We start from the raw sequence: 144179 nt of genomic DNA on the forward strand, positions 1-144179 counted from the left end.
GACTGTCTACTGGCAGACACTTTTTTTTTTTCCGTCCTAAGGGAAAATACGAACAATTAAAGAATATAGTCACTAATAAAACAGTGAGCCTTACTCAATGTTCTTTCTTAAGCAAAACTCTGATGTGGTTCAGCCAAAACGTAACCGGAGTTCAGTGGGAGTTTTGCTTGAGTGAATAGTGAATACGTGGTGATTACGACCTCATATTAACACAAGTGGTGAGGGGGTGTGTACCTGAATCATAATTTCTGACATAAATCTTAATAATAATCAGAAGTTGTTATAAAGAGTAAAATGACGTCCCGGTTAAACTATTTTTTTTTCAAGCACCGGATTAAAAAAAATTATCACTCTCCCAAACACTAGTTTTGTGCCATTTAAGGCAAAATATATTATTGTTCACTTTCTTTTAAACCCTTTCGTAAGAATACATTCCATATAAAGGCTGCTATTTTACTGAAACAAAGGAAAAATATTTAAAATATGTCAAAAACTGGTTGGCTAAATATCCCATTGTGGATTCGAGTTACAGTTTATTATCCCTCAAACATGTTTGCGAAAGCAATCTTAAAATCGTAATTGGAGGTTTCTTGATGAGCAGATTTCTTCTCCTACGAGCTCTGCGAGCAAAGTTAATCACCTCAAACATCAACTAGGAAAATAACAATAGCTCTTTAATTCCATAAAGACCACCCGTCCCCCACAAACAGTTTAAATTAGGAAATGCTAAAGAAACGACGCTAAACCACCGCAACATTCTATAAACGTGCGTACTAAAAAAAAAAAAAAAAAAAATCCTAAAAGCTTAGCTTGAGGATCTGACATATAAACCGCCATAGAAACAAGTATCAGATAACAGAATTATTGCCTGTTTTAAAAATATATAATAATAAATAAATTTAAAAAAAAAAAAAAACAACAAAAACAAAACAAACACAAAAACCCAAACCAAAACCAACCAGACCTACCACCTCACATGCAGTACCGAACGAGCCTATGCAAAGAGTAGCCTAAAAGACATCCTCAGCGAACAAAAGGGTTTCTCTGGCTGGGGAGCAGGCAAAGGTAAAGGCATATTTGGGGCCTTGGCAGTCCTGCCACAATCCGTGACAACTTTAGCATTATTTTTTTTTTTTCCCCTTTACAAAGATAGTCTCATTGCTGGTAATACGTGTATGGAAACGTGAATAAATCATCAGCTCAACAACCACCCCTTCCCCCAGTGCAAGAGAAAGAGAGAAAAGTCTGTGGCACCTGAACTGCTCAGGCAGCACTTTGCTATGCTGAACCTAAAGGAGAGCACTGAGAGCGGGTGCTTGCTTAAACGGAGCCTAGAGAGACATACATCAGGGCTACCCTTTTCAGGAATTATTATGCATCACGCTTATCTAATTAATGCTTATTAGCCAACCCCAAACTCTGACATAGCGAGATTGTGCTTTCCTCCAACCTGTCTTGTCTTCTTCCTCCTCCTAGTACACTGTCGGCGGATTTTTTTACATTGCGAACTAAATAATACTTTAAGTATGTGCTATTGGATTTCCTACAGTATACAACCAATTGCAAGTGGTAAATAATAAATCATGTCCTTTGTCAGCGGCAGCAGATGCCATTCTTTTAACTTGCTTAGGCACAAGTATACAGAACGGGGTCTCGAGGCTTCAAGAGTTTAAATCACACCTATTTCATTTTATTATTTCCGATAGGTTTGTTGCAAAGGAGGTTTGTTTTTTAGTTTTTTGCGATCACTTCTTCTAATGACAATAGAGCGAAGAATATGGGGGAGGGTAGGCGCTTCCAAGTGGTGGTATCATCTCTTCACCCCCAAACAAAGCAACCTTTTTCTCATAGTGATGATTAATTTTGAATTGCAGAAGTGAGAGTGAAAGCCAAGAATATCAGAGATTTCTCTCCTTCTCCCCCACATAGTGCAGAGCTGGGTGTCCCATCTCTCATCCGTAACCTTTCACTCCTCTCCCTTTCCTGCAGATCTGCTTGCATCTGTTTATTTATTGCTTATTTTCGGAAGATTTCCCCTCCCTTCCCTTATTCTTTCAGCATGACAAATATTCTGTTTGGAAGAATTCGTATTTGCTATTGCTTCTTTATTCACCCCCCGGCATTTTTTTTTCTTTTTCTACTTTTTCCCCCCCCCCCCTTTTCTTCCTCTTTTCTGTCTTTCTAGGATCAGCTCTTTAAAGTGTTTGCGATAACATCTCCGAGCCGGAGATTATTTTTCATTGGGCCTATTGTGAGCAGCCGCCGGCTTATTGCACCGCTGCAGAGCCCAGTTTAGACTACACAAACGTAACAAATGAACAACTTGTCCTCTGCGGACTCACCGCGGGATCCAATTAGTTCCTAAACCTTTTTGCACAAGTTTTCTAATTATTTGCAAGAGTTGCGGCTTTTAGAGGCTTCCCTAAACTCCTCAAGAAACCAATTTTTTTTTTTCTTTTTTTTTTCCTAGGATTAAACGCTTCTTAAAATTAGTCCTAGCGTTGCCCCCTTAAAACTAATGGATTGATTCTGTGGGCAAGGGAGCACACTTAGGGGCGCTCGCGTGGGTCAGTGGGCTTCAGCAAGCCTTGCCATCGGCAGACAGACAGCGAAAAAGCAGCCCGTTTCAAAGCTTTAAAAATAAAGGCGTCCACACAGGTTTACTTTTTCTCTATGGTTTTGTTTTTGGGTTTTTTTTTTGTTTTTGGTTTTGTTTTTGTTTTGTTTTGTTTTTTCCTAAAACGTTTAAACATCGGTATGCAAGCCAGGGTGTCACGTGACCTCTCCAGCCCTCTGCCTCACTGCAGCGCGCTGCAACTTCATCTCACCCCTGCTCGGCTCCTTCCCCCGTCCGGAGGGGCAGGGGAGGCGGGGGGTGGGGGGGGAAACACACAGAAGAGAGAGGTTCTAACTGAAAAACTACCGCTACTTTTACAATATTTAAAGCCAAAGCGTTTGCAGCATTAAAAGTATACAAATACATGCAGCATAGATACTTCCGGAACAGAGTTCCTCTCAAACAAGGATTGCATTTGGTACACGCACGTATCATAGCTTGCTAAATTTGATCAAATGGTTCTGTGAAAGCTAATAATATGTATAGGTATATACACACACATAGACATCCATAGTTAATAGGTCTCCAGTTATCATAGTGTCGAAATTAATTTCTTTCAGAAGAATAATTCTTCGAATGCATTTCGGAGATTGCAAGAAAAACACGTACCTATGCAATAGATTTAAAAAACCTGTTTTGTTTTTTTTTTTCAATGTGTGCATATATACTTAAATTTATATGTGTGTGTACATATATGTATATATATGTACGCAATTTTAAGCTTTTTCAACGTAAGGCAGAGTTTTTAAGTAAGACACCCTACCTCATACGAACAATTTTTTAAGCAGACTTGATAAGAGTTCTGCCCCAAAACGGACATCACAATAGTAGCCGTTGTGTTTAATTAAATACCCCGATCCTTTACATTTGAAAATACTGTTAAAGACAATATTATCGGAGGGGGGAGCGGGGGGGGGGGGTGCGGGGGGGGGGAGGAGAAAGGAGCATGTGAAAAATGGTGGACTGCTGTTATAAGCAGCGCTCAGATCTCCCTGCAACTTTAAAGCCTCCGGAATATTAATTTTAGTTAATAAAAGAGACAAAAAAACTATCAAGTATATATGAATTTAGCCTATTTTTTTATTTCTGTGTGTTCATAGTAAACATTTTTGTAAGTGACAAACACGGGCATATGACCACAGTATCACAATCAAGAAATTTTAAGACGACATTAACAATCACTCAAATTTATGCGGCATTTGCGCAACACAGGTTACATATTTGCAAGGTTTACCTATAAGTACAATAGGTATTAACATTTCACTACATTTAGAAAAAAAATAAAGGTGACCTGTTAGTGACCACATACATCAAAATATACACAACACAAACTGAAGGCAATCATTAATTTTGTCCCCTTCTGATTCATTTGAACGGGCAGTGCTGCAAACTGAAATAACGTTGCTGTTTTTTTAAATTACTCCGTACACTGAGTGCATTTTCTAAAACCCAATCTTTGGTCTAAAAGTAAACAAACAAACAAACAAACAAAAAAAAAGGAACCCCAAAAAAAAAGCAGTTCAGTAAAGAAAAGGATAAAATAATAAATGGCCGAAACGTATCTTGGGCATCTTTCGGTATTAATTCTGCTTAAATGCAAATTACGTTTTAAGTTTTTTTTATAGTTTTCATAAATTTAGTGGGTTTTTTTTTTCCTTTCAAGTTCTGCACCCACCGACATATCCATGATAACTTATAATACTGCAAACATGGAGAATCTGACGGCTTTTAGTGATAGATTTATCGTATTTGAATAAAAAATTGCAAAAGCAGTCACTATTTAGATACACATTCTACTATAATTTTGTCTTCCAAACTTCATAGTCTACATTGTAATCTCCCCACATTGCACCTTGCTGACACTCCTCACCTTGGTGGAAGAATAAACAACCCTAAAGACTGAACAAACGTACAGAAAATGGGGGACTTAATAAAAAATACCTGGACTTTTTTGTTTTGCTTTTTTTTTTCTTTTAATTATCATTTACAATGCAAATGTGTGTAAAATGTTCACTTACAGTCTGATCCCATGGATGTTAATGTATTAAAGGGTTTGAAGAAGACCCCTGATTTTGATGTGTGAAATAATCAGAAAGTCCTCCGGAAAGTCCCGTTGTAAAACTTGGCAAAGAAGGTCTTAAGGACTCACAGGGGAGAGTGGAGGGCGCCTGTGGCGACGTGGAGGAGGAGGCTGCCCTGGCCGTCATTGAAGTGCTGCTTTGAGAAGTCATTGAAGGGTGAGGAACATGGGGGAAAAAGTAACTCGTCTGTCCTGCTAGGAGGTTTACAGAGCAGGGGTTTAGGGAATAGGTGCCGGAGCAGGGGACTGACAAGCCACACGGCACTGAGGCGGCCAGAGCTGCTGCTGTGAGGTGATGAGTGGCATAAGGTATCTCTCCATTGACTAGTCTATCAACACTTAACCCATTAGACGTGGAAAAGGAGTGGTTGTTTCCCAAGGAGTTTTGAGTCAACACTGAGCTGTAGGGCATGGGGTGGCTGGGGTAGGCGGACGTGGTCCCATTGTAACTCAAAGTGCTGCTGGCCCGGGGGTGGTGCAGGGAGAGGAAGGGGGACATAGGCCAGTACAAGGATCCTGCCCTATCCATGAATGTCAGTCCGGTGGAGGTGAGCCGGGCGCCCCGTTTGAAGGCCAGCTTGGCCCGCGAGGTGGTGGAGCGCCGGCGGAGCTTGCCGGTGGTGCCCCCGATGAAGACGTCGTCGCTGGAGGGGTCCAGCATCCAGTAGTTCCCTTTGCCCGGGTCGTCGTAGTGGCGGGGCACCTTGACGAAGCACTTATTGAGGGAGAGGTTGTGGCGGATGGAGTTCTGCCAGCCCTGCTTGTTCTCCCGGTAGTAGGGGAAGTTCTTCATGATGAACTCGTAGATGCCGTTGAGCGTGAGGCGCTTCTCGGGGCTCTGCCGGATGGCCATCATGATGAGCGCGTTGTAGCTGAACGGCGGCTTCTCGTACTTGCCGTTCTTCTTCTCCCCCTCCTTCCCGCTCTCCCCGTCCTTGGCCCCCTCCGCCGCCCCCTTCTTCTCCTCCGCCGCCTTCTCCTTCTCCTCCAGCTCCGCCGCCGCCGCCGCCGCCGCGCCCGCCTCGCCTTTGCCCGCCAGCATGTCCGCCTTGGCCACCTCCAGGGCGCCGGAGGCGGCGGCGGCGGGGGGCGGCAGGAGGAGCTGGCCTTTCTCCTCGTCCTCCTCCTCGGCCGCGGCGGCTCGCTGGGGCTGCTGCGGCGGCGGGTGGTGGTGATGGTGGTGGTGGTGGTGATGGTGGTGGGGGTGGTGGCTGTTGTGGTGGCTGTGGCTGCTGTGGTTGTTGTCGCTCTGGACGGCTTCGGGCACCAGGCTGTTTATGCTAAAGGAGGATTTCGGCAGCATTTTCACTTCCTTCCTATCTCCCATGTCCAACATCACACACTAGTCTGAGGGGGAAAGTTGCAGCGGCCGAGGGAGCAGCGCACGGGGCGGCGGAGGCGGCGGCGGCGGCGGTGGCCGAGGCAGCGGCGGCGGCGGCAGCGGCAGCGGCGGCGGCACCACCGGCAGCGGCGGCGGCGGCAGCGCAGTTGGACCGCAGTCTCAAGCGCTGGCAAGTCATGTAGCAAGGACAGGAACCGCCGGGGAGGGAAAAAAATAATAGTAATAATAATCACCAATCAGATAAAATCAAACCGAGTCAGAGCGGAGGAAAAAAAAAAAAAAAAAAAGAGAGAAAAAAAGGGGGAAAAAAAACCCTCTGAAAACCCAACAACAACAACAGGGAAAAAAAAAAAAACAACACACAAACACACACAAAAAAAAAAAAAAAAGCTACTTCATGGTGCCCGGTTCCCCCGGCAAAGGCAGAGCAGGGGGGAGGACGGAGCAGCCGCAGCGGCGGGTCGGCGAGGAGCGAGCGGAGACGGGCTATACAGACCGCCCTGGCCGCAATTAATTTCAGAGCTGCAGACACGCACCGGGGCTGTAAAAAATTTTTTGGTTTAACCTTTCCCACCGGCCGCCCAATCAGGGCCGGCGGCGTGCCGGCGCGTCTGCCCGCCCGCCGGCCAATGGCGCCGCGCCGCCCCGCCCCTCGCCGCGCCCGCCCGCCCCCCGCCGCCGCCGCGGCTCCCGCGGCGCAGGGATACCGGCGCAGGGGCGCATCACCGCGGCGGTTTGCGCGCCCCCACAACCCCCCCCCCCCCCACACACACACCCCCACCCCTCCTTCCCCGACCGTCGCTCCGAGCACAAATCCCCTCACGCCGAACAAACGGCGCCCGTCCCACGGCGGCGGGGCTCGGCCGGTTGTCCGACTCTGTAGTTTCTCCGGAGGACCTAAAAAGTTGCCCCGTCCCTCTTTGCCCCCCTCCTCTGGCAGCGAAGGAGGCGGGGTGGGAGGCCGGGTGGGTGAGGAGGCCGCGGCGCGGCGGCGGAGGTACTACTTTGCGGATCCCGCCGAAGTCAGTCGGCGAGTTTATTTTTTCTAGGCCCCGGTGTCGGTTATTTCTATTTATTATTTTACCGAGAGAGAGAGAAAAAAAAAACCAAACCAGCTGGAGGGGACGCGGACGGCGGGGCGGGCCTCTGGCCTCCACGGGCCAGGGTGGGCCGGAGGCCGCGGCCTGCCGGGGAAGACGGTCTCCTCCGGCCCGCTCGGTCCCTGTCCGCCACGCTCCGGAACGTGAGTCGGGGAGGCACGGAAACGAGCAAACCCTTCTCCTTTCTCTCCCTCTCCGCTCTCTCTCTCTCTCTCCGTGTCTCCGGCGGCCGGGCGCGGCGCCAGGGCGGCGGCGGAGCCGGGCTTCGCGCTCTCCTGCCCGCCGCGCCCTCCCCGGGGCCGCCGGAGCAGCGCGGGGGGCGGCCGGGGTCCTTTCTCTGTCCTCCTTAGCGCTGCCGGGTGGTTTCAGCCAGAAAAGCGCAGGCCGCGTGTCAGGTGTAAAAAAACCCAATAATAAATAACAATGTTAATGACCCGTGAAATACATATTGCAATTTCCTGACGGCCCCCGGCACGGCCCGCGGTGTCTGGCCACCGGGGCTTCGGTTCCGCGGGGTTTAGTCTTGCTGGGGGAGGGGAGAGGGCTGGTGGGGAGCGGGTCGGCGGGCGCCGGGGCAGAGGGAGCGCTCCGGTACCGGCGCCGCCTGCCCGGCGTCCCTTCCGTACGGGCGATGGTGGAGACTCGGGCTTACGGCTACCGTTTCCCGGGACCGAGGAATCGGATGTTAATCGTCCACATCACCTCCTTTCTTACTGTCAGCATGGGGAAAAAAAAACCCAAACAAACAAACAAAAGAATCAACCCTGAAACAAAGCGAAATAAATCGCGCAGCTTCTCTTCCTCGGGAGGTAGAAGGGGAAAGGTAGTGGATGGAGAGCGCGCTGATCACAGTCAAACCGAAGCTGTAGGCAAAGGCAACGTATAGCGCCGCGTTAAGCTGCCTAAAGTTTACGTTTGTGCTGTAGGAAAAAACCTGTTCCGTAGAAATAATACGTGGAGCTCAACCCCACCTAAAACAATTTATCCCGGGGAAATTCCGGTTAGAGCTCAGTGCAGCAAACGTGGTTGCGTGTAGATGTGCGTTTTATATATGTGTCTGTCTGTGTGTGTGAGGGAGGGAGAGCGAGTGTGAGAAAGAGAGAGTAAATAACGAGAACAATTACAACGGACCGGTAATAAACAATTGCAATTGGGAATGGCATGAACTCTGTGCATTGGATTAACCTCGAATGACCTTACCACAATTGTATTTATTTATCCAATTTCATAACAGGTTGCTACTGACAAAAAAAGAGATAAAAGTCAATGATCAACCACACTTATTTTTTTACTTTTTTTTTTTTAGAAATGCGGTTTTAAAAAAAAATGATGTAAATTTGTAATTATTTCATTGCTCAACACTGAAGTCAATGTATGGGAATTCTCGAGGAAGAGTGCGATGTGGAGGATATGACTCGACTCTACCATAGCTAGGGGTAAGAAGAAAGGTAAGATTCCTGCATATTATTATGATTATGATCATCATTAACTAATATGTGTCATTATGGTGCACTAGGATCCCATTAGGGTGGCTGGGCCCAGTGCGTTTTCCTACTCGGTCTAGCATGTAATGATTCGGTGTAACCGGATTCTTGAGAAAGGACAGGTTACGTAAACATTTACTGATGTGGAGTAACTATACTATTTGTACTCTGATATGCAGGAAGGAAAGTGTTGATTAACACAGAAGAAAAAAAAAGCGAAATTAGCTGATTGCATGCTCATAAGTGCAAGCTGTCATTGAACTGCTTTTAAAATAGACACAGCTGGGTGTTTGTGTTGAAAAATTTCTTGTGTTTTTGCTAATACTGAAATAAGCATGATTTTGTATACCAAACATTTTCAGATCATTAAAATTTGTAATCTGTGCTGGTTTTAAACACAAAGAAAAGAAACAGATTCATTTCGCTGTAAAATTTGCTGATATTATATTAACTCAATCAGGTCTGTACAAATGGTGTATTGTGCCTTATCAAATCTCTTTGATCCATTTAATACACAAAGTGCCAAACGTGTGTATTGTTTGTTAACATTGAACGTTTTATTCAAATCCCAGCTCTGCAGCGAACTGGAGGAGTTCTCGTTTAATGTAACACTGACATTGCCTGTTGAAATTTTAATGCGTTGTGGTGTTTCTTAGGTCAGAGCTGAGTTTACTTTGCGCTGTGATCAGGGATGAAAATGTAGCAGGGAAGAAAATAAACGTTTTATTATTTTGCATTTCTGAGCAAAGGGCAAACACCGAAAGGAGCACACTTTTAAAATGTTTGGTGATCTGGATTTAACATTCAGTCATTTGTCATGTCAGCAGAATAAAGCTCTGTGCACAAATTTAGGATTTATATTATATTTTTTTAATGCCGTGGATGTACAGTTCTACCAAAAAAGAAAATGTTGCGTCCAATATGTAGTACATATCTTTCTAAGCCCATGAAGATTAATTCACTGTTTACAGGACAGGAAGGGATATGTAAGAGAAGCCACGTCAATTATTATTTCTGCTGGACTTTAACTTTCAAGTCCCTCTGGTTGGTTTTTGAGTTTTTTTTTTGTTTTGGTTTGGTTTTTTTTTCCTCTGCAGAAAATTCTGCGTTTATACAACTGGAGATATTTACTTTGGAAATGGGGGAGTCTTGCTCTAACACCAATTCTGCCCTGAGCTCTGCCCTGGCCATGGCTCCCGTTCACTTCAGCGGTAGCTTTGCGCGGCCACAGCACTGCGTGAGCGGCTGCTTTGGCCCCTCAGCTCTGGCTAAACTCGGATTCTTGTGAGAAGGTCCCTCACGGCAGCGTTTTCTAACAGGGAAGTTTTTGTGGGGTGTCTGGAGAAGAAGTTTGTGCCATGGAAGGGAAGTGCACGGCCCCAACCCTGTGAAATGCGGGTGGGTGTGGAGAGGGGATCCAGCGCTCTGCGGAGCGTGGATGCTCCCTCACCTGCGCGCTCGCCTGCGGTGCGGGGCTGCCGCGCTGAGCGGCGGGGATGGGCTGACAGGGTCCAGCTCCGGGGTCAGGATGGGGCTGAATAGCTGAGCTGGAATGTCCTGGCTGAAGTGCCGTTCAACAGCGATCTCCGTGCAGTTCCTGGGTATAACTCGCAGGGACAGTGTTTCAACTGCACACTTTTCTCCCTCGAATTTTATTGTATTTATTATTTATTTATTTAAATTAAAGGCCAAAGGAAAAACAGACCCTCTCCACTGTAAGCTCTATGGATATAGCGAACCCCCCGCCACCCCCCAGCCTTCAATCCCCCTTCACGCGGGTATAGCGGCTCTGTACTCTCAGGCTCTTTCAAGGGGTTAAGCTGCTAAAATGTACTGACAGCTTAAGAAATGAATGAGGGTTTTTTCAGCCATGAAGAAAGGGTATTTAATAACCACGCTTCGATGGCATCATGCTTCCATGAAACGAGTCGGGACACTTCGTTTTAACAATCAGTAATATCACATTCGGTACAGTAAACGCCTGGATGTACGCATATATAATTCTATTCCCCCTTGACTCTAAGCTTGCCTTATTTATTCCAGGTTACCTGGGCAATTAAGGTAAGGGCTGCTCAGCAGACACTGATACCCTGCTGCTAAGGCATGGCGAATGGGGACGGAGCTGTGAGCTAACAAAGAGAAAGAGGTAGTCAAACATTTTGAAGAGGGGTGAATGGGACTGGAGGTGGATGGATGAAAGGAGGCAAAGAGGGCGAGGAAGAAGTATTCAGCGGCCCACCCTTCTATCCGGATTTGCAGATTTAACTTTAGGTGTCCGTCTCTAGCCAACTTCCAGTTAATCCTCAACAGCTGGTAGTGGTGCTAACGTTTAGTGATTAGAAGTTAGTTTATTTAGCATGCTTTATCCTTCTTCCATGGGTTCTGGTTACAGGTTATACGATTAGGATTGCGAGAACAGTAGTGAACTAAACTTCCCAGTAAGAGGTCTTCACACCAGGGAAGTGTTACTTTGCTGCAGCAGCCCTGCCTCGTCAGTCATTAGGAAGCTGCAGGTTGTCAGAGGCTTCTCTTGCGCGCACACACGCGCAGACACACACACGCACACACACACAAAACCACAGCACTAAAACTAAATTAAGAAGCCGATGATTAAGACAAGCGTCTACGAGGCCTGTCATTTCAGCATTCTTCCATCATAACATTGTGGCACCGGGAAATTTGCTTGAAAACCCTGGAAAAAATGTCTATGGGAGAGCCTCGTGTTTGAGATAGCATAAATGTTAACATCAAATATAGACTGGGAACTGCCTCGGATGCAAGATAGTATTCCGCAGAGGAAAGGAGCACTGCAGGGACCTTTGGGCTCTCCGCGCACTCACGAAACTCTGGTAAGTATCTCTCCCTTCTATTGCAGCAGGGACGCAGGCACTGTGTGACTGGAACTGGACCGGGTTTGAAATCCGCAGCTATGTTCCCTTTGGAGACTTCGGGGAACTCCCCCTAAAGATAGATCTGTAATGAAAAGTCCCTACTGGATGACTAATGGTTATTGGCACTCAGTGCCCCTTTAAGGAGAGCAGCACATATTGTGCCGAAGACCTTGCAAGCACCCTTTAAATACAAACATTTTAAGTCCCCCTCCCATGCTTCCCCACCCCTGTTGTTTTCGGGCTAGTTGTGTTGTATCTCCTCTCCCCCCCCCCCCCCCTCCTTGGGCTCTCTAGTCTTCCCTCCCCCCACCCCCATTCAGAACTAATTGCTCAGTTGCTTAAATGTTTCAAGAAGAGCTAGATTTCTCCATCCGATGATCTTTTGAGAAGCTGCACTGTACCAGAAAGAACAGCCAGCGGGGTACTGTATACCTTTGAGAAGCCTGAGCAGCTAGGGGAGAGGTAGCGTTAAAACAATGACATTAATCGCCTAGGTGCAAAGAGTTCCGCTCCTCTTGAACTTAGGAAGTTCCTGGACGGGCAGAGGTTGGACGGAGAACGTGGAAATGGGAAACAATGGCTGTGGGGGGCAGAAAGCTTTGCTGGTGTCGTAAGCGTAAGACAAGATAGAATAGTGACAGAAAGAGATCCGAGTAAACATTGGAGTATACATTTCCCACGGCGGCCGCGCTGGGTAGAGAGGTCTGAATTAAATCGCCTTAATTAAAAGCTGAAGATTTTATTTATTTATTCCTGTAGCTGTAGAATACCATCCACGGAAAGCCTATCTAGAGAGTGTAGAGCATCCACTAGATTTGGTGTGTTCAGCTGCCACTGCCAGGATTCTTCAGAACAGAATATTTTTACACTCGCTGCCAACTTTAACGTTAGGACGTGCGGTTTTTTAGATCCTAAATGTCGCTATTAGTTTATACGCCAGCGTGCATAAGACAGCCGTCACACCTGCCTAGGTGATACGTGTCCCTGTGTAACAAAAGCTCTCCCTAATTCAGGAATCAAACCGAAAATTAAAATATTCCTTAAGAATTATCCACAGAGTTATGCAGACGACGATAATAAAATTCAGGGGGGAAAATGGACAAGTTAAAAACCTTGTACTGTTCTCGAGGTTTAAATACATCATTTTATTTTCTTCTGTGTTTACTGTTAAAACGTTCTTGGCCAACACAGTGCCTTTACCGGAGTTACCAGATTGAATTAAACAATCGGGAAATAAAATACAGGGAAAGAGAAAGACATGGAGAAAAAAACCAAACCCAACAAATAATGCTTGAAGAGATTTCTAGCTGCTCTTTGACTCCTAAGAAGCTGTTGCTGGAATATTTTCATGGTGGTGTTCTAAAGCTCTTTAGCCTCTTATAAACATAATCTTTGGCAAATGGCACATGTATCTGGTTTTGCAGTTTTTCGGTAACTCGAGAGAAAAGACGCCCCCCCCCCCCCCCCCCCCGGCCTTCTCCCCCTCCCCCAGCGCAGGGACAGATCCAGTCTCTCTCCCAGCGCTGTTCCACCCCAGCGCTCCGCAGAAGGCGGCCGGGCGCGGGGGGTGCGCGTCCGTCCGTCGGTCCATCCTACCTGACCGTGCCGCGCCTCGCTCGCCGCTGCCCGCTCGGCGCGACTCCGCCCCGCCCCGCACCTCCACCGCACCGCACCTCCACCGCACCCCTCGGCTTGGCGGAATCTCGGTCTCGGAGAGATCAGCCGCGGATCCAATTTTTAGGGCCTACAAAAGCGCAACATCCTCCCCTATCCGCGCCCCCCCACCCCCCCACCCCTTCCCGCCCCGGGGCCCCCTTGTAACCATAGCAAAATGCTCGGGGTAGCACAAAAGCCATAAACAGCTATACACCCCTCTAGGAGAAGGCGTTTGGCGAGCCTCGGAGCAAAGCCGATTTTAGCTTCCTCCGTGCCTGGGGCTCAGGCGGGAGGAGGAGGTACCGGAGCGAGGTGCCGGTGCCCGTTGCGGCCGCCGCACGGTAGCGGTGGGACCCGCACTTGGCGGGTGTCGGGATGGCGGGGCTTGCTCTAGCTCCAGGGAGGCTGCCCGGGAAGCAGACCTTGCTCGCTCCTTGGTCTCCTCGCACGAGTAGGGCTGGCAGGAGTTGGCTCTTTATGTAGGTTGTTCTGAACACTTTTTATATCGGGCAGGGTGGTCTCCATGTTTTCTTTCTTTCTTTCTTTCTCTAGCGGAGGGAGGGGGGAGTGATGGTAAGGGGCTCGTTGGATGATTATAACCGCTACCACTTATAAATAAGTTTCTTGGGGAAGGGCTGATATCGTACCCTTGATATCAGTGGGTGTGTTCATGTATTATTTTAATATGATATGTCTTTTATACAGAGCTTGTTTTCCTCCTCCCTCCCTTCCCAGTCCCCCCCCTCCCCGCCACCCCCCACCCTCCCCCCCCCCCCCCCGCTTTGTTTCTGGAATTTGTTTCGCTTTTAAAGCACCAGCACAAACAAACAAACACACAAAAACGACTGGCAACAAGTTAAATCCCATTTGTGTCCCTCCCACCGAGCACGGACGGTGCCTCGCTAAAGCCTGGGGTTTGTAGTTTTGCCTCGACAATAATTTGACCAAGAAAGAGAAGTGGCTGCAGACAGACTTTCCGTGCAGTGACAATGCGGAGGGGAAAAACGTTGAAAAAAACAGTTCTCCCGGGATGCATCTCCTTTGTGTGTTTTCTCCTCTCCATCTTTTGGATGGGGCGCTCGCATAGGCTTGCACACACACACGCACACAGACACACACATACATACAGAGGTTATGTTTCCTAGGGAGTTTTCAGAAAACAATGTTTATTATAATCGAGCCATAAACTCCACCTAAATAATGAAATCATGCCGTAGCTCTGGAAGCTCCAACAAATAAATACTTTCCATTTGCCTACTAGCAGAATACTAACAGAGGATGGCATTACACTTTATTTTCACGCTCACTTCAAAACATCAATAAAAGAGAGTAAAGAAAAAGCTCACAAATCCTCGTACACGTTGGGATTAATAAAACGATATCCGTTTAGGAGTAGATAACTTTTTTTTTTTTCCCTTCCAAGGCGACTACAAGCTAATTTCTCTGTTTATATTAAATAGTGAATCCTTAAAAGCAAGAAGCGTGTTCTCACTGAGGGTCGGGATCATGTCCCGCTAAGGCTTTACTGAAGGACTCTTACAGTGAGCCACCCGGATTCCCGTGCCTTCCCTTGGCTTTTATCTTACAGTACAAAGAATCCTGGAAAAAAACATTCGTGTTTGCCTGTGCTAACTGTACCTAAGAGATACCTTTTCACGCAATCGCACGGTTTGCAAATGATAGTTTAACTTTATCTGTTGTGGTGGGCACGTGTTTTGTCATATGAAATTAACTTGTGAAAGCCTTTGTATCATTTTTTGATTTGTGTTTGGCGACAACGCGGATCATATCTCATCGCGTTGATGGTTGATACAATTGCTAAATTAAAGGCATGTTTTCGGCTTTGAAAAACAACAACAAAAAAACAACCCTCGGAGAGCTCATCCTCAGCAAAACAACCCGAGGAGCAGTATAATAAGGCAGCGCAATATTTTCCATGCGTGTGCGATATCTGCATACACTTCTGTATCGTTCTACGCCTCTATTGTCCCTGCCTACAGAGAGCCAAGTCACTCTTGGGCTTCTTACCTATAATCGCCACCTAAAAGAACAAACGGACAGTATACAGATAATGGCTCTAATTGCTTGGAAGAATGTAATTGGCGCTGTATTTTTTTCCGTGCCTTTACCTATTCTCCCGGGGTAAATATTAGCAACCGAACTGCTTCTCTTGACGTGTTTCTGTGTTTGAGCCCCAAAAAGCGCACCAAATCATCGCAATAAAGTGATCGAACCTTCCCATGCACGGCGCCGTTTTGTTTTCTCTGCTCATATTCATCTCATCCCAGAGGAGGACATCGCGCTGAGCCAAGTGTTTTCCTGGTTTAGGCGCTCCTCCGGACTTTCGGATTTTAAGTCTAAAGCTTTCAGTATGCTGGAGCTGAAATTATGATTTTCCACATTTCAAAAGGGACGAGGCTCTATTTATAAATGTTACAGAAGGCTTCGTTACTTCAGGAGCAACAAAACAGGAATAGAGCTGCAATTTTCAAGAAAATAGGATTTCAAAATATAGAAATAAAAAAAAAGTAGCGGAGATGATGTATAATTCAATCAAATTACAGAAAATTGCTTTAAAATTCAGAACAGTAGCGATCCATTATGTCTCTGTTTTATTAGTGACAAGTACAATTACTCTAAAATAAAGAACACTGGTGAATATATAATTGGCTGTAATCATGTTAGTGTTTGAATAAAAATGACGGGGACATTTAACACTTTGACAACAAAATGTTCAGAAACAACTTATTTATTCAAACAGTTTTTATTTGCATCCACGTGAAGGAGAAACACACTTTTGCTTACGATAAATCAAGATTTTTTTTTCGCTTTCAATGGATATATAACTAAAAAATATTATTAATTATTTTATTATCCAAGCCTTAATAAAGTCTCCTGAGTACGACTGTATTATTATTGATTACTCAGTACCCAAAGGACGCCATCTACAGGAAAAGGTCTTTAGGCTTAACACAGATCTAATCACTGTTGATTTAAAAAAAAAATCAGAGTTAATATTCCTCTATAAACCCGGCTCCGATTTTACCCACAACACCGATCACAATATTTGCTTTGTAATTGCTTCTTGCGATTCAGTTTGTTATAATTTGACACGATCTAGGAATCTGTTATAAGAGGCCTTTTCTCTGAGATACGGCGTTTAAAAAAATAAATTGAACTCCACGAAGAAACACTTTCTCTCCTTCTAAAGCGACTCTTTTCTCTCAGGATTGACTTGATCGTCCCTGAAAATGCAGAACAGCCCATGAGATCTCTCCCTTCAAACCAAGCGTGTGGAAGATGCTTGCAAAAGAGCCCTGAAAACAAAACAACTTGATTGAAGGCAGTTTGTGCAACAATTGTGTCATGGAATAACTAAGGTTTTTTTGTCTTAAACTTATTTCCTTTTGGAGTTGTCAATAAATACCAGCTATGCCAAGCATATTCTCATCTCTTCTTACACTACATCCTTTGCCCCGCAGCTTGATACTTAAAGGTGCCATTTAGCCGTGTTGCTCCTCTCTGAGCCCTTGCTGGGAAACCCATCGGAGAAAGAGTGCCCCTTAATATTTTGATCATACAAATACAGACCCGCGGAGATGGCATATGTCCTCCGTGATGCGACTCCAACACCCCAGTTCAAACTACAGAAAATACGAGGAGAGCTAAAGGAAACTTCCAGGGCTCCTCTTTCTGAGTGTTTTGTTTTCTTTCTTTCTTTTTTCTTTTTTTCTCCCCCCCCCCCCCCGGTTTTAATCTCGAACGAGTTTTGCTTTTTCTAATTTTGTTTTCTTATTTCTCTTCCCCTCTCGACAGCTCTCCAAATTTCTGCCCCTGATGTATGTGTCTGTGTGTCTGTGTGTGCTCATAAGAGGATGGACGCTACACGGACCCGTGCGGGGAAAGTGCAGCGCAGCCCGACTCCCAAAGTTCTCCCCTGCCCCGGCGGGTTTCGCCAGCCCTTGCGGCTCTTTACAAATAAAGTAGCTCTGGCTTCTTTCTCACTCAGGCTAGAGATCTGGATGGGCATGGAAAAATTCAGGGGTGGATTGAACTATGCATTGAGGAGTCAAAAGCAGAGGTGCGTTGACACAAAAGCTGAGAAAAATGACCCACTGTGCACCCTCGATTTTATGTGTTATTTTGAAAACCGGTGATAAAAGCCTGGAAACTATTATTATTTGTTCTCCTACTGGAATCAGGCTTAAAGTTTATACCGAAGGTCTCCCTCTGTCTTCTCACTTCTGGGCATTGACGGTGAATGTCCGAAATTGAAAGACGGTGTCGTACCCCGGCTTTTAAACCCCAGGAAACCTCAGGAGAGGAGGTTTCCTTCCCGCAGCCGCAGCCGCACCCCTCCGAACCAGGAGGTCTGTCATTCCTCGGGTGCCTCGTACCAAACCGCAGATGTCAGCCTTTTCCTACGTGTTCGGGCTGCTAATGCGGGCACTTCACACAACAGAAATGCTCATCTCTGGAGCCTTTCCCAGGGCCAGCCGCCGATTTCGTGCGTCGCCTCTGTCGCAGGCTGCCCTGGGGTCCCTGGCGGGGCACCCCGGGGTGCCCAGCAGCAGCCTCTGCCGATGGGACCCTGATCCCCTCGGAGCCGAGCACCCCGCAGCGCCCCGGGATCCCTTTGCCCCCTGCAAGCGGTCCGAAGCACAAACTCCGCACATCCCCGCCGGGACACGCTACCGAGGTTCCCAGCTCGACGCCTCCTGTGTGTCTTCGGCAGAGACCTTTTTTTCTGTGTCATTCACACCAAAAAGTCCCTCACCTAGCAGCCCCCCGCCCCGCCCCGGTGTCGCCAACCGAGAGAGCCCCCTCAGCGGCCGCAGAAATCCGTGCCGCCCCGGGGACCCCCGAGGCTCCCCCCCCGGGACCCCCCTCCCGCGGTGCCCAGCGGAGGGGCGAGGGGCCTCGGCGGCCCGGCTCGGGCAGGGTCGAGCCGAGCGGTCCCCGGCGGCCGTCCCGGGGCCGGGCGCGGAAGGGAGCGGCGGCGGCGGCGGCGGCGGCTTCCCGCGGGGAGGGAGCCCGATGCGAACGGCGCCGGCGACATCTAGCGGCAGAGGGGCGGCAGCGTCGGCCGCGCCGCTACCCCGCCGTGCGGCGGGAGGCAGCCAGACCGGCAAGGGAGAGGGTCTGCCCGGTCTGCCCGGGAGCGGGGGGAGCACATCTCACACATCTCACATCTCCCGCCCCTCGGCACGCGTTTTCCCGTTGATTTCCTAAGGACCGGGCACCGTTGTATTCCTCCCCCCCGCCCCCAAACGCCCCGAAGTTTTCGGTGCGGTGTTGTTATCAGTACAAAACGTGTGCTCCCTCTTCTTGGTGTCTTTTTTTTCGTGTTTACGCACACGGGGCACTGAGAGAGAAAAACAAACCTAAACGCTTTTGCCTCTCCTCCCCGCCCTTAAAAAAAAAAAAAAAAAAAAAAGAAAAGATCTCCATGAAAACAAAGCAGAACGGCAGGAGCGGCGGTCCCTTCCATCTCCCCCCTCCGAGGTGTCCCCGTGGGCCGGCACTCTCCCTGCGCGCACTGCCCGAGCCCAGCGTGGGCACTTCCCCGAGCTGTGAAGAAGAAGGAAAAAAAAAAAAAAGAAAGAAAAAAGCAATATTGTCGAGACACCGCTGGCGAAACGAGCCCTTACTATTTAAATGTTAGTGTCAGCTCTCATTAACAGCTCAAGTCATCTTTTCCCCCGGGCAGACCTTGTCTGGTCTATCGACTTAATGGAAAACAAAACACATGTTTGTATTCTATTATTACAATCTCGTTCCTTGCCTTGCGGAGACCAGGGACAGACGTCCCTTGCATCGTGAGGGGCTTCCCGAAGAGCAACGCTTTCCCTTCGTTCCTCCCTCCTGCCCTGCCAGGAAAAGTTAAGGATTCCGACGTCCGTCTCCTGCCCTTCCTCATGAATAGGGGCTGCAATGGCAGCCGCAAGAAAAGGCTTTCACTGAAGCCGCGGAGGGCTAAAAAGAGCCCAAGAAAAATAGTTACTGGCGTGTTCAGTCAAACTTAGCAAAGCACAATAGTCTCTGCGGGAAACTTTGGGGGTTATTTGTGCATCAGGTGAAGTGCTCAGCGGCTGGGATCCAGCTGCCAAGGACCGCAGCATCGCCCAGGGAAGTCGGCCGTGAGGAGACGAGCACGCTAGGCAATAACAAGCGACAGACTGAGAGTTTCGAGCCAACCCAAAACAAACAAACAAGCTCCCCCGACTCTCCCACCGGGAAGGTGGCTTTGATAAGAAAGCAGGGAAAGTTTGGAAGAGCTGCAGAAGGTTTTGCAAATGTATTTTAACTCGTCCCCTTTTTTTTTTCTTTTTATTTTAATTGTTTTTCCCTTGACACAATGGAGGGGGGAGGGTGAGAGTAAGAGCTTGATAAAAGGAAGGAATACATTTCTCACCCAGCGAAAGCAGGAGAGGTCCGTAGGAGTGGCGACCTGACCTGAATAAGGGAGAGGATTCTGGTGCACGAAAAAGAAATGGTTTTCACCCCCAACCCCCAGCGCCTTCGCTGGGGTGCGGGTCTGTGCGCAGTTCCAAGCCCAGGACACTTGAACCTGTCAAGAGTAACCGATCGAAACGAGCGGTCTTAGCGTTCACCTCTTTGCTTTACCAACTAAGACCTTTGTAACCCCAGATGACCACCCCCCCCCCTTGCTTCGGGACGCGCAGATCTCAACAGGGAAGGTGCGAATTGCCCAGAGGCAGCGGCCGCGGCGGGGGCGCTCCCTGCGCGGCTGCGGAGTCCGGCGCTTCGTCCCGGCGGAGGAAGCAGGGCCCCAGTCCCGGGTGTCCCCTGTCCCGCCGGGGGACCCTCTCCCACCGCTGGGGGACAACCCTGGCGCCTGGAGCATAAAGAGTAGGGCCCACAACTTGCCCGCTTTTGAAGCGGCGTTTGCTCTCAAGTGCTTGGCTGTAAATAAAGGCTATGGCAGTGACAACACAGCGTCCTGCAGTCAGAGCGGAGGCTGCCTCTGCACCTTTCCTCTGCAACACACGCCGCCAGCGTTTTAATTCCAGCTCCAAAGGGAACCTGCAATTATGAGCCCCCCTCGTCCCCTCCCGCTCACATTCTCTCGTTTGAAATATTCGCTGAGGAAGGTTATTTGGATTGCGAGTAAAATCAAACAGGGAGGGGAGGAATAAAAAAAAAAAAAAAAAAAAAAAAAGCCCACAAACCCAACAACCCAGCAAACCCTTCCATTTGCTATTTACAAAACTCATTGTCATGCTTCACTCAGGCTGTCTGCCTAGCTTGGGGAAATAAATGTGACTGAACCAGAGACAAAGCCGATGCAGCTGTATTTGAATTTCTCAAACACTGTCAAACGTGCTCTTGTCTCACAATTCTCGGGGTCGTTGTTATTATTATGATCATCATACCTAATATGAAAGAGAGGTGCTTGACGGCGTAGAGACCTCGTTGCAGTCGGGAATGCACAGAGATTCCTTTAGCAAAAAGCCAAAGGCTCCTTTTCCCTCCTGCTTGGAAGCCTTGGCAGATAAACTAAAGAAAACTTGAGACCTGTAATTTCCCTGTTTTTTTTTTTTTTCCTTCTTTTTTTTTTGTTGTTGTTGGTTTTTTTGGACGTTCCTTGTGTTTCCCCGATTCCCGTAGAAGTGGGTAGTTTTCACTGCCTCATTCCCCAGGTGATAACCCGCTTCGGTAACCTCGCGCTGCAGCCGCCGAGGGGAGGAAAACGAGACTAGTGGCCTCTTGCAAGGGGAAGGTGCCCGCTGGATGTCACATCCCAGCCGTCACGTCACCTTCCCTCTCTGGAGGATTATTAGGAACCTGCTCGTATGTCTGATTTTACCAGGGCTGTTAGGAAGCAGATCCTTGCCCTCGACTCCTTTGCGGAGGAGGCGGCTAAAACACCACCGGGGCCGCCGCAAGAGGTGTCCCTACGGGAATACCTTGGCGCATTCCCATATATCTCGCCTCAGCCGCCCGGCTTCTGGCGAGGACGGGCGAGCCCCGCCGGCCCCCTCCCCAGGCCCTGGCAGGCCGGGCCGTGCCGGGGGGAGCCGCGGAGCCGCCGGGGCATCCCGCCTGCCCCGGCGGCGGCCCGGTGGCGTCGGCGAGCCGCCTCCGCCTGCGCCGGGCCCCGCCGCCACCGCGGGGAGCGCCCTCCACGTGGTCGGGAGCGGTGGGCGCGGGCCGGGCCAGGCCCGGAGGGAAACCCCGGGGCTTGGGCGGCTGCCCCGGCTCAGCCCTCGGGTGCCCTCCTCCTCCCGCGCCCCTTGGCACCTCCTCCAAGACCCACCGCCTCCCCGTGCGCCGCCGCCTTGCCAAATGGCGCCTGGACCAAGGGTCTTTCGGGAAAAAACGGGGTCCTCAAGGCCGGGGCGACAGCACCCCGCGCCTCCAGGCGTAAGCTCAAACCTGGCCATCGGCCTGGGGAGCATCTCCCCGGCCCCCCGTGTTTCCTAACCGGCTGCTTCGTTGGCGCGCTTCTCAGAGAGCCCTCCCGCGCTCTGCTGCGGGGAAGGGGTCTCGCATCGCCTCTCTCCGGCAGGACCACCGCCTCGGGGCCGGCCGGCCCCGCTCCGACCCGCGCCGCCTTGCTTCAACGCTCCCGGCGGGTTTCGTTGCACGGTGTCCTTCAGTAAGTGGAAGCAGGGGAATGAAAAGTAATGTGATCAATTATTATTTTTATACCCTATTTATGGACGGGTAGAAGTAATAACAGTTATTTGCTTTGTCGAAGCGTTTATTTCACACTTGGTACATTTCCTTACAATCGGAGAACCGACGTGGGAAAAATAAGCACAAATAAATTAAAGTAACGAAAATACGTTTTTAGCAAAAGGCGATCCTTCTCCTGTCTAATTTTCCCGGGTGCGTTTCTTCCTTCTGACATTAACTCAAACCAACGAAAGGGCTAAATAGATTAGTCTCTAGCCCTCAAATCAAGCAAAAGCAAAATAATCATTTACTTGTCTGCCCCCTTCATAAAAAAAAAAATATTTTTTTTTGTTCTCTTCAAATCAGGGCTAAAGAACAACCAAAAAGCAAAGTAGCCAGGAGGGCAGGAACCCGGGGGGGTTCTCCTGCTCTCCCCCTGGTCCTGCGGGCTCCCCTTTCCTCCCTCCCCACCCGAGTCGCTGGGTATCGCCTCCTCTCCTCGGCGCAGGGCTGCGGGCTGCTTTTAACCCTTCCTGCCCTGCCTTTGTCCCTTTTGAGGCTTGCTAGCTTCTCCAATTTGTTAGCAGCACTTCGGCTGCCTCCCCGCTAGCTCTCAGTGCAAGGGGTGGCGGGGGGGGTGGGGTGGGGAATGATGCCAGGGAAACACATGCCGCTCTGGGATTTCACCGTCTTGGTAATAGCGCTTTCACGCGCACCTATCGTATACGCCGCATACCTCAGTGTCACCTCAGCGAGGGGGACAGGGAAGGACTGGGGAAAGGAGAATCAAAAAAAAGATACAGTTTTTCCGTGTGTGTCAAGGATTTCAAATAGAATAGTGCTTGATACCAAGGTAACACTTCCTTATTGCCCGCTCTTGGTCTTCTCCGAATTGCTTCATTTCGCATATTCCAGATATTTATTTTATGGCCAGCAACTGTGTGCAACAGTGCCACAGGTTGGGTGACCCGTGCTAGCAACGGGCAAGAAAATCAATGACTCCTGGCACGGCCAAGGTCACCGGCAAACCCTCTGCAGCGAGTTGCGCGGTGGCTCAGTTTGTCCCGCTCTGGCGGAACAGCCGGTGCTTCCCCGCCGCGCCGGGGCCGGGGCCGGGGCTCTGCTCCGGGCTGAGAGCGGGGCTGGGAACCCCCCGACCGGCAGCCCGCCCCTCTGCAACCATCCCTTTCGTCACTCGCTCCCATCCCCTCTAGCTGCTCCGCAGGTAAAGCTGACACTTCTCGTGGACAAGGCACCTCGCTGTTGGATCTGCAAGGCAAGTGTGAAAGAATCCCGGAGAGGACAGGGCACCTCACCAATCCCTACAGCTGTTATTTTTGGAAATGCGGTTTTTGTATCAGCCTATAAACCCTCTGCGTTCTCCAGTCTGTTTTCTCTTTTGGGGATAGCAATGTGCTGCCCTTTCCCGTAGCTACCTAGTCTTTGTTCAGTGCCCACGAACAATAAATCAGACAGTGTTAGCTGGATTCAGAGCCTTCAACGCCTTCCTCCCTGTTCTGTGGTCAGAGCTGCCCCTCAGACAAGGTCCCCTGCCAGCACCAAGAGGTATCAGCTGTCAGTGTGCTTCAGGGCCCTAGCCTTGTGCCCTGGCCCTGAAGGACAGGGAAAAGGACCAAAGATGAAACTCAGCACTCAACTGGGTCACCATCCCAGCCCTGCAGATCCCTCCATGCAGCACAGCCCTCCCTTTTGCAGCACAGTCTGCTCAGGACTTGAGGATTAGGCACCCCGCAGAGAACCTACAGGGCTGATGTTGCACAGGCTGCTCGGTTTCTGGCTCTGCCCTTCAGTCCACCTTACTTTCCAAGGCCCAGCAGAGCCCCCTGGGCTGGCTGGAGGGGTCCTCTGTTCTCTCAGGGAAGACAGGCCATAAGAGAAACATCGTAGCTGGAGGGATCTTTATGTCTACAGTCTCGAAAGAAGGGACTTGTTCTTGAGGAGATACTTGTTCTTGAGACCCACAGTTCTGGGGCTACTTTGGCGCAGGGTTAGTGCTAGAGCAGCTCTACCTCTGACATAGTATACTTGGCACTTAGATAAAGTGCTTCCAATTTGTGAGCCAGTTAATTCTCCTGGTAGCTGTCTGAGATTATAGCCCTATCTTTCAGATAAGGCAGACAAGTTAAACCTCTGTAAAGTTTATAACCACAAATTACTTCATTTTTTTTTCCTCAAGTGAACTATTTTAGTTGGGTTAGGCAGATTACTTTGTATAATAATAAACCATCTGAAAGCTACCGGGAAGTTTCCAACATATAAAAAAATGGCAATCTTATTTAAACTCTGTGAAAGATAATTGTTTGCCCTTGCTGTATGTTTTGCATTCTTCAAGTATATCTTTTAAGGCATAATATACATTTTGAAATCCCATATATGCATCTTTACGGTAGTAATGGCTTTCCACAAACTCTGTGGGAGGTGACATTTCAGCAAGATACTTCCCCTTGACTTTGTTTATTCCAGCAGTTTAAATTCTACCTCTGGTGATAGCTGTTAACTTGGCAATGTGAAAAGTGCTACATGATGTGTACTGTGCTCAGTCAGCTCATCAGAAGCTTACCAATTACGACTGTGGAGCCCATTCTTTCTGCCGCAGCATGCCACCCACCATGCATGCCCGGGACAGCTGATCTTCACATGTGCATAAAATCTGAAAGTATGCACACATTTATGCAGAGCCTGTACAAAGCAGGCACAATAAGTCTGGTGCTCCTTAGAAGCCTTTTTGTTTCCTGCAGTAGCTCATACACAGGCAGTTGTAGATAATTTCCTGCTCCCTATCTGCCTTGGAAATGTCAAAAAGGGGAGCTTTCAAACCCCACTCTGCAAGGCGATGAGCTTTGTACCTGTCAGGCAATCAGGATGCCTGTGTTTTGGGCAGAGGACCAAATTGTAAGGATGGCTGTGAAATAGGAGGTTGCAGCTATCAGGGTTACCCGTCTCACCTGCGGCTCGGTCTCCATCCACATCTTTGAGGTGCTTGGGAAAGGAAGTAGCTGGAAGGAGATTGGGGACTCAGTCAAATAACTGATATATGCTGGAATGGCCCATGAGTTGGGCACCTCTGCATTGTGTAATAAAGAACTTTGTTAACAAAAGCCTTTGTAAGCCTGTTTCCCCAGGATGAAATCTGATATCTGTTTAAGGTCTCCTAATGACATCAGCGAGGCAAGATTTAATTCTAGACAGATGCTATTTGTCAAGCATGTAGGGAGTGTTCGAGCTTCAAAAATAATGCTACCTTTGAGCATTCATTTTTGTTTGGAATATCACACTGAACATGCAAAATCCAGACTGGACTTTTTGTTAAACCATGATTTGTACTTATCCAAAGATATTATTTTTCTTACTTTGAAGATACTATTTACAAAGCGACTTAACGCCAAACTCTGTCACCTTTGACTGTAGTCTCTTTTGCATCAGCTAAAATAGAAGTAACTCTGTTCAAGTAAGCAGAGTAACACTAGTGAAAACCCAGAATAAATAATCAGAGAATCAAGGCCTTTGAATAGCAAATGACTCCATAAATAGTCCCATTGATTTCAGTGGTATTTCATGGCATAAGTAGATACATTAATGGAAACAGCATACAAGACCCCTAGTGCTTGGCCAGAGAAAAAATAAAACCAACAACCTAAGAACTTATAATTATTTAAAAAAAATAAAAATGATTCCACGGTGCATTAGTCCGCTGACATGTTACTAGCTTTTTTGTAGGACTTACCAAAGACAGAATCAAGCGAGTTGATGACAAGGATGACTCCTTTGTTAGCTGCTGTGACAATTCAACACACCTGTGACACGAAAGCTGTGTCCCTTACTTAAAAAAACAGAAAGCAGATAAAGTCACGGCAGTGAAATGCTTTCTGTTACCTTTAAACAAATGCTTCTTTAAGCAAGAAAGGGCTAAATTTTAGTGAATGGAGTTGCCCCTTCTTGTGAGGTTTATGGGCGGTATCAAAATATGAGAATGTCATAACATGGTCTCCCCTGGCCCTACTGCTCTGGGTGACTTGGAAAAACTCTTTTACTTGCTTTGCCTTGAAATCTAGTAAAGAACTAAATTAAGTCCAAACATGCTTTCTTAATTATGTTTCTTTGGCTAAACACATTTTAAAAAAATCAAGAACTGTTCTCTGGAAATGTTTTGTGGCATCTTTAAGCCTGACTACGAGAACTGGGTCCAGATCCAGGGAGGGGTAAAACACCTACCCAGCTTTAAGTTTTCTGGAGCCAAGAAAACTGTTGCTGGGATCTAATTGCTTTGCTGTGGACCCATTTCTGAAAGTGACTTTGGGCGGTTTGACTCCACTTAGGGAGTTGGAACACGACGCTCAAGAGCAGGGGAAAGAACTGTGATGATCGAGGAGCATCACAGCCTGACTAGCAATGGCGTCAGGTCCCCACACCTTCCTGCCAGCGCTGAATTTGCTGTCACGTTCTCAGGGGTGCAGGTGATATATTTCAAGTATTCAATAAAGAACTGTGCACCCACGTACACTGTACTGCTGAAAACTTTTGTAATTACAGTAATTCTGATGAAACCCCATCAGCCCTGTCCTTGCCTTCCTCTCATTGCTTTTCTTTGTATTCTCTTCTTGTCATATCACATAGTAACTGTACAAAATGCTTTGTCCAAAACACAAACTCCCTGTTCCAAATGCCGCTCTGCTATCAGCAGGAACAGTATTTCAAATAAGCTGCTGGGCATTTGCCTCTATGAATAGCTGCTTCTTTGCTCATGCTAGACTGTAAAAAGCTCATATGTATCTTTCGAGTGCACATTTTTCATTAAGAACCTCCGGAGCACAAAAGGAAGGGGTCAGGAAAAGCGAAAAAAAAAGAGATCTTTTGCTTTATCGCAAACAGTTCTCTGCTGCGTCTCCTCAGTTATGACCAAGCTGTAGCTATTTTCTATTGAGTGTGGGACATTCTAATTCCTGGGAAATTTTTAAGGGAAGTGCTTTGAATAAGGTTGTACAGTGCTGATTTTTCAACGCTGTCTGAAACCAGTCTACCATTTCTTCTCTTTCCGTATAACGGTGAAGTGACACAAAATGGACAAAATGTCTCCACTCTATCGGGTAAGGAGAAGGCTGTGTACCAGCCCGTACCGATGCTGCACATGCTGTTATCCCATGGCTGAAGGGGAGGAGGGACTGCCTAGACCCCTCCGTTTTGGGGAAAAGGCACTGGTTAGTGCTCACGGTGTACATTGCAACAGTGGTTGGAGGAGGTTAGTGGGAGGCTGGTCCCCTACAGTTGACTTTGATAACCTCTTGGGTTGGAAATAATGTCTTGCTGGTATAGGCTCCTACTGAATTATTGATATCCTCGAAACAGAGAGGACAAAGGGAAGCTAATGAGATATTTGTGAACCAATACAACAGTGAAAGATTCCCAAGAATGGATTTCTCACAACCTCACCACAAGTCTGGGAGATACTTGGTGGTGCAGCTGCAATTCTGGTCCCTAGTCTCATAAAGAGCAGCTCCCTATTCTTCACAAAGAGAGACTCTAATGTTAAAAAATAAGGAAGTTTATGTTTTACTAGTAAAAAGGTTTCCCAGGCTCCCAGAAAGCATAAATGAAGACTCAAATTATGCTGTTTTCTGAAAATCACTTGTTTCTAAGCAATCTCATGACATTTGGGGGGGAGGGGGATGATGCTTGTTTTATCATTTTTTGGTGTTTTGATAACTTTTCCCATACTTATCCAAATTAAAAAAAAAAGTTTTGAAAAGGATTTCTCAAAATATTTTCTTGACTGAGTGATTGTATTATGTCTTACTATATTAAAAGAAGCCAACAATGTGTAGTATGAACTCCTGGGGGGTTTTAAGGGGTCTTATTTCTAAAGGTTTTAAGTTTTCCTTTTTTATTTTCTGGACTGAAGCCAACTTTTCTCCCTCTCCCTTTCCCTTATTTCCCCCACTTTTTTCCCTTTTTCTCTTATTTTAACTTTTCCTTTTTCCTTTTACTTTTTCTTTTTTCCTTTTCCTTTTTCTTTTTTTTTTTTTTTCCAAACCAGCCAACCAAGCAACTAGCCAAATCTTTTTTTTAAGTTTTGCTCTGAGATAAATTTCCTGCCCAAGATAGTACCAGTCAGGAGCCCAGCGGTCCAATGTTCTCTAATTACTCCCCAACCTACCTCTGCAATATCAGTGCAACTTGATCTCACTGCATCAGTAACATAGCATCCGGTTTTACAAGCTTGACAGTGGTGGCATGAGAAGGAGTGAAAATTGACAGCAAGTTGACAGAATACTACTGGGACTACTCTGGGGTCCATCACGCAGTCATCTTATCCCTATGCCACTAAAAAACTATGCCACTATTTGTCACCAGAATAGCTGTTACAGGGAACCGTCTTAACAGTAGTGGGGTTTTTTAGGTGTTTGCTGTGAATGAGGTTTTCCTCTTCAGCCCCTGGAATTATCCTTGCGTATAGGTGGAGGAGACATAAAAGAAGATGGGTGAAAACAAAATCAAAGGGAAGTGGAAAATATTTCTTTTCTCCATGTGCATGCACTGTGCTGAGTGCAGCAGGGTGCTGAGATGGACTCCTCAGATGCTATCACACTAACTGCAATATCAGGTAGCTGTGTGTCTCCTTCAAGCTCCTCTGCAAAATTCTATAGTGTGATCACTTAGCTGGCTGTGTTCAATCTATACAATCTAAAAAGAGAATGCATTTTCTTGTAGATACTGAGCTAATATTCTGTTCCTGTTGGTGTTCAAAATTCATTGTAGCGAGGAGTCGTTTTATTGTCATGGTTCCTTGTTTTGGTTTCTGTTGTCTTAACAGAAAGAATAAAACAAATTGTTCTGAGAACACCAGAGCTAATGAAATGATCTTTTGAGGATTTGTGTTTGATATTCTTACCTCCATCCCTTTACCCCACTGCAGCAGCTTTGTCCGTTTGTGCTGAGCTTTATGCCCAGCTCCATTAGACTTCCCTTTCCAGTCCCCTCAGCTGTCTTTCATGTCTGCAGATCTCAGCTGTGCAGAAGACATTACACACTCTCAGTAGTTCAGAGCTACTTTTGCACTGACATGCTGGCAGAATACCTGCTGACTGGATAGCAAGAGGTCAATCAAAAAGGTAACTGCTGAGCTGTGACTGATGCTTTATTCCTAATGAGACATCAGTCTGGCTCTGTGTCCTCTCTCCAGCCACCAAATTCAATGAAACCTGTGAGATTTCTCTCTAAGGCTTTGACCTCATTCTTATCTTTGGCTGAAATCGGCCAACAGTTTTGGAAGTTATGAGGAGTGGGGGGACTGACAGACAACGAATCAGACGGATCAATAATGCAATACGTATAACGACTAATAAAAAAAAAAAGTAAATATCCAAAACAAATTGTCTATCAGAAACAAAATACCTTTTAATGGAAAATTAATGGAACTTGTATTCCTAATTCATACAAGTACTTTGAAAATTCCACTAAGAAAGATTTTTGATAGAGTCGGAGTGAGAGAAAAACATGTCTTTTAAAGGCATGGTTACAAAATATGCTAGTTATGAGTCCGTCTTGGCTGAGAAAAGAACATTTGAATCATGGCACTGACACTGAAATGCTTTCTTTATTTTAAATTTGCGTCTGGCTCAGAACCTTGCACGCTTGCTGCGTGATTTTGACTATCTGTTAGCGCATTCAAGATGTATCATAAATAGCAGTATTGAAAACATATGCCACAGGGGAAAGAAATCTGTAATAATACCAGCTGCCATTATATGATAATGAATTTCACTCACTACTAACCTGCATAAGTGTTTTTCAGAGGGAAACAAGTGGCAAATTTACCAAAGAAAAATGCATGCAAAACTTTCAAGTTTTTAAGCCAGCTCTAGAAGAGATAATCCACTGTGATCAACGGGAAAAATCACCTGGGACTAATTTTGAAGCCGATTCTATCCAGTTTGATTAAACAGCTACATGGTAACAGCTTTCATATATGTAGAAGGGAAATTCTTTTAAGTCAGCAGTTTTAGGGTACATATTCATAAAAAAGAAGAAATAAATTACATGAAAATTTAAACTGTGTGTTTAAAACCCTTCTAAAGGCTAGAAATTACTAGACAGCAAAGCTACTTGAAAAAACATCAGTAAAGGGTTTATTAGCTGGGAAATATGAAAAAGTTTGTCTGCATTACCAAAGTTATGTATTGAGAAGTAACCTAGCTGTGGAGCGAGAGATCTTAGATGGTCTCGTTATTCATTCACAGTTTTAATTTCTATGGTCCTGTAACTGAATCTCATGATGAGGTCGCTTTCCTCTGCTGAAGCTAGCTAGCCGATAAAATAACTACGTATATTATGGCAAATAGGAAGTCAGGTTAGCGTTTGCATTTCATGGTCACGGAGTATTTTGTTATTAGGACAAAAGTCTGTATATTTCTTTCAAAATCTTTATTTAAAGTAGGTTGTATTCCAGCTGGTGGCTATTATGTCCTGAAGTGGTGTGATTATCTCCAAGGGAAATCTGCAAGAACGCAGCTACTTCAGGAATCTTTTGTCAAGGACAATGCCCATACACACCCACCCACTCAACTTGTATACGTATAGTTATCTTCTTTAATGTAGAATTATAATTATAGATCATATTTTAGTATAACTGAAAGTAAATAATTTCTCTTTGGAATGATATAGGGTCTGTTGCAGGATGTAGGAACAAACGCAGCAAAAATAAAGCTGCGGGATTCTAAACATGCGCTATATTAAATAAATCCACATGACTAAACTCGCTTGATTCAGAGGTGTTTTCAAGATACATGAAGTGAAGCAGAGTGTCAGTTCGTAACAGGAAGAACAAGACTTTTGAATCAGATGTAGTTTAACTCAGTAAGAGTGAGTGAGTAAGCTTGTAAAGCCTTACTGAGCTTTTCAAGGCAAAAATAATGCATTTGCACTGTCAGAGATTTCATGGGAAGATAGGCTCACGTAAACAGGTAGGATGCAAATGTAACTTTCATCTGGGATTACAACCTGTAGGTTGCTCGGCATAGTGTCACGGAACTACAGAAAAGCTACTGGCTTCATTGATATCATTTGGATTTTTGTCACTGTCTTAGAGGGGACAGAGTCTCGTGGGTGGCTTTTAGAAATTTTCTGAAATCCACAGACAAGATTTTTGTCGTTGTGCTTTGGCTTCTGTTATTTAAGGCAATAAAAGAGAGCTGGTAGGCTTGCTCAAGCACAGACCTCCTTCTGTGTTGCACAGGTGACCCTAACAGGCCAGCACAGGATTAAAAACTTCCTCAAACAGGGCCTCTTGGTCCTGAACGACCCAGCTGAGCTGCTATACAGGGACAGTAAAATCTTCTCCTTTCAGGTGCACTAGGAGGCTGCATTAAGAGCTTTGGGAGGTAGAGGCACATCCAGGGCTTCCTGCATAGTGCCTAGTCCAAGTGGAAAGACCTTTTCCTGAGACAAAGCTCAAGCTGTTCTCTGGCAGACCCATGCCAATCAGTCATAGCACAGATCTCATGCTGTTAGTATAAATAGTGCACAACAACTCTCAGCTAACGTATAGTTCTTTCAGAAATGTATTTACTTGGCATCATTTACAGCAGCCCCGAGGTACCATTAACCTCTGCTGAAATACAGGATTGTATAGATCGGTTCTGCCAAACTGATCTATGTCAAAATAGAGATTCCCAGGCCTCTGTATGCAATTCAGAGAGCTGTTTCTTATTGAATGGTTTGTTTTTCCTGCACAAATAAGGGTCAATCAACATTTTGAAATAACACACAAATGTACCAGTTTTATTAGAATTTGTCTCTCTAACATTTTTACAATGGCCCATGAAAATCAACCCAAGATAATAGCAGGAATAATTGACCAAAGAATAGCAGTTTCTTTAATCAAGGGAACATGATGATTAAATCAAAAGCTTTAGATCTGTGGATATCATCAATGGTCTTTTGTCTATTAATAACAATATGTCATCAGTGAATTTTAAAACCGCAGTTGCTAGAGGGTGAAATGTCTACATCTAGATGGAGAAAGGTCAGAACAGTATTATTTGTAATTCAATCCATTAACTGTACTGTGGACAGTTTTTCAAGTGATTTAGATTAAAATATATTTCTGAAGTACAGCAATACTTACAAAGAACGATGCTCAAATCCTACAATTTCTTAACATTCAAGTATTCTTTCCTTGGACTCTTTGTTGTTCTGAATAGGATTCAAGCTGTAATATTTTAATTAAAAAAAAAAAGAAAGAATAAAAGAAACCAGAACAACAAAATGTTGCTAATGAAAGGCTTGGTTTTGCTTTAGAAAGATTGTCAGAAATATCCCACTGCACTGAAGCTTCAGAGACACCATCGCTTCCTCTTCCTGTGCTGTAGCCACCGGGACAGTGAGCATTCTTCTACACCTTTTATGCATAAGAAGACACAAGAAGACATGCTTTATGCACAAGAAGACATGCAAGCTTGTAGGGAACTAACTAGCCCAGGAAAGGCAGCCAGCATATGAAAGCAAGAGCAAGCGTACGCTGAGTGTCAGCAGGGTCTGTTACAGAGCAGAGCTGCCGGAACCCAAGGTATATCTTTGCACCAAACACCATTGCACAGCGCAGATATACTTTGTACATATTAGTGCATGAAAAGGTGTAGTAATAGCCTATCTGTACGTACAAGGGACATGAGAAGGTATGATTTTTCTGTTTCCTGAGCCTGGAGGAAAGGCAGATTATAATTTTCTATGGCAATATTTAGTGTCCTTAGCTCATAGATCCTCCCTTTTCTTTCCACTCTTCCTTCAGTCACTGAGCTACAGTTTCCAAGGAGAAGACTTTTATAGACAATGATGTCTTACTGGTTTATCTGTCCTGTGTATTGGCCAGCCAAGAATCCTATGAAAAACAGATGTGTTTTTCTAATTAATGGTAGTATCAAAACTTAGCCACAAGGACACCTAATGAAAGTTGCATAAGCATCTCAGTTCTTACACTTTGTTACTATTGAATGAAACCACTGATTTTGTGTTCCCGTGATCGTCTCATTAAAATAGATACTTTGTATTGATTGATTACTCAGAATGCGTTTAACAAGAACTCTGTAGAAAACTGGGCATAAGGCTGTTTAACAGCCAAAATTTGGGTTTGGTAGACAGTACACATTCATCAGCTGGAAAAGTGGCATCAGAGACACTTTTACTGTCTGCCTTGGGAAAGTCCGTAGGGACAGTATGAGCATCTGAACAATGGTCTTCCACATTAGCTGTGTGACCACTGAGACCGGAATACAAAGATGGTCCGGCTACCATGGCTGGAACTTGGTCACTGTCTTGGACAGAAATAGTGTGGCTACCCATGTAGACCATATACAGTGAGACAGAACATGAGAGATGGAAGGAAGCATGGCTGCTTGCACAAGTGTCCTGGAAGTATGTTAAACTGAGTATAATCTATCATACAGTGCTTTTGATCCCTTAGCCACAAATAGACAGGGATGAGCAAATTTATGCTGTAAATAAAACACAAATAAACATACAAATAAAGTATTTATAAAATATTTTAAAGCATCTGTTGAATTAATTGGTTATAAGTGTGAAATCTTTGCACTTACATCGTTTATTACAAATCCTTTAAACTCAGTAGTAGGGTTTTTTTTAAAATTTTTTTAGCCCTCAATTATTTTAGCCCTTTCGTACTAGAATCTGTCATTTTCATTTTGTAAGTGCTCATATACTATCAAACTTTTTTCCTGTCCTGAACACTTTTGGCGTATCTATTTCTCTACCTTTTATAGAACCATTTCCTTTAATATCAACAGCTTTTCTATACTTCTTTCTGACTGCAGCTCATTTGTTGAAATTTCCAGTGTATCTTCTAGAATATACTGATAATTTTAACTTTTTTTTTTTTTTTAATGTGAAGGGATCCTAGCTTATCACAAATTGCTGTAAATTCAAAAGTACAATGTGCTGTAGGCAAGTCGAAAGTATCCAATATGTACTCTTCTTTCATTTTTCCGATCATCTCTATTTAGTTCTGTTAGCACTTTCTCAGAACAGAAAGTAGTCCGTTTAGAAATGATTGGATCATCTGTTTTACCCTCAACCGAGTGACATTCATTCACCCATTAATAGTCCTTTTTTTTCCCATCCAGATGTCACCAAGAAATAATTTTTTTCTACTTAAAACATCAAAAAACACAGGATAATGGGAAATCAACAATTAATTGATTATTTCATAATGTAAAATGTTCCGAATTTTTAATAACATCAGAACTTTAAAAAAAGGGAGTGAAGGAAGAACACTGAAAAAATTGGCAGGTAAGTAAATGACTACAGTCATTTCCTTGGGGAAAACGTGCTTTCTTAGGTTATAGCTCTACATCAGAGAGTCTAATTTAGACCGATAATTTCTACATAGTTACAATTGCAATCAGTCTTCTATTTTGAGGCATCTTTTTACTCCATTCATTTAAGAGATTTGAGTTTTATTTTTTTTCAGAACAGTAAAGTTAGCCCTTCAGACAAAGTAGAGCCGCTCCATCCGAGCATTTTGGGAGGAAATGGAATAAATCTTTTTTTTTCATTTGAAAAAAAATTAAAAGCAACTTTTCTAAAAATGTGAAGGGGGTAGTGTGTCTTGGTGCTCTTTAAGTGAAAGAAGTGCTACAGTTGAAGTTTGCTGAAATGTGGTTTGGATAGGGATAATTTTCCCTTCAGTTCTCACTGATGCTTCTCTGAGAGGAAACCTACTCCCTGTCCAATGCTGCTTTTCCTGTTCTGTCCCAGGTTCAGGTGATGTTTTTCATAGTATTGTTAATGGTAACATAATTATTTTTTTTAACATATCAAAATGACATAGTTAATTTGTTATTAAACCATGCTGAGCTTTGTAACACCAATTCTTACTACAACCAGGGCCATTGGCTTTGGGCCTTAGGCTTGTTTTCAGAATAGAAGGGGTAGTACAGTCTAGTGTGAATAGTCTTGCCTTGTCCTTTCTCCAAGGGAAAATATTGTGCGCTTGGCAATGTTTGTGGTGTTTTTTTTTCTTTTCTTTTTTTTTTTTTTTACAGATCATATACATACATGTAAGATCACTGTTCATTTATGCTGGGGAATGAACTAAACTGAGAGAAGATGGATGCTGTAATTGGATCTGAAGGTGGTGAACATGGGATCATTCCTGCGAATCATAGTCATTGTCTTGAGGTGGGTGTTGAAAAAGCTCCATCACCTGCATGCGGGATGATAAAAAATAATAATCAATAAATAATCATGGTGCCAAACAGCAAGATTTTGCCAGAATGATTCAGTTATCTTTTAGGCACACTGATCAGGTCAAGTACCTTGAAGACATGAAATCTACCACAGGAAGTAGGCTTCAGTTTGTTAAGCATGAGGACATCTATGTTTGACCAGCTTGACTTTTTATAAAAGGAATGGGAAGCAAGAGTTAGGCATCTCAGAAGAGAATACCACAATTCATAAAACACAAACCCATTTAAGACCATGAACTCTCCTATGCAGAACTGTATACAGAATATCGAAAAGTCAGAGCAGTCACTGTTGTGAATGTACCCTGATGTTCATATGGACTCTGAGGACAAAGCAGTCTATGCTTGTAGGGGTAAGTCAGATGGCATGTGTACAATGGATCCAACACATCCACTTACAGATCCATTGAACATGAAGCTCTATCATCCAGAAAAGTGTCCAGATACCTGTAAAAAATGAAAATAAAAAGCCATGTAATCCCCTGTATCATGAGCACCTCCACAAGGAGGAAAAGATGGGTTACAGTTGTAGGCAACTCCCTTCTGAGGGGAACAGAAGGTCCTTTACACTGTCCAGACCCTCCTTTTAGGGAAGTCTGATGCCTCCCTGGGGCCTGGGTTAAGGACACCACTTGGAAATTCCCTAGCCTGGTATGGTCCTCAAACTATTACCCATTGCTGCTCTTCCTTGTGGGTGGTGATGAAGTTGTAACACATCCCCCCGAGGGGGATCAAAAGAGTCTTCAGTGCTTTGGGATAGTTGGTAAGGCAATCTGAAGCACAGGTTATTTTTTCCGCTCTCCTCCCAGTTGCGGGCAGCAACACTAGAAGAAACAGGTGAGCCCAGTCTATGAATACATGGCTCCATGGCTGGTGTTACCACCACAATTTTGTGTTTTTCAGTAATGGGGTGGCCTACACGGCACCAGGCTTGCTGGTGTCAGATGTGGTTCACTTTTCTGAGAGGGGCAAGAGGGTCTTTGCTCACAAGCTAGCAGTGCTCATTGACAGAGCTTTAAACTAGGCTTGATGGTGGAGGGGAGCAATATCAGGCTTCCCCGTGGCAAGCTGTGGGATGACAGGCAACAGTTAGAGGGACGGAGTGCAAGTGAGAGCCTGCAGCCTGTTGCTCAGAGATGTGCTAGCCACAGTGCAGCATACTTGAAGCCTTAGGGAGACGAGACAGTGACTCCTGAGGTAACAGGAGCCAAGAGAGGCACACCAGTGAAATACCTCAAAGGAATTAAGGGATGTTCCTCTAAGAAGGTGGCACGGCAGACAGCCCAGATAAAGTGCCTCTACACCAATGCATGCAGCATGGGCAACAAACAGGACTTGGAAGCCACTGTGCTGCTAGAAAGCTACAGCCTAGTGGCCATTACTGAAACACATGACGAATCCCATGACTGAACTGAGGCTATTACTGGACCTGGTGGTCACAAACGTAAGTGAGCTAATTGGTGACCTCAAGATTGGAGGCAGCCCGGGTTTCAGTGATCACGCACCGGTGGAGTTCACAGTCCTGAGGGATATGGGTCAGGGGAAGAGTAAAGTCGGGACCTTGAATTTTAGGAAAGCAAACTTTCTAGGAGTTAGTCAATAGGACCCACTGGGAAACTGCCCTCGGGGACAAGGGAGCAGAACAGAGCTGGCAAATCTTTAAGGACGCTTTCCTTAGAGCACAAGAGCTCTTGGTTCCCAGGAAAGGAAGGCAAGAGATCAGCATGTCTGAGTCAAGACCTGCAGGTCAAACTAAAGGGCAAGAAAGGGATGCACAGGCAGTGAAAGCAGGGACAGGTATCCTAGGAAGAGTATAGGGACACTACCCAGTTATGTAGGGATGGGGTTAGGGAGGCCAAGGTGCTGCTGGAGCTGAACTTGGCAAGGGATGCAAAGAATAATAAGAAGGGCTTTTACAGGTACGTCAGCCAAAAAAAGGAAGGTCAGAGAAAGCACACCCCCCACTAAGCAAGACTAGCAAATTGGTAACAACTGATGAGGAAAAGGTTGAAGTACTCAGCAACTTTTTTTGCCTCAGTCTTCCCTGGCAACATCTGTTCCCACACCTCTGGAGTGGATGTACCACAAGGCAGGGACTAGGGGAGACAAGTCTCTCCCACTGTAAGAGAAGGTCAGCTTCATGATCACCTGAAGAACCTGAACATACACAAATCTATGGGACCTGATGATATGCATCCTAGAGTCCTGAGGGAATTGGCTGATGTAGTTGCCAAGCCACTCTCCATGATATTTAAAAAGTCATGGCAGTCAGGTGAAGTCCCTGGTGACTGGAAAAAGGGAAACATGACAACCATTTTTAAAAAGGGTAGAAAGGAGGACCCTGGGAAGTACCAACCTGTGAACCTCACTTCTGTGCCTGGGAAGATTATGGAATGGATCCTCCTAGAAGCTATGCCAAAGGCCTGTTGCGATAAGACAAGGGGTAGTGGCTTTAAACTAAAAGAGGGAAGATTTAGTCTAGATATAAGGAAGGCATTTTTTACAATAAGGGTAGTGAAACACTGGGACAGGTTGCCTGGAGAGGTGGTAGATGTTCCATCCATGGAAACATTTAAGGTCAGGTTGGACGGGGCTCTGAGCAACCTGACCTAGTTGAAAAAGTGCCTGCTTATGGCAGGGGACGTTGGACTATATGACCTTTAAAGGTGCCTCCCAACCCAAACTATTCTGTTTCTGTGTTCCACATGCTTTTAACAAGAGATAAAGGAGCTGAACATGGGAAAACCCCTGCTATGCAGGATGTTGAGCAACTCTAGTGCTGGCTGATAGACTCTTGGAGTCCAGAGATTGGGCTGTTGTCTGTGGATGGTATTTTTCCAAATTATTTAACACAACTTTTCATAAGGCTTTCTGATGAAAGTGATTGTGTTCTCCTATAGAATATATATATATTCATAAATAGATTAGAAAGGAAACCTTTATCCTGTTAAACACTTCTAAGCTATTACCAGTGACTTTTATTTTTGCTAAACAAGGGTTTATTTTTTTACAGAGGCAGATAGGAACAATTTACATTCTTACGATTTACTGAAGACAGTATATTTGACATGGGAAACAACAATTGTGCTATTAGCATGTAATATAACACGAGGGAAAAAAAATCCTGGAGAAATAATAGAGCAGTAGCAAAGATGGCAGCTAGAACCTGAAGGCATGAGGTAACTGGAAGAGAAGATCTAATTCCATGTCGTATGGTTTCAATGTTTGGAACTTTCTACAGAGAATGTAGAAGAACCAATGAACAGCATACATTGTGGTATCTAGGTTTAACTGTTTTAAAATTTCTGTCAATAAGCAAAATTTGTTTTTGAAGTAGCTAGTATAATATAGAAAGTCAAAACAATATTCTGAGTACGGTATTCAATAGCTTCACAAGGAGCCATAAAATTGTTGAGAGCTCATTACTGTTCCTTCCCCGTTTCTCTTTTCTGTCCTGGACTTGGACTTTTCATCATTATTCTGACCCTATTCATGGCTTAATTTGATTTTATAATTTTGGAAATACGAAATACAAGTGATACTCATGCTATACCTATTTATACATATACATTTTCCTGAAGGCAAGAATGGACATTTTCTTCATTTTGGACTTTTGTAGTAGTGTTTGTGTATAAGACAAGTAGACTAAGATGTAAAGAAGATATCTTGTTGACTTTAAAATACCAGTGTCAACTCATCTTTTCCAAAATTACGGATCACAGTACATAGTTATAATTTCTTATAATTTCTTAAAATAATGAAGTAAAACTATATATACATAACTATCTAGATAAATAAAATACTTGGATTTACTATTTATTATTACTTTTCTTTTTTCTACTTATATCTCATAGGATATACTTTTAAAATATTTTAAGACTTTTTTTTTTTCGTCAGATGAAGTTTGCAAACTGTTTTTTCCAAAGAAAAATTCAAATGAAAAAGATATCTCACATAATCTGAGGACCCTAGGAACAATGGGATTTAAGAATGATGCCATATTCTGTGAGACAGAAAAATAGGACATAGGAATGTAATTTAGATTCCTATTTCCCGTTTTCCATATTTTAAGCCCCAAAGAATTTCTTGCCCGAGGCTTTTCACATAGCCATTCTTATTTTTTTTTTTTTTGCAGCCTGGAACTAGCTTCACATTTTTGCCTTAGCCATATTACCTGTTTAAATCTACATTTCTATCGGTATATTCCCTTGAAATGCTTTTCTACTTCTGTGGTACTGCAGCGGAAAATATGCCAAGATTCCATTAGTTAATATGTTTTAGTCTTCAGCACTTTGCTTCTAGTTTTCTGTTCCAGGGTTTGCAGACCTTAACTGTAGTTACAGGTAGTTTCCTCACAGTTTGGCTTCCATTGGTTTGTGAGATAATTCTGCTCACCCTGCGGAGTATCTTACACAGCACGTAAGTTCTCTAATACTGGGGACCGAAAATATTTCTCAAAACAAGGGCTAAAGTGAGTCTACATAAATGTATCCAGTTAAACATTGGTAATAATAAGACAGCTGTGTAATGATTATACTTACTGATTTTAATCTGAAACTGTATTAATTCCCCGGATCTATAATAAAACTACTTAGTGCCTTAGTTGTTTTTTTGTTGTTTTTGTTTTCTTGTTTTTCAATCCTACCAGAAGGTTGCCTTCCTTGCTAAACTGGTGACGTTCCCAGTAGCTGCCTGCCTCATCTGGGCATCTTGCTACAAGAGGGAAACAGGTGACGTCTTACCTCAAAGTCTCTTTAGCTGAGGCAGGACGAAGGGGCATGGTGGTGACTACCTCACCCCACAGCAAGCCTAGACGGTAATATTCTGGTGGTATTTTTTCCAGCTTAACCTAAGTCAGTCATGCATAGGAATCAGCCTCATACACATGACCCCCCCCCAAACTGGGAAGCGTAAAATACTCAGAGGCGGCTTAAACTTTGTATTTTACATAAACATTAATCTGGCTGTGACCTTAGAGTGCACTGGTTACAGTTTGGCTGGGTGACAGGATCTGTATCCAAGTGAAACAGAGTAATTCTGCGGAGGAATTGGAAATAGTTTTGAAAGTCTTGTTCACTGTAGATGAGATTGTTAAATTCGTTATACAGGAATGAGTAATTTTTAGATAAGTGTTTTAGGTCTCCCAAGTGATTTGCATGTATAATCAAATGAAAAGACCTCTGAAATATTGAAACTGCAGATGAGAAAAGTGAAATTCTATTAAGAAAGAAAGAACCTCCACATTTATAGCGCATTCAGAGAACATATCAGAGTATAAATTTAATGCAATGCAGCAATGCTCATCTTACTTTAAAGGTAATTATATAGAAAAAGGGGCATTTAAAATGTATAAGTAGAGGCTTTTTTTGCACTCATACAGCATATAATTAACAAAGTTCTTTAAACCTATTCATAAAAGAAAGTAATAAACCACTTGTAAATAATGGCAGTCTCGTATTCTTTACAGTTAAATGTCAATAATCTGAATGTCTTTTTTATACTCAGTTATAAAACTACATTTTTGACATATTAAGTAGAAGCAGGTATTACTGGTGTGGCATTTCAATTTTCTAGAGATTTAGACATATTCATATAAAAAGGATGCAAAATGACGAACTGTAGCTATAGAAAACTGGAATGCTTGTAAATTAAATCAATACTCTACCTGCAAAACACAAAGTGATAACAGAAAAGTGAAGTTGCAGAACATTTCATTGCAAAATTAAAAAGTGTAGGTGTTAAGACCTTAAAATACTAAACTGTAGGTGCAGAACAAGAGAACAAGAGAACTACAAAGAAGAGTACCAAAGCTTGTAGTATTGTACAGATCAATTAATAATGATTTGTTTTGCAGCAATTACTGAATCCTCACAAGATTCATTTGAAAAACAAATCCAGCTTTCTTCAGTGCTCATTCTTTTAGGAGTGAACACTTCTCAGAAATAAGGGGGTAGGGGGAAACAGGGAGAGATTAAAGAAAATACAAAATAATGAAGGAAAAAAGTATAGATCATAAGTAATTTTGGACTTCTTTGGTTTGATTTGGTGATTTTTTTCTTCCTCACCTCATTCTTTGAGAGCCTGTATTGCACAGCAGACCCCTGTTCTGGCATATGCCATCTTGAACAGCCAAAGTGTGTCCAATATATTCTTCTGTTTGACCTTGCCCTTGAGCTTGCGGGTACCCAAGTAGGGGTGTACAGCTGGCTATGAGAAGACAATTACCATGTGCTGGGTCCTACCAAAGCAACAGAGAGAATGGTCTAGACTGAAGGTTGCAGGCCTGGAATAAACTCAGATTAAATTAGCTAGGTTTGGTTTGGTTGGGTTTTTTTTTTTTTTGTTTTCTCCTCTGATTTGACTGCATATGTTTAGACTTCAATGCTTAGGAACATCTAAGATTTCTTCCGTGTTTACTACTGTCCATTGAAAGACATGGCACTTTGCCAGTTTATAGCAAGAAGTGAGAAAAAAATCAATACTTCCCCGAAATTCAGCTTCAGTTGCCATTGCCACGATTCAGGGGCTGCACCTTAAGAGCCACGGCTTATCTTGTACCAAACCTTGCATTTTTGGAGTTGCCCACAAAATATGCTGAATATGCAAATTTTTATTGGAATGATTAAAAATCCTAAAAAACCCCCTTGATTTTATATAAAATATAAATGTGACGCCTGCATGAAATAAACGTGTAATGTCAAAGAATATATTATCATAGGTAAGTTTTTCCAAAGGACTTTTTTCCCTGTTAAAACCACCAAAATTTATTCCTCATATTTTTAGCTAAAAGGTAATTATGTCTGAACAGTCTTCTATATTCAAATTAAGATATTTTATTGATAGATACAATATATTGTATATATAGATACATTTATATCTACATATAAATATACATATATCTATGTATCTATCTATATACATGTATATGTACACATACACACGCATGCACATTTTTCAAGGTACATTGAAACAAAGTGATTGGAATAGCTAAATTTTTTTTGCTATTCAGTTTTATTTTATGATGAAAGAAAGCACCATGGGTTCCTGTATCAACACTAGCAATCACTTTTAAAAGGCAAAGGGCAAATTCCCTTTACTGTTGCAGATTTTCCAAGAGCTGAACCAGAGGCAGATCAGGTCAGAATACCTCTTCCAGGTACTCCTCGCTCTTTCTTGGCTATGAAGGAAGATTGGGTTAAGTGAAGCCATGTTCAAACTGTAGGTGGACGCTGTGAGAAGTCTTTCACTTAGTCTGTTTAGTGCCCTGGCTGGATGTAATCATGTCTCCCTCCTGCCTGCACGCTCACATTTCCCTTCCAGGCAAATCCAGGAGCAAAAGGAACAATGTTGAAGCCTGGGGTGCTTCATGCAGCACAGAGCGCTGGTGCAACCAGCTCTGACAGTTTAGGCTCAGCCTAAATTCCTCTTAGGAACCTCACTTAGAGTCTTGGAATTAGATGGAATAAATTCAGACTTTAGTGTTTTAACACAGGAATTAAAATATCATTTGCTGTTAGGTTGGGTTTATACTGTGTTGTTCTGGTTACTTCTTCCTTGTATGTACCTCAAGACAATCTTCCACATGCATGATATCCATTCTAAGACGAGAGAAGTTATTCACCCCTCTCCCTGTATGGAGTTCAAATTCACAATATTGCTCCTTCAGATCACCCAATGTGCCATTGCCAATGCTGAGAAGGGTGGGAAATGAGCAGTCAGGCAGCAACAGTGGACTGGCAAGAAATTTAAGGAAATATTTAATTGAGGTTTTGGAAACTTAAAATTCTGGATCAATGTGGAATCAGCACTAGAAAATCCTTCCCTGTGGCAAAATCTGCTGGTACATCTGATTCCTCCTTTTGCTTCATTTCCATGCTGGAATGAAGAAAACTGAAACAAATGAACAAATTTAATTTTTATGCCAACGTAGCATCACTGCAATGTGGGGAGGTTCTGAAAAAGCAGAAATCTGGTCTATAGCGAGGAGATCCATACTTCTGCAACACTCTGCTTGATCAGACTGCTGAGCTGAATGTTGTCCCGTGCTTGCTAGTGACGAGAAACTAGACAATAACAGGTCAGGAGATTGAAGGTGCAAGCGCTACAAGAGTATAAAGAACACACAAACTAAATGCATTTTTGATTAATATCTGAAGTTGCAGGTTAAAGAATACCTGTGTGATGAAGTGGTTCCTATTTTTTGGTGTCTTCTATCTTTTTTTAATTAAAGCTATCAAACGTATTTGGAATTGTTGTAATAATTAGTGATCAGGCAAAAAAAGTGCATATGTACTTCAAAGACATCACTACTGTTTCTGAATTTAAACATGATGGTGTGATATGGGATTATTGAACTGGTAACCCAATGATCAAACCTCTTTAGCTTTCTTCCATTCCAAATAGTAATTTATTCATGGGATGGGAATCTTTGCCTTCTTTCTGAACTCAAACCTTGACACTGTGAAGCAAGCTGCTATGTTGATATTCATGATTTGGGAATTGAAAGCTGTTTGCTTTTTCAATCTCCTAAAATTTGACTTTAATATTTTATTAAATGTACTATAGTCATTCCCTCATTTGTTCAGTGAACAAAAGTGAAATAAAAATGACATAGACAATTTTAGGTCCAAAGGCTGAAGGATGTATGTGCACTTGTAAAATAAGGAATAATAAAGAAAAAAATCTAAGTCATTTAAATCATAGGAATTTCATCAAACATTTCTCTGCTATGAAAGAAACATAACTCTACTTACATTAAGGCTAACTCCCGAGTGCGACTCTGTAAATCTTGTTCTTTTCACTTTACTTGGATGTAAAACTATTTAAGAAAGTAACTTACCACTTCACTGTTGTGCAGTATGACACTGTTTCTACAAAAATCACCATTTCAGTAACTTGTTCCAGGAGAAATCCAATGAGCTAAACATCTTGAGTTACTCATTTTTACCCCTTCACCGCTATGACAAGCTTTTCTTGAACCTTGCTTAGAAGTTCTTTCTCATCCTTGCAGGGCACCTGGAAGCTTATCAAGTCCAGGCTATTTTGAGCTGTGAGGGGGTGGGAGGTAGTAAAATGAGGATTGGATTCTCATGTTTGATGGATTATTGTGACGGTAAGGAAGACCCAGCTAACCGCAGCATAACCGCTGGCCTGAGCAAATGTGAAAAGGCAAGTGCAGTTTTATCAGCTAAAGTATTAGCAGTAGCAGCATAGATGTAGCAGTGCCGTTTATAGAAAGAGACTTGTTTAAATACAGGAAAGGGACACCAGCAGGATTAAAGAGACTGAGTAAGCATTGGACAGTAAAGGGTAAAATCAAATAATAGAGTGTACTTATCGATAAGAAAACTGGGCAGTGACTTTTAGTGTGAATAAATTCAGAGTGTGAGGTGAAATCTGAGAAAAGAGTGTCAAAATCAGTGATTAGAAGATGAAGTTAGACAAATTCAATTCAGAAAGGAGAAGATATATTTAACAGGAAGGATGATTCATGCAAATTGTTGCAGGGAGTCGTCTAATTACAAAAGTAATTACCTCAATGCAAATGTACCTTTATTGGGCTGTGAGGTACAGAAGCACATCAAGTGACCTATCGGTCTTTTTTGACCTTAAACTCTACTGATATATTACAAAATATAATAAATATCTTTGCTGTTCTTTTCAAGTCCCTTGTCTGAGAGTTCATGGGGGGTTGTTAAAATACAAAATAGGTTCTTATTCTAGCTATTTTTCTAAAGGTTTCAGGAATGAAAAAAGTTCTACCAATGGATACGCTAGTTCATCTTCAGGCCTCAGAACTGATGCTCTGCCAAGATCAAAAGAACAGATGCTACTGCTTGCTACTGTTTTGGAGTCTGCAAACTCAGGGAGACATCTAGAGTTCTGCTTAGCTTTATGTGAAAAATAAGGCAAAGTTACCTATATAAAGTTCAATAAGTTAATACAGATGCTGATTTAATACCAGTAATACTAATATATAAAATTAAACTAGCTAAAGTTATTAGGGAAATCAGTCAGAAATGTGCCTGATCAGTCAGAAATGCAAGTGTGGCCAAAAATATGCCTCCACAGGAGACACACAAGACTTTTTAGAAGGACAGTGGACAAGACAGTAATTGCAGAAAGGACACCTGCTTATTGTTTGAAAAACAAGAGGCTTATTTTTACAAGATCTGAAATGAAGAATTAAGTCTAGTATAAAAGTTCATACCTTAGAAAAGAGGAAGGCTGAAGCAGGCAGTGTTTTCTGGGGGAAGGGATGCTGTTGTAGAGGCACGCCAAGAAAGAAGGAAACTGTCTTTCCTTAACAGTTGTAGGCAGAATTTGTACCAGAGCCATGATACTAAGGCTGAATCACTAGAGGATGTGTTTAAAACAGCTTGGTCTATTCAAGTTTTAGAAGAGCTGATGAACTGCACTTTCAGTAGGGAGAAAAAAAGGAAAAAAAAAAAAGAAGAAAAGCGAAACTGTAGCAAGGCTGGGGCAAGAGGCCCATATGCTGACTTTCTGAGTAGCCGTTTATGTGATAGTAAAGGTAAGAAGCTTTTGCCACTTACTTTTTGCTCCTCTTTCATTACATGTGCATGTGGAAAGAAGGCACGATGGTATTAAACTGACATCCTGCCCCAACTGCCAGAATGTCTTGTTATGGCTTCAAAGTCTAGATTCACACAGCAGAAGGCACTGTCTGCTTTACTCACTTGCACACTAGTAAGGGCTCTCATACAGCCTGTGGGAAACCTGGGCTCAAATCCCTCTTCTGCTGTTGGAAGACTAGAAAATATAAGTCTTTTTCATTTCGTTGGTAAGAAGAAACTCAATTGCCAGACTGTAGGGTATTTTGAAATTGAGAACTTCTCAGTCTCTTCTGTTAGTTCATTTCACATGGCATACTTAAATGTTCTTTGAGTTAGGACAAAAATAGCTATCTAGTGCCTCAAACACCTGCCTGGAAGATGGAGAACCTGAGGCTTTTGGTCCTGTTTGACTTAATGATAGACACAAACAGCGTCTGTGTCAACTTGCTCTCACTCCTCAGTGCATGAGCCACGGTGCTGCTCTCACCAGGGCTGGCGCTCAAGGCGGCACCGCTGATGTTCCCAAAGGAGGAAGCTATTGATGACACACAAGGGTGAAACCTCTTGATGGGATTCAACCTGCAGCTCTGGCCAAAGACAATTGCTGGTAAACTTTCTTTTGCCCATGTGGATCACACTTTCCACTTTGGTTTGCAGGTGCCAGTTGTGCTCACTAGCTTCCCAGCTCCTGCATGTCTGTCTTGTCCATTCTTTCTCCAGGCTGATTAATAATCTCTATATTTGACTAAATTTTTTTGTGTTAAATTCCATCTTCTTTTGATCCTGCCTATGTTATTCTGTCTTCCTCAGAATGACCTGGCTTTGTTTCTGACTGTGATTACTATTTGCAGTACAAGTCTCCAGGAAACCAGCAGGCTCTAAAATTCCTATTACTATTTTTGATATACAAATCCCACATGTTGATGGAAAGATCCAGGGGTAATTGCAAAGACAATGTCTTCAAGCTGTTGAGGTCTGTTTCATATTTTTTTTTGAAGCAGTTATCAATTCCTAGGATGTAAAAAAGTTTATTATGAAAAATTTGAACAGACTATACCATTCTAATAAACTATTCCTGTTTCATCTCTCCTTTTATGCAGATATCAAATTGCTGATCTTTGTCAGAAATGAGTTATCTCAGCAGGGTGCAGAACAATAATTATTCATGCCAGGACTGCGGTGATAGACATTACTCATAACGACTCAAATTAATCATAAGGCATATGATTGATGATGAGTACATCAAATTGTGTGGTGTGGACGCATGAGGACTGTGGATATTGTTAAACATGTCTTTGATCCAAAATCAGAGGTGATTTTTTTGAGAGAGCTCAAATCATCTGGCTATTTTATTTAGTCATTAATATGGATCCACATAGCAAATAAAGGCAATCAAAGGCACTTCAGTTGCCACTGGCAACTTTAAAATCTCTGAAAGAAGAGGCTATAAACATTATTGCTTCACCATAGAAAATTGTCAGCAAAACATGCCAGGCATGCCAACATAACATTGTATGCTTAAGACATGCAGGTTTTAAGGTTTTATGGGTGGTGTTTCAGGTCAAAGAGAAATTAAGAAACAAAAAAACACTTTAAGGTCATATTGGTTAGGTAGAAGAAGGATTTGACTTTTCCACTTTTGAGGATTTTGACTTCTTATTCACATGCTGTTAGCTAATAAGGAAGGGTCAGGTTGATGCCTGGGTTTATCTGTCCTTACTGAAGCACTAAGTCTCCACACGGCCTCCGTAGACTTTGAGTTTCCCACAGGATGGAGAATAAAGGCTTTTCACTTAGAACTCTGTTCTTTTTCATGTCCTCTGCACACATGAGGAGGGTGTGAAAGTAATCTTGGCTCCCGCCCCGCAACATGGCAGTGAGCTGAGCTGAGCTGGCAGGGCTGGTAAATAGTCTATACTATAGAGCATTTGGAGGTTACTTTCTTTCTGGAGCAAGTAGGCAGCTGAGGCTGAGGAAGGGGTTGGTACTCTCTGAGTCACAATTTCTTCCCCGGCTTACCCTGGAGGTGCTGTAACTACTTGCTGTCCCAGACATGGGCAATTGAACACAGGCTCAATTTGGCCCTCAATAAAGAAGAAATCGTGAGTCTGAGAAAAATTGTTCCATTTCATGAACCAATTTTCTCATGAGAAGACACAGCACATCTACAGAATTTCTGCAAACAGCATAGAAGACAGATGTATATTATCTGTGATGAGAGGAAATGGCTGAATTGCTTATTGGGAAAAAATTAGTTTCCTTGATGACTCATTATTTCAAAAATTGCCTGTCAAGTTAATAGGCAGAGTTTATTATTATTATAGTTTATTTTTTCTATTACACTAGCACTCGGGGGCTGCAGTCAAAAACCGGGGTCTCACTGTGCTAAGTACCATGTACAAATAAAATCTTCTTGTGGTCTCTGCCCCAAGAAGCTTACTGTTTTGAATCCTGAGATTGCAAAAAATTTGAGCATATATTTTATTTCAAGTCTCTGGGTAAGTATTTTAAATTCACTTCCAGTGCTGCTAATCAATAAAGAGCTTTCTGCAAACAAACTGCTGATAATTTTTGCCTTTTTTTTTTTCTGAAGGAATTTTTTTTTGTAGCAGAGGAAATAGCTTGAAATGGTAGAACCATTCAAAAGAATCCAAATATATGTTTGTCCTTAGCAGACGGTGACATAAGAAAATGCATGATGAACTCTGATGAAGAAGCCTGGACAACTAGTAAAAGTACTGATCGTTGTGGATTTGATTAGTTTCATATCTTCTAGAGATGCTAAAATGGGTAGAATCTATAATAATAATTTTAGGTTGACAAAATCCATGTGGTCAGTATACATCTACATTAAGATACCATTTGTCAAATAATGAGTTCCTTAACAACAATTTTTTAGCACTATCACAATAAAAATGTAGCATTAAATGAAGCCATTCAGTGCTGGAACCAGTAGAAAAATATTTTACCAACTGTTAGATCCAGGAAATAAAGAGAATATAAGTTCTTAAAAAGCTGATATTTTAATAGATGTTGAATAATAAGCAAATCATTAGGTACTGTGTCATGATGCCTTTACAGCTTTGCCTGTATTTTTAGTAGTAACTATATCTCCATAACTCCCACCTCCATATCTTGTCCATTATTTTTTCTTACTTAATTTGGCAACTCTAATTGATGATAATTTCAGAGTCACTGTATCTTCTTAAAGTAATTCATATTACATTCACCTAGCAGTATGAGCTGCCCACTCCTTGTATTTCAATAGAGGTTTTCAAAGAGAACACATTGTTAGGAGTATATTCACCACTTATTTTAATGTGCTCAAAAAATATCTTGATAGTCTGTAAAAATAACAGTACCCCAATTTCAAAACAGTCTATTTTCAGACGTGGTACCACACTTATTTGCTTCAGGCCTGACTTTGACATGGTCTTTTGATATGAGTCTAATTTATATATATTTGATGTTGGGTAGTTTATTTCTTAAAAATGTAGATTTCAAAATCACAGAGGCAGAAGTTATTCAATATTTTTTCCTGGAATGTAGAAGTGTGAGGTTTTTAAAGCAAAGGTTAAGAGCTGCTTTTACATCTACTTTATATTCCTGTATAGTACACTACCAAAGCTTCTTTTGTGCCATTTCCTAAGTGCAAATGAGGAAAAACTTCAAAGACTAGTGATTTAGACTTTTCTGTTCTAGATTTTAATTGAACTTTTCATTAATATTCCAGCTCTAGAGTATCATTTTCTCTCAGTGTTACCTGAACGCTATTGCTCCTTAGAGTCGATTGTACCGTATTATTTTTTTCAATTGGCTTTTCTTAGTGAAGTGTAGTTTATTTACAGAATTAACTGCCCTGTCCCCTAAAATTTGTTGCAATACAACATAGTGTGCATCACCAATGTAATGCAACAGATTTCAGGTAAGATTAAAATGGTGAGAAGGTGTATCTTTTTCATAAGCAGAGCAATGAAAGTGCTCATGAATCTGTTCAGAAACGAAGAATTAGTTCTGGTCCACAGTGTTGTTCCCAGTGTGTATTGGCTGCACATTTTTTTGTTGTGTTAAAACATCAAGGTATAGTGGGTGGCCTTATTCCTTGATATCTGAGGGACAACCAGATCATTTTGATATGTCCTTTAGAAATTTTTTTTCCAGTATTTTTTCCAGTAATGATATCCACCCTCCAAAGTATTATTGACTATCTTTCTATCTGTACTTCTCAATTAGTTTTGAAAAATGTCATTGTGTACCCTGAGTCTGGGAAGTGAAGTAATCAAGTAATATTCAGAATCACTGGGCTGTGTAATCTGATTATGAATGTTTACCTTGTGATTCTGCTGTAGAGGAGAATCAAAGCAGTGGGAAGGACACACGAAGAAACATTCCAAAAAGAGCTCTCAGATGTTTATCCTTCTGAAATGAATCTTCCTAACTGCAAACCACATTTGCAGTTACAGAGATTAAAAATAATAACCCTTTTGTGCTTTACAGTAAAGCTTCTCTTTTAACTTAATAGATCAGGTAGTAATTCTTCTATCTTTACTTGATGTTGTACGCTCAAGCTTGCTCAAAGCTATCATGTTAGATGTGAGGTTACCATAACAGATGAATCAAAAAATTTTGGAAGATATTTTTTGGTTAAATATTTTGGGCAGGTGGATACTGGTGATACAATTGGTTCTTTGAAGCACTGAGGTTGTCTGATGCTGTACAGCAGTGGCAGAAAAATCTTAGATTAATTGATGCCTTGTTTGTGCCCACGGTGTCTCTGTAAGAGAGAAAGACTAGGGATAAATTGCAAAAGAATTAAAAATGAGTGTTCAGAGACAATGAGAAACAGAAAGCAATCTAAGGACCTCAGGAAAGCCAGAGGCTACATAAGGATTGGGTTGAGATGAAGAGTCAGAATATGTGATTCTGGTGAAACAAAGCATCTTCAGAGATATGAGCTCCTAAAGTTCTTCTGAAGATTAACCTGAATGCATGACAAGTAGTGTATCTGCTGGGGGGGTCATTTCAGATCCTAAAAATACCTTGAAATGAGCAGAGCTTTTTGAATTAAAAATTGTGTGCGTATGAATAATACCAAGAACACTAGTCTGAGGAGAAGCTATTAGGGTTTATAGGCTATGAGTTCCCATATCTACTGATATCAGTGATGATTCAGTCACCCTCTTACACAAACACGATTTACGAGGTTCTATTTTTGTCCACAGAACCTGACGCTGTTCTTATAGGGTGGCTGTGATTTAAGAGAGTACACATCTCCCCGTCAGCAAGTGAAGGCAAAGTGGGTGGGAGACAGGAGGGAAGGGAAGGGAAGGGAAGGGAAGGGAAGGGAAGGGAAAGGCCTAGATGCCTGGCAAGTCTGAATACAGTTCATCTTTCTGTGGTTGCAAAAAAGTCTTACAGCCATTTCTTTCCATTTAAGCCCTGATGACTGACAAATGCTCAGTTTGCTCCAAGATTGCCTCTTCCTCCTTGGGAAGAGATATTGCAGCAGAATACAGCTCAGCCTTCATTTGTTTGGAATCACTTCATGCTTTTCTTCTCTGATGACTGATTTCTTAATGCCTGCAAATATCATTCTCTCATGGAGACCTCATTAATAATTCTTTTTTTCTTTATTTTCTGCAGGCACATACCAGCTCAGGAAGAGTGGTTTCCAGTGGGAGGTAACCTTTGCCCTTCAGTAGCCTAAGGTTTCCATTGCTGACTTCTTTTCTTTACCAGTCACTACTTCTCCTTTCTATATCTTCCATGAACTGTCTTGTTTGCTATTAAATCTAACACATTAGAATATGCTGAATCTGACATACGATTAAGGGATGCCATTGTAAATTATTACCTTTTACAAATTGTTAAGGGGGTGAATGCGGAACCACGATTACAAAAATAATGAAGGGAGGTGTCTCACACAATAGGTATTGTTATAAAATTTATTGTAAAACTCTAAATTTTTGGGTTAATTTGGGTCTGAACTTTTTGGCTTGCTTGTTTTATAGTTGCATCAGTAAAAGGAAGTTATCAGGATAGAGAGGCTAGATCACCCAGGGGAGGTGTGTAACCAAATGGACATCTAACCAAAATTTTGAATAGACATTTCAATGAAAAAAAATTTATGTGTCATGTGTCTCTCACATTAGGTAAAAGTGAAATACGTGGAAAAGCCAAATTGCCAGTCTTCTAAAAGTGTGACTAAATACCAGAATGTCTGATTCTCACTAATCATGCAGCAATAAAATAACCTAAAAACCCCACATACACTTACCAGAAATGCTAAGCTGCTGTTAACACTGTATAAACAGCTGACTGATCCATCTTGATCATCTCATAAAAAGCCCAAATAATATTTTTCCATTATTAGATCTCCTGCCTAGGCATCTCTGTAGTTAGTTATGTGCCTAGGTTTTATCACCACGTTTGTTCATTGGGAGATATTGGGGTTTTAGTTCTCTTTTTTTTTTGAACATTGGTTGCTATTGAAAAGGGCTGATTGATTTAAAATTCACACTTGTTTTTTTAACTCCTCTAATGATATAAGGCCTTGTTGATTTCTAGATGATTTTTCTGTATCATGTTCTTCAGCTTTTTTGTCTTTGGTTATGTACCATTAACCTTCCAGTGATGCCATCTCTGTGTTTTAGACTGGCAAAATATTGTGTCTTATGTTTTTCTTCTCTGCTCTGTACATTGATATTTTTCTCATCTCCTTACGTTTATATAGCACTGCTAATGTTTCTTTCGATGAATGTGTTTTAAAAATAGCCACTCTCTAGTTCCCTTTTTATGATCTCAATATTGTTAATTTGGATTGCATTTCAAATGAGAAGCCTGACTCGAATCTGAGGGCTAGAACTGTATTTGTAATCATAGGTAGCTGTACCTAATGGTAGTTATATAAGTGGTACCAAGAACATGAATACAGACTTCATAGCTTATTATCATGGGTTACTAATTGGAGTTCTTTGGGGAAAGATTAAATAGACATAGTTTTCCCAGTTATGTGGAGACTTATTTTCTCTCCTGCTAAAAGCCCCATGGACAGCCTACCACTGTCCTCTGAATTGGGTGATTTTCTTATCACTGAGATCCTTTGGCCTCCTACTGAGTTTTTCATCTCTCAGATGTGGCCACTGGTTGCCCTTTCACAGGTGCCCTTCACAGGACCCCTTTCACAGGTATGCATCTTTGCATCTTCCAGCTCCTTAACCCTTATCTGGCTTGGTGCTGTGTTTAATATTTTTACTCTATCAAGATATTGGACACCTTATTCAATAGTTGAAGGCTATCACACCATAATAGCTTTAATCAGATACTTTGGGTTTCCTCACATCCAGTCTATTGCCTCTACCAAATCAGTTACCTCAAAATCTAGTTTACTTTCCAATTTAGACACACAAAGTTAAACTAAAGGATGTTATATTTGCCTTAGAAAACATTGGGCCATAGAAAATACCCTGTGTCCCTTTGGCTAATTTATTTAAATTACTAATGTTTAGTTTGCTGAGAACATTATTGCAGAATTGGATGCAAGGGAGCTCAGTAGGTGTCTGTCCCCTGTCCCACAACACTGTGATGAAGCAAATATTTTCCACTGCATCCCAGTAAAGCGCCCAGTTCTACTGTGATATCTTCACAGTGATATATTCATTCCCTTCTGCTCATCTGTCTTCCTGGTTTTACCATTCTTAAGTATCTACAACATGACCAACTGCAATTAGATCTTCACCCTCCAAGTGACTCAGTCCTTCTGTCATACAGCTTGCCTATTGATATAACATCTGCTATACAGAACAGTTACATCCTATATTTAGTACGTTTAAACCACTATGATATAGAAATCTTCATTTCAACTGCAGCAAGCTGGGGAGTCAAATTCCATTTCTGTCCATGAATAAGAGGCAACTTCCGCATACTCAGACTGTTAAGGATTTTCTGGTTATCTGGAATGAACCTCAAGCTCCTGAACACTTGAGCAACCAAAGCTGAGACTAACATTTTGTTTAGGACCAGTTAAAATGAGTTTCAGTTAATTCTGGTGATAACTTCCTGTTTCTGACAGTAGGATTGCAAGACATCCAATGCTGATGGAAAAACTAACACATTTATCCCTTTAATTTTACTGACTGTGACAAGAAATTCTGCATCAAACAAAGAAATACCCCACCGGGAGTGCAAATACCTGATTCTGACTCCAACACCTAGAACAACACATTCTGTACTCTTCAGACCAGGGTCTACTGTCCCACTTTTTCTCTTAGCTCAGAGTAAAGACACTGAATCATAGGGAGTCTGAGCTTACCGAAACTGTAGCCCAGCCTCTTGCCAAATTTGAACCACATTTGGGATTCTTAAAAAAAGGGCCAAGCAGCAGGGCCCCAAGGATCCAGACAAATCCAAGTCAAAAAACACGTACTTCATTTTTTCCTGCATTTCTTTCTTTCTTTTTTTTTTTTCCCCAAAAGGATTTACTGATTTTGAAAGTATACTTTACTTTAGCCTTTAGAGTATGCTTCTTTCTTCTTTCTCAGAGATTACTCCTTGCTTTCAACTTGATTTTATTTGAAATTTTCTAAATATCAAAGACCAGAAACAGAAGATGCCCTAGTGCAAAAACTGTTTTAAATATCAGATCGAAGACAAAACAAAGGTAAGAAGTGTAGTGACAGAGAACTTTTATTTCAAAGTCTTTTACATTTTGTGCACCACAAGCATTCTTAATTCCTCTTATTTACTTGTGGGCACACAGCACACAAAATCACCAGTGCCCATGATTAGAATTCAGATTACAGAGAAGAGAACAAACATACACCCTCATTAGTCGAACACTGCTATTGCTCATACAGAGAGGGTCAGTTTTGGGAGCAAAGTTAAAAAAACCTTTTTTTTGTGGTCTTAGGCAATCACTGGGTAATGAAGCTGCAGTGACATGATTCCTCGTTCTTGCAGATCTCCCTTTCTCTGTCTCGAGAGAAAAACACCATTTTTTTCATTACAGCTAAAAATTAGAGCTATCTGGTAAGCTGGTGTTACAGACTCTCCTGCCGAAGCTTTTAAAAGCATAGTTAAATCCTAATATTTTTACTTAAGTCTGGGAAATCTCTGTCTTTCTTGTGCTGGTATTTATCTTATTCCTATCAGTTTTATGCTGATATTGTTTATAGCTGTACTACTGATAATTTACAACAGTGTTACAGAAGGGAGAGCTAGATCTCTTTAGTTTCAGAAAGATTTCTCATCCTTTCTCAGAACAAAACTGTAATTCACGCAGTAGCACATAATTTTGATTAATTTAATAAAATGTGCAATATCCTCATTAGCTGGTGTAGCTCCTTTGGAGTCAATAAAAGTAGATCACAATTTGATGTCACTTGGTCTAGCTCCACTTCCAGCAATAGACGTATCCTTGTTTATAGCAGCTGAGAATTTAGCCCAGTGTTCTGGCACAAAGAAATACTATTATTCTGTAACCAGTTTTATTTTTAGGTTGTTGTTCAATCTCTTGTAGGTTGCTCAAAAGTTTCTACCTATTTAATCTATCTGCTTGGCTTGCTGTGAGTCTGTTCCTCAAAAAATGTCTAAGGCAGGGCAGCAGCCCACACATAAGCACAAGCGAGACAGAAGGAGAAGGAGTGAAAACAAGAAGTCAGTGGAGCAGTGCCAAGTTTCACTAGTTGAGGATCTGCTCAGAAATATTTTCAGTGCTTCTTTCAGTCTTGCTAATGCTGGTGTGTAGCTTGAGTCTTTGGTTGGAGTCCTTTGGGAAATACACTAGCAGTAAGAATAGAAAAGCAATTTAGGTGGCATCTTTGATCATCATTGCTGTCAATCATCGCTGGGCTTGGCATTAACATATGCTCTTCAGAGGAAAAACTAATCTACTCCATTTGGTAACATATTAAAATCGTTAATATTACAAAAATGAGACTGAAAACCTGAACTTTTTTGTTGGAAGCCTGTAGAAGAGAGGGTGAGAAATGTATATAGTGTTCTTTTTTTGTTTGGAAAAAGATGATTCACTGAAATAAGACACTACTGTTAGGAAAATATTTTTAAAAGCCATTTTTCATTTCAGCTTCCAGGAATAAGTCTAATGTTAGTGAAAAGCTCTATGTTAATTTTTTAAATTAAAATATAATTTCCAATTTCAAGAGCTGCTTTATTTATAATTTTAAGCTAAATACAGTAAGAAGAGAAAACAAACTGAAATACAAATAAAACCATCAAACACTACGATAGACTTATGCTGAGTTTGTTTTCAGTTCATGGTTTTTTAGATGTTTTCAGGGCTTTGGCTTTTTACATCCAGAGTCAGGCTGAGAAATTTTCTCAAAATCTCAATTTTCCTCCAGGAATGAAAAAAATATTTGGTGTCTAGTTCTGACCAGTCCCTTTATAATTTTTAAGGCTGAAAAGGAATCTTTACAGTGAAATTACCGAGATAACAGGGGTTCTAAACACCAGAATAAAAATTAAATTATTTTATTAATATTTTTCTGCATTTGTATTTTTTTTTTTAAATTCTGACAGTGATCTACCTACATTAAGGTCTAAGCATTCTTAAAAATGTGATTTCTTTCTGATCACATCTGCACTGAACAATTCTGTATGTTATGACATATATGACTCAGCCCAACCATATATAACATGTCTATTTCATTGCTTCACTAAAAAGAAAACTGCAAGAAAGCCAGTTCTGGGTTTAGCTGAGATTCTCTTTTAGTCATAGGTTCTACAGAAACCCAGTGCCGTGAAAAGAAAATGCTGAAGCTAATCAGAATATTTATTCAATATATGCTTTGTAATATGGATGCTTAGTTTATCCACAGAATAGGATTTTTTTTTAAAATTAAGTGTAGCACAGATTTAATGAAAAAAGTGACCGTTCCATTATCACTTTCAATAGTTTCACAGTTGGATGAAAATTACTGAAGTAGATTATATTTTGAGAGTGCTTTTTCTCCTTAAAACTTTTAAGAAAAAAAATTCCTTTACTATAGAATTGGTCAAAATGAAGTAATTTGAAATTCTATACTTAAAAAGAGGCATTTCACACAAACTCAAAAGTTACCGCCACTTTACCTGTCTCCAGCGTTTAAGTAATTGTGAGTAGATCCTTTTTAGAGGGAAAAACAAAGGCATAAATGATGAGACCTCTAGAATTTTAGCTTAATAGATTGAGGCTGGGAAAACTGTTTTTAGTTGGAGTCAGTAATCATCAGAACAAATTATTGAGGGAGTGCACCACAATCTGCAATCTTGAAAGCAGGATGATACACTTCTTTGGAAGGTATGCCGTAGGTAGAGAGAAGTGTGGGAAGCATGCTGGGCTCCGCTCTGGAGGAAATCCAACAGGGCAGTCAAAGCAGTCTCTTCTGGGTTTAATTCTGAGAAACTGCGAGTCACACTTGATTCCCCTCAAACGACAATTCTTGTATCTCACAGTTAGAGACTCTTGTGTTATATTATTTCCATGGCAGAATAAAATTGAAAGTGTTGCATGACACGTACTAAACAGAATGTGTTAAGATGTCTGTCTTAGTTACCCAGAAAAAAATCTGGAGTAACTCAAGAATTTGGCTCATTGATTTTAGACTTTACACTTAGCAAAATGTAAAGGCAAGTGTAACTGAAGAAGTATCAAAGTCACTTGGAGTTAATCTGTTTTAGGTAAACTGATACAATGTTGTTAAATCATGTTTATAAAAAAACACAAAGGGCTCAAGAGAATTGGTAGAGGGAGCTTGAAAACATGCTTTTTTTTTAATGAGTCAGAAGAAGAGCTGTCCTTTCCAAATATTCTGTTACTTCCAACTGCCTAGCTTAGTGCCTACTGACGTGATGCAGAGATTTGGCAGAGCATAAATATTTTTTAAAGCTTACTCATTAACACCTTGGGCCCATCCATCAGCATGATTGACATCAAGAGACAAAGCAAATTTTTTTTTTTTTTTAATAGGACACAACATGTACAAAAGGCTTTCTGTGGGCTAATGTGGCACACCTGACAGATGTGTGAGTCATTTGACACAATGGGTGGTATTCATGAACGCTCTATCACCTTGCAATCAACTCAGTATAGCATTCCTCCTTATTTTCTGAATCCCTCTTTCTTCAAAATAAAAGGAATTTAGGAATAACTGCACAGGATTCAAACCAAAATCATTTATATGCTCCATCCCTGAGATGCTACTAATAATGATGTTCATGGCATTATCTGAAATGTTATTAGGAAAATAATAAGGACTTTCTGAACTGTGTCTAAGAGATAGGCTTCATGTGTTCCATGCCATGCACTTTGTATTATTGCACCAAATGAATCCAGTAAAGACTAATTGGCATGAGTGAGTAACATAGCACTGCAATAAAGATAACTTGTCACCTTTTGCTCGTCTGCTCAATATTGTCTCTAAATGGTAATAGGTTTCATTATATCCTGCTGCACTTCGTGGAGATTCAGCAGACAGAATATGCAAAAGTGAGAGAATCACAGTGGGTTTTAAAGTAACATTACCTTTATGAGGGAGGAAAAACAACAAAACATGCAAAAGAAAATATCCCCTAGTTGAAAAACAAGTCTATGAGAAATAGGCACTCTGAATGCAGAAACTTTCAAAAAATTCATCTTTCTTTTAAGTGATCTCAATTTTTTTTGCCAAATGCTTCAGGTGGTTCCTCTGCCTATCTGTAGTACCGAGGGTGGCAGTATTCTGTGGCTTGCCATATGAAGTCAGACTGTGCAAGCCGGCCATACTCATATTCACCATGTGCGTCAAGCCCTCCTTCCTGTTTTCCATCATGTGTTTTCTGGATTTGCTGGTGCTTGAACTCCATCTTTGTGAATCTTATCTTGATCCAAACAGTGTCACGTTTTCTCTCATTCTGTAGTTCTGAGATGAAGCAGTTACCTTCTGCATCAGTTATGAGCCCATTTCCTCCTAATAACCTAAGCACTAGGCATGGGTAGTTGCAGTTTGTTTTGAAAGACTGGGCTCTCTTCTGCTGTGGCTGATGAAATCCTGTCTGGACAATCAATATATGGCTGCCCAGAGCACTCATTTATACTTGCGGCAATTGAGAAATGAGAATGAAGAGCTTATCTGAAAGACTGAAGACCAGAGGACACTGCAAATTATTTAGCTATCAGACTTGCAAAACACTGTACTGCTGCCTGGTGCCTGCTGTGTTCTCAGAAGCTTCTTGAACTAGAATGGGGATATTGATGAACTGTTTCATCAATCTGCAAAAACAGAAAGCATCCCTGTAGGTGATATGACCCTCAAAGTCCAAGAAAACTATGGAAATTAGGAATGACATCTGTTGTCACATAAAAATAGTCACAATAAAAAAGCATAAGTCGAATGCCATAAAAATGGTGTTTTCTTTAGCACAAACAGTTTTCAAGCAGTCAAAGTCAAAAGTGCAGAACAACACTAAAAGAGGCAGAAATATAAAATTGCTAAAGCAGTGGAGAAAGTGGCAGACCACATCAATGGTTACAGTATCTGAGTCCTCATTTGCCCTCTTGTTCTCCTTTCCCTTTCTACATCTCCGTGTAGGTACAGAGCTAGCCAGGCATGGAACGAGGGTAACTGCCTAGATCTGCAGGCTCTAATAGCTTTCCTGAAACATTTGAGGAAGAAATGATATGAAGACTTAATACTATATTTGGTAGCCAGGGAAGCATCAACATGTTGAAAGGCAGGTGAACTTTGTCCCCAGAGGATCAGCGCAGTGATCCCTGCCAGCTCCTCCACTGGAACCAGCACATGCTCTTGTTTCTGGATTTTAGATTTGCTTGTTGGCATTACAAAAAAATCCAATACCTAGTTCCATGGCATCTCTTTCCACTGAAACTCTCTAGGTTTTTCTGTTCCCCCCTCCCTTCCTTCCATGCCAGCAGGTTTCTCTGTACCAGCTCCTCCCACAGTTAGAGTGGCTCTGGGCGTTCCATGTTTCTCTTCAGTGTTCCAAGCTGAAGTTGTAGTGCTCTTTTTTTTAGCCCTGATTTGCTGGACAGTTGGTCTCCTCTAGATGTCTCCAAAGAGAAGTAAACATGGTCCATGCAATATTTTTATTTTCTGGTGTTTCATAAACATATGTGCAGGAGGTTTTTTGGAAGCCTAGGAACTCTCCAAACAAATTAGAGAACCTTCTCGGTCACACAGATGGTATGCCAAAAATCTCACCTGGAGCTAATCTGAACAATTAGGATCCCTACTACATGAAAAGTCTACTAAAAGAAGTAAATGGGATCTGTCACAACTCATACTGCTGTTCCAGAGCTTGGTATGGTACTAGAGCAGATTCTGCTGTACATGTCATGTTTCTCTATGTGTCTGTTTCCAGGATCAAGTTCTTGTCTGGTTGCATAAACAGTGCAAATCCCCTTCAAAAAATAATCAAAAGCAGAGTTTTCAGGGCATTTCAGAAAAGAGCAATCCCTAAAAGTCTGAATTATTCCAGGTGATATTGTTGGCTCCTCCATACTTCTTTCTAGAAAGAATCTACTAACCACGGGGCACTATCCTCTGTGCTGGGAATGACAGTGGCACTGGTACTGGGAGCAGGGTGTTTCTCAGTTTGCTTCCAATCGTGTTCACTACTCTTCTCTTAAAAGCTTCACAAAGATGCGGGATAACCTTTTTTAGAGTTCCATGTGTGGGAAAGAAGGGAGTAAGAGGGATCAGCTGCAACTGAGTTTGATTCAGTTAGAGGTGGAGAAGCTAGGGCTTGGACTTTTTAGCAGTGAAACCAGGCCTTTACAGCCTCATGTTGTTTTTGGCAGACATTCTCCTCCTCCCCATCTTATTTACACTCTCTGTTCACGTTGGCTCTTCTTTGCAGCCTGTTATTTGCAGAGCAGAGCTTCTTTGCACTTCCTTCTGCCAGCCTCCAGCTGATCATGAGCCACAGAACAGTCACCCAGAAACCTGTCACCACTGGAATGGTGCGGCAGAACGGGGGATACGGAGTTGGACCGCAAACCCTGTACGACAGGCTGTGGAAGAGGCTGAGTCAGCCCCTTGCTCAAAAGGCCATTATAGCATTCAGTTGCTGATCTACTTGCCATGTGTGATTGCACATTGCTGTTAAAATGGCATATTGGCCCTAATCCTGAAAAGCTTTCAGACGTGTATGCATTCAGTGAGATAAAGGACTATAGGGAGATGCCTACATTTCCTGTAAGGACATCATATTGGTAAAAAATGCTAGGTGCAGTGATCTTAAAGTATTTCGTGATACAAAAGTGCGGGTAAGAACATAAATGCACATATATGTGATTTGCACATATATATATAGTACTTCTCTGTAACTGTATGACATTATCCCGGGGATAATAAGGCCCACAAATAGCATAGTCAACAAATTTAGCTCGCTATTTTTGTGTCTTTCATTCGTGAACTGCCAAGAAGTAGATTGCTATATCCTCGAATTTATCTTTGAAAATCATCTACAAATAACTTGTCTGTGAAATTCGTTTGACAGGGTGCCTTACATGATCACCTCTCTATCGATCCACCGAGGGTGCGAGTTTGTTCTAGTCTTTAAAGTAGCAGGACTAGTTCTATAATTCAGCCAGTAGCAGTTTGTGCTCTCAGCTCTCAAAATTCATTTAGCATTGGGGACACCATGCAAAACTCTTAGAAACGTAAGAATTTTTATTCTGCATCTGACTGAGAGTGTGACGTCAAATTTCATACAATATCATACATCTCACACTGCTTAGGATACAGCAAGATGTAAGGAGAAAGATTGGGAACTCGAGACTCCTCGCGGCTCGATGAGCACGCTAGCCATGCTGTGCCGCTCTTGCAGTCTCTGCTGTCAATGTGAATCAAGTATGCCAGCGACAGACTTGCACAGCTACTGAATCTAAACTACATAAATATAAATGAATTACATACATGCATGTCTGTCTACCGTGCATGTATGTATGTATTTTTATGTATACGTATGTAGATTTATTGGCGATGGTATTTTTATTTTGCCCGATTGTCAGTTCTTTCCTTCAGCTAATCCAAAGCATAAATACTAATGATATTATGGCACGGTCTGTCTATCTCTGTCTCTAGGTTCAAAATATTTCAGTGAAAAAAAAAAAAGGGATTTCCACGGTAGAAATTTCCATGAGAAAACCTCTTTTTTAATTGACGAATCTGATGACTCTTAATTTTTGGTTGGGGTAAAGCAGTGTTTCCTGATGAAGAGGGACCAAAAGGGTTTTTTACCTCATTAGTGCCTTAATACCAGCTGATGCAGTATGTACATAACAGGCCAGATTTTCTTTATTGCAGCCCTATGATTATACAGCTGGTGCACTCCGAGCTGCCTGCCGTCCCATGCTAAGTCCGGTTTGTCCATCTCGTTAGTAGTTATGTACTCCTCAATGCTTGTTGTCTGAAGAATTTCACAAATCTGTCTCTGAGATAGTAGGTGCTCCTGGTGCTCACGGGTTAGTCATTTCAAATATGCCAGGGTTCATTGCCTTGGGAATATGCAGGGAAGTTGTGAGTCAATTTTTTTTTTCTCTTCCATATGAACCTTTCAATGTTCTATCAAAACCTCCAGCTCCCTATATTTTATCATTTCCTCAAAGAGAGCCAACCTTTTTTTTCCTGATGACTGATCTTGAATGAGCATGGCTACTGGGCAGCGAAAGAAATGCTCTGGCAAGTCACCGAGTGTGTCTTTGTGCAGGTCATTAGTAGGCTGGATACCTCCTGAGGAGCTGGAAACCTATCAGCCTGCCAAGGGCACTGTCAGTTCGGATAAGCAGGTACCATGATTTTTCCTAGTTTTCTGTCAAGTGGAGGTTTAACCACGTTTCTTGAAGAAAACAATGCTTTGAGAACACCCAAATTGCAGGCGTTTGTGACAATTTAGTTCTTTCTCCAGCATGGCCTGTCATGCTAAGGATGAACTAGAGCCTCGTGCCCCGCCTCGCCTTGTCTGCATCTTTGGTGCTTTAACCAAATTGGTCTTGCACCCCGTCCTCTATCAAGAGCTCTATTCCCTGAAGGAAGGCTGGGCCTGGGGCACTCTCCGTAGCAGAAGGTCTCTAATGGGGAGAAGTTACACCAGGCACCACAAGCCTCTGCTTTGTCCTGACTCAGGCATGTCTACTCTGTTTGCATACGAGCGTGGAGTACTCAAAACCAAGTTCACTGGCAGAAACCCACAGCTTCTGAACTCAAATTACAGAGAAGCCTGAGGTGACAGAATCAGCAAAGGCTGCACCTTGAGGACATATCATGTGATGCACCAAAACACGCTCCAGCCCACACTGAAAATGGCCTTACAGTCTTACCCTTATCCCCAAGCAACTGCTTAGCATTCAAGCTGTGACTCTTCTCCGTGTTCCAGGCCCATATGTCCTTCCTGATCCATTATAAAATAACAGTCACAAGGTGATTAATTATTACTGGTACATAATCCTAATCTTAGCTACTTGGTTTTGGGAAATAAAAAAAAAATCCTCTAGCTGTTGTTCTTTTCTTTTTTTTTTTAATTTTTTTTCCCCCTCCAAACAGATATTACCATTGGTATTAAATAAAATTTTGTTTGAACCTTAAGATACACATTGCTTGATAAAAATTACAACCATGAGCTGTAATTCAGGCTGTAATTCAGAAATTGCTCTATCGTAGTAAGCATCCCTTTTTCTCTAATATAGAAAAGATATCCACAAAACTGTCTTCCCTAGAAAGATGCTGGCTGTGAGCAGGCACTGTTGGAAGGTGAGAACACCTTACCAGCAAAGACAAAGGAAACTTTTTTGGCAACAAAATCTGGTGCTTTTCGTCTGTATATGTTTTATAGCTCAGCACATGTTGGCTTCACAGAAATAAACCTAAAAATCTTGCGTTTTCTTAGGCCAGAACAGCAAAAAGTATCCATGAGATTACAACGTAGCTAAAAAGAAATAAAAAATAGGCAAATGGAATGGGTTTAAGCAGAAATGGAGGACACTTTAGAATTACATGTTGCGCGTATATTTTTACAGGTATAGTCTCAGCGTTCGAAGCCTCGCGAAGAGGTTTCGGAAGGTGACTTGGCTTAAAAACCCCCCCGACTCTCACGTTCCGCCCGGAATGACACGCCGCGCGGGGCGCGGGACTCGCTGCGCGCGCTCTCCCCGCGGCACGCGGGGCCGCGCCCACGCGCGCGGGGCGCAGCCTGCGGTCTCCCCGGCGGCCACCAGATGGCGCTGTGACCCCTCGTACGGCGCCGAGACGCGCTCCCGCCGCCACGGCCACGGCCGCGGGGCAGGGCTCGCTGCACCCCCTCTTCTCCCCTCCGGCCCTTCCAAAATCCAGGCACCGAGGAGTGGAAACGAGGCCAAAAAAAAAAAAAAAAAAGAAAATAACATATAGTTTCCTTTTTGTTGGGTGAATAATATTTTGCCACTGTTTAGCTGAGGCAAAATACGGGCCGTGCCAACAGGTATTTGGGGCAGGCGGCGGGGGGCAGGATGCGGGGACACAAACAAACCCGCCGGTTTTGGCTCCGTGACCCGCCGGCGGCCGCCCCCGGGGGTGCCGAGCGCCGCGGCCGCGGGGCGCGGCGGGGCAGGAGCGGCTCCCCGGCGAGAGGAGCAAGCGGTAATGCCGGCAGCAGGGCCCGCGGGTGCGTACAGCTTTCCTCCGGGACCCCAAGGAGCGAAGCGCTCCTCCAGAACTCAGTCAGCTTCACCGCTGCCTTGCCGTCCCTCTTGGGACGGTTGCAAACCCCGAAACCTGTCAGTCTCGCAGGTGTCACTTCAACCGTGCTAAAATCTCGTCGGCGAAACGGCTGCCAGAGGATGACTGTGTGAGTGAGTGAGTGAGTGAGTGAGTGAGTGAGTGAGTGAGTGTGGCAGTGAGAGGACTAAGGTCTCATCAGCCTCCTCGTCAGGCCTCATGATTCACCCCGGTGCAACGGCAAACTTGCCATCCGTCTTTGAGAGAGTGCTTTGCCATGCGGCCGTCTGTCAACGCACGGAGGTAAATCCCCAGTGAAAACAGCCTGGTAATCATCGTGAGGGATGAAGGTTCTGAGCTCTGCTCCTAACGCAGCATTCCCGTGCGGGGAAATTTAACCTTCAAGCATCGCTTCCTCACCTCGTGCTCTTGCATTGATTCTGCCTTTTGTCTGCCTTGTCTGTTGCAGCATATAGGTACTGTTCAGGGTAGAGGCTGGCTGCTAATTAATATATCTGCACAATGCTTACACAACGCCTCGCACACTTGCTGCTTTTACATCATAAAATATTCAGCAACAGTGATATGTAAGAGCAATGGGCAAAACTAAATTAAAATCATTAGTTTTACTCATTTGTCTTAATGATGGCTGTTGACTAATTGTGTTCTTTGAATGTGAAACTTGTGGAACACGAATTTAGTAATTTCGCTTGGCACTTTCAGCTCTGTTTTAAATGGACTGTGTCTACAAGCAAGCTGTTCACCTGTGTTCTGGAAATGGGGTGAGTGCTTATATGGTGTTTCAGTATCTGAAATCAGAGGGAGAAATGTCTCATTGCCTCAATATCCTGGTGCAAATGAAAGTCGCATCAAGGATATATGTAGGAAAAAGTGTTTGTTATTATGAAAATCCCTTCTGTGCCTTCGCATTTCCAGATCTTGGATTTTTTAGAAGATGTGACTTTCCAAAACGAGATTAAGGCAGTTGTCTGTGGTGCTGCTTGGGAAATAAAAACACTGCTTATTATCGTATGAGCCTTTTCAGCGGATTAAGTGAAATATGGCTGAGACATTTTGTTCTCTTCTAGTTAAGCAGGCTGTATGAGTTTTGAGAAATAATGCTTGAAAAAGGGCATTTCACTCACATGCATGATCTCTGATGTTGTTTTTCTCAGGGGTTCTAGAGGTATTTGAATTATGAATTTTCCACTCAGTTAATTAATTTCCTTTAGGGCCAAATCACTTATTCTGAATAAACATTCTTGTCCTGGATGTATATATGTCTGTCTACTCCTACATTTTTACAATCTAACTAGTAAAAGAGGCTAAAGAACTTACGCAAACGTGTGTGAGTGGGAGGCATTGATTATTAGATGAAGCAGTTGAGTCCAGAGTACAAGTAATTGTGTAGAAACATCCATTTTTATACGAGTTGGATGACACACTGAGCCTGGCTGGTGAAACACATTTTAAAGTCATTTATTTTCTCTCTTTAAATGATAAACATTTATTTCAAGGCTCTGCTTATAGTGGGAGGTCTGTTCTACCCTGGGTCCACCACTGATGAGGAGACTGTTAGTTGTTGAGCTGGCAGCAAAGTAGAGGAGACTTGGTAGGGCTGGATTTGTTTCAGAGATTTACAAAATTCTGATTTTTGAATGTGCTTTTTTTTTTTTTTTTTTAATGTATGCATATGCATGATAGAAACTGCATGGAATTAGGGAAAGATTTTGGAGGGAAGACCTTAATCAGAACCATATGACCACAGGAAAAAGCTTTTTTTTCCCTTATTATAATGATATCTGTAATTGCTGGAACAAGATTTCCTGAATTCAGCAGTCACGAATTCCAAAGACTCGAGCTGAGTCTAGATCTGTGCCCTGACTTGTGGGACAGAGACAAAATGATTCCTTGAATTTTCCTTGTGCCACCGAGAGGAGTAAAGCCGACAGGCTGTAATTTGCAGGGGTGGCAAGAAGCCTGCTCTCTGCTGCCCCAGAGATGGGGTTATCAACAATAATCAGATCCCCATCAGGCTTGTGAAGAAGCTGTACCCGTCTGCTGAATTGATGTTAGAATGTTTATAGGAAGAGGCAGCTTTTTGTTCGTATCCCATGCGTATTCAGTCTCAGTCATCGCTGATCAGATTCTTATTCTCTCTTTGTTCCCCTTAAGCTTCTTTCAGGTGTCCCGGGGCAATGCCAGTGAACTGGGCACCTAATCTGGGGTGTGCGCGCCAGCACAGTCACCCCTCCTGCCTTTGGCTCTGCAGCAGTAGCTCGAGCTGCAGCTGGAGGTCCTTTCCCTGCATATCTTTTGATGTTGCAGTAGGATCAGAGCCAGTCCCCAGCTGCCTTCTCCACAAGCAGCCTTCAGCCGCCTTTGCAACAGCAGGTAATGAACTATCTTGCCCCCCAGCCCACCCAGATCTCTCCCTTGTGTGCCACCTGGCCCACCCTTACGCCTTTGCCACAAGAAGCCAGGCTACGTCTGCAAAGGGAGAGAGTGGAGTGGGGCAAGGCCACCCACTGGTGCCCTCAACCAAAACCTGTGCTGGGGCTGCTGCCCCAGAAGCAAATGGTGCAAGGTTGCACCTACTGCTGGGAAGGCTCTTCCCTCTCTGGGGCAAAGGAGCAGATGAACTGGAAGCATTTCATTTCATGCATCTGCCCCACTGTTGGAGCATGCTTGTTGCAGGCCAGCGCTGGAAGTCTTAACCTAACCCAAAAGTTTAGTCGTAACTCTAGTCATCTATTGAGAGACTTAATCTGCTGTTAATATTACTTCAGTCTTCAACACTGAAGATCAAGCCTTTGTGTTACAACTGAAATTTTATTTTATTTATAATCATTAGTTTTCTTAATGTAAAAACCCATTGCCTCAAAAAAGAGACCTTTTCTGGGTTTCTGACTTGTAATTTTAAGCAGCACTTCAATATCTGACAAGGGGAGTGCTTGATGTTAATTGTTTTTTGATGTGAGCATAATCATGTACAAAATTTGCTTTCATGCACAAACAGTCTTCTATGTGAGTTTATGTTTTTGAAATGTGAATCTGAGCAGGGAACAAAATAAACCTTTACAATCTTCAGAGTTATTATAATCTGATTGTCATAGAACAAAATACCTTGTCATCTCCCTCTACGTGGCTCTTCCATATAACTGTTGTTTTGCATCATTTACTCTGTTATACTTCATAGGTTATATTACTTCAAAATTGTTATTTATCCAGCCTAACAGTTTTTCCAACAAGAAAAGGTAAATATTATAGGTTAAACTCTATTTTAGATTCTTATAAACAAAGCCCTCATAGTTGTAAGCCTGAACTCAAACATTTGTGACGTTGGTGACCCCTGGAACAAAATAGAACCGGATTCTGGATCAAGCAAGAGGAATAAAGTTGGACTAGACGTAGAGTTTTTATCCTTACTAAGCTGACACTTAAAACATCCAGATCTGGAGGAAATGTAATGAACTGCATTTTCTCCCTCAGCTGGAAGAATTTTGGCACACATATCTGAAGAGCTATATAGCTATGAGGGAGCTAACCAATGGTTTGAGATTGCTCACATCTGCCAGCTAAATCAGAGATCCAAAGGCTAAACCCAGCATTCAGAGGCAACATGTGGATCCATGAATTTTATGGAAGACAGTGTCTAGACACTGATAAGCAGTTTTCTTACATACAAATTCTTTAAAACCGTATATAATTGTTCTCATTTTAGTAATAGCTTTCAGAAAATTATTGTTACTAAGATGGAAAAAACGTTTTATGCCAGTGACCTCAAAATTGTAGTCCAGGGATCTAGTTGTTTTTTCAGGTCGTTTATGCCATGGAAGTAATGAGTATCTCTTTTGAGATAGAAAGACACATTATATAGGAAAAAGACACTTTTCCCTATAAGAAAAGAGTAATTGATTTGCAAAAACTGTAGACATGCTATTCTTTTGTAAATACAATGCAAGTCATAATGCTTAGTTTTATTGCATTTTTACTCTTTGTGTATTTTCTGACTTCAAACGTATTAACAGGATGAATAAGACTGGAGAAGCAAGAGCTATCTACGCGTGTGTATGTGCCATTCAGCCAGTACGTGCATTTTTTCTTTAAGTACCTGTTTTTAATTTCAAAATTATGAAATACTACAGAGAAATTATAAGCCTGCAAGTCATTTACAGCTATTGCAATTCTAGTTAATACATTCCAAAACAATTTTTTCTGGCACAGATGGTAACATCATAACTTCGGATCTCCTTTCCATCCATTGCTGGCTGTTCCTGGGTGTGGGAAGAGGTGATGATTAGCTAAGACAAAACTTGCTGTTCACAACATCTTGCTGAGACTCTGTTGTTATTGATGATAAAAATGGCTTTGGAATAAACTGAAGATTTTCATGGGAAAATGCCTATTTTTGTAAATTTTTTTTTAAAGTCAGTTGTACATACAATTATATAATTGATGTTTGCAGTGCTATGTATTTCTTTTATTTTCATGCTTATACACATTAAGGATATAAGAATGTCACAAATGCAAGACAGCAGACGTTACTGGGAGAATTTGTAAACAGCAGCATTCTTTGAGAGCACAGAGCGCCTACATTTGAGCAGTTGTTAAGTATTATTGTGCCATTTCAGCCTTTCCATATAGTTCTTTATTTTTCTATGGCACTTTCAACAGAATTTGAGTGGACAGGAGTCACATTTGTATCATTCTGCACCCTGCTACTAAAAGGACCTTTGTGTTTCAGCTCATTTAGAGTGTATTCCTTGCTTTAATCACTGAGCTTAGTTTAGGAAAGAACACCTGAAAATTGGATGTTTTGACTTTTGCTACTTCTGCTTTTTACTTTTATTTGAAATTGGATAAAGATAATGCATGGCAGAAAAGGTACAAACACATAGGAAGACCAAAAGGGATTACAAATGGGATAAATCAGAAGGCCAAATGTTGGAACTGATGTCAAAGCTCATATGTTGTGATAACTTCTAATGCAGCTGATCCTTCTTGCCCAAGGTATTTGCTCTTAATTTGTCAAATCGTATCAGCCCTTTGAGTGACTTTGCAGCCTGCCACCTTGCCTAATTAAATAATTGGTGGCTGTTTGTGTGTGTTGTAAGGTTCCTCTATGTTCCCATTGATCTCATATTGAAAGGAGAAAGGAGAATAGTTCTGGAAGGCTTTGGATTTTGGAACATCAAGAATAACAACCCAGACCTTTCCAAATGCTTTTGCAGTAGTGTGAAAATGTCCAAAAAGTCAAGTTCTTTACAACTAATGGATACAGGAGGATTTGAAAGTTAAAGCAACTTTGGCATGCTTACTTTCAATTTTTGTGTAAATTCAGTAGCCTAAACCTCTGGCCGTTCAACTCTGCATTTCACTGCGCTCTTAGCATCTGACAGAGTTACAGGACTGTACATTCAGCATATTTCAGGATGTTTAAACCTCTATTTTCCAAGGCTTTTGTGAACTCCTGTGGCATAAAAATATCAAACTCCAAAAGGCTTGCCGTGATCAGTATTTCCATAAAGACTCAAGAGTCATAAGAGTATAACAGTGATTTTCCACATCAGCTAATCATTTCAATGTTTTATGGTGTTTTCTATAGATATTTTTCCCTATACCACTTCACATGTGTTTTTCTGTTTTGTTCACTTAGTGGCCTAAGTTTACTGTTCTTGCCAGCCTCTTTTTCTGATGTCTCCTTGAGTTCTTCTGTCTAGTGAGTTTCTGTGCAGTTCCTTGCCCAGTCTGTCCTGGCAGTGGCAACATGATGAGCTGCCATTTACTCTTACAGGGTAGTTGTTTCTTTAATTGTCAGATGTTCTGTGTGCCCACATGAGAGCCATTGCAGGTGGGGTTTGGTGGGGCAATGAGCGAGTGATGTGGAATCTCTAACTGTCCTGGAGGCCAAGACCTTGTTATCCGAGTATCAGCTTCTGCTTCCAAATCCATGGGATATGTGTCGGTAGAATCTGTCTGTTTGCAGCCCTGGGAACTCTGATGACTTTTTAGGCTTTAAAGCTGGACTAGTCCAGTCGCGAACATATCAGCCTCTCAAATTTTCACTAATATGCAATCCACTTAGCTGCTTCGGTGCTGGGTTTGTCGGCTGTCAGGCTTTGATTCAGGCAGTTCAAGTTTCAGGGCATTTTCATGCATGCGGCTTAAAGTGCAGCAGGGCTCTTTTACAGGCAAGAGACTCAAACTCTGTATATCAAAGCAGCTCTCCGGCTTTTTTAGACCACAGTGATGAGATCGATAAGATAACTCTCACTGCAGACATGAAAGAAACGTGGCTGCCCCTGCAGCATGCCGAGGGTGGGAGTACTGCTCTGTGTGTGTGGGTCCTGACGCTCTGCAAGAAAGAGTGCTACAGACAAACTATGTAGCTAGATTCTGAAAAAATAGTGGTATGAATGTGATGATAGAATCATTAATCTTTAGAACACTTTGTTCTGAAAACTAAACTTAGGGCTCCTTTAGGATGTAGGACTCCTAAATCTGCAGCATGTTTGCCTGGTAACAAATTCTCTGTGCCTTCTTCATTCTGTTATTTATTAGATACAGTCATTTGCAATAGCTTGCAAATGTACTTCAACTATGACGAGGAGGGGCAACGAAATTTACTTATGTGGCTAGTATCTATGCTGAGCTGGTCACGTTTTCACAAACAGTTGATTTTTTTTTTGCCTCAAATTGCTATTTGTTGAACTCAGAACTTAATGTCCATTTTTGATGAATTCCCCAACATAAGGAATTGTTAGAAAAAAGGTTTTAGTCAAAATACTTGCCATTTTTAATTGAGGAAATTTTAGGGTTTTTTAATTCAAAACATTTATTCTTTTTTTTTTTTTGTGAATTTAGAATAAATGAAGGTTTAAAAGAAAAACTATATCTAAGTAAAATGCAACAATTTTGCCTACAGAATTCTTTTTATGTGGATAGATAATCCTTTCATGCAAACAGTGAGATTTTTATTGTCATTCTATTCATGATAGCCACACTTTTTTAGAATCGCACAAATGTTCACAAAGCTTCTGTCTCTGCTACCTATCTCTACAAGATATCTGTACACAGGCCGGTATGTCAGCCCTCCTGCTCATAACAGACAAGGTTCACTGATGTAGATGTTTGAAATGGTGGTCCTGTTATGCTCCCCTCCGCCACAGTGGAATGGTAGTGTGAAAGTTCTGCTGAAAAATATTTCACAGAGACGGGATACGAGAGTAAGAGTTGTTCAAATGATACACAGCTTCAGCTCTTGGTCACTTCAGTGCAACTGCTAGTTGAGTGTTAATCAATGAAGTGTAACTTGTAAGAAATGCGTCTGTACTGATGGACAAACCGGACCGTGAGCAAATCTGGAACACCTTGGAGTCAGCAGAAGTAGCAGTACTCGTTCTCTACCAACATCAGCCAGTTTTGAACTGATTATCTTGAACGAAAAGAGTTCTGAGCTCATTACTAACCTTGTGGGGTATCTTGCCTGCTTTCTGAAGGTTTCAGACTGAAGAACAGTTTGGCCTAAGAGCAGTGTCCTTTCATTACCGCTGTTTGATTTATCATCTGCCTTTGAAACTGTCAACCAAAGCGATGGCCTTGAGCACCTTGCAGGACTCTTGGGCTTGCTCAGGACTTGAGTCCTCTATCTTTACTTCTTGTGAGTGGCACTGGCTGTTCTTAACAGTCCTCTGACCTTGTTCAGCATGAGTTTTCTCTGAGTCCTCTGTGAATTTTTTAGATTTTCAGATGTGATGTTTGCTACATTTTCAGTGAACCGATACTGATAAACAAAGGATATACAACTTTACCCCTGTCTGTTTGCTTGAGACTCCTTGTCTTACATCCAAATGCTTGTCCTCTTCATTTCAGCGTTTTCTGAAACAGATTTTATGTTAATTTGCTCTCCCGTTTTTCCTTATGAAGAGCTTTTGAGGAAAACCTTGGTGTTTTTAGTTTACATGATTAAAATTCTCAAGCTGCTTTTCAGTCAGCTGTTAGTTCTGCAACAAGCTTTAATAAGAAAATAAATGATGTTTTCTAGCATCTCAGAATGTCACGCAGGAAAAGCAGATATGAACCTGTGATCGGCATCAGGCCGAGCTTCCAGTGAGTGGAGTGGGAGCTGCTGCTGTTACACATATTGTGCTGCTGCAGAAGTGGGAGGAGATGAAACTTCTGCCATTTCTATGGCATCACTCAGCAAGGTGTAAATGAAGTATGAAATAAAAACTCTCAGCCCACTCAGTGCACAGACAGAAAAAAAAATAGTGCTTTATACTTGCTGCTGTGATATGCTATTTGCTGTAATATTAACCTTACGCAGTGCCAGAATGCTCCCTAAGTTTTACAATTGCGGGTCAAAAGAGAAATGATTTCTTGTTAGGTCTCCTCTTTTTCCTCTCTTTCTACCAACATGCTACTGCGTGTCAAAGCCGGTGATGCAGAGCAGAGCAGGAGCAAGGTGAAAAGACTGACAAGAGGATCCTGTTCTGAGAGAAAGACATCGTGTAAGTGAGTCAGTAGGCACAGTTTGCAATGAACTTCAGGGTAAAAATGACAAAACACCGAACACTGGATGCGGCTTCAGATTCAGCAACATTTCTTGTCTTCATTTGATTGAGTTGGAGCTCATCTGCGTGATTTGGAGGGAAGGAGCCATAGGTGGCAATGTATCTATGCTATGTTTAAATTCATTAGCACCAGGGAGTCTGTTTGTGTTGCTAGGTAGCTTATTTGGTGTGGTAGCAGTTTTTGGATGGAAATGCTTTTCAGCCCCAGATTTGCCCCTAGGTCTTGCCCTCACAGCTTAACAAATTGCTACCTAGATCCTTGTGGGATCCCGCTCATTATTTTTAAGCCATAAACAAGTCTCCTGGCAGCCTCCGTTTTATTTGGCTGGAAATGTTCGGTTGTTGAAGCCTCTGAGCTAGATCCTAAGCTGGTGTAAATAATGTAGCTTCACTGATGTCAATAAAATCAGGCCAGTTTATACCAGCTGAAACTCTGTCCCTTCAGACACAAGTCAGCTCCTAATCTCCATGCCATTCACACAGAGGCATATATTTCCCTCTGTTTTTCTAATCCTTGTGTGTCCTTTGTAGAACTACGTGATTTGTGCTGCAAACGGTGCTGAGAAACAGGATGGAGTGAGATGGATGCTGGTTTAAAATGCTGGATACCTGGCCCCCGGCCTGTTCTGCCTGAGACCTCTGTGTGGCAGCGCAATTCTTCCTCTCTTTGTGCCCGCACCGTTCCCCTTTTGTTTCCCAGTCTCACAGAAGTGTGGGGGTAAAGCCGGTAAATACTGAGACACTGCAGTAACCGGAGCTGCAGCACAGGTGGGTGGGTAACATCTCCAAAAATCCTGACTGTGGTCAGAGATGCCCCTCACAGATGCCTCTGTGAACCAGCAGGAGCCGAAAAAGGCAGCTGACTGGGCAGCAGCACCCTGCAAACCCCTCGGCTGCCGGACCACTGGGTAAAGGAAGGTCATCTGTGGCTGGACTTCTGTGCACAGTGGGGTCCCTCCTGGTTACGCTGACCACAGAAGGGGGGGCATGGATTCCCACCGTGATCTTTTTGCAAGGCTGTGCAGGAGGAAAGGGAACGTGCAGCGCACACGTATTCAGGGTGATTCAGCCGATAGATCTGAGAGCTCTGGAAAGGCAGGATAAATTCTAGCAGGAGGGGTTTATATAAATGCCATTCTGATTAAAGCAGGGAGCATAAATGTAAGAAATTACAACCTGCTCCATCCTGCAACACTTGCCAGTGATAACATGTCCATAGGGAAAGCTTTGTGATAAGAAATCAAAACAGCAAGATTCAAAGAAAAAGCAGGCACCTTTGTAAAGGCACGAAAGAAATTGAGTCATTAAAACACGCTCCAGGCTTTTTAGGGCCATGGGGAAGACCAGAATAGCGTTCATGTAATATTTGTATTAAGTCTTAAAAAGGCCAATAACCCCTTTGCTGCACAGAAGTGAATGTCACCCACCTTGAAAAAAGCTGCAACACAATCAGGTGAACACAAGTTTGGAGAGCCATTTGAAAATAGGGCAGCAGAGGTCTTGGGCTGGCTGGTGGAGCTATACATGTTCCATAAAGCAATTTACTACTTAATTTGTTGTAGAGAGAATTTTCTCGATTTCTGCCCTTTAATAAATTCTAAGTAAAAGAAAGCTTCCTTATTGTTACAAATTGAGAGGGTAGTGGAAATAAGACTTGCACTGCTGCAAATGAAAGTGAGATGGAGGAGCAGTGCAGTATAGATGGGTTAATAATCTCAGGCTAATCAGATAATAGGTACCACAATATAAATTGCTTTCCACTGGAATAAAAACATTTGTGAAAACGTGTTTTAAATATACCTCATGTGGGATCAACATAGGGCAGGACTTAGATTTATCGTGTCTGTATCTGTTTGGTCATAAAGGTGCTGCACTGTAATATGTAAGTCCTGGTCAGATGCACATTTTGAAAATAATGCTACCTTGCTCTTCTAAGCAAGTTCTAAAACCATGAATCTTTTGTTTAAAGATGGGTCCTTGATGATCGTACTCTTTATTTATAGATTGAAAGTGTATGCTTACAAAACCAAGATATATACGTTCAATCTCTTAATTTATAGCTGACTGCATTATTTCAGAATTCTCTTTGAAATTATTACAGACACATTTAATTCTAAGTGTTCATTTCAGTTTCTAACAAAAAACAGCATTCTGATCTTATCCTAGGCAAAAGGATGGATAAGAAACAGAAGCAGTTGGAAATCTTTTTTAAAAACTGGATTTTGTATTACTTCTGTTGTTTTTATTATATTTATTTATGTATTTTTTATTTTCCAAAAGAAATAAAACAGGTGGTAATAAACAAACCAAAACTCAGAAGATTCTGGATCATTTAAGTAAGTGAACTACCAGGTAGCAAATGCAGTTTTATGTAGAAAAATGTTAAACAATTCATCTGGGAGGAAGGAATCAGTCTAAGGAATATGTACTAAATACGCAGTCATCCAGCATACTGATTAGGAAAGAGATGGAATAGTTACAGAGAGATGACTGCAAACATGAATTCCAGTGCACTGTAGCATTAAGAATTTTGAACAATACATTAAGGAAGAGAAGGCAGCATAGCCATCATAGAAGGTGGATTGAAATTCCTTTAGAACAGGATTACAGTTCCTTGGATTTTTTTCCTCAGTGGTTGAAAAGCAAAATAATTACGCAAAGCATTTTTCGTATCACTGAAATATTTCCTTTAACTTTTGCAAGGAAATGCCTGCTTCTGGAGAGTCTACCCTCTCAAAAGGCACTGCTCTAGTTAGAAAACAAATACCAAACCAGAAATTCCAAACTATACAGATGCCCACATCCACACACACGCCCGTGGGTATTGATGCTATCTTAGGCTTATGCTCCCATGAAACTGAAACGTAATGCAGAGAGTACTGCGTTTAGTGATTAACTGCCTTGCATCTAAATTAACTGCCAGAATGGTCAAGAAATCATTTCTGTTTTTTTTCTCAGCCTGTTACTCTGCCCGGCAGCTGCTTCCCCGAGATCACACGTAGCAGGGAAGGCAGGCTGGATGTCAGTGGGTGCCGAGTTAAGATCTCGGGCACCTTGGGGTAGTAGGCTACTCCTGAGTCTTAGGCATTTCAACGTATTGAAATGCCTAATACTCATGTATTTATTGGCAATGCTGCAGAATACAGTCAAGTGCTGCTGTGTGGGTAGAGCCATTCACGTGCCCTGCTCTCTTAGACTCTTATCATGCACAATCTTTTTCACGTGTTTCCAATGTAGCCATTTATACCTACAATACTCCTATATTCCTGTCTAATAGCCTTCTATGCTGCTTCAAGGCCTTTTTTTTTTTTCTATTGGACTAGAAAATTGGCAGTTAGAAAAGTGTGATGCATCAGCACAGGGCAGTGTGGGTGTTAGCCTGTGTTTGCGCAGCCGGGGCGCAGCTCTGCGGGGGGAACGAAGCTGGGCCACAACACTGCTGTGCGCTTCTCTCCCAGGACCCCGAAAAATATCCAGTGGCCAGTTGCCACCTCGCAATTTAGGTGCTGCTGTGCTGTCTGCCTACCCCATGAGAGGTCAGCGGCCCGGGGCAGAGCTACGAAGGTGGAGTATGTGCCTGTGTCAGCTGCTTCTGTTCGCAGTGCAGTATTTTAGCACTATCCTAATTTACATGGGCAATTTAACCTACTAGACAGTGAATGGGCGTCCATGCCTTTCTCTCAGCACTGCGGGAAAGTCACAATACCCAAAAGAGGAGTGAGCCGAGAAGTCCTGAGCGGGAATATCTTATGCGGAAGCATGATGTCATGGGTATGTTTATGCATCACCGCCCCAGGAACGGGAGGTTACCTGGCAGCCGCAGTGGCAGGGGTGAGTGTATTCTGCAGCACACATGACACCCTGTGCCAGAAGCCGCACCGCTGTAGTGGGGCTACCAAAGCCATGCAAAAATCTGCAAGACTTCCACATGCCGCCACGCAGATGCAGCGCGTCCTCAGGCTGTCTGCGCAGTCCTGCTTCACGGCTTACACTTTTCTGACAAAACGACACTCTCTGGCCATTCAGAAGAATCACATTTCAGCAGAGATGTATGATGCGGTCCATACATGTATCAGAGTCTCTATACTATCATACTGCTGTCATTTAGCCTTATCTTTGAAATGTCAGAACTTTATATCATACGGATGCTATTTTCCATCTATCGCATTGACTCCCTGCACAGCGAGATCAGAACTGGTGACCACATGGCCTGCCTTGATTTTCAAGTAAATGCTTATTTATGCAAATCTATGCTTTGAATATGCTTACGAAGAACGGGGAGAAGAAAAATATCATCTGCTTTAAAGAAAAGTCACTGCGGAGATCCTCACTCAAATACCCGTTGCCTGACTTCATGCAGAGGCCAGAGACCGGTAGATGGCAATCTCCTCCTGTCGCAGGAAGAGCAGCATTTTAATGCAGGGGCCCTTGTGTGCATCTTCCCTTTGCTTATTACAGTTTACTTGAAGGGCAAAAAGACCTGGAAATCGTAGGCAGCCTTTGTTAGGCTCAGAATGTCAGAATATGGCAAAGCAAAACTGAAGTTCTACTTTATGCAAATCCTAGCTGCTGGTATCTGTGAAAAGAAAAGCAAGCTAACGTAATAGAATGAATTCATATTAATCTTTTTCATTTTTAAATACAGGACACTGGGTTATTTTACAGCATCGTTATGCTTTTCCTCCCGCGTGCTGCTAATCTTTTAATGTACTCCTTAGAAAAAAGAAAATGGCTGTTTTCCCTGTACCCCACATTTCCCTTTTTTTTTCAGTGTTTAAAATGGGAAGAAATAACGTGATCTTCAGCTGACTTAAAAAGGAGTCAAGGCACAAAAGAAAAGCATTTTTCTGCTGTAGTGAAAAATCTGCCATGCTAGAGTAATGTGTCCAAGCAGCAGTGTGAGAGTCTAGTTTAGCATTTGAATTGGAAAATGAATGGTATTAAGGCTATCACTGTGTAATTTTTATACATGTTTTTTTTTATTGCAGAAGAGAAGATTAATGCTGCTAATTTCAGTTATATAAAAACTCTGAGCTGATAAAGGACTTGAATTTTTTTTTTTTTTTAAAGCAAATATTAATAGCAGAGAAAGGAAGATTCCTATCCTATTTTGGAAATAATTGTGTCAGTAATCTCACCATATTGCTTTAAATGAGTCTGCATCATTTCATGCAGTATCATACTGCAGGCATTTGATCATCCATAACATGATGATGGAATGATGAAAAAGAAGGCTAAATTAATATCCTGGATATACTGACACTAGTAACGGTGTAAGAAGGTTTCTCTGGGAATGTTAGATTTTCTGTACTATCCTTAAATGTAATTCTTGATATGCTGTCCATCTGGTACCCTCTAACAGTAGGCTGCAGTCCTGATGTACCCTTTATGTTACATATTAGTACTTAGCTGAGTAGCATAGGCATACCTTTATGAATAGCATTCATTAGGGAGAGAAATTAAACGTAACCTGGATCAGTGCCTTGTCCTATAGAATAAAAGATGAAGGGGGAACTATTACACTAGCTACGCAAACCCTGAACGATTGGAAGATAACCAGTGCTCCCAGTGTGGGGCAGGAGACCTGGAGGTTCACATAAATGTGCATGTCGAGATAGCTGAGGTAGGGGGAGATGGCTGAAAGTGAGTATTAGGGGCAAAGCCGATTCTTGCACTTTTGTTTTACTCTATTGAAAGGATTTCCATGTGATTACATACGTATGGTGTGGTCTGTAAAAGGTAGCACAGGGAGGCTTTGGGAGAAAGGCTGGCTATAACCAGACACTACACCATGTATAAGCTACTGCAGCTTACAGGTGCTCCTGCATTTTGCAGGCAGTCAACTTTTCTTTATGTAAGAAAACTAAAGGGGCAGGAATCCAAGCAATGCTTACAGCAACACTGTGTTTTGAGCAAATGGTAAGTGATGGATGTGCCATAACAGAAGAGAAAAAACTATCTTGTATTAGGGGGGGTGAAAAGAAAAGGAATAGGCTTGTTTGGTGGTTAGAGGGAACTGATTTCTGAGGAAAAATTATAAAAAAACTTAAATTTTCTAAATGCTAACTGATACAAGTGATTGAGTACATGCAGATATATTTCTGAAAATATAGGCTCATAAGCACAACAGAAATTGCTTGACTTATTTTTTGTCATAGAAATTTACATTGAATAAGGAAAACAGAGATGACAATCTCCTTTTTTTGCAAGAACTTTTTTTTGTTTTAAAACAGCTTCCAAAGGAAAGGATACACTTCCACCACTTGAAACAGCTAAATATTCATTAAATATTATAAAATGGGAATGTATAAACATTTTCCATCTCCAGCTTGTGTGGTTAAAGGACAAAAAAAGTGCAAGTGCTACATGCAATTTCGTCTTGTTCAGAGTGGGCTGAATGTGTGTTTACACTATGGTGGCAGAAAGAGAGAATATTTTCAGTGCCTACAGTCGAAGCCTGTTAAGGTGCCTGCATTCGGCACCTCAGTTCCACGTGTCCTCTGTGGAGGACAGGGTACATCTAGTGGGTGATTAAAGGTATCCAAATAAGGCTAGGCTTAATTTAAATGTTCTGAATCACTCTTTAGAAGCACCTGGTGGTTTTTTTCCACTGATTATATGGGGAACCTACACTGCTTTGAGGCCTGAGTTAGAGGCTTAAAGTTATAGGTAGCATCTCACTATGTATCTGAATATATGTGTGTGCTTTTGAAGCATTTGACCTCTTCTCCAGAGACGGTAATGTACTTTTATTTTATTCAAAATCAGTAAACAAGGCTACAATTCAAAATTCTCTTTTCCCTCAGCCGTTGGGGTGATTTTACACCACGTTATGTTCATGCAAATGACTACAGAAGGTGCAAAGATAAAAAAAAGAAAGTTGGCTTATTTTCTTCTACAATGGTGAATTTTTTTTAAGCAGTGATTTGTGTTTTTTTTCTCTCCTATAGTAAGCAGAGACAGAGAAATCTGTGGCTCCCATACTGGTTTCAGGGCTGGACTTAACTACTGCAAGGGTTTTCATCAGCCTTCCTTGTTCCAAAATTTTTGAAATGCTACCTAAAATGAAGTTTCACTTTTCTGACAAAGAACTAGGGATGGCACCGCATGTCTTTCTGGTATGCTAATCGCTTTTGGGTTTCAGCACAGAGCGATAAAAATTTGCCCAGCAGGATAAAACAAGTCCATGGATTGTTTCATTCCATCAGCCCTGCCACACATGCTGTGACATAAATGTTACCAAAGTACTTTTGGGGGGGATTTTCTTTGCTAGAACATTAGGCCCAGAATAAAGTATTTCATTGACATTTGCAGAAGAATTCTCAGAACTGCAGTTCCTCTTGGTTCTATGTCAAAACCACATTTTATGGGACTGCCATCCAGTTAGGGATATTTTGGTGCAGCAAAATAAATTAAGCTGGTTAGGTGGCATTGTTTTACTGCAGAATTTTTTAAAGCTTAAATATCTATTGAAAAGAGAACGAAAGGATCTCACTAAAGCATAGCAAGGAAAATAGCTACCGTGCAAATTCAGCAGTGTTGGAATGGTCTGCCTGAATTTTAATACTTATCTGTATGTTGTGTTTATGCAGTAGGAAATTATTTTGATTTTTTGTTTTGTTTTCTTGGTTTTACTTGAATTCATTTCCAGACCCTTAACAGCGGAGATCTAATATAACCCATGGAACTGCTTCCAGTGAGAACTGAACCCTCAGCACCCAGGCACGTTACGCTCAAAATCTTGTTTCATGGGCAAAGAGGAAGTGCGCCTGAGATATACATATGTACATATATACACAAAAGTTTTTTTGTTAGGCAGCTGAAATTTAAGAATCTAATCATTATTAGTCCAGATCTAGTTATTACAGCAAAAGCAAGAGCAATAATAAGACAGTTCAAATTGTTATATGTGCACTCAGTTTCTATCCCTATCCCTGATGTTATACCACCTTTTCTCTGCTCCTCTGGTCCTAATGTGAGTGTTTTTATTCTGATGGGGGGGAGTGGGGAGTGTTACAATGAGTTGTCAGCACCTGAGTCCTTCACTGAGAGGGACAGGATGCTGATGTTGAGGATTTCTTCTTGCTCTCTGTAGGATCCACTTGGATCTTTTTATGTGCTAGCTAACACACTTGTACATCTTGATCTTTTTTTGTAGGCCTGGATGTCCATGTTAATCACAATTTGCTATATCTGGTACCTTTTACGTACTTCAGGTAGTATTTCTTTGTACTCTTTTTTAACACTAAGCTCAGTTTTGGCCATTTCCGAGCCTGTATTTCTTTAATGGACTGCTGAGGAGTTGTTACAGCTGTAGGGTCTCCAGAGCCAATCTGTGCCCCGTCTTTTACCATCCCATGCCTGTATTCCTCCACACAACAGCAACTGTCTTCACCTCTTAAGACCTCTATTTACATGTCAGGCTTATATTTTCTATGCTACATTGTTCTGCTAGGTTTGTAAAACTATGGTTATATCATACAAATATAAACAAAAGCGAATCAAATTAGACATATACACCTAGACAATCAAAAATATTACTGTTAGAGCTAAACCAAGTAAAAAGAATAAAAATATGCAGGCAGGTCAGGAAAGCTCAGACAGACCAGGGCTGGCAAACTTCAGTCCTGAGGCTGTACAAATTCAGTGCAAAGCTTATGACGTTCTGCTAGCAATGATAGTAGTGTATTGCAGAGCAACGTGGTTGTAGGAGAACAGGTGGCACTGAAGAGATTCCCTGCACTGATATTCCCTAATGTTGAGCTGTAATCTTTTGTATTTGATTAGTTTAAGCCAACTTTCTGACAAAAGACTGCACAGCTGATGACCTGATACACTCAGACTTAAATAATACAGGAAATAATGTTGTGGCAGAATGACAATGATAAAAGATGTCTCCACATAGTGTGTTCACACTCCGTGGGATGACTGGGTGACGTTTTCCTGTTCAGTGATGAGGAAGAGACCTCCACAGCAGGGGTGGTAGAAGTCATCCCCAGCCACTCAATCACAGGGGAAAATATTAAAATCAAAGCTGAAATCTTCCACTTGGGGACATAAAGATCAGCTGCAGCAACCAGTAATTCACTGCAGTTTAACTTATGCTGCATATTCACAGGTATTCAGACAAAGGAGTTGCTTATTGTTTTGATTTGGCAGCATTTCGATTTCTAATCTGTGTCTCATAAATTCTGATCCTCATGATCAGCTTACTTGCTCTCAGCTCAGGACCTGTGGGGAAGGATAACAAGGTCTCATGTTACCTTTGCACTTTGGGAAAAGAAAGCTGCAGTGGAAAGCAAGAAAGGGAGGGACAGGGCTCTATAAGCTAAGATGTTGTTTATGCTGGAGCAGACAGACCTCTGTTCTGATTCTTGCTCCTAGCACAGCTGTTTTATGTTACATGGGAAATGTACCTCGAGACCTTGGTTCTTACTCTTCCACCACTGATCAGTATGCCAAACATCGCATTGAAGAAACATGCATTCTGCAGTCTTCCTCTTATTTCTTCCCATCATCTTGATACATGCAGTTTTTATCTGTTTTGGGTAAGGGGTGGTCAGTGTTTTCACAAAGGTGAACCCTATAAGCCAGAGACCGAGTCTTCCATGGAAAGTGAGAAATGTTGTTGTAAGACTTCTTCCTCAGGGCTCAAGGGAGCAATGGAGCCATTTTCCCCTTTCTAAACAATTTCTCTGCAACGATCCCTACAACATTATTATTTTGTAAAAGTTGATATCATTCCCAGCTGTGTTTTAAAAGAAAATATTCCGAATAAACTGGTAACTACGTTTTGCCTAGAGTTAGTTTTTGTTAGGAAAGCTCTTGGAACATGTACGAGATGAGACCTTTTACAGAACTTAGCTGAAAGAAACCTGGTTACTGATCTTTAAGTGGACTTATGTGTGCTGGTCAAATTATAGCAATTTTGTTGACAGCTAGAAGTGTAGCTCTTGGCGTCTAAAGAAATTTAAACTCAAAATAACATGATGTTTTGTGGTAATTGAGCAGTTTTTTCAAGACTGAAATCTCAAAGAAGACCGAGTTTACTTAATAAAGTTATTATATTCCACTATGCAAAACGCCTAGTAACCTTAAAGAACATTTTCTGTATCACATATTGACAACAGAGGCAGACTTACAAGCAGCCAGGCAAAAGCAAACTATCAAACTAGATGCCTCCTAGCAATTTTTATTCTCTAGTATGGGTAGAGTTACATGAAGAAAGGGAAAAGAATTATAGTAAAACAATCTGTTCTAGCAGAGAAAGTACAGGCTGCAGCGTGTCCCACTGCATTGCAGCTTACTCAAAGGGAAGCACATACAATTTCCTCGGGCAAAAATTCATCCATTAAGCTCTTTTTTTGAGGGGAAAGGGTAGTGGAAGTTGGTGAGGGCAGTACAGGAAAGGGCAAATGCAAACTGAACATCGAGCTAAGAAGAAACTGTGAAGGGCAGAGAATGTTTTTTAGGAAAGCTGAAAACAAGCCTTTAAAAAGCATCTTGGTAAACATAAGATTACCCTCCTGAAAATGAGAAGATATGAGCTGTCTCTAATTATTTCCTCTGCTTCGTATATGAAGTATTCAACCAAAGCCAAGAAGATGACTGCCTATTACTTCAGATGAGACTGTAAGACCAAGACAAAAAAATGAAAAAGGTATGCAAATTAAGCAGGTGTATTTTACTCTACACGGGTACATCTCAGGATGAAGGAAGAGTATTTGTGAGTTACATTGCACAACTGCATTGAGTGCTGGAGTTCTTTTACATCCCTCTCAAACTCACTCTCTGCTTTCAGTAAACTGCTAAGTGTTAAGATCAGTTAGACGGGGTTTCTGTGGGTACTGTGAAGCATGATATGGACATAAGAGTGACATTTTGTTTCCTTGCTTAACTGTCACTGTTACGTCCAAGAGCCAGAAATAATACTTCAAGGACAGCTATTATTTATGTAATCCCACTATATTGTTATTTCCTCAATTCAAAAGTGTTATATGTGCATGCATGCACCCATCCATTTGATTTTCACTTTATTTTACCTGAAAACCACCCAGAAAGGCTCAGTTCTTTATACTCTGAAAAAAACAAATTCTGAGTGGTGGATTTACAAGGGTGTTTATAGACAGTAAGATGAAGATTTTCAATAGTATCCAGTTATCTATTTTTTTTGGTAAATCGCAACAAGCACGCATTTGCATTTTTGGCAGGTAAATGCTTCTGTAAATCTGTCCCCTGATTTATATCTGAAACACGTACTGTCACTTTCGACACGTACAATATTTCTGAATTTTCTCCTTATATTTTGGACTCTCACATCACTGCTTTCCCTTTGGGTTACATGCACGGAGGCAAAGAGGAAAGAATTGTTGAAGTGTCTTTGGAAGAATAGCAGGTCAGTGAGTCACAGATATTAGAAGCAGAGAAAAAAGTCCTTTGGGTCACCTAGTCTGACCTTTGCATTCTGCAGTATTACTCATACAACGTACTCGCTAACCTTTTAATCTAGCCCTCTTTTGATGGTTTGTAATTCTAAGTAGCTGAAGGTGGGACATGCAACTACTTTCAACTAGAATTTTAGTAGGAAGAAATAGGTACGGAAAAGGGTGCAGAAGTTTGCAACTTCAGCTTAGCAGTTCTCACTGTTCTGTTTTAGACATTTGTTTTTGATTAGCAATACAGAAGTTACAATGTCATTCAAAAACGTGAGGGTACGACTTCGGATGCAGTGTGCCCAGATGTATTTTTTGTTGGTAGAGAAATCATTTGGAGTCTCTGGATGGATTACGACTCCTGAAAAATGATGTAACACAGCATAGATATGACAAGGTGCCTGTGACATAACAAATCTCTCTCTGGCATAAAAGGGAGTTGCCGTAATTTTTTTCTAGTTCTTAGGACATTGTCAGATTCTGTGTTACTCCCAGTGTTGAATGGCAGTAGTACTTATTTTTGGATATTTTTATTTTCTTCATGAAGAAAGGGGAAGGATGGAGGCAAGGAGGGAGACTTCTTATTAAAAACATGGATATCCAGACTTTTACTGTCAAGACTTTTTTTTAATATCTCAGTTAAACTGTTTTTTCCTTAGATGTAATCATCACCTTGAAATCACCATCCTTGGGTAGTGTGATTTACAGGCTTAAGGCCAGAAAGACATGATGATAATCTTTTTGTCTGACCTCATGAGTAAAAGAGACCATAGAATTTCACCCAGTGATTCCTTCAGTGGGGAAAATTATTCTTTCCAGCTATATAAATGAATTCTTTTCCTTCATCCGTTTTGAAAGCCTTGAAAATATTTATAGATGGTGATCTTACCTTTCCCTGCTTGAAGGCCTTTGCTTTTCAACACTATATAAAATTATGCTGTCTTGTTGGGTCTTTCTTATTATTTTATTTTCCTGTCTTTAGATTATCTATAAGAGGTCTTCAGGAAGTGCTAGATTCATCAAACTAATGAATCAGTTTTTTTCTTACTTCAGGAAATACATTTATTTTACCCTGGTTAAAATATAAAAATAGATAAATATTAATGTAGTATAAATGCTGATTTTTTGTAATTTAAAAAAAGGCAAATGACAGAATTCAAAATGGGTAAAACCTGATATGATTCCTCAGAAATAATGTGTCAATAATGTGAAATTTTAAATAATAATAATTTATTCATATCCAGGAAACCTCCAAGGGGCAATGTACAATAATTACATGACCTCCTCTTTGGAAAAAAAACCAAAACAGTAATCCAGCAACAGCCAAGAAAAACCAGAGGATTATAGTTTTAATAAAACTCTCATCTAATCAAGACCTTACATAAGTTTCAATTTTAATTCAACATACAGGCTAACATATTAGGAGTTATTTTCATGTTGAGTCATGTCGATTTCCTTTACAAATACATCTTCCAAATTTATAATAAATATTATTCTTTATTCATATTGTTAACTGTATAGTTGCTACCCTATAAAATGCAGTTTTCTTCATTCCGTGTTCTTCCACTCCCTCAATTCATCAAGTCTTCAAGTGAGAGTAGAAACTCTCTGGGACATGAACCAAGTCTTTATGGCCACAGATAGGCTATAAAGTGTCTAGCACATTCTGTATATAGATTTAAATGAAGTTTCTTGAAATGGGAGTGTTATGGCTTGTATAGCTGTTGCCAAGCCCTATTCATTCCAGAGAGTTAAAGCTCTTTAAAAGGCAGATACACAGACACAGACAAAACCCTATGTCTCTAAGGCTTACTCCTAATGACTGGTCTTAATTTATAAATTCAGGCAACAGAATTTTTGTCAGTTTAGGAGTCTGAATTATCTTTATAATTGTTATAATATTTATAATAAATTATAACAGTTATAATCTAAAATAGAAATTACAATTGATACAATAAATCATTATGGCTGTTTATAATTGTCTCCGCAGGAGACTGTAGAACCATGGCATTTCTGTAAAAAATGTGTTTGTTTTTATTTTGAGTGCAGACATATGCCCACAAGAGCCCATAATGGGTCCTTGGAGATAGTACTAATCTGTGACTTAGTGAAGAAATGAATAAAATTAGCTGGTTCCCTCCACCCCTCAAAGTTGAATGCATAAATTTGTGAAGAAATAGTTTCACAGGTTTGAATTTCAACCATCCAGAGAACTGTCGTACTTGTTATTTTCTAGCTGATGCAAGCACAAGAACATTGTGTCAAAATGCCACCTTGGAAGTAAGCTGAAAATAGCAACCTACCCTTGATCCTCACATTGGAATGCCGTCTGAAATGTGGTTGAAATCAAAGACATTCAATGCTGAAACACATACCATTTTTTTGAAATATATGATTTGAGGACCTACTCACGCACACATCATGTCTGGCACAAACCCATAAAAATAAGACATTCAATCTATCTTTCACACTTACCTATTCTTCATATATCTCCTTTCAACAATATACATTTTATTTCTATCACAAGTGTCCCATCCTACAGCCAACATACCTTCTTTTGTTTTTCTTATTTTTGCCTCTCTGTATACACCTCTTTCTACTCTGCTGGTAACTGATAAAGATTAGGTTGGAGTAAGAGACCATAGAGCAATCAAGTCATGCTCAGCAGGTGATCAAATGTGCACTGGAAATCTGGAAAACTTGGGAGAGCAGACTGAAGGTTGTGGTGTATGGTCTATGGTTGTATTAATTGAATTCTTAAGAGAACAGGACCTCACTGGAGTTAGAAAAATTAGATACCATGCAGAATTAGGTGTTGATGGTTCTTGGGCACGTTGATTGTTTCTGCAATACATGCCATCAGCAGAAGAATCATGAGTAAGACAGGGATGATATTCAGTTGGTGGTTTCCCAACCAATTCACAGATTTGAGAGATCTGGAGGATCCAGGGAGAGCAGTGTTTTGAGATTCTACCAGCAGATGGTGGTAAAAGATGAAGTAGAAGAGGAAAAAAAGCTGAGACGGTGGATCTGATTGAAAGAAGGCAGCCATTCTTTCTTCCTCCAGACTCAATCTCTCGTGCTCTGGGACATGTAGTGCATTTTGACGATGGCAGTCTGAGAACCCCCTAGAGTTTAACTTTGTAACAGTTGCCAGTTTGAGCCTATGAAATGTCATCGCAGACTCTGCTAAAGACCTAGAGTAAGAATATTAGAAAAGATGAAAGGAGTGCTGGAGCTGGAAGGGGAACAGGGAAGTGGAAGGAACTTGGGGTTGAAAAAGACCCCAGGCAATTCAAGCTGTAGGGATTAGTAAAGTGTGAAATAGTTTAGGATCAGGGAATTAGGGAAAGTGGGGACAAGAGTTGATTAAAGACTTGGTTGCTTTACATGCAGAAGGCTGAAAAAGCCTTTGAAGTTTGCCTCTTGCTATTTGCAACATGCGTCACTTGCTTGGCAAATTATTTAGAACACTCTAAAATGTTTGCAGTGTTCTCAAATTACAGTCACAAACTCCATGATTTTCTTATGTTTTTGCATTCATGTGCTTTTCTCGTGAAAGTTTGTTAGAGCAAAAATACCTTTTTTCTTTGTGCCTTTCAGTGTCTGATGAGCATTTACTACTTCTTTTTGGTCATTTTGTAAATGTCCTCAGATTTGCTAATCTGACATTTTTATGCATTTATAAATCACTTTGGAATGTATGCTTATTAGTACTGGTTTCTAAGACATTTGAGTCATATTTGGGATGTTACTTATAACCTGCAATAGGCATCCAGTTTGCATAAGCAAATACAATTTTTCCTATCAACACGGCTAATACAGACCTAGAGCTTCAGCTGTCTTCTGAAAAGCCCATAGGATAAAAAAAAATAAAAAAAGATAAATTGCCTTTGTGAATTTTACATTTTGGCTGACACCCAGGCCAGCAGCTTCAAAGAAACAAAGAAAGGTTTAATATATTTGAGATTTATATTGTGGTAGATACAATTGCATAATTTGCTAGACATTCTGCATAATGGTGCTATAATTCCTGTTGTTAAAATTTGCTGTTGAGTTTAGCCATCATTATAACTAAATTCTCTTGTAGACTATAACAGCAGGAAACTCTGGAACAATGCATTAATCACAACAAATTAAATTAGCAAATAGTTTCCAAGATTCTGAGACAGTAAAGACAGAAAAGATATAGCACGATGAGCCAGTTTAGGTTTCTGCAGATCTGAGGTGATTCCCTGCTGTGTTTGAGATCTAAGGTCTGAAGATGTGTGTGGGTAACCAGTGGCCAGCTAAACCTTTCAGTTCTGTTCACTTGTCATCTAATTCCCAGCTGGACAGAAGATAAATATCTAGGGATTCTGAATTGGAGAACAGTATTCTGGTACTAAAAAGCCAAAGCCACCATAATACCGACTAATCTTCAGTCTAAGTTTAAAAAAGCGCCTGCAGATGAGAATGCTCATCTCCACTGTGAACTTCATTCTTCATGTATTAGCAAAAGCCATTCATGGCACAAGTACCAAGAACAACTCTAGTGTAAGAAAGATAATCAAACTTTTCTAATCCAGTCCAAGAAGTGTGCTGAACAGCTTTAAAATCTGATCTTCAGCAATGGATACACAAAGTCAGTAGCAATTTTGGCCAGGATCTCTCATAAAAGTTTAATTTCCTTTGGTAGAGTATGCCACAGTAAAAAAAAATACCTCATATTAAAAACATTTTCCCTTAAATTAAACCTGAATTTAACTTTTTGTAGATTAACTCTAGCGTTATGAGTCCATTCTAAATAACCTGTCTGCCTCCCTCATCTTTTCAAGTAGCTGAAGCTAGACAACAATCACTTGCTTCCTTTCAGTGCTGCTGAGGGATCCCCCTGATGCAGACACCCCCAGTGTATTATTAGTCCAATTTTATTTTAGCATCAGTCCAATGAATTCAATGGAATTACAAAATTTTAAGCCTGCAAAGGTGGAGAGGTGAATTAGATCTGTAATTGCATTTGCATCAGAAGGCAAATTCTCTTTAATCATTTTTACTTTCATCTAAAATTCTTGTAGGAAGCTCTTTGCAGAGGTAGGTTACCTACTTGTCTGAGTTTATCTAATATATTTCAGGCTGCAGCAGGTCCCATGACAAAGCAAGGTGTTAAAGAAATCACAGTGGGAAAAAGTGTTGTGGTTCCAGAGTGCAGAGGTTGCTGTAGACATTTCTTGGGAATTTAAGGCACAGTGGACATTTGGGATTGGCAGGCAATTGGAGGCTTCTGTTGGTTTTTGGAGAGCCTACAGGGAAGTCAGGGACTTTCTTCTTACCTTTACAACCATTTGGTGACACGAAACGTGCTACATACTATGTGCCAGAGATATCAATGGGAGTTGAACCTTTTTGATATTAAGCTAGAGTGATAAAATACAATGGGAAACTTGGGTTGATACAACTGTGTGGATTAGTTCCAGCAGTGTTTCTGTCTCCAAGAAAAATGGAAAGATCTTTTTAAAGAGAAAGGAATCACTTAACCCTTACTGAATGCATTTAGTACCTGTGATGGCAGATATGTGTGTGAGAGTATATGTGCAGAGAAAATTTTTTGTTTTATCTATAAACTGGACATAAGCCCAATTTTAACTGCATTTCTTCTTTTATGTCTTATGTATGGAAACATACCCTCTAATCTGTGACATGATTTTGGTAGGAAGAGTGAACAAGTTTAGTTTATACTGGAAAATCCTTGGATACAGATGGACAATGTAGAGAGAAGGATTCAGATCGGCTTCTGCAACAAGAAAGATCTTCCTTCCTTCCTTCCTTCCTTCCTTCCTTCCTTCCTTCCTTCCTTCCTTCTTCCTTCCTTCCTTCCTTCCTTCCTTCCTTCCTTCCTTCCTTCCTTCCTTCCTTCCTTCCTTCCTTCCTTCCTTCCTTCCTTCCTTCCTTCCTTCCTTCCTTCCTTCCTTCCTTCCTTCCTTCCTTCCTTCCTTCCTTCCTTCCTTCCTTCCTCCCTCCCTCCCTCCCTCCCTCTCTCTCTCTCTCTTTCTTTCTTTCTTTCTTTCTTTCTTTCTTTCTTTCTTTCTTTCTTTCTTTCTTTCTTTCTTTCTTTCTCTCTCTTTCTCTCTCTCTTTCTCTCTCTCTTTCTCTCTCTCTCTCTCTTTCTCTCTCTTTCTTTCTTTCTTTCTCTCTCTCTTTCTTTCTTTTTCTCTCTTTCTCTCTTTCTCTCTCTCTTTCTCTCTTTCTCTCTTTCTCTCTCTCTTTCTCTTTTCTCTCTTTCTCTCTTTCTCTCTCTCTTTCTCTCTCTCTTTCTCTCTTTCTTTCTCTCTTTCTTTCTCTCTCTCTTTCTTCTCTCTCTTTCTTTCTTTCTTTCTTTCTTTCTTTCTTTCTTTCTTTCTTTCTTTCTTTCTTTCTTTCTTTCTTTCTTTCTTTCTTTCTTTCTTTCTTTCTTTCTTTCTTTCTTTCTTTCTTTCTTTCTTTCTTTCTTTCTTTCTTTCTTTCTTTCTTTCTTTCTTTCTTTCTTTCTTTCTTTCTCAAGAAAATATAATATCCCTATGAAGGAACAGTTTGAGATCAATTCGGTTTTTAGAAAATTAAAGATATGAATTAGATAGGAGTGACATATCTCACTGTCAAATAACGGTCTGTGATGGTGAATGTGCACTGGATTTTCACAGCTCTAATTTTAAGTGATGTCTTAAAACAGTAATTGGAAATGCTTCTCATGGAAGATAAAATCCTTGCCTGAAACCTGATTTCTTTGTTTGCTTTGCAATGTGATATTGGGACCTTGGGAATTTGTGACCTTTTAAAAATATTATTGCATATTAAAGATATGTTTCCACCTTGTCAAAGAAATCATAATATTTAGTGTATTATATGTTAATGTGTACAATTATGTATGTATATATAAACCCAACATATGCTCTGTACTAAAAAAAATAAAATTAAATACATGCTAAATTTTCTTTTATGTCGTATTCCTCAAGTACTTTCTCAAGTAATTTTTGTAGTGAATCATTCATATCATATGACATACTGGCAGACATCCAGGACAAATACTCCTCCCGTAACTCTCCCTTAACTCTCTCCAGTCATAATTATTAATGTGTATTTTTACATTTACACACATTACAATTAATGTGTAATTATCAATGTGTATTTTTCTGTCTCTTTAAGTGGAAAGGCTTGTGGGGGAAATAAGATTGGGACTCAGGGAGAGAACCCTTCTGTTAGATTTCCTTTCCACTTGTAATACCGCATGCTTTATATACAGCTTTTCAAACCTAGAATGAAAAGCATTTGATGTATAAGTTTAATTTTTTTTTTATTTTAGCTTTTTTTCCATAAGGAGTTCCTTCTTCAGAGTGTAGTTTTTATGCAGGTTGATCTTAAAAAAAGCTTTGCTTTTCAAAGGGTGTGTTTTGTCCATGCATTTTGTAATGAAATATATAGTAATAGTCTATTGTAATTTCCTTACATTCTATGCATACAAATGCATGGAATTTTCATTTTGAGGTTGAACAGAGTTTTCAAGCAGCCAAAACTACAACAGGGGAGGAAACGGCTGCCTGGAGGTGGGATTATGATCCTTGCACATGAAACCATCTGATTGTGAGAAAGTCAGGCGCACCTTTGCAGCCACCTGGAGCCAACTCCTTCCTCCAGACAGTTTTCTAGGAGCTCTTGTGCTAATATGGCGCCTGGCCACGATTCTTTCTATGTATGCAGACATTCATTTGACTCTATTTGTTCATTAGAAAATTATAATTCTGGAATGTAGGTCTTTAAAGTAAATAGTATAATGTATTAACTTGGCTGAAGTAGCAGATGAAAGTCCGGGCGGTTTGAAGAGAATGCTACATATGACTTTAAGCTAGTTGTCTAGCTACCTGTGTGAAGCAATCATGAGACAACTTCTGGAGATCTGTAGGAAACTGTTGAAGTTATACAAGCCCTTCTAAATAGGCTTCAGATTTAGAGGACTGAAGTATTCTGAATACCAAAACTTTTTGAGGACACATAATGATTTTGGCAAAAAATAACCCAAAGATTCTTAAATCTAGTAAAAGGAGGTAATGAGTCCCATCCCTTTTTTTTTTCTGCCCTCACCCTCCCAAGATTTCTATTTACCTTAAAAAATAAGTAAAAGGTTATCTGGAATTCTACTTTACATTTTTTATCAGAATTTGAGGGAGTACAGAGCATTGCTTGCTACTCCATAAATAAAATCCATCCTTTCTGAGTCAGTTTTCATGGTACATGGAAAAAACAGTTGTTCGAAGAATGATTTTGCTGTAAATCAAAACAAAGAAATTCTGAAACCTTGTTTGATTTTTTGTTTGTTTGTCTGTTTTTCCTGGAACATTGTTTTCCAGATAGTCTGGTTTCTCTGTTAGGTTAGGAAGACCTTGAGAATTCTGTGCCATATGGAATTCATGTTGCACTGAGGAATGAAAAAGATTTGATTCTCATTTAAATGAATCTGTTTTCATGGTGAGGTTATTGCAGACTCACAGGCATGGTTTGAATTAATTTCTATATACAAAAGTTCAGTAGTTCAGAACTGGAAATAGATTGGACCTCAGCTATATCAGAAGGCTCTGATCTTATTAAAAAAATAATATTTTTTTTCCAATGAGATTTAATGAAGAGATATTTCTTTAAAGCTAGAAATATATGAGATTTGAATGTATAGATTCTAACATGTTTCAAAAATAAAAATACGTTTAATTATTTGGTTAGAAAACTTTGTCATCAAGAAACTGGTTGAAAATGGCTCTTACCAACAGGACTTTTCTAGCACCTTGCTGCTAAGACAGGTCTACCTGAATAAGGTAGACTCCATATACAATTTATGGCTTGATGAGCTGCCTAACAGAAAGGCCAAATCGCCGAGTACAGTTGTTAGGAAATGGCTGCAGAGTGAGCAGTCTTGCCCATCTTGCCTCTCTCTAGATGTAAAGAGGTTTCAAGTTTTCTCCTTTGGTCTGAAATCCATCACTCTGAGCTGTGGCTCTTGAAGGTGGATATGAGAGTTCTTGATTTTCATGAAAAAGAGAGATATCAGTGTCCACCAGTAATTCTGCCTGCCTGCCTCCTATGCAATGCCTGGTATATGACACTTAAGATGACACTTAAAGAAGTGAGAAGTGTAACATGAAGCCTCTCCTAGTGTGAGAGGATTCAAACTCATACTTTTGGTGCACTCATCACAAGAGTACCTTTTAAGACTCTTCTGTTAGAGCAGGAGCAACCACTAACATGAATTTGTAACATCAAGTTGAGACCACTCAACTTATGGAGAAAAAAACCTACATCTGTTTCATGTTACGCAGAGCATAAAGTTCACCTATCCATTAAAGCACGGGTCAGTACCTAGATTTAGTTCTTTCCAGGCGAGAGTCCTTGCACCTGGTGTAGAGGGTCATACTGATTCATGCTTGTTATTTTCCTTCAGTGCAACACATTTATCTATGATAGGTAATATTATAGTTATATAACTATACTATACACATAGTTATATAGTAGTATTATAGGTAAGTTGTTATCGCTATTTCATGCATTGTGTCGAGAAGAAAAATTGACTCTCTGTCCCTCAAAAGCCTGGGAAATAATTTTGGATAAATCTTCAAAATTTTGGATTAAAAGGAATGAGCTTACTAAAATGCATTTTATGCCAGACACAATCTACTAAACTTAATTTATATGACACCCTCCCAATGAGATAAATGGAGAAAAGTTTAATTTGCAGAGTTGAATAGAATTTAAGTAGCGAACACCCAAACTTGTCAAAATGAAGGCAGTCTTGGGCAAATATAAATTTAATTGCTGAAGAGTTAATTACCCAGAGATTTTAAGTGCCTTCAGAGTAGAGCAACAACAAACCTGTTGGTTTAGGTTTTCAGTTCTTTATTTGTGCACCAAAAATGTGAGGTTAGTATAACACACAGCTAAATTGTTCTGTGAATTTAACTCTACCTGATCTCCAACTGAGAGCTGTCTTGGCAAATCAGAAATCAGGCTCCTGCCCTTAATAAACTTAAAACAGAACCTGATAAAGCCCACATGGGTTTTCAGACTCTTCACGTTCTTCTCAGAAACTGGCTTTGGTATCTTTATGTGGAAAGAAGTGTGTAACTACCGAATGACTGCTCTTATGTTAAGTCCTCGCCAGTTATTATAAATTAAAAAAAAAAAACCCAATAAATGCAGCTATATCTCTCAAAATATTTCTAGGAAAAAAAGTCTGTTCTCACTCAAGACCGTGATAGGAATCCTCCAAGTTACTCTTCATATTCTCTAATGTTTCTATTCTACTCCTGTCCACCCCTTGTTTCTTTATCTAGCCGTGTTTCTTTACCTGTCATGTACATCCATGATTTCAGAAAAGATTAGAATTTCTTTTTCAATGTATTAGGCATAACTTTTTTTTATTATTATGCTTTCTAACAGTCACAATAATCAAGCATACTAGGTATTCTGTTTACAGTATTCTTATATGTTGAGTGATTTTTCTGTTTGTTAACAGATGACTATTTCTCAGATATTATTTCTATCTGTACTTACTAGTTTCTTAAAATAAAGAGGATAGCCAGCTCAGTGGCTAACACAAAACCAAAATTCCTGAAATTTTTTGAAGTTCTTTTAAAATATTCTACGGATATTTTAAAACATGTATATTTGTACAAACACTGAAAAATTTACAAATGTCTCTTCTTATTTAACTAAACCATAACTTCAACTACTATTAAATCTGAACAGATGTGCATAGTATTTGGAACAAACTATGAAAATATTTCAAAGCACAGTCACCATAAGTTGAATTTGGCAGAGCAGAACAGATGTGTCCACCTGTTAAGAGACTAGGCTATCAGCACTGGGGATGCAAGATGTGATTGAAGTCCATAATGGGAGCTATTTAGGAATGCATCCAGGTTAGCAGGAGGTAGCAGAGATTCTGATTACTGTATCATTCCACTTTTCCCCAAAGCGATCAATGAGTTGAATTCGGCAAACAGAACAGCACACCCAGGACCACTGAAGGGGGGGATGAATGTCCTACATTATGTGAAAACAGTGCAGAAATTATACCTGTTTTTCAATAATGATGAAAGAAAGAGAGAACAGGAGGTTCCACAGGGGCTGCGGAATACAGTGGACTCCAACAATCTTTATTTATTCTGTTTAAATTTGACATCCTGAAAAGCAAGCAAAATTATTGATTCAACTACCATAGCAAAGTTAGTAACTGATTAATTTCTCTTTGAGCCACTTCAATAAGCTGTGAGAATAATCATCCAAAAGCATACCCAATGCACAGCAGATCACATTCATTTTAATATGAATTTTGTTCAGCCAGGATTGGAAATTACTTCTGCTTCCATGTATTTATTAATAAAGAACAGGAGCATAACATAGAAGAGATATGGATCAAAGTCAGATTTTAGGCAGCAAAATGCAAAGAGAGTGAGACGGGTATTGTGGTGGGTCTGTATTTTCTTGAGAAAATAATGTTTACATTTTTTTTTTAACCAAAAAATAGCTCAGTAAAGTATATTCTTACCACTTCTGTTTGCTTGCTCATATCTCCTGAGTATTCCTCACTACTTCCTGCCTTTAGTACTGTGTTCACTGCAGACCAACACATCTGCAGAAAAATAAACTACAGCTTTGCTCAACTTTTGGGTTTTCAAATTAAGATCTAACTTGGTGCCATTGTGATGGTGAGGTGTGAAGCAGAAAAGACCTGGCTTGATTTTCAAATGCTGGCTTAGTGATGTAAATGTTAATAATGAAAAGTCTTTCTAAGTTGAAATGAATTTCATGTAGATACAAGGGAGGAAGAATACATGTGCCAAGGCATTATTTTTAATTCTGCTGTTGTTACTATTTAAATATTTTCCTATTAAGATTGCTGTCTATGATGTGTGCTATTCATCTGTAAAAATCCAAACTGACTGACACGTGAAATTTGAATGCTTACAGGTATCAAACAATTAATTTTGTATCTATGAACAGTCAAAGAAAGATAACTATGAACCATCTGTAACACTGGAAGTATTCAAACTTTAGACAAGACGTACAGACTTTTATACGTTATGAGAAAAGTACTTTGAAATGCTGTGTGGCTGTGGCAGACCTGGAATTGAAGGACCAGAAATACAAGTAATTCTCTGGGTTCTCAAAGTTACAGCAATTGTTCCATTCTGACCTGTTGTATGTGTTACTTTGGGACTAAAAGAGCACAGAAAGAGGTCAGACCAAGACGTGGAAGTGCAGAAAGAAAAGAAAGAAAGTATATGAGAGAAATCCTCTGAGATCATCTTTCTTTAACTGGAACTAGAAAAAACAAACTATATATAGATCTATATATATATAGAGAGAGATATATATAGATATAGATATTTTCAGCGGATTTTTTTCGTCAATTTTCAATACATTATGTAGCATGAGATTATACTTTTGTATCTCTGTTTTTGGTAGCTTATAAAAAATGTGTTATCAGGGGCCAGTCTTTAACTTGTACGATTCTGTCAGCATCACAATGTAACCATCAGTTGGTATCAATTGGCTTGAGCTGTCTTTTTATCTTCTAGTTCATGGAGAATTTGGTCAGCTTTCTAGAGATTTTGTGGTAAATTGAAGTCAGGAAAAAGTTCAATAGTTCTTGCATTAAAATTGTTGATTTCAATTTGTCCCATTGTGGCCACTTTTTAGCTTGGTTTATAGTATGCTCAGAGAAACTACATACCTTCCCAGGAGTGATCTGCACATACGAGCAATTAGCCCAATTTTCTGAAGGCTGTCATAATTAAGACTGATCTGATAAAGAAAAATTGCTTTTAATCTCAAACTTTTATATAATTATTGCACGGTTCTTGAATATTGAGTCTTACTTCAAGGAATAATCTGTTTTCTTGGGAAGATGAAGTAAGGCAATATGCAAATAATATTAAGAGTACATTTCCTAACCTTCCTAATAGTTTAAATTTAGATTTACATTGCGATGTAATGGTTAAGTAGCGATAGATAGCTATTTTGATTGGCACGACAATATGAAATTGTAGAGAAATGCATTTTCTAATTAGAAACCACCTTCCAGATTGAATATTTTGTTTCACATCATAATTAATCTTTGCATTACTAATGGTAAACATTCTATAGTAGATAATTTAAAGAATGTTATTAAGGGTTCATATTGTTTTTCTGATACTATTTGCAAGCTGTGAAAAAAAAAGTGTAATTTTTCAAATTCTTTGTCTCTTCTCAGAAGAAACTTGCAGTTGTAATGATCTGGATTGAGTGGTTCTGTGCATTTTCAGCTAACATTCAGGTCGCAGAAGCAGAAGACTACCAAACTGATTCTCATGTTAACCAGAATGAAACCAAAACCAAATCCCAGAGCAAAATATCAACGAATTAGAATTGATAATTTTCGGTTTCGGAACATAATGTAAATGAGTGGATAATATAAAGAGCTAGAAAAGGGAAGAAAAAACCCCATGTTTTTCTCTGCCCATAGATTTTTGCTGTGGTCGTTTCAATCAGAACAGATTTTGAGTCAGAACAATAAACACACCACAGGACTGTGGCCCCCAAATGATGCCTTTCTGCTGTTGACAAGTACGTAAACAAGCTGCTTTTACTAATGTTTTATCTATTGTTAGAATGAATAAAGCTGTAGTTGTAAACACAGCCGAAAGACAGGATGGGTTTTAAATACTTTTGTTCCTGCTGAGCCATTACCAACACCTGCAGTTAAAATAATTATTTCAAATGTTTTTCTTTTTAAAAGAAGGAGTAGTTAGCAGTAGACCTGTCTTGTTATGGTAAATTAACATCTGCAGTTAATATGATTCCCCTTGGTTGTAAACATCCTGAATTAAAGCTTGTTATCTCCTTTAGAAGGTATGTTTTATGATTTCACCTGTTTTGTAGAGATATAATTAAACATTTCAGTGAAGTACAGGTTGGATGACTATGATCTTATTTTAGCCACCACAGAAATTATGGAATGTTTTTACAGCAAATATTGTGAGTATTTAATTAAAGCCTGTCCTGAAGTAAAGCAAGCATAACCAATGAAAATAGCAAAAATGGATTAGAGGTTCTGAGATTGAAAAGAAGACAAGAACTGAATAGAAGGTTTGGGTATCTTGTGATTTCTTTTTATCTGTTTTAAAAAAATCTTGCAGTAATCTTAAAAAATAACATGAATACACATTTGATTCTGGGGAACATGAAAAATAGGAATTGGTGTGGAATAAACAGGACAATTCTGGTCCTTATTTTCTACTTTAATTAATACTGAAGGTGCTATTGATTTTATACCATTATCAAAATGGCTAAAAAGGACTTCTGCTTTTTTCTACATGCAAATTCTGTGAAAAAAAATAGAAGTTGGATAATTTATTTTAGAATGTTAAAACTTCAAGGTATTTCTGTTTGTTCTGTCTTTGGCCATGCACTATAACTTGGCAAGATCAGAGGTGACCAAGCTCCCAGTCCAGTGGTATTTTCCAACCCTCTGTCAGAATTCAGATCTATTGGAGCAAACTCTTAAAATAAGCTCTCTTAGTTCATATATCAGAATAAGCTCTATCAGCTTAGCATCTGATGCAAAATGATTTGAAATCTTTGGTGACTCAGAGGCTAGAGTGATTTGCATCAACTGAAGAAGCTGTTGTATGTTGTAAATTGTCTCCTAGGTTTCATGGCTGCTTTATAGATCTCCTTATATAAAACCATCGGCACTAATACTAGTTTAAGACTATGTTCCACTGTATCCTGCTGCCCATTCTTGTTCCCATACTGTGGGATATCACATCTTTGCTTGTGACTGTACAGATATTTATTGGTCAGAGTGTGGACAAAAGAACTGATCTGATGTAAAAAAAAGCAAACAAACACCGGCTAGAGTATCTTCAGTGGCACTGCTTCCAAAGTCTTGTATAATGCAGTCATGGCATTCGTACCTGTTTATCTTGCTTTTGTGAAACAGTCAAATCCACAAGTACTTTGTGGAATAATAAAAAATTTAGAATCAGTTTCCCCTTTAAAGATTTGAATTTATCTCTGGCTATCTAAGTCTGTTAATGTTCTCACCATTAGGCTTTTGTATTTCTTTTCTGCAGTACCGCAATGGCTAAGAGCTCACTACAAACTACAAAGTAAAGTCACCTAAAAAATTCAGGGATTATTGATCCAGTACAGAAAGATCTTCTCCTCTAACAGAATGCCTTAAACTTCTCTGTTTTGGAAGGAGGAAGATGCCAGAATTGCTTTAGTTAAATTAATATCTGTGTGTTTTTCTCCTCTGTGAACTTGATTTAGAAAAAGCCTCCAGCAGAGCATAGGCAACATTGGAAGAAACAAAAGAGAGAAGCACATTTGTAAGTGTTGCTGTCTCCGTATTTTTTTCTGACAGTGATTTTTCTGGCAACAGGGGGATTTTGGAAGGGGTATCTGGGCAAGTTTCTTTTCAAAGCATGAAGCATTTCACTGATCTTCCTAGCATCATTCATTTCCCGACCACTGCATTCTGAGCTGCCACCCTCTCTTATTTAATCCTGCTTCCTGTTCTTACATCCATTTAACTGGATTGTTCAAGCTAGTCTTACCTTTGCAGGAGTTTTTAGTTTTCTTTAAGACCAGAGCAGTACTGTACGCTTGCTTCCAGAAAGTGCTTTGTGACTGATGCCACACAAATCCCTTCGTCAGAGATTGAGGGCATCACCCCTATTATAAACCTGCTACTGTTGGGAACCAAGGTTAGCTTCCATCACCTGTGGCTGGGTCTCCCACAACACAGTGTGAATACAGTATAGGCAAGTCTTGGGGCAGATCTCTGCTTTTCATGTTTAATTTTGCTTTCTCTTTTTTTCCCCTCTCAGTGAACCTGTGGTTCCTTGAGTGCCAGGTGCTGCAGAGCTGCCACTACAGGCACCCAAGCTCTTCTGGTGTCAGCTACGAGAAGGGTCAATATTTTCTTTTAAAGAAAAAAAGCACAGTGATGACAATAATTAGGGAGACTGTATTTCAGGGTTAAAGGAAAACAATTCTTAAACCACAGCTCTAATTTAAGGGCTGAGACTGCCACTATTTTTCTCAGTTCATTTAAAAACTGACTGGAGAACAGTGAAGGAGGTTATTAAAAGGAAGTAGTTAAAAGTTCAAGCCACTAGCATTTATGTCCCTCTCCTGTGAAATAGAGCATTTCTTTCTGATTTTAAGAACTGTTTCAGCCAATTGTCAGCCTGAGAACGTACTGATTTTTGAAGGGCATTTCTGATGCTTTATGTCAAAGGCGACAGACATCGAATGCTTTCTCCAGCTCGTGTAATAGAGCTGTGCTCTCTTTAACTCACCTGTGATTTAACTGATGTGTGAAGGAACTTTAACACCTATTGCCCCCTATAAGCACTTACAAAAAAAAAAAAAAAAAGAGAAAAAGAAGCTGTTATATTAAAGCATGTATACTCTGTTACTCACTTGTGACTCACTTGGAAAGGACTGGGGTTTTTTGGAAATACAGTTTAGAATAAAAATGCGTACCAAACACAGTATTTTTATGAAACCCACAAAATTTGTCATGAATAGCCAATATTTTTCAGCCATTGATTCTTTATTTGTGGGTTACTTTGAGGTGTATCCTAATATTATCCAAATTGGCCTAGTTTTGTTGGCTTTGTAAGGAGTAAAACCACATCCCATATTTATACTAACACGGCTGAATACAGTGTACCGGAACTAGGCCCTGAAATTTCAGGATAAGGGCAGAATGAGATGGAAACCAACTGAATAATCTACGAGGATGCATGTGCCTTCCTCTACTGAGATTTTTAAAAATGAAATAGTCTTGTTTAATCTGAATTTAAACTTGTTAATGATCTTCCAGAAATCTCAGTTGAGGAAATTGACACAATTGATTACTTCCAAGACAGCTGAGCAAAACCCAAGGATTCTGATAATATTGAGTTATTTGAAAATGTTACCAATTCTTCTTAAATATAGTAAGATTTTTTATCAGTGTTATCAAGGAAGTGATCCCTGTGAAAGATTTACCTTGAACTTTTTGTGCTGTTACAAAACAATGACATCTGTTTAACGTCAAGTACAGAAACTTGTTTTCCTGCTTCATGAATGCTACAAAATCCTTTCTAAAGCCTTGGCAAACAGACAGAAAAATGTGATTATACATAATCCAACTGTATCTTAATCCCCAGCAGACTCAACTTTTATAGCATCGTTTTAATGAGATATTATTAGCAGTTTCAGAACTGTTTAATTAGAATGTTGGCATGATCCTTAGATCAAATAAAGGTTTTTGAACATAACAGTGATGTTTATTTTCTATTTTATTTTTTAATAAACAATCTTAAGTCATGGCTTTGGATAGAGTGTTAGAATGCCTTATATATATTAAGCGTGTTTTGATGAAGAGTAACTGCATGTAATATTTTCCTTAAGATACACCTTTGTTATTAATACATATGTGTGTGACTGGTATGTGTGTGTTTATGTAAGACTGAGAGCAGTTGAATCAGAGGCTACTTTCTAAAATCCGTCCATTTTCATGAGAATGTGAAGTATGTTTACTTGTGGATAATTCTCAATGTATTTCTAAAATGCTATGCGAGGTTGTGAATATATGTGATAAGATTTTACTGATGTCTTACAAACCCTGCTAAACATGCCCAGACTATCTCAACAATGAAGCAATGGTGGCTGTGTATTATTCTGTCATTGATTACTAAAAGTACACCAATTTTACCACTTGTTAGTCTAAATTTTAAAGAGAAGTGAAAAGTCCCTGTCCTGACTAACTCAAATTCATTCGTTATTTGGCACTGTATTAAAAAGGCTACAGCTAAGTCTTTTTGTGCTATCAGAAAATCAGTTCTTTCTTCATGGTTTTGTACCTTATCTGTCTAGTGCAATGTATGCCATCCTGGCTGATAGCCCCCGCCTTCACCACTACTCTTACAGTTTCTTATAGACCCATGTTCATTCCATCATTTGCCCTTAACAAACCTGCTGCATGTAGAGATTTCTGCAAAAAAGGCTCAATATGGCAATACGTGGCTGCCATACTTAAGTTAGCATCTGCCTTGAACTTACCGATCTGCAGTCTTTTGGCTCATCCTGCACAGTTTCATGTAAACTTTATAGATGTCAAGAACAGCCTGTAGGAAAAGTTTTGTACCCTGTTTTGTAATGCCTTTTTCTGGTTGCAAATATTGAAGTAAAGGCAGGAAACACTATGAATTTTAATTTCCTTCTGGTTCTAGTTCTTTTCTGTTCAGACATATGGAGGAGGTTATTGAATTTCTGATTCTGCAAGTTTCTCTTGTCATCACTTGAAAATGTTGTTAGTAATGGAAAGGCCCTGTTAGTTGCAGGACGTTCTGCCCAGATCTTTACCTAAGCAGCATTCAATTGATTGCATGCACTTCCCAAATATTCTTACAAGCTCACTTAATAAATATTTAAAGCAGTGAGATTCTGCTAGTTCCCAGGAGACAGTGTTCCACAGCAGAGCATTTGCAGAACTTGTTGATTTTTTTTACTGGCTTATTCTGTGGCTCGTTCACATTGTATATTCTGTCTGCACCAGAACTCAGGGTCTAACCTGTCTAAATTTAAGCTGAAAGTAAAAATCCCAGATTCCTTCCTTACTGTGTACAGAGTAGAATATCTGCTGTTTCCTCGGGGAAGCAGAAATGGGTAAAACTCTTTTCTGACTTTTAATCTCAAGACTGCAGGAAGCGCATAGGGATATTGTGCAGGTGGGAGCTCATACTGTGAGAAGCATTCTGTTGCTAGTATTTCAAGATCCCAGATCAAAATGGGTTTTTCCTTGGAGAAGCAAAATTGGCCAAGGACTAGTTAGGAGTTTTGCCTTGTATCTAGCATTGGCCAATGGAAAGGAGACCTCTGAAAAATCTATCAGATAAGTTTTTTGCAACTCATGGGCAATATTCACTTCAACAGTGAATATCAATGCCTTCACCCCCAAGCCTGTATTGATACCGGGGGTTGTTCCAACCCAAGTGCAGGAGCCTGCATTTGGTCTTGTTGAACCTCATAAGGTTCACTTTGGCCTGCTTTTCAAGCCTCTCCAGGTCCCTCTGGATGGCATCCCATTCCTCAGGCGTGTCAACCGCACCACTTAGCTTTGCAGATTACACCAGAAGGTTTTACAATGAGGGTGGTGAAGCACTGGAACAGGTTGCCCAGAGAGGTGGTAGATGCCCCATCCCTGGAAACATTCAAGGTCAGGTTGGACGGGGCTCTGAGCAACCTGATCTAGTTGGAGATGTTGCTGCTCGTGGCAGGGGGGTTGGACTAGATGACCTTTAAGGGTTTCTTCCAGCCCAAACTATTATATGATTCTATGATTCCTATATAGTGGTTCCCAATGGTTTAGGAATGTCAAGGATTAGCTCTCACAGTTATGACATCAGATGAAGGAGCTTTGACCATGGTGAAGGATTAGCCTACAGCTGAAAAGATTTGCATAAATTGGTGTTTTGTTGATCTAGATATCTGATTCAGATATTCAGATATACAAGATGCACAAAATGCTCTTATGCTCTTGTAACAAATCCACTTTTAAAAAAAAAAAAGTGGAAAAATTTTAAAAGTGTATGAGTAACTTTGTAGTCCAGTAAATACAGGACTGACATCCCTACTATCAGAGCTTTAGCTCTGTATTAAGCGAACAGCACAGGCATCAGCAGGCCTGCGGCTGTCAGGCTTCCTTTGTCTAGTCTGGTTTGGCTTGACTGGAGTTTTGGTTTAGCTTGCTTAGTTGTAATAATAATTGTTTAATAACAAGGTGTCTGCCATCTAGTTTGTTTCAGTTCAATTTACCTATAACATATACCTATATTTACCTATAACTATGTGGAATAATTCCTATCATTAATAATTTTGATGCTAGCAGGCATAACAAGTAATTGTGCTCTGTAAGTGTGCATTATTTCTGCAGTATAACTACAGTGTGGTGTAAAGGATGACAGGCTTGGTCTGACATCAGAGCCTTTGGAGGTGTGGGCATAGGCTGATTAACGGAGACTCCCTAAATATCTACCAGTGATTGGTTACTAAAAGAAATGCAAAGTTAGGAGCTGGACAAAGCCATTTTTTGGGTAACAAAAAGGATGAATAATAATTGTCTAATACGTACAGTCCACCATATAAAGCCAAGTTGGCAGTAACGTGACATCATAGACCAGTAAAAAAAGAGCAAGCTCTAAAATATGTTAAAAACCCTTAGACATATGTGCCCAAGTGGACAAGGGAAAACTGTCAATAGCAACTTCCTGTGCCTCTGTCACTGACATCATGCTCCTCCTGCTGAAGACCTCAGGGTTCTGCCAGCTTTCCAAACCTTTTCCCAGCTGACCAAATCTTTGGACCTTAAGACCAAAGGAGCAGGGGAAGGGTGGGGATAACACCAGAAAAAAGTGGTATATAATGGGAGATTTTGCTGGATAACAGCTTTTAACTGTAGTACCATTAATCAGTTTGCTTTGTATTTAAAGTGTGTTACTATCTTTATAACTGGACTGATAGTAATAGTTGTTTGTTGCATTTTGGTTATATTTTAAGAATTTTTAAATTATAGTAATGGTAAATTCTTTGCTTGAATTTTTATTCATAACAGGGTATTGAGTTGAACAAAAGACTTAAGAAAGATGAATACTTTAGGACCTGCATTAGAGAGATGCAAAGTGTTAATGGAAAACGCTTCTGCCATAGGCTTGGTCCCAACAAAATAAACTCTGTTATCCGTTTGCTGAGGAGGGGTGATGTCTGTGTATCAGGACCATCCTGTTAAGTTTCTTTCTGTCTAATTTCCTATACTTGTACTTACAAACTTGATTTCCAAATTTAGTTCATGCTACTGTACTCCTTAATAGATATATTTAAATTCTTTGGCTTTGGGAGTTAGTGGTGGGTTGCACAAACGTGAAGAAATCTAGAAGTCTTGCTAAATTGGTTTTTCTTTAGAAGTTTTCCCTGTTATCCTGCCAACTTTTCTGAATGGTAACTGATTATCTCTTGCTGTTACAACAGCAATCACTCTTATTTACCTCCCTGCAATTAATAAAGCTTACATAAAGTCTGCATAAGCCAACCCTGAGGTCATCAAACTGTAAAAAGGCATCTGTCTTTCTGCATATATCTGAGTAAATATGTGCAGAAATAGAAAACAGGGGGCTCATCAAGCTTCCAAGGTCTTAAATTTGTTAGATTTGATTAATTTGAAGGGAAGAAATGTAAGCTATTTATGATACCACATGATGTGTCATCCCCACATGAGCATTTGAAAGTATTAAGGAAAGAGACCCTTTGAATTCTGGGTATGGAGAACACCTGCATTTTGTATTTGCAGAAATCTATGGCCTGTGTATCCCATATGAAAATCTCTGCGTCAAGGTTAGAGTTAACACTCTAATTAGTCCAGGACAAAACCTAAGTAGAAAACTACATTTCTATAGAATTATGCAAGTAATAGCTAGAGATCTGCATAAGAAATGGAAAAGTATCTAGGAAAATAAAAATATAATGTTTTAAGATTTTAATAAATGCAATAATTCAGTTTTGATAATGGTTTTGTTCAGAATTTAACACAACTTTTTAGAAAGTATTAAACAGAAAAATAAGGAAACATTTCTTCTGAAAATGAACTAGAAAATTCTTTTTGAACAAAGAATCAAATTTTTTTTTAGGAAATTTAGGAAAAAAAAGTCATTTTCAGTGTCTTGACAAGTGGAAAATCTACTTCTGTTGCTTACTTTAATGGTGAATCATGTTTACCATTGAAATAAAAAGGCTCGCTTGTAGCTTGAATTTATCTGGTCTTATCTTTCTAACATGAGACATTTGTGTGGCTATATAATACACTAAAATTTTTTTTTTTTTTTTTTAACCAAGAAGGACTCTTGAGCATCTGTTTGATAGGAGAACAAACTGTCTTTTGCTGTAAAGTTTGCAAAGCCCTCACATATACTTTTCAGTTTCTTATGAATTATTCCCAGCTTTTCAATATTTTTAAAATCATGACAGACAGGATACAATATTCCAATATCTATCTCACCAGCTCCATACATGGAAGTAAAGTCTTTGGCTGCTAACTAGTTTCTTATTTATTTTCTGGTGGCTTGTGTTAAGCCCTTGGTTGCAACACCACAATTTGAGGTCACACTTAGTTACTCACCACAAACTCCAGATTCTGGAACTACTTCCCCAGGACAGAATCCATCTGCTCCTACCTGTATAGGTACAACTTCAGTTCTTTGTAAGGAGGCTTTTGACCTTGACATGGTCTTTAGCATATAATTACATCTGCCGTGTATCTGCATAGTTTTCTACTTCAGTCTCCAATATTCACATACAGTACATTTATGAAGTCAATTTTTTTGTGTCTTAAGGTGTATTAATTAACGTCTTACTCCGGGATTGTATCAGTGCAATTAGGAAAATCAGGCAGAGGAAATGTCCTTTGTGACTTTGACTAGCTCATTAGTCATTATTCTTCAACCCTTTATAAGGTTTGGTGGGCTAGTTTAGGACTTTGGCATACTCCAAAATTTCATTTTACTGAACATCTTACTGGAGCAGCATAATTTTTCCATTTCATGTTTTAGAACTATCCTATATTTGTTCATTTTCTCTGGCTGTAGCCTGATCTTCCAAAAATGTGCAGCTAGGCTAAATTTTTGCACATTGTGAGTAGTTCCTTTAATATGCTTGCACTCTGCTGACTTTACATGGTGGCAGATTTGGCTAAACAAGTGTATCACTGTGGATGCATAGAGGAGAACTATTTTAGTGTTCCAATGTCTTCATTTTATTTACATTTTCTGCTCACGGCGGATTTATAAAAGGAGGTTAATACCTCATGAACTTAAGAGCCTTCATTGATTTTACTTTTCTTATTGTATAGGTGGTCTTGCAAGAAACAATGCAATAACTCGGCACAGCTGAAGGACTGAAAGAGATCATAGTTCTGAACCCATTGCTTTGCAATTAAGCTTCTTGACTTGGTTTTCAGTCCTGTTAAAATTTAAAAGATTACAACAAACCGCCTGAAGTATGAGGACTGGCCTATCATTGCAAATTACAAAGAACCCCCTTAAATGTAGGTTTGGAGAATAAAAATATTTTCTTCACAGAACAATATTACTGCATCAATACTTTCAAATGATGTATCAGATATTCACCTTGCCTGCAACAGAACTGAAGTAAATTGTATATAAGTAACACAATGGAGGCTCTGTAAACTGTAAAGGGGCAATATTTTGAAGCCAACAAATCAGTTTAAATAATAAAGGATCCATGAATGAACATTTGCCTTCTAGTGATCTGGATATAAATGATGAAGAACGATGACGAGAATGAGTTCAAAAGTGGGGTCTTACCCCCTGGGTGAGTCCCCCAATATCCATACTACTATGTCTGAATCACACTCTTCTTTCTGTCTGGTCCAATGAATATTTAACCAGTTGCATTGAACAGCTTTATATGGAGAACATTTAACTAAAATCACCTTTGCAGAATCACTTTCTGGAGAAGCAGACAACATTAATATGATTTTTTTTCCACTCTAAATTAGGCAGAGAAGAGATTTTAATACAGGTCTCAACATGTATGTCTTACAGTTCATCCTAAAGTAGAAAAGTGAGGTACTGCTTTTCATCTCAAGTTTTATGAACCTATAGTTCTTTATTTACATTTAGCAATGAACAAAGTAAACATTTTTTATTGGAAAAGGATAAACAAGTATCTAATCTACCTAAATCAATAAATAATTGATTTCTATCTGGTTGTCAAGTTAAAAATTCAGTTCTCTGCATAGTATGATTGCAAAATATGTCCAGTGTGTTTGTGGACAGTCTACATCATCCATGACTGCTTGTGTAAGGAGGATAGTAGTAATTGGCCACTTCATCATTCAGAAGGCTGAGGAAGTTGCCATAACTGTCAATGAGTGTTGATTTGAACACTGGTTGTTGCAAAAGCCCCAAAACATAAACATTGTTGCGTGTCTCACTTGGAACATGCCTCACTGATGATAATTACTGACTTTTAGGATCATTCAGTGATTAGAGTTGATGAGGGATCATAAGTGGGATTGATATATTTCACAGTTTATTAGAAAATTACTAATTTCATTAGTTCATTGAACTTCTCTCCTTTAGTAAGGATGCTAAAGCTGCACTTGTGTGGGTTTCAGTATTCTTGTTAAAACAAAATTAATGAATTTTTCATAATGAATGGAAGACCTTTTCAAATTTTAAATATCAAATTTTAAATATTAGTATTCTGCTTAATAAGAGTTACCATCAGCATTTCCTTGCTTGTTCAAAACAGACAGAAGGCACCAGCTGTTGCAGGAAAACACCGCTCAGTTCATGCAGTTTAAATCGAATTGTTATCAAAGTGGTTTATTGATTTATCAATGACATGTAATTAACCGGCAACCGGTGAACTATATATTCAGGTTCAATATCACCAATGCAGCAGATAAATGAAAATACGACCACTGACAAGCTATTAATAAACATTACAAATTTCTAAGCAACCTTGTAAACTAACACCAAATAGTTCTAACCAGCCCCTGCCTCCCTCCATCACTGGTAGGGTGGGCTACCAGCATCCCAGCCCTGCAGAGTGGGTGCCTTCCCGGGCTTGCACACCCCAGCTCTTGGAGAGGTGGGTGCTCCTGCTTTCTGTTCCCCATCAACGCCCCACCACAGGCACACCCGGGCGCGGGTCTCTGCCTGCTGTCCCTGCTCCGTCACTCTCCCACCTGGGAGCCGGCTGCTGACAGTGTCCCACGGGGAGGCTGCTTGACCTGGCTCTGCAGGGTGAGTGTGCGCAGAGCTTCATCACTCCTCTAGTTTCTGCTCCAAGGTGTCTTTCCACTGTCACAAATTTTCATACTTCATGCTCCTTTTGAAGCATGTTTCAAAAGTCTCTTTGAAGCTCCCGTTATGGTTTAACCCAGCTGATGGTTCTTTAGCTTGATCAGTATTGGAGAAATGTCCTCTCAGACAGTTTGGGGTGCTCCATTTGTGTTCTCTGCTCACGCGCACATGTTTGCCCTAACAGCTGGTCTTATCCGGGTTGTATAAGCTAAGTTTGGGCCATGCAAGTGCTCCCATGATCAATTAATTTATAAAATCAAGACAAAACACTAGTGTGTGTAGAACAAGGATAAACTGTCACCGTTGGGGCAACAGGGCAGAATCAATTTATCTCTTTTAGTGAGCGTTAACTGAGAGGCCATCAAGTATGAAAGCAGTGATGTGCAAATTAAAAAAGATTATTACCTGCAAAAGAATTGTCAGGATCAAGAAATCTCCTAAAATACCAGCTGATCAAAACAAATGTGATTTGACAGAGTCACTTATCATGTACTTGAAGTGATTATGGTTCCTATTGATTATAATGAAAGAAAAATGGAAGATTTACTATATTATTTGTGTGAGAAATTATCTTGAACTTATGAAGTGGAAACAAGCTTTGTCATTGCATAGACAATGAGTAACCACTCTAGGCTGTCATCTTTGTTTCTTTTAATTCCCCGACTTTAATATTTTCAAGCAATCATTCTAATACAAAATTGTTTTTTTTTAAAGTAATCAAGATTTTTGTGTAGATCTCCTTTTTTGGTCAGGGAAATAACTTGTTAATGAAGTACGAGATGGAAAGAAATGATCGGTAGAAGAGCTTATGTTTGAATACAGATTTTAAGGAAAAAAGCCAAATCTTCATTGCTCATTATACTGACAGAACTAGAACAGGACTACAATTTTGACAAAACATATTGATATTAAAAAACTTTAATTTGTGGATTTCTTCCACATGTCTACATTCTGGTTTCAATAAAAATTTTGGTGGAATTGGAGTCTCATGACAAGGTTGAAATTTCTTGTAAAAATATTTGAGTAATACCCACCTCAGTGTTGTCTGTTAGAAACAGCATTACAAATGAATAAAAATAACAGGTCCTTTCAACTGTTTTGGGGGTATATTTCTGGAAACAAGGCTTCACATGAATAATTGAGATACTGATTTAATAACTACTGTAATGTGTCGAAAAGCAGAGGAATTTGGGAAAAGGGGAAAAATGTTTTCTAAATGTTGCTTTTTTGAAACGTGATAAACTAGGTATACCTATAATAATAGTTATTAGAAGAGTTAGAAAATGGTAGGAGTATGCTTTTCTTAACCCACAAAACCTATTTTTTTCCTAAAGAGAAAACCTCCTTTCCTATTTTTAGAGGAATAATTATTATTTCTTATTTTTAAAAGGTTAGTTGATTCAAATAAGAATCTGCATTCTGCTGATGTAATTAAGTCAGAACAACACAGCCAAATGTTTGAAATTTTGTTTTAGCTTTAAGGGAACTATTTAATCATTCCTGAAAGAAAGTTGCTATTTTGTTTCTTACATAACTTTTAAAAAATATATGCAGAGATTATGCTTTTGAGTTTTCCAAATTTTACGATAAAGAAAGCTTTGCTTTGGATAGGAAGTGATTTGAATCCCATTTGCTCTTATTACTTTCAATCCTTACTTTTTGGTCTATATTTTAAATAATGTCAATGCAATTACATTATTTAAATCCCACCCAGCCACTCGCTCACTTCACCCATTTGAAGCTGCCTGTGAGTGGCCCAGGGCAGCCCTTGACCTCTCACAGAGATCACCCCCACAGCCTCCATGCTACCAGACCGTAATATTCTATACCCCGTATCTTCTAAAGTTATGAACAAATGTTGTACCTGTTTCTGCACAATACCTATTGATATATGAGAAGAATAATCAAGTACTCTGGATGAACACGTTGAGTAAGACATTTATGATAAATGAGTGCAAATGCAGAAAATAGATTTCTACCAGACACAATTCTTTGTGCCAAATTGCAAACTATGTATTTTGCTTATAGATTTTGTATAATTTTGTGCAAGGCAATAGCCGGAAAGGATTTCAAGGCAGCAGAAACTTCAGGCTAGGCTATTCTATTTTTGTGCCTTATTCCAAGAAAATTAACATAATCCAACAATATCTTTTATCTCTTAAATTCAGGAGTCGTTAATTATCCCTTTTATTGGTGACACTGACAAGTAAATCTCAGGCTAGATTTTAGTATCCACTTGAAACGAGTCCTGATTATGTTCCTACCTGTGTATTCTCTTCTCTCTTTCACACTTATTAAATCAGGGTACATAATGACGATTCCTCTACATTTGCGGTAATGGAATTTACAGAGTAACTGCATACTTCTTCAGTTTTAGTAGGCTGACATATTAGAAGATGACAGAGCAGTTATAGAGCATGTACATACTAAGTCATGATTTCAGAGCAGCGAACATGAAGTTACAAAACTTGAAAAGTATAAATTGACTTTTAGGCAGGATATAAGTTTCCAGTTTTCAATGGGACCTTGAAACGCTCTTTCTAAAAGATTACTTGAGCTAGCTAAAGGTCCGCAAATAAACAGCAGGAACAAAACTATCTAGGTATCTTTCTCTCTCACGAAAGTAAAATAAAGGCTGGACTGCGCTACCTTCAGTCAGTGGGAGCAGCTGTATTTCAAGGAGTTAATGAAAGGCTTAGAAGAGGGGAAAGGAAAACAAGGCCTGGGCATAGCTGTCTTCTCATATCGGATAATTGCTTTGGTACTAAGCTACTGTCTGGCTTCTCCCACTTTCATGGGCCTTAGACCCCTGTCTGCCAGGGTGCAGGCTGTCTCGCTTAAAACCTGTCCTGTCTCAGACTATGACCCATGCTGAGTCTCCTCTTCCACAGGGATGGAAATGGTAGAGATGTGACAAGGTAACTAGCCATTGTCACCTCACCGTGAAATCACAGTGAAGGTCACACGTCTGCAGTCTTCTCGGTGATATAGCTGATGTCAACACTTCTTCTCACCGCTGGTTTATCTCATTTAAAACTGCAGTGCCTGGCCTCCCTGAGGACTTGCAGCAAGGTAGCTAATGCATGTATTATAGCATAATCTCCCTTTTTTTTGACAGCAGAGACAAAGCTTGGAAAGTATCTATTTAAGAGAGTAGAAGACATTTGAACTTCTGTCATATCTAGGAGTTTTTGCTGAAGTAGAGGATCATTCGTTTTGTAGCAAGTGTTCAGAATCCTATGGTAAAGGCTGCCAGGAAGTTACTTTCCAGCTAGTGGGTAAACTCTCTTTTGCAGTGAATCTGGCCCTGTAATGAGAAATTATTCTAGCTGTATAACTTACTGTTTCTGTTATGAAAATATTTTCAGGCAAGAATCTTCTTTTCTTCAGAATGAATCCATTCTTGCTGCTTCATGCTCAGCTGAAATCATAAACCACCGAGATGCATCACAATTATTAGCTGAGAAAAAAATTATGGTCATTCTTTCAAACTTAGGCAAGGGACAAAATTCTTAAGTTGTGAATTTGAGCAGAATAGTTTCCAAACAGGTTTTCTTTGAGTGCCCCATGAAGCATGAACTACTCTTTTGTGCTGCTCATGGAGGGATATGCCAATAGGCTAATGTTCACCACGAACGAATAACATAAAAAGTCATGTGAATATTTATTAATTCCTGCTGACTTAACAAAACTGTCACGTCACATTTTATCATGATATACATGATACAACCATAAAAGCCAATTCAAAGCAACATGTCACGTACACCAACAAATGTAAGGAGACATTGAATGGGGGGGTAAAAGGCACCAGTGTCTTCAAATTTTCTTCTGTAAGAAATACCTTACTTCCAACCTTCAAACCATATCGAAAATTGTATGACTGTCTGCTACTACATTTTACCTTTTTACTTATTCTGTGTGTTTCACCATAATAAGTTGTATTAACTTTATGATATAATACAATTTAGTCCAAACTTATGAATCTTTACTCAGAGCGGTAAGTGACACCTTTCACATGAGTACAAAAATGTGCTTTGTTAGAAGGATGTTTTCAAAGGAATAAGTGAATGTTATGTAACTAGTTTAGTCTGATTCCCAGGGGGGATTTATAGGCCTCTTTCCACATTTATACTTTGGTATATTCTTTTTTTTTAAAAAAAATATTAGTTATATCCCAAATCAGAAATTTAAATTTAAGGCTTTAATTTTTGTTCAGAAAAGAACATAAGCATATACTTCAAGGATGTGCTTTCGTTTCATTTGCTTTAGTGTTGGTTGAACATAAATATTGCAGGTACTATTCTTTCAATTGATTTAAATCAAAGGTGAAATTTGGCAGATGATAGCTGATTATAATGTTTAAATATTTGTTTAAAATGTGGACTTGCTGTTTAATTCTGTGATGCTCATACACTAACTGTACATCCTGGGGGTGCTCCTCTCATTGTTTCACTCTGTGATGTGAAAGAACAACCCCCCGTAACTTCAAAAACTGCATGAGAACTGCATCCCTCTGTTGGTAGTGATGCATCTTTTCTCCAAAACAGCTGCCCAGTCTTTTGTGAGTATTTGAAAACATTTTTGGTTGAAGGTTATTATTCAGTATTTCTAGGTCATAGTTTCTTATAAGGGAAAGGGAATGGAGGAGGCCTTGAGACTGTTTCCAGAAAAAATTGCCTTCAAGCAACATCTACCAAATGTTGAACATTTGTTCTATACGTAATTAGTAGGAGGGAGGGGGAAAAGGAAAGTGACATTTTTCTCTGAGCGTGGATTACTTACAGACATTCTGTTTCCTAATACCAGGGTCTTGTGGTAGCTCTTTTTTTTCTGTTACCCCACAGCTATTCATTAGCTGATATGCCAATGTCTGTCACAATTTCTCCTGTGGGACAATGGTGTCTTAATATTTTAGCAACAGCACAGCGATGTAATTATCTGTAAATAATTTAGCATGTATTTCATCCATGTGGAAGCTATCCAATCAGTCAAAGAAAAAAACTCCCAACATTTCCTATCAGAGTTTAAGCCTTCTGCAATATGCTTTTTGTCATCTTTGGCTTCTCAGAATCATTCATTAGGTATTTTCTTCCACAAATATTTGGAAAATCAAAAACATCTTACATTGCTGGGGACAAATTCAGATATCATGTGAATGAGTGTGAATTTGTGATGTTGCACTTGGATACACCATAACCGAATGTTGTGGGCCTTATTTGTTTCTTATATTCAGGAAGAACATATGTAACTATTAATTAACAATTTTTAAAGGTAAGACTATTAATTATGCCTGTTATATCTTTTCTTCTCTCTGATCAAGCAGTCATTCAAAAATTAATTTTCATTAGCTTCTTCAGTTTCTTGTTTTCCTTCCTTAGCACTTTATGATGAGAGCTTCTTAAAATCAGAATGAGAGAAAGAATGAAAACGTTATTCGCCACATGGACTTTCAGAAGGAGAAGGATTTAGTTTAGCTGACACTGACTTCCATGGGGTTCAAAAGAGCTTGAGCAGATCTGTGCTGAATATTAATGCTATTGTATTCACAGGTTTGTTATGTCTGCCGTGTGCTTGTGGTTACCTAAGTTCTAAAATATTCTGCCTAAAAATAAGTGAGTGCACGTGAGTAATCCCAAGGAATATAAAGGTATTATTCCTGTTTGGGAAGACTGGCATGCATGTAGCTCTTTCTAGGATCAACGTTAGAATAACCCTTTGAATGGAGGCCTTATACATGGAGTTTACCATTCTCTGGACGATATACATATGTATATACAAATGATGTGTTTGACTAAGCTTGACATAAGAAGTTTCCAATATATTAATTTTATCTAGAAGCGGAGTTGACTTCAGCTGTCTTGAATGGAACTACAGGTTTCACTTAAGCTTGTGAAAGACTGCATCTTTACCTGAGTACGTGTGTGTGTGGGACAATTTATGCACAATCTCACTTTACACTGTAACCTCAAAGGTCTCCCTGTGATTTTGAAGCCGGAATAATATGAAGAATAGTCTCTGCAGTCCTCAGAGTGAAAAACCTCTCTGTGTGCACACGGCTACAACAAGGACACTCATTACCTAGAGCTGACATAAAGCACGAAAATGTGTGCTTAGGAGGGATATACTTGACACAGCATAAGTTCTAGCTCCCTTTACCTAGAGATAAATGATTAAAGAGATATCAGCATGTTTAAAAGTATGAGTTCCATTCATGTGAAATGAAGCAGGGACAATAAACATGAAAATATTTGTCTACAACCTGCATTTTGTGTTTGGTCTCTGTCAAGATTGCAAAGTATTTGAAATCAAGTTTTCTTGTTAGTAATATGTGACCACCATTACTAATTATTGAAGGAGTTTCCTCTGTTTTGGTATTGTTGCTATGGAAAAAAAGATCGATATACTTTCAGCAACAAAATGGAAGATACATTGAACTGTCTGAAATGTATTAAGCATAACACTTTTCAGAGTGTAAAACATTGAAAGACCAAAGACCCAGGAACAAACCTTGAGTTTTTTAACAGAAAGTAATATTACAATGGAGCCTCACTAATTAGAACCCATCTGACTCTCACGTGTCATCTCCTAACAAGCTGATGGAGTAGCAGCAGTAAGGATGCACAGAGATATGAATGTGGTACTGCAGACCACAGTGGAGACTTGAAGCCATAACTTTTGTGCAGGATATTTTTTAGACATGTTTGAATAATATTTGTGAATAATATATGAGACCATTTTTCTCAGTGAATCATCAAATGCATTATTAAAGAACACGTATTATTCAATCCACTTTTTAGAAGTTCAAATAATGTTATGTAAATACATTAATCTAGATTTTTTTTTCCTTTTTTTTTCTGTGGTTTTTCCCTTAGCTAAGACAACTCCTACTAAATTTTGTTTTACCAAAGGAAGGATTCAGTTCAATTTGTTCTTATTATACTGTTATTATGCATTCTGAATATCCACATGGGAGATCACTGCACTGTAGTTAGTGTGCTATAAATTCACACATGAGCTTAACTTACAGTAATGTGACTGAGGAAAGAGCCCAGTAAGTACATAGGTTTGTTTCACAGAGGTTTTAAATTTAAACATGGATATTCCTTCTGGTTCCTTTGGCTGCTCAAAATAGCTGGTTTTCATTAGAGTTACACTTTAGTTAACTGTCAGGTTAGGTATTATTGGAATGGAAAGCTGACTATGGAGTTAACCATCAAATTTTTTCTTATTATTTTATTGTATCAACTCACAATATATATTAGCAGGTAATCTCCAATAAAAAATAATATGTTACTGAAGTATGCAGCTTTTGAAAACATGCATTTTGACATGGGTGTTTTATAGTTATATCGGTATATGTCTTATCATGTGATGAATGTAGGTTTAATGAGGAACTTTAACTATTTATAGCATTTATAATTCAGGCAGTACCTCCTCCTGTCTATTAAGATGTGTGAAGATAAGGATTTGAGACTGGAGGACACATTTTCCTCTTGCGTTGAGTATATTGACAATGCAGTGAAGTCCTGATCACTGATATGCCCCCAAAGATCTAGTGTAATTAAAATCTTGGACATTTTTGAATTTCCCCATTGCTGGATGCATTGGCAAAGGGTTGCTAAATGATAATATGCAAATGTTGTTTCCAGGCCTCAGCTGAAATAATCCGCGCTCTGGAGTACACTCAGTGGGGAATGAAGTCTTACTAAACCGTGGAATGGTGAAATTTTGATGCTTTCAGCATTGGGTAGGGAATGAATGACCAGTGGTGCCATGCCATCATGCAGCTATTTCTGCAATTGTGTTTTCCTTTTTAAAATATATCTCTAAAGAAAAGCAATCTCCACCAATCCATTCAGTAAACTGCAGAAATAATGAAGTCTAGTTCCAATCAACAGATGTCCAATGTCCTTAATTGTCTTTCATTGCAACATTTCTGGCTCTTCTCTCTCCCCTCTACTACTCTCCTTGTGGGAGTGGGAATATCCTACAATAATGTGCCTACTTTTTTTTTTAAATATATATTGTCATAGGTATGTAAAACTGCAGAATGAAATCAAGCGACACAATTATAAAAAAACAATGAGGCAAAAATGTGTATCTATCTACCCGGCTTTAAATAGAAAATACTGTCTTTGTGCTGTATATACATTCTGGGAAACCATATTACAGTATCTATATTATTCAGTGTATTCTGGATTCATGGAAGTGTTCTAGCACATTTGCTGGAATCACTATTATATCTATTTAAAAGTCAAAAGAAGAGTAATACATTAATAGGATTACTACAGTGAGGACTGAGCAGAGCTTCTAGTAGACAAAACACTTAGAAACTTTACAGCCTCAGCCATTACCTTTGTTTCATACTTATCTGTTCATAACTTCGTTGTGTCTGCGACTTAATCCAGGGCCCACTAAAGTCAATATAAAATTGTCATGGACATTAATAAGAGAAGGATTTCCTTTATATTGAAAAGATTATATTTAATATAGGAAAAACGCATTCAGCAATAGAGAAAGTGAGTTTCAATTGGAAAAGTAAACTGGGTCAACATACTTTTGAAAATCCCATTCTGAGCAAACAGTAACTGAAATAAAGATCTAAAACTGATTTATACAAATGACATTTATTGTGAATAAAATGTATTATCATAAACTGATTAAAATAGTAAGAATAATAGAAATATAACATGAAGCTGATCGGAACTAGGTATGTCTATAGAGATGCAAGTGAAAAGGTATCGGATCACTTTTTCTGTCTTTTCTTATTTACTTCAGTTTGTAAAGATAGAAATGTAATTTCTGAATATTTTAAATGAAGTAATGTCACTAAAGTTATGAAACAAAAAAACCTCTCAACAAAATCACTGAAAATGAAACAAGATCTCTTGGGAACATGATCTAGGGGTAAAATAATACAGTAGAGGTGTCAGTCAAAGTAAGCAACCTTATTAAAAGCATAACAGTGAACTTTCCTGGTGAGAAGTATAGATAGAAAATACAGTCAAAGATCTATGTGACTATATCAGATCACTTTTAGGACTTGGAAAAACAAGAAGAAATTATCCAAGAATGGAAAAGAACTGAATGTAAGGTAATAGAACAAGAATAATAGACCAATCAGTCAGGATAAGTCACAAGAAATCATTTCAAGCAATAAAAAGTAATAAGAAAAATTGTATAAATAACTTGAAAGAACAAAATACACTACTCCTCAGAAACGAGAGAAAATAGTGGATGACACAGGGAAGACAGATGTATGCAGTTCTTTTTCTTAAGTATTCGTAAAAAAATCCATGGTGATTGATTCTTAAAATGGCACTTTTGAAGGGTACAGGAAATATAATAGAAAAAGAATAGGTTAAATAAAATGTAGGTAAGTCAAATGAAGGTAAAAGGTAAGGCAAAACCTTTCTCTCTTCAATGTTTCATAGAAGCCCACTTACAGTACTCAAAAATTACATGAAGCAATTTTGGAACCACAACTGTTTTTCCATATGAATTCCAGAACTGGTGATATCTAAGAACTAGATTAGGTCAAATATATCACTTGTTTTTAAAGGTGGGTAATTGTAGGATCTGAAGAACAGCAGGCTACTTCTGACCTAGACGCCTGGGCCTTCCATGGAGACAAATGATTAGTTGGTTTCTGAGACATTATCTAGGGTCACTTTCAGTAACGGGACTTTGGGTCAAGTTGATTCTGAGCTGACCACGAGTGGGGAAATAAGGACTTGTTCTTTTCATATCTGGTGCTATGTCATAAGACAAGAAACATGACTTAGTAGATGAGCTGCCAGAATTTCCATCAGCAGTAGTTTCTTTTCGATATTTTGGTTTCTTATTCCTCTTGACTATAACACATAGTAACTCTCCTAGGGAAATAGTTTCCCTAGGTGAACTCTTATTGGCTCTTCCCTCTTATGGTACTTGGTTTGTAATATCATAGAGTGCTGTGATACAGAGAACTCTTGGTAGGGAACATTTGTTAAAGTTAATAGCTATATCTACAAACTGAAAATAACCTCTGAATACAACAACTGGATTTTAGTTTTAGGTTATGTACTGGGGAATAAAGGACTATTAGTCAGATAAATGTCCAGAGGATGAAAAGTCTGGTTTATGGTCAGTGAAGAGCAAGATCAAATCTAGACAAATGAAGGAAGGAAGATGGCAAAATTCCCCTGTATGCTGTTCAATTTAATTTGATACTTGTTGTTGCATTCTCGCACTGTACAATTCTCTGTCGCATCTGAATGACATCCCTAAGCAGTGCAGTAATACACCTGTGTTACTTCAGCCAATCTCCAATGAAAGAACAAAGAAAAATATTTATGCTTTGGAATGTGCTTATTGTAGTATTTCCATACATATGTGGTACTGGAGAAAAATTACAGTCATAAACTGGTACCTCAGAAGAATCACGGAAAGAACTGATGATTGAAGAATATATTTAGTATGTGATTTCTTATATACCCCCACTACCCCACAATTCTCTTATAGACTGAAGACACAGATCTATTGTACTAATGCAATAAACTATGTATTAATGCAGTTTCCTCTTTACTGCAGTTATGTGTAGTTCTTGTAACCAAATTTCAGAAAAAAGTCTACCTTATAGTGGGCTCATTCTGGAAACTGTATAGATATTAATTTTTACTTGGTGACAGTTGTGTGTCTCTTCTTCATAATAATCATGATACACTGAGAAATTTCTAACTGTGACTGATAAAGGATTACAAAATATTTGTCATATGTGAAATATTTTCTGCTTTAGTTAAGTTAAAATAATAAGAAAAAAACCCAAATATCAATTCATTTCTTTACTTGTGCCTCACTCATTGATGTGGTATCTGTGTGCACAAACAAATCAATATCTCTTTTAATTATTTTGTCCAGTTCCAGCTGACTCGTGTTTTATTTAACATTAATATGTGTGTGTGCCAGTTTTTCCCCACTCCATTTGTATTCTTTTACTCTTGTGTTTGGTTTTATGTTTGGTAAATGTTTTATATGTATGTTCTTGTCTTACCTTTTATGTTAAATCAGGTAGGAGTTTAGAGCTGCATGTTTTTCAGTGGTCAAAATTGATTGTTAGGGAAACTGTATTAAAGATAATTCTTTAGCGACAACCCCCCCCCCGCCCCCCAACCCTAAAGAAATGTGGAATTGTTATTATTTCGCTTTTCTACTGTAATGCTTTTGAGTAAAACTGAGTATTCACTTACACCACTTTCTGGTGTATATTCAAGGCAAGCCACATGTTATGTACAGCACCTAATATCAAATTAGGACTCGAATAGTACATACTAACATGCTACAGGTAAAAAGTCCTCTCAGGTTACTGTTCTTCTGTAGTTTAGCTGCCTTTAAACCCACAAAACTGTACTACTAACCACAGATTATTTAAGAAATTCTTTTAGGACATTTAACTGACAAGCAGATGAATTCTGTCAATGATTACAGTGAAAACCACTGAAGTCTGCCAAATCAAGTATCCAATAAAAGAGCTATTTTACCTGTATACCTACACTGTACTGATTTTTGAATGTATAACTATATAGAATAGAAAGCTTCAGGTAGCTCAGCCTCTGTGGGAATCATTTTTCTGTTCTTTACAAGCTGTCTGAGTTTAAGTTGATTAGACCTCAAAGGAAGAGTAGAGATTTTTATGGTAATTTCTTTCCTCTGGTTACCAAAACTACTGTAAAGCAGTTTACCCACATAATACAAAGAGTCCGGACAAAAGCTATTGTGAGCCAGATTAAACTGAGTGTCTAGAGGACTTAATGAATTATGGTGTTAAACTTGAGCTGTTTTCTGTTTCGTATTTTTACCTTTTTTTTTTTTTTTTTTTAGATTCAGCATATTAAATTCTCAGGGGGTCACCCTGTCAGCCTCAATTCTGTGGCCTGGATTTAGTTGAATCAATCCTAATTGAAATTCTGCACAGGTCCGGTATTCTGTGGAGATTGCAGATGAATGACAGTGCAGTGGCAGGAAAGATAAATATGCTGGCAAATGAGATCCAAGCTCTCCACAGAGGATGGAATAAATTACTTCACCAATACAGTGGAGGTAATATGCTCGAGAAAGAAAGCGAAATCGAAGCTAGTTTAGTACAAGGTTTGTTAAAGGAAAAAAAGAAACCAACAACACAGTTAAGATTTACTTAAAATGCAGATTTGTGGTATGTACTGCGTTTGGGCCACTTCTTCATTTCTTTTGTATTGTGAATAATGATCACTGCATACACTTTAATTTCATTTATGCAGACAGCAGCTTGCACAATTTGAATTCATGCAGCATTCTGTGTGTAGCTCAAGGCCCAGTAGTAACTGTGGTATAGCATATTGATTAGTAATTTGATAAATATATAAAATGGCACACTGAGTTTAAGGTGCTTCATGCAAAATGTATTTAAATGACCTTGGCTAATTAGTGTGAATAGCTTTGAGGCACTGCTGCCTGAATGAAAGATATTTTTTGAGTCCAGAGATTTAAGAGGTTTCATGACTGGATGAACAAAATTTAAACCAAGGGAAAAGAGCAAACATTAATTTTCATAGAAATTAAGGTGAATTAGATGACCTGATAGAACTTTTTTCAATTTTCTTGCAGGTGCTGTACTGTTCCTTTCAGCATATTGTCTGTTACTTCTTCCAGTCTAATTGCTAAATTTCTTAAATAACCAGGTTTTCACTACTTTCCTCAGAAGAATGTATTAGAGTCTGATGGATGAGAAAGTATTTTCTAACATACATCCAAAATTATCCTTTTCTTAATGTCAGCTATTACTTCTTTTGGTAGTTACAGTCTGTTGTGCCACTGTATTTTACCTTTTTTCCTTAGTAATCACTTAGCAAAATTATATGACTTCATCTCCTTTAATCTCCTCTCAGAAGTCAGTTTCTTCCATTACCTAACAATAGTATTTGCTTTTGTCTTTTCTTCAATAATTTGTGCATATTAGTGATGTGCCGGGGTGCTCCAGACTGGAGTACTATTCCAGGCTGAGATAAACCTTGCCATCCATAAACTCTGATATCCATAGGCAACTTTCACTGACTGTTTCTGATCTAGTGTTTCATCCTTTGGCTGAATTTGTTTCCCCTGGTCACACTGTAAACCTCCTTTTACCACTACTGTTTTCTTCCCAATGAAGTTGTTTTTAATCCACGATTTCACTGGAAGTGCTAGCTCATGCTTCTCCAAGTTCAGTCTTGCTTTGTTTTCAGTCTACGTTATAAAAAGGGTGTTTGGAGATAATTCAGCAAATACCTAAGTGAGCGTGACTCAGTGAACTCACTGGAGGCTGCCTTGTTAATAAGAGGAGTACATCTTACCCAGCAAGTAGAAGAGAGCTGTCTGGGATGGAAGCAAGAATGGCCACTCTGACTTGAACAGAGAGTCCCTTGTGAAGGAAATAGAATCTGCCTGACATTGGCTAGCAAATGTGTACAACCTTGTACTCCCTCAAACCAGGCAGGCATTGCTGTAGATTGGTGTGGTACTTGCGTTATTGAGGGTGGCTGGGAAAGATCTCTAAGAGGTGAAAAATGTTTCCAGCACAGTTAGACAAAATTTCATTAGTTTTTAATTCTGACTTTGGCTACATCATGCTACTTTTACTCATACCGATTAGTACTAATTATCTCATTTAGGAAGACCTCATGACCTGGGCTAGTCTTGGGGTTTTAGTTTTTGTGGAGTATCATTCTACTTCTGCTCCAGCATTTATGTGATAACTGTTTGAAATGATCAGCACAATCTGTGTTTCAATTTTTTTTTCTCCAGAAATGATGAACTTCTAAAACGAATTAATAGAATATTTCACTGGATGAGATAACTGTTGGAATATCTCACAGTAATAAGAAAAGAAAAAAGATTTTTCAGTTGTAGCAAGGCTTTATGATTAATTAGTTTTAATGGAAATATTCCATACAAAACAAACTGAAGAGTATTTTTTTTTGAGCTGAAATCCTGCAATATTGTAGCAACTGCTATTCTTACTGACTTTCTGTTGTGTTTTATTTTTTAACCAATTCTAATACATATTTTCAAACTGTTACTATGAAATAGAAAGGACAATGGGAACAATGCTAAAAAATCATTTTCCTTCTGCTCATCTTAGCCCGTTGGCTGGAAGTGACACCCCTGCTTTGTCATCATTCTGCTCTGTTTTTTGTTGCTTACAGAAACATGTCTATTCATTGGCTGCCAGAAATTAAGTAGTCTAATTTACCTCAATAAAGTGCTAAAATTGCTGTGTTACTTTTCTGTTTCCTATTGGTTCCCTGCCCATATCTAAAAATACATTTTTCCCCCTACAAAACAACTATGTGAGATTTCAATTCTTTGAGGAGACTATTTCATTAGTAGGAAAGAAATGGATAGCATAGACAGATGAACCATCCTTAGTTTCTTATTTTTCACTACAGGTTGAGTTGAGTACCAAAGCCACTTGGAAAGTCATACTACCGTATCCATGATAATTAACAGGTGAGCATTTTGTTATATTCTATACTGGTCATATACTTTATGTATGAATACTGATAGCCTTTCTCTAACATGCATGTGGAGGCAGAATAGAAAATATGCGGGCTTAGGCAACCTTATAGCAATATAGTTACACCTGTGCTGAATGGTTCTTGGTAAAAAAAAATTGCCTCTCTACTAAAATAGCTATAATTGCACAACGTCTTGGTTTTGTGGCTTTTGAACATTAGGAACAGAAATTCTCTTGGCTTTTAGTGGAATTAAAGTTATACAGGTGTTTTTGAAAACCTGTATAACTACATTATTTTCACTGTAAAAAATTATCAAGAATGAAAGCATTAGTAAAGTTCACTTGATTGGTGCATTTTCACTTTCTACAGCTGGCATGCTTTGATCTTGTCTTGATTTTCAAGTAAACCTTTTCCAGTACAACCATAGAGACATCTGCTTGTGATACCCAAATCTATTCACTGGCTTTGCACATATTACTTACAATCTGTTATTACTTCCTTTCGCATAAAAAAGATGCTTGGAGAAACATCTTTCCTATTAGAAGACTGGAACAACTCAGACGTAAGCTTTGCAATTAACTTACTATCATTACATTTCTATCACTTATTTCAGTACTATGACAACATATTTTACTCAGTTTTCATATGAACTGGCATCAGTTATTTTGTCACTAATAAGTCCTTAAAATCAAATCTTAATGTTTTAATTCTTCTTACAATAAAATATTAAACTAGAGAATCCTGCTAAGTAGGTGTTTTAGAATAAATTTCTATTTAACTCATCATACTTACCTGAGAAGTTACGTTTTTTGCCATATTAAAATTTCCTGCAGGAAAGGAAGAGTTCCTAATTGCTTCTCATCTGCCCACTAGTAGAGGTATGTTTGCAAATAGGCCATGATATTTATAAAAGCTGTCATTATTTAAAATAAACAAAAATAATGTTTGTGAACATTACAGAAATTAAAAGAAAAAATAATGCCTGTGGGAAAAGTGTCTAAAAATGATCCTATCTTAATTTTCAGTTATAGTTTCTACATAAAAATTTGAGGTTTTTGTCACGTATTGGTGGTTGAAATCAAGGCAAGCTTCCTGATAAAAATAAAAATACTGTACTTGAAAAGACGCTGTAGTTTCATTGTAATTTTTTTCTGCAGTCCCCTATGCTACCACTTCTCTCTTGCAGTAACCTCTCTTTACCTAGATTTATGTTTCCTATGATGTACTGGTAGCTTCTACATTAGTGGGGAATGGGATGTATCCCCAACAGGCGATTGGGTTTAATTAGATATCTAAAAGAAGGTATAATAGCACTGTTAACATAACACTGTTCTGGATTATGATTCAATTTCCAATGTCTTCTTGAGAAAGGGGTTTACTTGTTAAAATTTCTATTGATTTTTTAAACAGAAAGAAAGCAGTTACCGTGAAAAAACAAACCTAAAACGTAATGTTCCATCAAGAAGCAGCTTCAGTCAAAAAATTCCGGTGATAAGATTTCAGCATTCTGATGGGTTGTATATTGTAAACTAAATATGGCTCTTCACTATTTGAGTTTGCTTGGTGTGCTTTGTTCACATAATGTTGCACTTCACTTCTGATTGTATATCTGAACATTTCATTATCAAGATGGGGACCTAAGGTATTCAATTGTCTTCTGAACATTTACCACAATACTCATAGTATTCTCATTTTGTACCAATATTTTTGCTAATGACTGTTCATTTTCAGCAGAAATTGAATAGATAACATTGCAGATACTGCCAAAGCAAATGTGTGGGTTTGCAAAGGTAAATATTTGAGTAACTTTAGCAAAGTTTGCACTTTGCACAAAACCAATTCAACCTATTGGTTTTGCTTATTAGTAAGTAATACAAGTTTAAACAAAAAGATCTGAATTTTCAAATTATATTTAAGACATTTTAAAGTACTCACTGATACATACTGTGGTTATTAAATTAAAACATACAGTCAGAGGACACAGACCCAATATTCATAGAATCATAGAATCACAAAATCATAGAATGGTTTGGGTTGGAAAGGACCTCTAGATCATCTACTCCAACCCTCTTTGCTATGAGCAAGTACAACTTTCACCAGATCAGGTGAAATCCCCATCCAATCTGACCTTGAACACTTCCAATGATGGGGCACACACAGCTTTTCTGGGCAACCTGTTCCAGTGTCTCAGCACCCTCATTGTAAAAAATTTCTTCCTTATGTCCAATCTAAGTCTACCTTCTTTCATTTTAAAACCATTGTCCGTTGTCCTGTCACTACGGGCCTTGGTAAAAAGTCTCTTTCTCTCTACAATCCCCTTTTAAGTATTGAAAGGCCACAATAAGGTCTCCCTGGAGCCTCCTCTTCTCCAGCCTGAACAACCCCAACTCTCTCAGCCTTTCCTCATAGGAGAGGTGTTCCAGCCCTCAGATCATTTTTGTGGCCCTCCTCTGGACCCGCTCCAACATATCCATGTCTGTCTTTCACTCGGGACCCCAGAGCTGGACACAATGTTACAGGTGGGGTCTTATGAGAGCAGAGTAGAGGGAGACAATCACCTCCCTTGACCTGCCAGAGATGCTTCACAGAGTAATCTTCATGGACATGCTTCACTGCAAAACCATAGCATGTGACCTAGGAGTATGAGCCACTCATCAGCCAGTGATATAGTGGAGGCAGACAAATCTTGCCTCCAACCCCCAATCTTCTGATATCACAAAGCTCTGTCTAGGGTTCTTTTTAACCTCCTGTTTTCCTCTAAATTCAAGCAGAATTTTCCCATTTTGGTCTGTTCCCCTAATTCCCACGGCACTGTTTGTGATTCTATGTGATTAGTTATTTGTATATTTAGGACTCTAATAATGCAGATTTATGCTTTCTGGTGCTGACTTTAAATAGTTTGTCCTTTAAATTTGTTCTTGTTTTTTTTTTTTTTTAAATATCAGAGAATTCATAAGCAAACCATTAATGATAAAGAAGTAATATAAGAAGGCACATAATATTAATAAAAATAATACAGTAGCCTGCCTTTATATTAGTCCAAAGGGCACTGCAGTATTTTAGTCCTAGATATATTTCCTCATACTTGTTATGATGAATAATGACATAATGGTCCTGAGAAATTCTGTATTTATGAGTTTGATTTAAGCAATATATTTTTCAAGTTTAAGTGAAGATTTTGACCTTATTCACATTGCTTTGTACCAAAACTTAATAAAAAGATTCCTATCTTTGTAAATCATTCACGTTTGCCATTTTCAATTATTTCAAATATATACCTCATGTTTAGTATGAGCCATATGCTTGTATGCACACTATAGAGTTCTTTCAGGAAGTGTCAGAAAGAATTTAAACAATAAAAAAGGTATGTGCTCTAGACACATAAGTTAGCTTACTTGTAGATGAAATAATTCTATTCCTTTAATAACTTTCCAAAAACGGGAAATTTGATGTTACTTCTACTTGATTTGAAAGTAGTGCTATGAGAGGAGCCACAAATTTATTGGGAAAGAATTTTTCCATTCATCTAATTATTGGTTCAAATGAAGTCAACAAAATAAGATCATCTGTATTTATGCTCAGAAAAACTCAACATTTCTCAATGGTAAGAGATCAAAGGAATATTGCTATTTTGAGAAATATAGCAAAATAGCTGTTTTTGCGATTCAGAAAAAAAAGCTGTGATTTTGGTAAATGTCAAGCTAGAGATCTCTTCGGAGTCAAAGAAGGCAATAAATGAGCTGCAGATCAGGACGTTCAGTTCAATATCTCCGCTACTAGTTAGAAGTTAATGATACGGAGTGACCATAAAAAATACTGTTTTTACAAGTATTTTGTGCTAAAAGGAGAGTGCATATATCTCATAGCATACTTTGGTTAGGCCAGTCTTCACCAAAAGACTGACTGCTGCATATATGAAAGAACTTGTGGAAATGTCTGTTGGTTAGGTGCTACAATTTGAACACGTATTGAGCAGCAACCAAGTTTGAATAGCACTTGCTATCAAAGCGGTAGTGCTAGCGTTTGTAACAATGTCCTGCAGAAGATCTCTTCACTTTTACTGAGAAGTAGGCTGGCCAAATAAGCTGTCCCTATTCTGGCATTTGTGCCATGTGGCAGTGATGTGACCGACCTGTGAGCAGGCAGCACGCCATCCCGACAGATGGGCACGAATGCAACTGGCCGAGGATATTTTCATTCTATGTGCAGCAGATGTACATGCCTATTAAAAGTGTTGCTCCCAGCTGCGAGAGTCAAAACAGCAGTTTGCCTTGACCCTCTTTTTTAGAGTTGGTAATATATGGCACCACTAACCCAGCTCTGAGCTTCATTGACACGGAGTATCATGAAATACTGGGAGGAGAGGGCAGGGAGTTCAAGGTAGTCTCCTATACTGTCGTTATTTAATTCTTCAGGAATTTTAAATTTTTTTGATTGACATTATGTCAATAACACTTGACACAGAAGAAGCAATGGAGCCAAGAGCGTGCCCTCTATTGCTAACTCTGTCTAATATGCAAGCTGTACCCACAGAGCCTGTAAAAGTTGGACTTGCAGTACAGCACTGACAAAAATATTTCCCTTCTGGGTGAAAATTAATCGTGGTCGTTACTTTAATGATCAAAGCCCACAGAGCACAACAAAAGCAGGCTCTATCACTGTATTAGCAACAGAACATTTCAATCCCAATATTAACCATGGTCTTTTAGCTAGAGTAATACACCAATAGAAATACAAGCACTTTTTCTCAGAATCATTTTTACTTAACCATAGGGACAATTAATGCTTTTCAGACGGTAGCTTTTTGGGTACACCTAAATTTTAGCTCTCTGGAAAACAAAATGGATAAGAAGCCCTGTTTCAGATGATGCTCGCATTCCAACAAACCCACCCCCTTTTGACTGCTTTTATTTAAAAACACACACTAGTGCTGTTGTGAAGTTGCTTTGAAAGAATTTGGTGAGAAGTGGGATGAAATGAGACTATGTCTAAATTGTGATACTTTATACCAGTAAAGTTCTGGCTTTAAGCCTGGGGGGATAGTATTTCAGGGAGCAGGGCAGAGTGAAAATGTCTTGCCTTTTAGATGCAGCCTATAGTGTTGTCAGGGTATATAAAGCATTGTCCCCCTCTATTCAGAACTTGCGGAAAAAAGGGAAGCATTTCAGTCCTTTCAAAATGTATTACCCAGCCTGGAAACAGTCTATAGAAATTTTGCTTCTAGCAGAGTTTTAGTTTCTGATCTTCAATTACTGCTGAATCAAAAATTTGTAACCTGGCTCAAACCTAGTGCGCGTTTGTGAATCAGCGCATAAAACGTACACTCTGCATCTCGGGGAGGTGCTTGCTCCCTGGGGTACCGCCCTCTCGCTGGAAGTCTAAATAAGTTCTGTAAGAACTTTAAAACCTCTCAATTTACCGAACTCCTGCCATTTTGTAAAAAGTGAGACTCTCAGTTCAATGTGGTTGGCTATCACCTTGTTTAATCCTTAAGAGTTATAGCTTCAAAAGCTGACAATACCTACTGTCCCTACACAGTCTTTGTATAACCCGTCTGGCATTGTGTCAAACCTTAGAGAAATTTGCTGGTCTCAAAGCCAAAACAGATTTACTTGCATGAAAGTGATGAGGGTTTGGGACATAAAAATAAATTCACCCTTTCATTTTTAACCAGCCTTTAAAGCCTACATTTGTAACATTTTCCCCTCTTCCATACTGATTAAGTTCAGTGCTTAGATCTTGCTCGGATATGTCTGACAGAAAACTGTCTGTAGTGAAAGCCCTCTATGCAGCCTAAAAACACAATCCACGCAGCACAAAAATAGAAAATGTCTTTAACTGCTGCATCCTATTTCTTGATGTTTCGGATCCTTTCCAGAATTGTTAGACTTTTACTGTGTGTAGAAACAGACGCATACCTAATTTCAACTAAAATCCAAGTCTTCTCTTTATTATTTCTTCCCATTTATTATTTCTTCCCATTTTAGCTGGGGAGGTAAAAAAGTCAAATGCTTGCCCACATACTAATGAGATTTGAAGCTCTAGATATAATTACTTGTTCCAGATCAATTTCTGTGCATGTATTATTCCCTCCACCTCTTCCCCTGTGTGTTATTTTCCTTGTTTGCTGGCTTTAGTTTGTTTTTTGTTTGCCGGTCAAATAATCTTACAGCAGAAATTTCAGTTTCTTATTTTAGGGGATTAAGGTATGCAAAGTTTTCTTATAGATACTAATGACTCACATTGGAGTTGTTGAAACCATGGGGATCCAAACTATGATTTATGTCGAAAAAATAATCCATGCCCTGAAAAGCTTATGAACTAAACATTTGGGGTGAAGGAAATATTTTGTCAATTTTAAAGAGGTGTAAATGAAATAAGAAAAGAGACCGGTTGTACAATGAGTCTAGCAGCAAAGAGAAAGGGCTTTTGTGTTAGTCCAATACACAGTTTTGAGATGTTCCTCTCATTTTCAGACTTTTGTTAAGGGAGTAAACTACCGGGTTGTGTTTTCTCTGTACATACATGTGTAGGCTTGTGTCTACATCTTATCTTTAATAAAGATTTTAGCTTCATGCACAGTTTCAGACAAATACATCAACTACCTGAAAAGACAGTGAGTTTCTCTATGTTTTGTGAGAATAAGTGGCTAAATAGAAAAAGGTGCTTAGTAATGTCCTTGTGAGGATGTGAATGCAATGGGGTAAATTCATCTGTTTTCAGGTATCAAAAAATCCACACAGGAGCTCCACAGAGACACAAATCCTTTGGGAAAAAGGCTTCATAAAGTGCCGCTGTTCTCAGAACCGGTAGTTTAACAATTTATGGTTATTCCTGTCTGAGATCAGGTCTGTGTGCAGACTGTCAAGGTGTGAAGTCAATATGTACAAACTAAATTGCATTGAAGTCTGGAGGCACTCATGAGGAACAAGCAGCCTTACTCTAAAGCAGCTTAATCTTTTCTCTCGTACGTAGAACAAACCTTGCACCTACTCTCATTAGGCAGTCGTGGAATTGTCTGTCACTGCTCTGAGTTACCATATCTAAAGATATGTTCAGAGGAAGTGCTGGTGGATGAGAAAACTTTTAAAAATAATAATGAAAGAGAAGTGATTCCTGCTTTAGACCAACAGGGACAAGAGCTACTTGAAACAAGCATTAAGTGATCGTATTTTAAAAATAGCAATCCTGAGAAAAATAAGAGAGATTGAAATTCAATGCTATAATTACTTTAAAAAGTAACAATGGGAACTATCATGCAGCTTCAGAATTCTATACATGTTATTAGGTAACAGGCAAAGCCTTGAAATTGTCCTGCCAGTAGTCAGAAGACTACTACTGCCTTCCAGCTGTTGTTGCACTTAAAAAAATGAAAGACTCCAATCAAGCTGTTTATTTCAGACTGTGTTTTTCAGTGTGTTTATTTTCAGAGTGCATAGCACCAAGTACTAAAAGATTAGCGTGTGGCATTCAGAACCAGATGCCATTTTTATTAATGTCCTAGCTGAAGTAAAAAAAAAAAAATCTTTCATAGAAGTAAAAACAGCTAAATTATAGCTCATGCTGATAGAGGAAACGTTGCCAGAACAATAGGTTGGTGATTAAATTTTATCACAAAAAAAGAAATTTTATCAGAAATTTTCCAATTTCCTTGAAATGTTCTGAGTTTTTATTGGAAGTTGTAAAAGGCCATATTTTTATGTTACATGTAGTTTTTAATAGAAAATTTTCAAGTGTGAATTCTTTTTTTTTTTTTTTAACAAAAATGGATACTTTCCCTTAGGAAAAGGAAATGAAAAAAAACCAAAAACCCAAACCAAAACCAACTCAGATTCCTTTCTCAACTGGTGTTATTAACAGACATAAAAGAGCTAACCTGATTATTTGATAAACTTTCACTATTTTTTTTTTAAATTTATGAAGATACTTTGAACTTCCATGATTAATTTATACACTTTGGATGTCACTTACAGTTTTAGACTTCTGTATCGTCTGATTTTCTTGGGGAAAAAATGCAATGTGAGCTGTGCACAAAGAACTGGTTTTAGCTATTAATAACCAAATGGAAAACACTGGTTCGTAACAACTCCAGATACAAACATCATTAAAATACTACTTATCAAATCCATCAGATCCATGTAAATGATTTGGCTGCTTGCCAAGCAAGAACACTTGAGGAAGAAACAGTACGAGGTAAGAAAGTTATAAATGAAAGCTTATAATTTAGTTTTGAAACTAAGCTGATGTATATTTAACCTGGAAACATTGTTTCATATGTTTATTTCCTTGCTATTTATGTTTCAGACAATGTTCCTGCAGGACTTTCCATCCCATATGTAACAGAAAAGACTTAATTGCTTAAGCTCAGGCTGGAACTGGGAAAAAAACCTGTCCTTTGTTCTTTCACCAACTGAGAAAACTTCAGCAGTGTGGAGTTTGGGAAAAGAGGCCGTGCACCAAACACACTGCTCTTTTTCCAACAAGGGAGAGGGCAGTTCAGGTAGCTGTAGCCTTCCAAGGATCTCAGAAAGAAACTTTCAGTGGTATGTCGTTATGTGGGAATGCAATAAAGGACAATTTGATATTATTGATAGTGACACTGATGCTTTGGTGAGAACTCTAGGTCAAACCAAAGACTACATTCAGAATAGCAGACTGGATCTTCCCAACGTATGGCACATTTCAGGTGGAGCTGCACTTTGCAGGCACGCTTTGCTGAACATGTCTGAACAACTAAGGAACAGAAAGGTGTTTATTTTGTAAATGCTGAAACGAAACTTTTAAATTTCAATTTAAAATACCAGGGTTTATCTCTGAAAAAAAAAATAAAATACATATATATAAATGTGCATTTTTTAGTCCGAATATGTATTGTTTTGTTACTGTGACTTTAAGATCCTAAATTTTAGGCATCTCCTGAGGTAACTGTGCTTTTTTCTAGATCTGAAGAAAGTTACTAACTTTCTGTTTTAGTGTTTGATTTGCAAAGAGAACATGGCTGAAGTAATGGTGTATTTGCATTTTCCCGCAGATTCACAGGCAACGTATGATGCACTTTCTGTCACAAGCAATAATTTATTACAGCTTGTATGATAAATAGCTTAGAAATCAAATTATTTATGGAGAGCTCTATGCTGTTTGTTTATTTCCAATCAGATAAAAAGGAATTTAGTACTTCGGGGGCGGGGGGGGGGAAGGTTAATAAGCCATTCGCCCAACATTTTGCGTGGAACGCTTAACCTATAATACATCCCTAGAATACTATTCTAGGTAGTCGTATAGTCATATGATGATAGAGTGATTACAAATCCATAACAGAGTATTTGTTTGCCAGGTATACATATAAAAAGACCTCTTCTCCATGCAATTTGACTTCCATCCACTTGAACAATTTTGTTCATTAGATGCTGGTGTGGAAGGTAATGCATCTAAAAGAATGAACCATTTTTCTGGTACAGGACAGTTCAGTATTCTAAAAGCTCTTTCATTATATCCCTTATATTATGAAGGCAAGGGACATCCTGCTTATTATTTACCCTGAGAGCAATGTACATGGTCACAATAAATGGTGAAAATGTCTGTAGGGGTGTGTGTGTGTGGTGATGGGTGCGTGTGTGTGTGTAGTAGTAATTCTGTTTGCTCTTTTATTAAAGCAGTGAAGCACAGCAAGTTGTGAGAGAACAAAATTAAAGCACAGGAAAAATGGATGAATTTCTTTTCCTCTCACTTGATTTTTTTGTATCTTTCTCTAGTAGTTCAATAATAGAAAATAGAAATGCTGGTATTCACTTCTCATTCCGAGATTTCTGTGAAACGCGAGGACCAGTTTCCAGCCCCTGTGAGAAAGAGGTTGCCCAATTGCCCCAACAATTAATGAGACTCTGAAGAGGTATGCTTGAAATGTACTGTTCTAAGTAGACCAGAAGAAGAGCTGGCATGCTCAAAAGTTGATTTGATTTTGTTTCTCCAGCTGACATAGCTAATGCAGTAGAAGAAATTTTTTGCCTCTGTAAACTTTTTCTGATTTCTGTTTGTTGACCATTATCACTAAAAAGGTACTGCTATTAAAAGTATTAAATCATATTTCCATAGTGTCACTTGAGAATTGAAGTAAGTGCCAGTAATACTCCTATACTTGGCACCAGCATCATTTTCATAATTTGTTCATGCCTTTTTGTGGAAAACCTTGAATTGTATGAACTGCATGCACTATGTACTAACGAGAGGTGGGTGGCTGGATGAAATCTGCGCTTAGCCAAAAATATTTCATTATAGTGTAAACTCAAATATAATTGGAAGCATACAAAAGGAAATGAAAGAAATGGGTATTTTGTGGCTACGGCTTTCAGTTCTAGAGAGAAGCAGTAATATTCACAACTTGTATATTTAGTGTAAACTGTGCAGAAGAAAGTGTTTGGAAGGAGTCTGGTTGTTGATACAGCAAACTATTCCTATCTATGGCTTTAATCACATAAATCCTTGCATTATCTCTAGTAGCTTTTTATTTTCCTTAGCCCTACAGGGAAAATGTGGACAAATAGTACCTGTTAGCACACTTTTAATTAGGCACCTGCATCCTGAGCAGATGCATCAAGGTTGCTGTGCATTCGTTCCTTATCCTTAAAAATGCTTGAAAAAAAATACCATTATGGACAAACAACAGAGATGTAGATGCAAATTATTGCAAGTCAAAAATGGTAGCAGGAGGACAGATGTTCACTTGAATGAATTGGTGTAGGTCAATAAAGTAAATGAAGTTACCTTGATTAGCATGTACTGATATCTGCTGATACCAAAGACTTTTATGAGCTCGCATCATTGTAGGAGTAGTTTCCTTTCCATTACTTGTTTTGACCTCCTACTCACTTTTTACCTTGGTTTAATATGCACAGCATGAAGTCTCTAAATTATCTAAATAGGCTTATAAGAATTTCCTAATAAACCAAAAATTAGGTAATTTGTTGCTGACTTTTAATACCATTTCGGCAGAGAGGGGTTTAGTGTTCCCACTAGTTTATGTGTTTGCAGAAAAATATGTAAGAATATATTATGTAGCATATGTGCCATGAGTGTGAAACATCCTAAGCCTGTCAGACACACTTTACATCTGCATGATCTGCAGCACCGATCAGCCAGTGCATATGTGGACGTGCCTAGAACATACAGAAATCTAGGGAAATGCCTACTATCTTTTTTTTTCTCCTTATATTTAACTTTTTAATGGAAATTTGAAATTATCTATGCCTGGAAATGCATAATAGTCTTTCCTCTGGGTAAATATATATACTTTTATATCATATTGCTGAACAATGCTAACAATAATAAATGTTATCATTACATATGTATTTTAATAAGATTTTGATGGAATTCACAGATGTATTTTATATGATTTCAGGATTTTTTTGCATTTACCTAAAGACTGCAGATGATCTTAAGGTCTTTTCCTAAGTAAAAAAAAAATAAATTGCTGAATAAAAAATATGTCCATGATAAGCCTTGTGTCTCAGAGGCATATGTATTTCCAGGGGAACAGGTGAAGGGCTACGGAATCTACTAATTTGATATTCACTTTTCAAAAGAAGTTCCTCTCCTGAACTTCTCTAAGAAATAGAGCAACACTCCTGGGCAAGCGAAATTATAGAGTTTACCTGTAGGAAATATTAACTTCCAGTTTTTGCAATGCATATCAAATATACTAGTAGTCTAATCCAGACCAGCATGGTATTTAGACTAGTAAGGGATAAAGACCCCTTTAGAAGTATCTGCAAAGACTGTTCTATTTTGTTTAGTTAATACCTGGTGAAATGTGCTAGACGTAAAGGCAAAAAGCTTGCTCTTCAAATCTTATATGAGCCCTGGTGATAACATGTATCTGTCTGGGATAAATTGATATAATTTTGGAAGGTGCTAAACTTCCTCAGAAACAAGGAAGATCACCTCAAATGTGTCTGAACATCTTTCTCTTTTGCATTTTATACTTTGACATGCCTAACAAGAATTTCTTACAGGTCAGAGGGGAACAACTTCTGCTGAGAAAAAAAATGAACACTGCATAATGGACAAAGACAAGTTAATTGAGCCCATTTTCCGAGTCACTTGTCTGTCTTCAGCTTACCCCACTTCATGGCTAGGCCATGTCCCATAAATACAAAATATGCCTTGCTTAATCAGCATAGGTCAAGTCTGTAAATGTATCTGTGAACTGCTGGTTACTGGTGAAAAGATTAGGTGGCCAAGGTTTGGGATATGGGATGTAAAACAGACTGTAATTAGACTAGATTAGATATTTCAGATTTGTGCAGCCCATGGCTGGGCTTAAATCTACTTTGTCCTTATTGTCCTCTTAATTTTCTAGTACACTGCACAGATATGTTAATTTAGTACTCATGCTGAATGTAAGGTCAGAGTGTCTCACTTTTGTCTGTACTTGATTGCTTATCACCTTTTCAGACTGCCATTTCTATTTGCCATGTGTATTCGGTGATTGGTCCTCAGTAAGTCCCTCTGCAAGAATACTGATCGTGTTTTCTTTTTTCTCTAACAGCTGCTCAGTAATTTCACATGACATAATGTAAATGTATTCATGAAGTAAAGTGAGTCCCTCTCAGCTCGTGTTGATTGTGCTCGTGGAGGTGTTCGTCAGTCTGTTGAACACATTGTGCAGTTATTATTTTATTTTTTTTTTTAAACAGGCAGAACGCAAACAGAAGTCCATACAAGGACAGACATTTTGTCTGTTTCTGAATCTCTTTCTCTCCTACACACAATACACATGTTCATTCCAATGGAAGACATGTGGCTAAATCCCCTGTACTATTTGAAAATTTCAAGAGATGATTTTGTAAAACATCCATTTATGTTGTGGCCCGGTACACTGCTCCTCGCTGGCCATTATTGTCAGGCAGTCAGTGAGATGCTGAAATAGAGTACAGATGCAGATCTCAGACTTGGTTAAAGAGGGTGTTTGTTTCTTTTTTCATAAAATATTCTGTAAAAGCCTTTGTGTTCTTATGTTCAGTTCTTATGTGAGAAAACAAAAATGATGATTTAGAATTTTAAAATATACTTTATTTTTATACCTTGTAAAATGACAAGCGAGAGAGAATGCCAGATGGACCATTTGGCTTAAATTTCTAACAAAAATGGAAACAGAAGACGACAATAATCAGGCAAATATCATTGCACCAGTGAAAGTTCCAACAGCAGCTTGGTTTAAAAGCATTGAAATAGTCAAATGGCAGGTTTGCAAGCATTCCAAATCAGCAGGAATTAACAATTGCTGCCACAAAATACACAGATTAATTATCTAAAACTTTGTTCAATAGAGGCTACCTCTATGTGGCCCAGGCTTAATTTCTTCAGTTGGTAATTTTCTGCTTTCCATGAAATAGCTACAAGATTTATTGGACTAGAGAGACAGAATATGAAACGGTTCATGACTAGCATAATAGTACAGTGATTAGAGCACTTACCTAGGAGGAAAGATGTCCCTGTTTCCATTCATTTAAATATCCTTCCTCGTTGGAGGATGTTTGAAGATGCAACCCTGAGGATTTTGTCTTGAGCTAAACATACATTAATAGTAATATTTGCACGAGAAATACAAGGTATGGGCTAGACTTCCCTCACACAAACTGTAGATGACATCACATTGGAAAGTGTTGTAAACACTTTGGGGAAAAGGCTTAAAATTAAAAAGGAAATTGTTTAAATGATAGTCCAGAATCAAGTAGATGAAATTTGATTGTGACAAGTACAATCATATATGAAGAAAAGAGCAATTAAATTCATTGATACAAAATAGGAGGTAGATGGATATGTAGCTAAACAGCTTGAAAGACTCTTAGACCTCAGGACACCCAAAGTTGAACACAGATTGAGAGTGTGATGCTTGTAAGGGAGGGGGTGTGGAAGGGATGAAGAAGCAAATTTCTCTTTGCTGTGTGTAAAAAATGTGACACTTGTAAAGCAGTAGAGGTTATTATTCTTGGCACCTGTGAGCCCATTTTTGGAACAAATAATTAGCAGAGGTAGTGTATGCTCATCCAAGTCTCTCCTGATGCTAAGGGCTAGACTAGACGGTCAGTTGAAATGTTTTCAGATGCTATATATGCAGCAGAGGTGAAATTATTCCTTCCTTGGAGAAATTCATGGAGCTCCTTTTTCCATGTAAGAAATGTTTTTATCAATAAACAATAAATTCTGCTCCAAATTTCCTTGCAAGGCCAAATATTTAACCTAAGACTCAAATTCTGGGGAAAAAGAGGCAGAACACTTAATATACCAGAAATTCCACCTCTATCTGCCAGCAAGTTTTTCTATAACTTCAACATAATGATTCTTGATTTTCAATTTACATAATTGAAAGCAATAAAAATGAGATTATTTGTGTGTTATGTTGGTGTTAGAACCAAATTAATGTGTCTTTTATAATAATGACCATTTGAAAGAAAAAAACATTCCATGTTGCTGGGTGAAATAGAAAGTGATATGTCTGGCTATGCTTTTTCCCTCATATATATCTTATGTATATTAAATTAAGATAGGCAATCCATATAGGTTCCTTTTTAGTTACTCCTATAATGTCTATGTCCTAAATTTGTCTTTCAAGCTCAAATTATATACTTGCAGTGTGCATCAAATACATTCTTGACCATTTATTTGCTATTTTCATACATTGCTAATCCATGGTACGTATTGGTATTTGTTTGCTACAACGTGATTGTAGTATGTTCTTCTCTGCCAAGCTGCTAAAATAAATGTTTGAAAATAGCTTTATGATTCATATTGCCAAGGTTTACTTCAGAGATCATGCTAGCAGCTTCCCACAGGAAATACACTTTTTTTTTTTTTTTCAAAAGAAGAAAATGAGTATCCAAGTCACTTTTATGCCACATCCAGTGAATATCACTGACATTATTTAAAATGCTATCTATTTAGTTAATAACAACAGGGAAAGAATACGATAGGACATTGCAAGTAGAAGACAGAGATTTATACAAATGTGCGTGAAATTAGAATGAAAACATTACTGGATGATCTTCAGATACTTAGCATTATAAAGCTGTTACATTCACATTTTCTATACATTTCTCACATGTGCAAAAAAATCTGAAGTTAAATATTTTTCACACATGGTGGCTAAACTGGCTTTCAGAACAGATACCCTGGAGTAGTAGTTCTTCAGCTAGTTAAAACCATTATAATGGATTTTACAAATTAACTTTACAAAGCTGCAAATTTCTTCCAGCCCAGAGTATTTCAAAACTTAATATTTTAAGAACAGATCTGATAGGCACTAAAATGTTAGATCCCACCAAGTCAAAATTTTCAAAATGGATTTTTTGTTACAGAGTTAGGTTTCTAAGTTTTCTACAGATAGCTAAGTCCTTCAGAAAGAAATGTAGTAACTGGTGACGCATGGATGAGGTAAGCAGACATTTAGTGTGCGCTGCCTGATTTGGAGCCTAATAGCTATGAATATAAGTGAGGGGAACTGATTTCCATATTCCCAGGCCTGTTTGTACGTTTTACATGAAGAAGTTGTTCAATAAAATATTGAAGTAACTGGAAGAGAACAGAGCCCACCTGTGCTGTTTCTGTTCATCTCTATAGAAGCCTTTAAGCAGAGTCTGACACCTCAGAAGTCTGACACCTCTGACACCTCACCTTGCCGGCTCAGGAAGTCACTGAGCTTTTCTGCAGACTAGAACAGTTTGAACAGCTTCAGAGGAAAAGACAAAGACTTCCTGATTCTACCCAAGCCAGGATACCATGATGGCTCTGTCGTTCTTGTGGAAGATGCAGATTTGCATGTTTCCAATAACAACATGAGAAAAGAAGGTCTCTCTGCTACTGGAAGGAGAAAGGGGGAGTGGAGTGACCTGTATTCAGATTAAAAATGACCATGTAGGAGAACGCCACGTATTGATCTCGCCTATTCAAGACTAGCAAAATAACAATTCACTCCTTTTCCTCTATATAGGAAATTTTCCAGTACTACTGCTGTAGCCCCTCAGTGCTTCCAGAATAAAAGAAGCAATCCCCAAAGCTTTCCTTTCTCAGAGTTGTTTTCTTCCCTAGTAATCCTAGAATCACTCCTCCTTGCTCTCAAATTTACGCTCACTGTCCTTTAATAAGGCCCTAAAGTCTCACAATTTACTTAAAACATCAACCTGATACTTATTTCTGTTAGACTTTTCAAGCGCTAACAGAAAATGTAAGTCAGAAACTGCAGTGTCTAAAGAGTTTATGAATTTGAGTTCAGCAGGGTTTTCAGCCCTGCATCACTGGGTTTAGGGCCTGGAAAACTACCTGAGCCTTTTTTTCACATCTATTTTGTATTCCGGTACTGAAAATATGTCCCTTTGACATTATTTATAAAATATAGATAGTTCTAAAGCAAATGGAACAAAATTTCTCAATTCTTACTTAATAATTGGTTAATAGTGCAGAAATTACTGATATAGAAGTGGTGAATAGCCCTTGGACCTACTTTATAAACAACATTCAGCCTTCTATGTGCAACTTTCTTCTCTTAATTAGGGATTTCAACTCTACCACATAGGTAAAATTTTATGTATAAAATCGGAATAAATCCATTTTAATAAATATGATTATGAATAAAAATATTTATTGCTTTCTGCATCAGAAGAGTAGCATTAAAAGAACGCTGAAATAAATTTATAATTCATATTTAACACCAACATAGTTTTATTTTTTTATTATTTGAAACCATTCTTGATTAAATCTCTATGACTTCCCTCTCCCTATTTTTTCTTTGTTCTTTAGATTTCATTCTGCTGTCTTTTACCTGGCAGATGTACGTGTATGCATTCATAAGTGAAAAATAGGAGGAGAGTGTTGAACGAGGTGGATTTATAGCTGCAACCAATTAACCTGTTGCTAGGGAATCATCAGCTGCCCAATCAAAAAATAGCAACCAGCTGACTGGAGTCAGCAGGATATAAAATGGAGTTACAAAACATGACAGTTCTCCCTTCTTTTTATTAAAATTTTATTTTTTAAAAATTTTATTAATGCTTTTTTATGAAAGAGGAGGGAAGGAGTGTTTGAAGTTGAAATGTCAAATATGTTGTACTCTTAGTGTAGGCACTTAATTGCTAGAAAGACTGGTAGCAGGAGCTTAGATTTGTTTTTAGCTATCTTTATGTTTATCAGTGTTAACTGAAATGAAGTATAGTGATGCAGTATGTGGAAATCTATTACAGAAGACTTCATTTGACTGTACTAGGTTAGCCTAATGTGGTCTGATCTGGGAATACTTTGAAAACTCTAGGCATTTTATGGAATGCTAGTAAATTAAAGCTTAATGAACTTTGAAGAGCAAGTTACAGTCATCAGGGATAAGAGATGACCCCAACAGATACATACGGAAGCAGAAGATTTCCTTTCACCCACTTAGAGCTCACTCAGGTATATGAGGGATTACAGACTTGAAACAGAAAACCCTGTCTATCTGAAGTTCAAATGCGATTTTTGACTCTGGTAAAGCATCTGTTACAGGTCGTTTCAGGCTTGTTTTGCTTGTTCTGGCAGAGAAGGGCCTGTTTTAAAATAGCTTTCATAGTCTGCTTTTACTTTGCAATATTTAGAGAAATGTTAGAGTAGGAGAACAGCGTTTTCATGCTGATCATACTTTCCATTGCTATTCTTTAAACATACCATTTCTGTCATCTTCAGTATTCATAGTCTTTGGTATTAATCTACAAGACTAAAGTGAAGTACCATAAAAAATATCCGCTGACTGCCTACCATTTTTAATGGCCATCTGAGATAAAATCGACCAGTCCTTCCTGAGCAGTGTTCTCAGATGACTTTTACTTGCAGAGAATAAGAAGTTAGGTCAAACTTTGGAACTTTCTTCTAGACCTATCATTTTGATTCTTGCTTCAATTTCTAGACATGTTGATGTATTGGAGAGGCAAAAAGGAGCAAGAGGCTTGATTTTGGTCATTCAATAACCACCTGTGGTGTCTTACATATCAGTGCTAGTATCTCTACAAAGCCCAGGTATTTAAAGTTATGTCTCTGTAAAGTTAATGCTTATTTCACATTTACAAATGAGAAATAATGAATTTTGTGACATCTGTTTGGCAGGAATTAAGCAACTTAAGTGTGAACCACCAGCTTGTGTGTTCTGCGTATACCTTATACACTACATCTATATACGGTTTGCTGTAAGTAAATGTAACATAAACAACAAAATGGCTATATATATTTGTCTTCCAATGTATCTGGATAAGAAAGCTTTCAGAATGAAAAGTAATATGAAAAGAAATGCCTATGGGACATATCAGAACTGTCTATAATTCCTAACGTTATAAACAGAATTTTTACTGTCATACAGATGAAGTCTGCAAAATTTGTTTTATTTGTTCTTCATAGTGATAGAACTCCATGCTGTGGAAGTAGTTGAGAAATACCTTCTCTAAGTGGTCGTGGGGATGAGACAAGCATTGCATCACCAGTAATGGGTGATCCTGAACCCTCCCTTAACTGCGTATCTTATTCCACTCTTGTCAAAATAGCACTACTGAATACAGGTTCCCAAGTGCAGTAACATAACGTGACATTGCTGCTGGCATAAAAGGAAGCTAAGGGAGATGCACTGATCTTGTAGCCTCAGCTCTCTGTTGCTGGGGTGGCCTTTTGAATGTGTCTCCTGGTTGGAGACAAGCACAAGCCAGGACAGAAAGCGCAGAAATGGTGCTGTGGCTACTCACCCCTAGTACACCGTGATGTGTGTATTCAGTGCATTGAAGCACTGGGGGAAGAAGGGAACAAATTTGTCACTATGCCAGTGCAGGCTGGGCTCTGCATTTCTAAACTGCAACTGCGTTTCTGAGACGCTTTATTTTACTTAAGGTTTTGAATTTTAAATATTCATCAGTTTGTGCTCTAGGCAACTGTCTATTTTGCCTCTGCCTGAAGTCACCTTGAGGTCTGCATGTCAGCTGAGATGAAGTACAGTGGTTGGGTACGCCTACTATTACAGAATATAGGACGAACAAAAATAAAGGTTTAATCAGGAATCTAGTTTGTATACAGTTTGGGGACTTTAAGCAGTTTCAATATTGTAAATTTAATTAACATATCAGCCCATCTCAGCAGAACAGGTAAATTTTTGAAGTTTCAGGGCTGAATATCAAATGACTGTAGTAATATTCAGATTTATTAAGTCAAGGAAATGTGTTGTCTGCCTTTTAAAATTCATATTACAATAAGGGTTTCTGGAACTATTACTTCTGCGTGTTTTTTCCAGGCATCTACCTGTCGTTTGTGCCTCTTGTAGCCAGCCTTTCATGAAATATCATAGGAGTATGCAAATGACTAGTGATGATGTTTTATTAGTTTCTAATGCTCAGGTACTTTTTTTATGCCTTGCTTCAACTCCATGTAATGAAAATTCATTGTAGGTGAAAAAACCTGCTTGCGTATTATTTACAAGCGAATTTTAGTTTTATTTTATACTCCAATGAAGTATTTTAAAAAAGAAATTTAGATGCTGGATCCACGTATTCACTGACGTGATTGGTTTGTAAGGTATGACTAAGAGGAAGCTCACAAATATGTGCTATATTTATTAGTTGACTGCACATAGTATTGGAGTCAGGCAGGAGATTAATTATGTTACATTACAGATTGTCTCGGAATGAGTGGAGTTACTAAATACCAGGCTGCTTGCATGTGAGTCTGCCTCCTGCTGCAGGATTAACGTGTTCCTTATCCTAGGTTTAGTAAAATAGACCTGCACTTGGTGAGCTGTTTGAGGAACAGTGTTTATATTGCAAAGCAGTATCAGGAAGTTTATCTTGAATATGTATAAACTGAGTTTTCTTTTCACTGAATTATAATTTTAGCCAAATGTCATAGGTTACTAAAGTGAAGTGTGGTGGTGAAATACCTGATTAAAAACATACACTACAAAATTAGTACTGTATCTTCTCCTGTAGTTTCACTCCTGGAGGCTGTGTAGTCTCAACTTAAAAATGAGATAAGGAGCCTTTATTGTCTCTCTGGTTTTGTTTCCTTAATATTGTCACAACACACACACACACAGATCACTTCAGGAGCAATGCTATTTAAATGATGAGCTGTTTCTGAGATGATAGAATAATGGATGGAAAGCCTGGTAACATTTGCTAAGTGTTAGTTGAACATGGAGCTTCTGTAAGCTAAAACAAGGGGTTTGGGAAGGGGATGTGAAGAGTCAGAGCAGTCTTGGCTACAGTGACTATGAGATGGTGGGGTTCACAATCCAGAGAGGAGGGAACAAGGCAAATAAAAGGATCACAACCCTGGACTTTAGGAAAACAGATTTTGGCCTGTTAAGGTACTTGCTTGGGAGCCACAGGA

General features: G+C 39.6%; 2 protein-coding genes across 7 annotated transcripts; one reads left to right on the forward strand and one right to left on the reverse strand.

The window, feature by feature from the left end:
• Positions 1 to 3675: 3675 nt before the first annotated feature.
• On the reverse strand, positions 3676 to 13273 carry FOXG1 (forkhead box G1). 2 transcript variants are annotated; one of them, XM_063333085.1, is made up of 2 exons: positions 13111 to 13273; positions 3676 to 6205 (listed from the first exon to the last, which is right to left on the reverse strand). In XM_063333085.1, the coding sequence occupies exon 2, from the start codon at positions 6031 to 6033 to the stop codon at positions 4654 to 4656; it is 1380 nt and encodes a 459-aa protein (XP_063189155.1). In that variant the 5' UTR covers positions 6034 to 6205; positions 13111 to 13273; the 3' UTR covers positions 3676 to 4653. The 2 variants fall into 2 exon arrangements, with proteins under 2 accessions (XP_063189155.1, XP_063189156.1); XM_063333086.1 differs by lacking the exon at positions 13111 to 13273 and adding an exon at positions 6434 to 6548.
• On the forward strand, positions 10322 to 121257 carry LOC134514805 (uncharacterized). 5 transcript variants are annotated; one of them, XM_063333087.1, is made up of 5 exons: positions 10325 to 11472; positions 34887 to 35022; positions 51308 to 51345; positions 65080 to 65138; positions 66532 to 67161. In XM_063333087.1, exons 2-5 carry the CDS (start codon positions 34951 to 34953, stop codon positions 67071 to 67073), a joined length of 711 nt encoding a protein of 236 aa, XP_063189157.1. In that variant the 5' UTR covers positions 10325 to 11472; positions 34887 to 34950; the 3' UTR covers positions 67074 to 67161. The 5 variants fall into 5 exon arrangements, 3 of the variants coding, with proteins under 3 accessions (XP_063189157.1, XP_063189158.1, XP_063189159.1); XM_063333088.1 differs by lacking the exon at positions 10325 to 11472 and adding an exon at positions 34037 to 34131; XR_010070822.1 differs by lacking the exons at positions 65080 to 65138; positions 66532 to 67161 and adding an exon at positions 121150 to 121257 and having other exon boundaries at positions 10336 to 11472.
• The last annotated feature ends 22922 nt before the right edge of the window (positions 121258 to 144179 follow it).

The sequence above is a fragment of the Chroicocephalus ridibundus genome, chromosome 4 (genome assembly GCF_963924245.1).
Source record: "Chroicocephalus ridibundus chromosome 4, bChrRid1.1, whole genome shotgun sequence".
NCBI classification, from domain to species: Eukaryota; Metazoa; Chordata; class Aves; order Charadriiformes; family Laridae; genus Chroicocephalus; species Chroicocephalus ridibundus.

Coding starts and splice junctions, on each gene's coding strand:
- FOXG1 (XM_063333085.1), bottom strand. CDS start 6,033: ATGTTGGACATGGGAGATAGGAAGGAAGTGAAAATGCTGCCGAAATCC.
- LOC134514805 (XM_063333087.1), top strand. CDS start 34,951: ATGGATGCTGTAATTGGATCTGAAGGTGGTGAACATGGGATCATTCCT. Junction 35,023..51,307: donor ATCATAGTCATTGTCTTGAG/GTGGGTGTTGAA, acceptor TATTTTCTGCAG/GCACATACCAGCTCAGGAAG. Junction 65,139..66,531: donor ACCTGTGTTCTGGAAATGGG/GTGAGTGCTTAT, acceptor GTTCCCCTTAAG/CTTCTTTCAGGTGTCCCGGG.